The 124,280-nt window shown below is 39.2% G+C and overlaps 3 protein-coding genes across 9 annotated transcripts; 1 reads left to right on the top strand and 2 right to left on the bottom strand.

Annotated features, from left to right (window-relative positions):
* Window positions 1-2,385: 2,385 nt before the first annotated feature.
* LOC125263947 lies at window positions 2,386-4,420 on the bottom strand. The gene is made up of 2 exons (XM_048183147.1): window positions 2,958-4,420; window positions 2,386-2,434 (listed from the first exon to the last, which is right to left on the bottom strand). The coding sequence occupies exons 1-2, from the start codon at window positions 4,418-4,420 to the stop codon at window positions 2,386-2,388; spliced, it is 1,512 nt and encodes a 503-aa protein (XP_048039104.1).
* Window positions 4,421-27,893: 23,473 nt separating this feature from the next.
* On the bottom strand, window positions 27,894-39,630 carry LOC125264262. 4 transcript variants are annotated; one of them, XR_007184043.1, is made up of 9 exons: window positions 39,379-39,630; window positions 38,861-38,945; window positions 38,185-38,312; window positions 36,885-36,958; window positions 31,917-32,992; window positions 31,482-31,637; window positions 30,978-31,073; window positions 28,723-29,103; window positions 27,894-28,033 (listed from the first exon to the last, which is right to left on the bottom strand). XR_007184043.1 is itself a non-coding variant. In XM_048183474.1 (7 exons), exons 4-7 carry the CDS (start codon window positions 32,982-32,984, stop codon window positions 28,783-28,785), a joined length of 1,641 nt encoding a protein of 546 aa, XP_048039431.1. In that variant the 5' UTR covers window positions 32,985-32,992; window positions 36,885-36,958; window positions 38,861-38,945; window positions 39,379-39,629; the 3' UTR covers window positions 27,894-28,782. The 4 variants fall into 4 exon arrangements, 3 of the variants coding, with proteins under 3 accessions (XP_048039431.1, XP_048039433.1, XP_048039432.1); XM_048183474.1 differs by lacking the exon at window positions 38,185-38,312 and having other exon boundaries at window positions 27,894-29,103; window positions 39,379-39,629; XM_048183476.1 differs by lacking the exons at window positions 38,185-38,312; window positions 38,861-38,945 and having other exon boundaries at window positions 27,894-29,103; window positions 39,379-39,629.
* Window positions 39,631-48,239: 8,609 nt separating this feature from the next.
* LOC125264263 (transcription factor 25-like) lies at window positions 48,240-120,060 on the top strand. 4 transcript variants are annotated; one of them, XM_048183477.1, is made up of 6 exons: window positions 48,240-48,703; window positions 53,734-53,835; window positions 54,705-54,758; window positions 99,197-99,324; window positions 99,419-99,484; window positions 119,639-120,056. In XM_048183477.1, the coding sequence occupies exons 1-6, from the start codon at window positions 48,482-48,484 to the stop codon at window positions 119,811-119,813; spliced, it is 747 nt and encodes a 248-aa protein (XP_048039434.1). In that variant the 5' UTR covers window positions 48,240-48,481; the 3' UTR covers window positions 119,814-120,056. The 4 variants fall into 4 exon arrangements, with proteins under 4 accessions (XP_048039434.1, XP_048039435.1, XP_048039436.1 ...); XM_048183478.1 differs by having other exon boundaries at window positions 48,242-48,682; window positions 119,639-120,055; XM_048183479.1 differs by having other exon boundaries at window positions 48,272-48,646; window positions 119,639-120,045.
* The last annotated feature ends 4,220 nt before the right edge of the window (window positions 120,061-124,280 follow it).

Raw genomic sequence — 124,280 nt, forward strand, 5'->3', positions numbered from 1 at the left:
AAATGGGCGTGGTGGAGGGGCTCAGTAGCGCCACCTTTTGACAAAAGTGGGGGGTTAGTTTTTCCTACAGTCACCAAACTCGGTACACATATTGTTCTCATCAAGCCGGACAATTTTCTAATTTACATTCATTAGCTCCGACCAACAGGAAGTCAGCTATTTTGGTTTGAATGTTAATTTTTTGAAAAAACAGGCTATGAATTTTATACTACTACTCCTACAGGGTTTATCCAATTTACACCAAGCTTTTTTTAACTTGTTGCTAACACATTGAAGTTGTTTGATTGCAAACGGATTTTTGATATCTCGAACGGTTTGGCCGTGGCGAGGCAACGAATTTATGGCGAGAAAAAGGAAACAGGAAATGTGTTATAACGTCTGCATACATATATTGATCTTTATGAAACTTCACGAGTGTGTTGGTTTTAGTAGTCTGATCACATGGATGTGAGTATTGTGAGTCAAAGTTATAGCGCCACCAACTGGCAGCAGGAAGTGTATCACTTGTTGAAATGCTTTGAGATCACCCTCTTATTTTTACCTGATTTGCTTCAAACTTCATCAGTGTAATGTCAATACACAGCAGATGTAGACCTATGACAGGATTTTTGATATTTGAAATATTGTTGCCATGGCAACACATCAAACTTTAATAATATTCTTGAGTGTTTTTGAGGCTCTTAACATGCTTTAAATTGCATGAAACTCGACACACACATCAATATTGTCAACCAGTAGACATGGACAAAGCCATAGAAATGGGCGTGGTGGAGGGGCTCAGTAGCGCCACCTTTTGACAAAAGTGGGGGGGTTAGTTTTTCCTACAGTCACCAAACTCGGTACACATATTGTTCTCATCAAGCAGGACAATTTTCTAATTTACATTCATTAGCTCCGACCAACAGGAAGTCAGCTATTTTGGTTTGAATGTTAATTTTTTGAAAAAACAGGCTATGAATTTTATACTACTACTCCTACAGGGTTTATCCAATTTACACCAAGCTTTTTTTAACTTGTTGCTAACACATTGAAGTTGTTTGATTGCAAACAGATTTTGATATCTCGAACGGTTTGGCCGTGGCGAGGCAACGAATTTATGGCAAGAAAAGGGAAACAAAGTGTTATAACTTCTGCATACATTAATTGATTTTGATGAAACTTCGGCTTAGTCTTCGTTGTACAAGGCTGATCACATGGATGTGACTATTGTGATTCAAAGTCATAGCGCCACCAACTGGAAGCAGAAAATGTGTCACTTTCAGCATACATTGAGATCACCCTCTTATTTTTACCTGATTTGCTTCAAAATTCATCAGAATAATGTTAAAACTTGGCACATGTAATCCTTTGAAAATGGGCAGGGAGGAGGGGCTCTATAGCGGCACCTTGTAGTGCAGTAAATGTGGAGTGAATTTGACATAGTCCTTTGATGTTTAACCGTTTTAAATGCCTATTGCCCGCTGTGCACAGTTGCCCTGAAGCCACCAGGGTGGCGGTGCCACTGGGCTTGGGCCCGCCATCGCTGCTCGCAGCTATATTTTTAGTTAGTTTTGCCACACACACATTACAGTTTTGGTTAGTTATCGTTTTTTTGTAATGCCTCGTTTTTATTTTTATTTCAGTTAACTACTGTAGTAATGATAATGTTCTTAGGTGTAGGAAGGAAGGGGACAGGGTCGGCGTTCAACTGCTGACTGAGCTTTATTTCAGTAAACACAAACGTCAAACAAAAACTGTGCAACGCACAACAGCAAAACAAAATAATCCACAAAGGGCTTCACTCCAATCACGGCATATACAATCCACAATGGGCTTCACTCCAGCAGTGTTGTCGTGCACCAGCGGCTCAGTCAGCAGTTCCCCTCTCTCTCACCGACTCCTGCTTCTTGCGGCGTTTTAACCTGTCTCCGCGCCAATTACTGAAATGAGAAACAGGTGTTCGTGATTTACATTTAACCCTCTCACTCACCAAAGATCTCCCGATGCTCTCTCCCGCTGCAGACCTCGCTGAACCATGCCCCCCTCGCCACATACCCCCACTGCCCGACTCAGGCCGGGGATCTGTCCGGCCTGCAGCCCCCCCCCCATTTCTGGAGAGGAAATCGGCCACAGCCATCTGAACACCCGGCCTGTGGACCACCTTGAACTTAAAAGGCTGTAATGCCAGATACCAACGAGTGATCCGCGCATTGGTATCCTTTATGCGGTGGAGCCACTGCAGGGGAGCGTGGTCCGACCAGAGAGTGAATTCCCATCCCAGGAGATAATAGCGGAGGGTGAGGACAGTCCACCTAATAGCCAAACACTCTTTCTCAACGGTGCTGTACTTAGCTTCCCTCTTTGAGAGCTTACGGCTAATGTACAGCACCGGCCGTTCCTCCCCCTCTATCTCCTGGGACAGGACAGCACCCAGCCCTCTGTCCGACTCGTCAGTCTGCAACAGAAAACGGAGAGAAAAATCAGGAGAGTGAAGCAATGGCCCGCCACATAGAGCAGCCTTCACCTGGGTAAAGGCCTGCTGGCACATCTCCGTCCACTGGACCGTATCTGGCGCATCCTTTTTAGTTAGATCAGTCACCGAGCTGGTGAGGGCCGAATAATTAGGAACAAACCTCCTATAATATCCCGCCAGCCTGAGGAACTGTCTAACCTCCTTTTTGGTCTTGGGGCGCGGACAGGTCGCAATCGCTGCTGTCTTATCAATTTGGGGACGCACCTGTCCATGCCCCAAGTGGAAGCCCAGATACCTTACTTCCACATGCCCAATCGCACACTTCTTCGGGTTGGCCGTGAGCCCGGCCCCCCTCAGCGTTCTCAGGACGGCCCTCAAATGCTGCATATGCCGCTGCCAGTCATTACTGAAGATAATAATATCATCCAGATAGGCAGCAGCATATGCACCATGGGGCCGCAAAATTTTATCCATGAGACCCTGAAAGGTAGCCGGTGCCCCAGACAGCCCGAACGGAAGGGTAACGAATTGGTGCAATCCAAACGGCGTCGTGAAAGCTGTCTTTTCTTTGGATAATGGCGACAAGGGGATCTGCCAATACCCTTTCGTTAAGTCCAGTGTCGAATAAAATCGAGCCGTACCTAGCCGGTCAAGCAACTCGTCCACCCGAGGCATTGGATACGCGTCGAATTTCGACACTGTGTTCACCTTGCGGTAGTCCACACAGAACCGAACTGAGCCGTCCGTCTTGGGAACCAAAACTATCGGGCTTGCCCAGTTACTGCTGGACTCTTCTATTACTCCCATTTCAAGCATAGCCCCTAATTCTGCCTGAACTACGTTTTTCTTGTGTTCAGGCAATCTATACGGCCGGCTGCGAACCACCACGCCCGGCTCTGTCTCGATGTGGTGCTGAATGAGGTTTGTACGGCCCGGTAGGGGAGAAAACACGTCGGCAAATTCTGCTTGTAACTTAGATAAATCAGTGAGCTGTGAGGGCGAGAGGTGATCTCCCCCGGGGGCCAGAGCGAGGGACTGTTTTTTGATATTCGCCTCTGGCCCGAGATCATCCTCTCCGCTAATCACCGTCGCCAGCATCACTGATTCCGCCTCATTCCATTTTTTAAGGAGATTGAGGTGGTAAATCTGACGTGCTCCCCTCCTATCGGAACGCACAACCTCATAATCGAGCTCGCCCAGTTGCCGTGTAACCACAAATGGTCCTTGCCACTTTGCAAGTAATTTCGAGCTTGAAGTGGGAAGCAATACAAGTACTTTATCTCCCGGTGAAAATTTGCGTAAGTTAGTTCCTCTGTCATACAGCTGGCTCTGTCTGTGCTGGGCTTGTAACAAATTCTCCATAGACAGCCGCCCCAACGTGTGGAGTTTTGTTCTCAAGTCCAGCACATACTGAATTTCATTTTTGGCCTGAGATGGTCCGTCCTCCCAAGTCTCTCTTAGGACGTCTAATACCCCGCGGGGCTGGTGTCCAAAAAGAAGCTCGAAGGGGGAAAACCCCGTGGAGGCTTGCGGGACTTCTCGCACTGCAAATAACAGAGGTTCCAACCACTTATCCCAATTTTTGGCGTCCTCCCAAGAGGCATCCAAGCATAAGCACCCCAATAATTTATTAAATGCAGGCCAATTCGTACCCAAAATTATCGGATGCCGGAGGTGTGGATTAACTGCCACCTCCACACTATGCTTTTGACCCCTAAATTGAATAATGACGGGCACTAACGGATATCTCACCACATCCCTGTGCACACACCTCACCTTAACCAAGCGGCTTGCATCCAATGCCCCGGACAAAATCAGGCTTTGATGTACAGAGGTTTGGTTACATCCTGAGTCCACCAAAGCCTGATAGGTACCCCCCTTGATACTCACAGGTATTTGGTACCCGCCAGCTTGACCGGGGGCAGCCTGCGGGTCGTCCGGGACCCGGATCAACGTCCCAACCTCCATCACTGTACACCTGTCCACAAAGTGCTCCGGGTCCCCGCAACGCCAACAGGCCGGCCCAGACCTGCCTGCCGCTCTTGTGGCAGAGAGCGGGTTAAATGGTTGACGCGGAGAGAGGGGAGAAGCAGGAGCGGAGTCCAGCCCGGCAGCAGGGAGTCCTGCCCCCCTGGGCGGGGCTCTCGGTCCATAGTACGGGCTCTGTTCAGTTCCACCCCGCCGACCCCTTGGCACGCCACCATGTGGTCCTCCGCCAGTTGGATGGCTGAGTCCAGCGACGTGGGGCGGTGGCACTGGACCCACTCGGCGGTCTTCTTTGGGAGCCGAGTGATGAACTGCTCCAGTACTACGCGATCGATAACCAGGTCCATGTCGCTTCCCTCAGCCAGTAGCCATTTGCGGCACGTTGGGCCTGTTGGGCCATCTCGAAGGGCCGGCCGGACTCGCCCAGGTCCAGGGAGCGGAAGCGCTGACGATGCTGCTCTGGGGTCCGGCCGACCCGCTGGACGATGGCCTGCCGAAGGTCCTCGAAGACCAGGAGGTTCTCTACTGGCAGCTGCTGCGCCGCCACCTGCGACTCCCCCAAGAGGAGCGGGACCAACCTCATGGACCACTGGTCCCGCGGCCAGCCACTCGCCTCGGTTGACCGCTCAAAAAGATCGAGGAAGGCCTTGGGGTCGTCGTATGGCCCCATTTTGTTCAGTGGCAGGTGGGTAGGCGCAGCCGGCTGCGCGATGGTCTCCTGGTGAACCTCCCGGTCAATCCAGCTCTGGAACCTCTCGCGGTCCTCCTGCTGGGCCTGCACGATGGCTTGGAACAGCTGTTCTTGGTCGGTCCGCAGGTCCAGCAGGGCCTGGTGTTGCTCCTGATGCAGGACCGCGAGGGATGCGATGACTTCCGCAAATGGGGTGGAGGACGAAGATTGCATGGCAACGGCCACCCAGCTTCCTTCCCGGGTTTCGGCACCAGTGTAGTAATGATAATGTTCTTAGGTGTAGGAAGGAAGGGGACAGGGTCGGCGTTCAACTGCTGACTGAGCTTTATTTCAGTAAACACAAACGTCAAACAAAAACTGTGCAACGCACAACAGCAAAACAAAATAATCCACAAAGGGCTTCACTCCAGTCACGGCATATACAATCCACAATGGGCTTCACTCCAGCAGTGTTGTCGTACACCAGCGGCTCAGTCAACAGTTCCCCTCTCTCTCACCGACTCCTGCTTCTCGCGGCGTTTTAACCTGTCTCCGCGCCAATTACTGAAATGAGAAACATACAAACATACACATATCTTACATTTAACCCGCTCACTCACCAAAGATCTCCCGATGCTCTCTCCCGCTGCAGACCTCGCTGAACCACGCCCCCCTCGCCACAACGACAATGTTTTTTCCCACCTACTTTTCGTTTTTCCGTTTTCGTTAACGATTATAACCTTACTCACCTTTCCGCCAACGTTAAGTCGTCTCACCCGACAACCGCGACAATCTCCTTCTAGTGCCACTCATGCAGACTCAGCTCAGGTACCGGTCGCGTGCAGCGCTGCAGCCATGTAAACAGAGTTTGCCCTTCCCCTACTGACTTTCACTTTCGGACTGGTGCCCGAATATGGAAGTGAATGAGGCTTTGTGATTTTTTTTTTTTTTTTTTTTTTAAATCTAGGCCTACGTGAAATTCTGCATCCATTGTACGATTTTTTATTTATTTTTTTCCACCACGGAAGGGCAACGTGAGTCGAGAAGGGCATATGGGCAGTTGCCCTGGCAACCTGAGCAACCCCCCTGTGCACGTCCCTGGTGCAGAGTGATGGCCATCAGCCTGCATGTCAACAGCTTCGTTCGGTCCTTTGTGTTTAAATGGAAGACTTCACACTGAGGGTCTGTGGCCTGTTTGCAACCATCCACATGCCCTACAGTTAGGGGTGAATGTTGTGGGACACTTGTTGTTTTTGCTCACTTTTTAAGATAAATCAAATTGCTGATGCACTGTACCAGGGCCATTGCTGATGGGGCGAAAGATGGTGACAATTCTGAAAAGTTTTTAAATGTTTAAATATATTGATTGAATAAAAATATATTTTTTAAATTTACTCTGTTTGGTTTGCCTTTTGATTTGTAATGTTATGCTGTAGTATAGTACTATTGTGATATTACTAACTATGGTATTATATACTATACTAACTTACCCAGCTAACAAAATTACGTAACTGTTGCGTAATTGCAACGTAATCTGGTGACCAAAGTTTCGTCATGGCAACCGGAAAAGTGAAAGGTGCCTATACGTCGCCACAACATAACTTTGTGACGTTGCCAGTTAGTAACTGCAACGTCATGGCAACGTTGTGTATCAATAGTTGTGTGTTGGTAATCAGTTGGTAATTTTTATATTTATTTATTTATTTTTCTATGGGTGGACATGCAGTAGTTTAACCTAATTTATGTCCTCATTTGCCCAGACTAATTTAAAGGCTATTTCTAACAGCTGTGAATGATGAATGCAGAGCTCAAAATGAATTCAATTCATTTATTTTGAAAAACACACAGAACATGAACAAAAATCCAAATAAAAATAATAAAATACACCCAAACTATAAATAAAAACATATAGCCTACAGCAACATTAAATAAAAGCATTCAAGACGTTTACACGCAGTATTATTAAAAACATATGCTATGCTAGCATAACATTTTGCTAACATATATTTCAGATGATCAAAGAAAGATACTATAAAATCACAGAGGTAAAAATATTAACAAAAGTACTTAAAGTAGACTGTAGGTAATGATACTTAACCAATCTGACGCAGTTGTTGAACTTTATTGCTATAAAACTAACGAGAAACACAGAGAAATGTCGACGCTGTCCTCTCCAGCAGCTTGAATGTTTTCCCAGTTGCCATGGCAACTCTAACGGCCATTAGCACACTAACATGAACCTAACAATAAAAAAGGTTTAGCGTCTTTCCAAAGTTTGTTCCATTTATTCGTTGTCACCTCGGAAAAATAAATTCTTCTCTCAGAGAAAATTAACTTCACTCACTTGTCAACATAATGTGGGCGCTGTATGTCACGTCATTATATATAAAAAGCAGTCATCCCAAGTGGCAACCTCCCCCAGTTTCTCTTGAGGCCAATACGTAAGTGACTTAAACTGCAATTCATCGACTGGCCGCTAGGGACAGGCTCCAAAAGAGAGCAGAATCTCATTGAGTCCCATGTTAAAATGGCCAGTTTTACAGCAGAAAAAAACATGTTTACAGGTTGGTACAAATTGTGGTTTTGGTTTATACTGCTAATGTTGCCCTTCATGACAACTCTGAGGTGGGTGATTTTTTTTATAACTCATCCGTTTAAATTATATTAAGCCTTAAAGTTCTGCATAATTAAGGGTGTGGTCACTTGAGTGACAGGTACCGCGCTGCTGTCTGTGAGCCACTTTACCTCAGCTAATTCCAGCCGCTGAATTTGGCATCTCTGCCATGTTTGTGCTTTTTTCGGGATAATTTTATACAATTATAAAATGATATGGTTCGCTGCGTCGAGACAGATGTGCACGCATGCAGAAGGAAAGGATTGTTGTGGTATTGGCTAAAAGTTTTGTTCGTGAGATTTAACCGCTGCCCAAGTTGTATAATTTCTTGAACGATGATGGAGAGCAGATCATTCAGAAGAAATGTGAAGCAAACAATGGATAATATATTAATATTTCATGAATTTAACGCTTTTGTGGACAAAAAGTACTGTTTTTTTTTGTTTGACACTCATGTACATTTTACCCAAGTGCAACGGATTGGATTTATTTTGCGATCACTATTTCATTATAAAGGTATGAAGTCCCGTTTGATTTTTCGTGTTGTCGTGCAAACCTGACACAAATTTCAACTAAGTTACTGGTGCTGGAGCACATCGTAAAAAAGACGCTGTAGATTGACAGTAAACCTTTACAACTTTCTAATGATATAACTTATCTTTATTAACTAATAATGATAAGTTATATCATTAGAATATTAATATTTTAGATAGTATCTCCCTTGCCTGCTAACATGGTCACGTCAAGCTAGGCGGCGTGGTTTCAGTAACCAGTCACATCATGGGCTCCAACCAAGTCCCGCCTCTTTGCCCATTTTCAGTTATCCGAGAGTGATGTGCGGTGACGCGCAGCTAAGATGGCAGCGGCCTCATTTTCGCCTCAACTCTTCAGAAATCTACAGGTGACGTCACGGACACTACATCCATATTTTTTTACAGTCTATGAGTCATCCATATTCTGAATTGGTGAAAAGAAACAATTTTTTTCTTCAGGGAAATTTCAGTCTTGTGTCTGACGTTTAATTAGACTTTTTAAATAGCAAACTCTGGTAATAATAACATATAAAGAACGTGTAAATGATGGTAATGAAATTACGAGCACATGACGTTGCTGTTACGTTGCCAGTCAGTCATGGAATGACCATTATATTACGAATAGAGTACGTATCTGGAACGTCCTTGGTTTTCTTACAACGTTAGGAGATCGTACTGACGACATTGTGATATGGTAGTTTAATGGTAATAATATTACAGGCATACAACATTGTAGTTATGTTACTAGTAAGTCATGGAATTACCAATATATTACGAATACAGTACGTATCTGGAACGTTCTTGGTAATCTTATAACGTTAGGCTATCGTACTGACGAAGTTGTGAGATAGTAATCTGTAGGTAATGAAATTACTGGCGAGCGACGTCGTAGTTACGTTGTCAGTTAGTAAGTCATGAAATTACCAAAAAGTACGAATACATTACGTAACTGTTACGTCGTGTGTTAGCTGGGTATGTATTATATAATTATATATTTTATCATTATTATCAATGATTATAAGTAATATTTAACAGTAAAATATCAATATATACATTACAGTATAGTAAGATACAGTAAAAACAACAAATTACAAAATACTGTAAAGTAGTTATACAGTATTGTTCTTTATACTGTAAAATTGCCTTACAGTACATTGCCGTCAAAGCGAAATACAGTACATTGCTGGCAACAGTGCTGCCATTTCGTTAACCCTAGTAACACAGCAGTAAACCTTTACAACTACACTATTATGCGATATAAAGTTAAGGAAACTAAACAACTGAGAGAAATATATGACTATATCAGATTTAACGTTTGATCTGTACATCAGCATTGGAGAATAACATTATAATCTCGTTCACTGGAGAGAAAGCTGCTTACATGTACCCTACACAGGGAAAGTAGCCGTAAAGACACTGAATTAAACATAAATGCAGCTTTTGTGTCTTTGTCAGCTTTTTTTGCATTTATACTGGCCCTGAAAATCATCACACATTCACTTATGGCTTGCTCTATTTCTTCAAATCCGCTTTTATGAATGAATGACTTACTAGCTGTTGCTCTGGTCGTCATAAACAGCCGCTAACGGCAACTGCTGGTGAAGCCAACTAACAGCAGATTGAGATCATGCATCGGCACTCTACTGCTTTTCCTGCAGTTCCTGGATGTGAAATGTTGAATTTTCTGCCGATTTTGAACCACTGAATTTGTGAAAGCAAATTTTTAAAGCGAAATAAACTGGACCGAAAAATGCCAGTTGAATATTATAGGTTGTATTTTTAAACAGAATGAATATTTTGGAAGTGAAATCTGAAAGGTGAATATAAATTATTTAATTTTTAATAATGAAAATGTGTGTGAAATGTTTTGAATTGAAATATTCACATCTTAAATATACGACCATGTTAAATTTCAGCCCATAAAAATGCATGCCTTAAAAATAAAATGTATCAAAATAAAAGCACAGTTAATGTAATGCATATTTTTTTTTTCAATTAGTGCAATTCAACAAGCTTTTTATTTCAAAAACATTTGCCATTAATTTACTTCCATACAAAACGCTATAAAAGGTGACAACTTTTAAAGTTAAAAATGATATAAGTTATGTAAATGATAAAAGCTCATTGTGGGTTCTCGGTTTGATTGATTTGAGGAACCATAAACGACGCAAAACACACGAATTTTGAGTTTTTGATAGGATTCCTATATAGAAAAATCACTCCCTGCCCTCCAGCTGTCATGTGCAAACAACTTATTCACTATGGAGCTGATTTATTATTTAAACCCCTTTTGTATTTATGAATTTGTTATAAGCACATTGAATGTTGCATAAAAGTTGCTGGAGAAAACATATAAAATCCTATAGGTGTATGAGCTGTTGAAAAATAAAATTAGGCCTACACAAATAAAGCAAAATATCAATAGTAGCCTATAAACTTTGACTGTGAATATATAAGGTAGCTACAATTATTATGCGATTAAATCTCAACATAATTAATATATTATACACTATTATGCGATTAATTCTCAAAATAATTAATATATCATACACTTCAGTTAAGCGCGATCTGAGTGAACGACTTCATCCCCTACATTCGTTCACTACTTTATACCCACAATTCTCTCTGATTTCGAGTGTACGTTCGATGTACACTTGAAGCACTATTTCCCAAAATTCAATGTGGAGAGAGCTGAGAGCGTGTGAAAGAGCAGAATGTAATCCAGAGATTATTTTACAGCTTTTTATTTCAGCTTTAACATTAATTTAATTTCTATTTTCATCTTTTCAAAATTAATCATTACTTGAATGAAACCTACTAAAATATAGTGAGACATTATGAATTTTAAAAATTAAATTATATTACAGTATTTCACAATTGCTAAAACACATTTCTTGAAACCATCACTCATTTTCTCAAAACATTAAACACAAATCCAATCTTCAAACTAATTTCACAAAACTTCTGACTCTTATGGCAAAAACAAACAAAGCTTTCAGATCATACACACATTAAGCAAAATATAAACACATACAGATCATTCATTAGACACTACATTAAAAAATGGAAAACACAACATCCAGAACATGAGGTTACAGGAAAAAAAGTATATTGTAACACAGTAAACACATTTTGCCATTACATAAAATGTATAGAAATCACAAGTAATGTGAATTTAAAGTATACTGTATGTACTGCAAGTACAGTATTATATTCAATATTATATAGTATTGAATGTCTGTATATACAGTACTTACATACTGCAAACTTACAGCAGTCTAAATGCAAATGACTAAAAGGTCAAAGAAAACTCTAAATGAAAAGCATTATACAATACACACACACACACACAAAAAAAAGTTCAGAGTCAGTGAGAGATTCATTCTGCTTCAGCATCATGTCTTCATGTTGGGTCCGGCCTAAATCAAGTCAAGTCACCTTTATTTCAATTGCAATTTATACTACACAGATACTAGTCTAGTCTAGTCTAGTATAATATAGTATAGTCAAAGCAGCTTTACAGTGATAACAGATACATGATGATCAGTAATGCAAAGAGGGTTCATTTTGGCTGTACAGCTCTAAAAGAAAATAGTGTCATTGTTCAGCTGAAGTCAGTTCAGTGTTGATTCACTTACATTGTAAAGACCATCAATTATTATGTAAATTACTGTAATTATTTTCCTCTATAAAGCAGTTCTGCAGAAAACAGTGATGTCATCATCTAGGCTAGCTTAGTTCAGTTCTCATCCTATAATGTCAGTACTGTCAGATCAATAATATTGTTGAATATTATTGAATATTGTTGAGGACATTTTCCACATCACAGGCAATGTCATCTCTTGCCAGGCAAAGGGAAAAACCTGTGCCGGATCCAGCCTTGACAGCCTTGTCTCCACACCCCTTGCTCTCATCATCCTCTTACACATACTCTTCCTCCTCTACTTTTCAGATTGTTTCCATCTATTGTTGGTATCATCATTCAGCACCTGTTTCACCTGTGCACTCTGAACTGACCTATATTTTATACAGTTGATTTGATCACATCATTAGAAATAAGTGTGAATAATTTTGAGTCACTGTGTTTAAAGGATGACAACTGTGTTGTAGTTGTGTTTAACTTTTGCCACATGTATTTACCATTTTGCAACACAGTGCAAAATGTGTTTTAGTGAGTAAGAATGTGTTTAGAGTTTTGCAAAAAGAGTGGATGAGATTTGCAAACAGTGTCTTAACTACCTGAACTTGTTTAAGGTTTTGCCTACAAAGTGACTGATTCGACAAATGGGTTTAGGCCACTGAGCATTGGGTTCAGAGAATGGGGTTTAGTGTTTTAGCAATTGTGAAATACTGTAATAAGGTAAAAATATAGGCTATTATTTTATTAAATTATGTAGCCTAGGCATTACAGTTTTTTTCAATTGCTAACAAGCGTTTAGCAATACTTAAAGTACTTTTTCCTAAACTCTTAACACAGCAACACACAAACATCACACAATCCCGCTCCCGCGGGACCCAACGCAAATCTCGCGGGAGCGGGCGGTTTTACCTTTGCTGCAGGCGGGAGTGGGCGGTCAGAAAACTTTGCGGGAGACCCGCAGGAAACGGTGGGATTTGGCATGTAATAGAAACGGAGTCAACATATGAAGTTAAGAAGAAAATTAAAGCGGCTCTTTACTTGACAAAAGCAAAGCAAGACAAGTCAGACACTTGGAAACAATTCTTAAAATTCGCGCGTTTTATTTTGAGCATTCTCGCATCTAGTGCACCGTCAGAGAGGGCATTAGTGTGTGTGGGCGGATCATGGAAGAAAGATGCACAAGTCTGCGACCGCAGTCAGCAATATACTTTTCCTTCATAGTAATATGAAGTAAGCAATGCAAGGCCCAGTGATCAAATTCGTTTGTTTAAGTAGGCTACGTTATTTTTATTTATTTATTAGTATTATTTATTTTCTTTGCAATAGCCTGTTAAGCAAGGCATTCTATTTATTTTATTTATTTCGTTTTGTATTTAATTTGTTTAAAGTATATCTAGTATGTGTTTATTTAATAAGTTAAAGTTATTTCGTATTGTGCTTTGGCTTATTTACTTAAACTGTTATTTAAACTGCTTGTTTAGTTAATCGTTCGGTGGGTGTGTATGCAGTAGCCTGCGTTTAAAAACTGAGGTGCCGCTAGTTGTGGTTTTGTTTTAACGGTTAATGTTTTATAATGCTAATAAAACATACCCAATGTTTTTATCACGTGTGGTGCTTTGGTTTTGCGGCTACTTCATCTTATTTTTACGCAATCATGTTTAAAGTCTGTTATTCTCGATGTTAACGAATTTAGTCTGAGAGTATTTGTTTAGGCCTATTTTTTACAAGCTCTGAGAGAAAGTCCGCGGGAGCGGGCGGGAGTGGACACAAACATTGCGGGCGCGGGCGGGAGTGGAACACGCGGGTTGCGGGAGCGGGCGGTCCTGGTCAGACATTCAGCGGGAGCGGGCGGGTGCGGGTTAAGGAAATCAGTCCCGCGCAGGGCTCTAAATCAAAGCGTAATGACTGTCAAAATACTAACAGTTGATGGCATTATGAAAACTGCATTACTTGTCATGTTTCGGTTCTAACTGGAGAAAATATGAAATCCATTGTTTTCATAATTCAGTTTCCTTTTACTACAGTAATAGTATAATGCATGTAAGCCATTCTATATTTTTGGTTGAGTGTTGAATGTGTGCATTCTTGGCAACAGAAGTGAATCATTATTTTATAGAATGTGCAGTAGAAAAAAAGAAGAAGAAAGTAACAGAATTGCTCAGGTCAGCTACTGGTCATATAAGTCCCCTATGCAGGACTTCAGTGCCCCCTTGGTTGAAATCTCTTTCTGGGGTTGGGTGTGTGGTGTTGATGTTGCCCTCATAGAGGTTGGGATGGTGTCCCATTGGTAGTTAGTGCCCTACGCAGACCACATATTCTGCATATATGGAACAGTGGTAGTGGAATCATTGTAGTAAAAGCTTTACATGAAGCTTTTACTGAAATGAAAACATGAAATTGCTGCCATTGATCAACAACAAATCCAACATACATGGCCTTTGGTTACTGTTGAAGCTTTTTTTCCACCACAGAATAAAAAAGTATAAAAGGTAATTGTGACTTTTTATCTCACAATTCAATTTTTTTATTTTTTTTTATTTTGCAATTGTGAATATACATCTCACAATTCTGACTTTTTCCTCTCCGAATTGTGATATGTAAACTATAGGAATTGAGTTTAAAAAGTCAGAATTGTGAGATAAAAAGACATAATTACCTTTTTTATTTTCTATTCATGGCAGAAATAAGCTTTCATAGGTTCCACGTGTAAGTGAAAAAAAAACAGATGCACAGTCCAGCATTCTTCCTCCTCTCCCATACCTCTTCTTCTCCCTTGTCCTGATCCAACTTCTCCTTTCCTCCTTCATCTATTCTTCTCCCTTACCCAGATATTATTTTCTCTCTGCTCCTCTGTGTTGTTCTTCATCCACACTGAACAAATCCGATTCAAAGAGTCCTATTCTACTGTGTATGTCCATGTAATGGAAAGATCTTCAACCCCTGACTATGCTTCCAACTGAGACTGGAATCTGCTATTTCTCAATATTTCAGTGATCTGCTAATTAAAAATGCTTATCAATTGTTTCAGTATTTGTTTTATGTATTTTTTTATTTTTCAATACTTTTGAGCTGCTGTTGTTGCAGAATTAGAGGTTTTATCCTATATTTAAAGATTGGAACATTGGGTCTTCATTTCTGACTTGCTGTGTTTAAGCATTTGCAAATAAGATGAGAAAGATCCATGATTTTGATATGAGGTAAGCTTATATGAAAAGAAAATTTAAGCATTTAAGAAATGTGTTAATTGATTGCATTTTGTGTGAAAACGACATGAATTGTGTTAATGGTATGGCCACAACAGTCGGATGTTCTGCTAAATGTGTTTAGAGTTTTGAAAATGTGACTACAGAATGGACAAAAGTATGTTAGCAATTGAAAAAAACTGTAAATCAATTTAATGTGTTTTTATAACAGCAAGGTATAATTTGTGGCATTGTTGTTAACTCATTAAACTTTAAGAGATAATTAGTGGATGATTTAAAAAGAGCCGTTAATCATCTGTAGCGTATTCAAATCATAACGGTCGCCTGAGGGCGCTCAAAGACCACGTCATCTGTGAGTGTGAGCGTTTCTAACAAACTAAAAAAAACTGAAGCAAACGGCTTCCGGTCGAAATGGCGGGCTGAACGCATGTGTTTTTACCGAGCTGCCTAGCTGATCTCCCACTTTAGTCTTGAAACGTACAAAAGTCTCACTTACGCCTACCTAGAATAGCATTTAAACACCATATGTGTGTTTTGTATTTCCAAAATGCGGAAATCTTCACAGCAAGCTAACCTCCCGAAGATTATTATCCCTCCGGCCCATGGCTCGACCCCAGTTTCGGTCTCGGACGATTCAGAAATGGAGGTACAATCTGCTCAAACAGATAAACGCTGTGACTCGTCACACTTCACCCCTACCAAATCAAACGCCTTGAAAAAATTAAGACCTCACGATGAAGAAATGCAACTAATGCAACTATTCTGCAAGCAATAACTTCACTGACGGCTCGCTTTGACTCACAAAATGAAAAACTAGAAGAAATGGCGAACCAAATGCGAAAGAACAGTGTCATGATCGCAGAGATTTCCAAGGCTGTCGAATTCAATGCCTCTGAAATTAAAGAGTGCAAAGATAAGTGCCTAGAGACGAGCAAATCCCTTCTGGGATTAACAACATCACACAAAGACCTGGCGAGTAGAACCCCAGCTAACACACGACGTAACAGTTACGTAATGTATTCGTACTTTTTGGTAATTTAATGACTTACTAACTGACAACGTAACTGCGACGTCGCATGCCAGTAATTTCATTACCGTCAGATTACCATCTCACAACGTCGTCAGTACGATCTCCTAACGTTATAAGATTACCAAGGACGTTCCAGATACGTACTCTATTCGTAATATAATGGTCATTCCATGACTTACTAGTAACGTAACTACAACGTTGTATGCCCGTAATATTATTACCATCAAATTACCATATCACAACGTCGTCAGTACGTTCTCCTAACGTTATAAGATTACCAAGGACGTTCCAGATACGTACTCTATTCGTAATATAATGGTCATTCCATGACTTACCAGTAACGTAACTACAACGTTGTATACCCGTAATATTATTACCATCAAATTACCATATCACAACGTCGTCAGTACGATCTCCTAACGTTATAAGAAAACCAAGGACGTTGCAGATACGTACTCTATTGGTAATATAATGGTTATTCCATGACTTACTGGCAACGTAACAGCAACGTCATGTGCTGGTAATTTCATCATTTACACCTTCTTTATATGTTATTATTAACAGAATTTGCCATTTAAAATGTGTAATTAAACGTCAGACACAAGACTGAAATGTCCCTTAAGTCAGAATATGGATGACTGCTTTTTATATAGTGACGTGACATACAGCGTGCGCCTCCACAAATGGAGTGCGTGCGCGCCCATAGTATGTTGACAAGTGAGTGAAGTTAATTTTTCTGAGAGAAGAATTTATTTTTCCGAGGTGACAACGAATAAATGGCTTTTATAAAAATGTATAAAGTTAACTTTGGAAAGACACAAAACCTTTTTTTATTGTTATGTTTACGTTAGTGCTGGTGGCCGTTAGAGTTGCCATGGCAACTGGGAAAACATTCAAGCTGCTGGAGAGGACAGCATCGACGTTTCTCCGTGTTTCTCGTCAGTTTTATAGCAATAAAGTTCAACAACTGCGTCAGACTTGTTAAGTAACATTACCCACAGTCTACCTTAAGTACGTTATGTTAATATTTTTACCTCTGTGATTATATGGTATCTTTCCTTGATCGTCTGAAATATATGTTAGCAAAATGTTACGCTAGCATAGCATATGTTTTTAATAATACTGAGTGCAAAACGTCTTGAATGCTTTTATTTTATGTTTCGCTGTAGGCTATATGTTTTTATTTATAGTTTGAGTGTATTTTATTATTTTTATTTAGAGTTTTGATCATGTTCTGTGTGTTTTTCACAATAAATGAATTTAATTCATTTTGAGGTCTGCATTCATCATTCACAGCTGTTGGAATAGCCTTTAAATTAGTTTGGGCAAATGAGGACATAAATTAGGTTAAACTACTGCATGTCCGCCCACAGAAAAACAAATAAATATAAAAATTACCAACTGATTACCAGCATACAACTATTGATACACAACGTTGCCACGACGTCGCAGTTACTAACTGGCAACGTCACAAAGTTACGTTGTGGCAACGCATCCGGGAATTTCACTTTTCCGGTTGCCACAACGTAACTAGTTACGTCGCCACGACGAAAGTTTGGTCACCAAATTACGTTGCAGTTACGTAACAGTCACGTATTTGGGACATCTGAATTCGAGCGGTATAAAAGAAGATGGAATCTTTGGATCAACGGTATGAAAGAAAAGCCTGAAGAGGATCCTCGCAGGAAAGTGATCAGCCTTTTTGCTGAAATTGCACCGCACCTGGTTCAGAAATTAGAAGATATCATTGATACAGTTCACCGAATCGGCAAGAAGGAACCAGGGAAACCAAGGCAGATGATTGTGCAGTTTACAATGCGAAAATATAGGGATGAAATTTGGAAATCAACAAAAAACTCCTCAGTCTGCCGAGAACACGGAGTTCGATTCACGGAGGATCTGTCGAGGAAGGACCGGCTGGCCCGCGCTGCGCTATGGCCTTTGATCGACCAGGCGCGTAAAGAAGGAAAGAAAGCGTACTACCGAGGACCGTTTGGTTACATTGAAGGAAAACGCATTGAATCGACATGATTTTTCACTTGAACTGATTACGGGTAGGGTCGTATGAGATATGACTGTTTTTGGAGACGCACTAGGTTCCCAGCAAACACAGTACGTTGTGACGACGTTGTCAGTTATGTTCCATTTTTTAGAATCTTGGCTAACGTTCCAGAAACCTCGCGGGCACGTCCTCAAAAGACGTCACTGGTTAATCCCACGGAGAACGTTGTAGCAACGTGGTCCATTGATCTCCTGATAACTTTCCAGATGTTGCATTGAGCCAACATTATGTTTGTTAATATGGCATTTGGATATTATTAGTAAATTTAATTGATTCAAACTTTTTAAATGAATCGATGTAGTTTTATTTATATGTGAGATATACCTAATAGCCTACTACATATTCATAAAATATTTGCCAGCAAAACTACCTAACATTTCACTTAATAAATTGTGATTATTCATATATTTGTGAACAAAAGAGGTTTACTGAATGACAACGTTGTGAGGATGTCGTGGTAAAGTTCCATTTTTTTTTTTTTTTTTTTTTAAGAATCTTGGCCAACGTTCCAGAAACGTCGCGGGCACGTCCTCAAAAGATGTCGCTGGTTAATCCCAGGGAGAACGTTGTAGCGACGTGGTCCATTTGTCTCCTGATAACGTTCCAGATATGTAACTTTTTGTGTTCAAAATTTACAAAAATTATACAATGGGAATGTACAACATGAATGCATTTTCCAAACCATGTTTTTGTCTTACCCTGAATCATTATGGTACACCCAGAGCCGTTGAAAAACTCATATTTAACGGCTCTGGGTACACCTATAATAAGTGTTTATATTCGGACTATTTTAGACCAGTCTGGTAGGAACCGCTGCGGAGTAGCACAAATACCTGCGAGACTTGTCATAGACATAAACAGAGAGAAGTAGCTCCGGCTACAATGTTCTTCCGCAAGTTGCACGCCATTCTGTTTAACCGTTAGAGAGCAAAAAGTTACGGACTTGTTTATATATTATATGTTGTGGCACGCGCGAAACAAATTCGAAATTTTAAACAAGCGAGTCAAATGGACTTTCGGAGAATCTGAGTACTGCGCATGCGCATCATTTTGTTTTGTAACGGTCGACTTCCAGCACACAGACACGGAGTAAAAGGTAAGCCCTACAAATCTGCTTTTATTAATCGTTTTTGCCCATGTGACACTAAATATCACTTGTGATGAGTAATGTTAGTCCAGTGTTTTTGGTTTTCTAAATTTATTTCATAAATAAATTCCGTTTGGTTAATGTGCACACGGAGCGCTGTCCCCCATCCAGCCATAAAAGCTGTCAGGTAATTCACATGGTTGAATTTCACAATTCAATTACTCACAAAGACAAAGAGATGTTAATAATTCTGAATTCGAGAGGTCAGCAATTTTACTATTTGATACATTAACACTTTTTATTTAATTCAGAATGAAATCATTGTGATTGATGAATCTGAATATAGTTGATGTGTACATTTATTTAGAAATCGGATTTGATATTTTAAAATGCACTGTCTGTGCAAAATTACAGACTTTCCCGCTGTTGGTGCATATTAACCATCATCCTGTCATTGCTTCTTTTCTGTTTCAAAAAGCAGACTTTATATTTATCATTCCAGATCCTGATTAGGAGACGCAGAGAACATGAAGCTATGTGCCGTGCTGCTTATAATTATCAAGCAGTAAAAATGCTTAAAACTAAACAGAAGCATTTTGAAATTTTATGACAACAGTCATTTATTACACTGCATTCATTCAACAACAGTGGTTAGTTTTGTATGTCACGGCATCATTTCTACATCATTCCACATGCTTTACACTTTCAAATTTCAGTTTTTAATCTGATCAAGTGTTTACATATCCTATCGAACAGATTAGAAAAGGTTTAAACCACCCCTTACAATCAGAATGAAATTTTAAAATCTGATTTGGCAAATTTATTCTGAATTACATGGTTGTATGTGACTTAAAGGGATAGTTCACCCAAAAATGAAAATTCTGTCATCATTTACTCACCCTCAGCTTGTTCCAAAGCTGTATAAATTTCTTCTGTTAAAAACCACCATTGACTTCCATAGTTCCCTTTCGATACTTCACTCGTACTGCGTATGGGGGAAAGTCTTCCTTTTCCCCGCTACTGAAGCCTTTTCAATAACGCAGTGCAACTGCACCGTCATTGGTTCACTCATAGACAAGTTGTTGAACCAATGACGGCGCGGCACAGCTGCGCGGCCTATGGCGACAAAGTGCGCGAATATCCCCGCCAAAAAGGGGCGGGGTCTAGGGCTATATAAGCAGGCGTTTCGCCATAGGATTTCAGTTCTCTCTCCTTCAGCGACGACTGCAACTTTTCCTCGCCGATCTCCGCCTGAAGCCTTTGCCGCCTGGGAAGAAGCTGACTGGAAGACGCTCTCTGCCATCGTTGAAGAGGCCCCGCAGCGGACTGCTGAGCTCGCCGGACTGAAATCGCCAGCGCCCTCATCGACTGCCGCCCCGAGCGCCGTCTAGAGCCGCCTGCTTCCCGATTCCGGCTGTCCGCCAGCGTGTCTCCTGCCGCCATCCGGCGCTTCTATTAGAGCACCTTCCCCCGGTTTTTCGGCCGCACTAAAAGAGCTTTTCCCCACGGTTTCCACTGCTCTAAAAGAGCTTCCAGCGGCCCTCGCCACTCTAAAAGAGCCCCACAAACGCCATTCTAATGGCGGCGGCGTTGATGTAAATGCCGCGCCACGTTTGTGGCACATGCAGAGCCCCTCTCACATGCAGAGCCGCGCTCACCAGGACCTCATGTTCTCACTGCGAGAGCATGAGTCTCGCCTCGCTGCACTCACGGATCGCCTTCTTCAGTGAGCCGGCTAGGAAGAGACAGCGGGGTAGAGCAGTCCAGCATTCCTCTAAGACAGGACCTCCTCTCTCAGGCGAACAGGACGATCTGGCACCCTCAGCCAGAACTGTGGACTTTGCACCTTTGGTCCCTGGATGGGAGCCTGCTAACCTCCCAGAGGATGTGCTAAATACTATTTCTCATGCGAGAGTGCCGTCCACGAGACGCCTCTACGCTCAGAAATGGTCGGTCTTTGTTGGCTGGTGCTCTGCACGCAACATAGACCCAGCGGAGTGTGACATATCACTGATACTGTCTTTCCTCCAAGAGCGTTTGGATATGGGTCGCGCCCCCTCAACGCTCAAGGTCTACGTAGCAGCCATTGCAGCGTTTCATGCTCCTATTGCTGGCCAGTCAGTGGGACGAAACAACCTTGTGGTGCGTTTCTTGAGAGGTTCTAGGCGGTTAAATCCTCCCCGTCCTCTCACTGTCCCTACCTGGGACCTCTCTCTGGTCCTCAGGGCTCTCAAGGGGCCTCCCTTTGAGCCGCTGCGTTCAGCTGACCTTAGGACTCTGACGCTAAAAACCGCTCTGCTACTCGCTTTAGCATCGGTTAAACGTGTTGGCGATCTGCAGGCTCTCTCTGTGAATCATGTGTGCCTCAAGTTCGGGCCTAACGACTCCAAGGTCGTTCTAAAACCTAGGCATGGCTACGTCCCTAAGGTGCTCTCGACCCCGTTCAGAGCACAGGTCATTTCCCTCTCAGCGCTTCCTCCCTCAGCGGATGAGCAAGAGTTGGAATTACTCTGCCCTGTCAGGGCATTGAGGGCCTATACTGAGCGATCTCAGCCCTTTCGGCAGTCTGATCAGCTCTTTGTCTGCTTTGGTGGCTGCACCAAGGGTTTGGCGGTCTCTAAGCAACGTTTGTCGCGTTGGATAGTCGATGCTATTGCTCTTTCTTACTCCTCTATGGGCCAAAAAAGCCCCATAGGAGTTAGAGCTCACTCCACTAGAGGAATGTCTTCCTCTTGGGCCTGGTCCTATGGAGTCTCCATCAAAGACATCGGCGGCTTCGGCCTCCTCACTTGCCCGCTGGTTCACTATTGGTGCCCAAGGCAAGTCCAGTCATTCCCAGCCATGGCACGGCACGGTTGAATTCATTCCCCCATACACAGTACGAGTGAAGTATCGAAAGGGAAAGTACTCGGTTACTAACATAACCTCGGTTCCCTGAGATACGGAACGAGTACTGCGATACATGCCGTGCCACGAGGCTGCGGCTTCAGTGTCGTCGCCTCAGTCGAATGACCTGAAATCCTATGGCGAAACGCCTGCTTATATAGCCTTAGACCCCGCCCATTTTGGCGGGAATATTTGCGCGCTTTGTCGCCATAGGCCGCGCAGCTGTGCCGCGCCGTCATTGGTTCAACAACTTGTCTATGAGTGAACCAATGACGGTGCAGTTGCACTGTGTTATTGAAAAGGCTTCAGTAGCGGGGAAAAGGAAGACTTCCCCCATACGCAGTACTCGTTCCGTATCTCAGGGAACCGAAGTTACATTAGTAACCGAGTACGTTTTTTTTCTAATGTTGGCCCAAAGCAGCCTGGTAACAAACTTTATTTAAAATATCTTATTTTATAGCTTTGGAACAAGCTGAGGGTGAGTAAATGATGATAGAATTTTCATTTTTGATACTATCATTTTTAAGTGTGTCGATTTCAGTCTTAGAATGTTTCAGCTTGTCGTTCAGTGTGTCCCCAGCTTGAAGGAGTCAGCAGTGAGGGAAGTAATCGTTAAAATGTAAGTTCTTTGAGAATTTGTGCACTGTTTATTATCTAAATGTAATAATGTACACTGCCAGTCAAAGATATTGAGATTTGGAAGGAAAATTTTCGACATAATTTTTCTAGTCTTCAGTGCCACTTGATCTTTGATCATTCTAATATGCTGAATTGATGCTCGGACATTTCTTTTGAAATGTGTTGCTTCATATTGTTGTGTTCTTGAGCATCAAATCATCATATTAGAATGATTTCTGAAGGATCATGTGACACTGAAGACTGGAGTAATGATGCTGAAAATTCAGCTTTGATCACAGGAATAACTTACTTTTAAAAATAGATTAAAGTAGAATACAGTTAATAGGAAAACTATTTTAGAATATAAGTAAATCTACTTCACAATATTATTATTTTACTTTATTTTTTCATCAAATGCAGCCTTGGTAGAAGAGACTGCTTTCAAAAGTAAAAATGCAACTTCTAACAATGTAATCTTCTTTTTCAGCTGCCAGAGGAGGATGATGATGGCAGTGGTGACCGAGGTGACTGTGCAGCTCAGGATGAAGAAGAGGAGGAACATGTAAGTTAAAGATGCTTTCCTCATACCTTTCTAACAAACAATAAACCTGACTACAATAACTACTACAATAAATATTTTTTATCTTCCAGTTTGCAAAAATCCAAAGTGAATATATAGAGACCATCCTCCTATGCTTGCCTCAGAAGAACCTGAGAAAGACACTCTTCCTCTTCTCTCACAGCTCTACATCATCTACCTCCGCAACACTGTTGGAAAGAGTGTTCTACACAGCTGAGGACACGGTAATGAGAGATCTCAAATTCTTCCTGAGAAAGTCCACATGTTCATTTTCTTGAACAAAAACTGTACATGTATTTTTAGGTGGGCCAAACTATTATTTGAAGAAACGCTAAAAAAATCTTTATATTGTTCTTTATATATATCTTTTATTCTTTTTGAATGTCTGGATTTTTTTAGCTTTTGAGAAGCTCAAGGACTGTATATCTTTTGTAATTGTGATATTGTCTGGCAGTAAAGCAGTATTAAAGCACATTACCTCAGTATATTTGTAGCAGATGCCTCATATAGGACACTTAGGAAATGGTTTAAAATATATATTTTTTTGCAAATAAAGTAATTAATATCTGCTGAATCTTTTTCATATCTTTGTTATTTTTGTGCCAAATTATGGATAGTAGTAATCATAAGAGTATCTATAAATATATTTGATAAAATCATTATTTAACTATACCCATCTAATGATAAAACACTTTGTCAATTAAAAGAATAAAACACATTAATCACTGGTTACATTTATTTATTGATTGTATTGTTTGATCTATGAATCTGTTCAATTTATGAATTAATGTGTTCAATTTTCTGTACTCAGAACTTGATAACACTTTACATGGTTAAAACATGGTTACATGGTAATGTTCAAATGTATTGGCTTAGTAATTGTACAAAGTAACAATGCTGATGATTTCATGGATGCAGTGTGTTTCTAGCCATTTTCTATCAGAATTTAATGAGGGTTTCTATTGGTTTCCACTACATATTTTGATCTGCAAATGTATTAACCAAAGCAATACAATTCCCTATAACAATTAGAATTTATAAGGTTTTATAGCAGAAAATGAAGTGTTTATCAGTTCTGCATGGATTTCAAGGTCATGGATGGAGCACATCTCCATTCCCCGGAGTAAAGGTGAGAAGCAGAGATAAGATAAAGGTCAAGGTGGTATTTTGGTCTTTAGGACGTACCTGTTACGTTCCAGCAACGTACCACTAAAACGTCGCCACAACGAATATGGGAATCAAGTCAAGTCAAGTCAAGTCACCCTTATTTATATAGCGCTTTTTACAATGCAGATTGTGTCAAAGCAGCTTTACATTGATAATTGGTATATAATTTTCCTTTTAAAGAATAGTGTCAATGCAGGCAGATCAAAAGCACTGTTGAATAAATGTCAAGAATACTGTTGAATATTAAATGTCAAGTCAAATTAAATTAAATTAGGGCTGCACGATTAATCGTATTTTAATCACGATAACGATATCTGCTTCTCCCGATTGATTTTAAATAATCGTCACGATATTGGCCCACTCTATGAAAATGAACATAATTTGGAAATATTGGAAGTAATATTAGGAGTTTCGCTGTTTTATCTTTTGAAGTTCCTAAAGGTTTCACCAGTTTTCATAATGTTGATCAGCTAGAAATGATTGTTCTTTGCTTTACAAATTTGCCGGGCAATTTGAATCTGGTTTGTCTTATTGCAAACGAATTTTGTTGCTTTAAAATCTAATGTGAATACATATTACAAAGCGCTCACCAAAACCATGTTTTGTATTGATTTACCATCTAACGAAGTTATCATATTTGGTTAAATTAAGTCGTTGTGCCACCTACAGGCCTTTTGGGTGAATTGTAGGTTGGTAAAGAACTTGCAAAATAGCCATAATTACATTACTCTTTTTGATAGAATAAACGTAATTAATAATCGTGATTATAATTTTGAGGAAACTGTGGCACTGGCTGTCGTGTCGATGAGGCCTTCACAATGGATGATCTAGTCGACTCGATCTCTGCTGATACTTCAGGGCTGCGTTGTGGTCGTATCAAGGCGCTGGTCCTCGGTCTCATCTGGATACGGCCCGAATCCGGTTGACTACGGTAAACCTCGGGATAAACAGAAAGACTAATATTAGCGTAGATGCCATTCTTTTTCTGATGTAACGAGTACATCTGGTGTTATAGGAAGTGTTCCCGGTTCCGGCTGAACTAATTTATGCAGCCTAATAATCCTTTAACGGATTTGAAAATATAAATTTATAATGTGTTATGTGTATGCCAGGTTAAAGAGATGCGTTTTTAGTCTAGATTTAAACTGACAGAGTGTGTCTGCATCCCGAACAATGCTAGGAAGATTGTTCCACAGTTTAGGTGCCAAATAGGAGAAGGATCTACCACCTGCGGTTGATTTTGATATTCTAGGTATTATCAGCTGGCCTGAATTCTGAGATCGCAATAAACGTGAAGGACTATAATGCATTAAGAGCTCGCTTAGGTACTGGGGGGCTAAACCATTTAGTGCTTTGTAAGTAATTAGCAAGATTTTAAAATCTATACGATGTTTAACAGGAAGCCAATGCAGTGACGACAGAACTGGGCTAATATGGTCATACTTCCTAGTTCTAGTAAGAACTCTAGCTGCTGCATTTTGTACGAGCTGTAGTTTATTTATCAAGGGAGCAGAACAACCACCCAGTAGAGCGTTACAGTAATCTAACCTCGAGGTCATGAACGCATGAACTAACTGTTCTGCATTCTTCATTGAGAGCATATGTCGTAGTTTAGATATATTTTTAAGATGGAAGAATGCGTTTTTACAGATGCTACTAACATGGCCTTCAAATGAAAGATTGGTATCAAAGAGCACACCCAGGTTCCTAGCTGACGACGAAGACTTAACAGAGCAGCCATCAAGTGTTAGACAATATTCTAGGTTATTATGTGAAGAAGTTTTCGGTCCAAAAATTAGAATCTCTGTTTTTTCTGAATTTAGTAGTAGGAAATTACTGGTCATCCAGTTTTTTATATCAGCTATACATTGTTAATTTTGTGAATTGGTAAGTTTCGTCAGGGCGCGAAGAAATATAGAGCTGAGTATCATCAGTGTAACAGTGAAAACTAACGCCATGCTTCCTAATGATATCTCCCAAGGGTAGCATGTACAGAGTGAAAAGCAACGGTCCTAGTACTGAGCCTTGCGGTACTCCATATTTAACTTGTGATCGATATGACATCTCATCATTTACTACTACAAACTGATAACGGTCAGATAAGTATGATTTGAACCATGCCAATGCAATTCCACTAATGCCAACATAGTTTTCAAGTCTATTTAAGAGAATATTGTGATCAATAGTGTCAAATGCAGCACTAAGATCCAGTAACACTAATAGAGAGATACAACCACGATCTGATGATAAGAGCAAATCATTAGTAACTCTGACGAGAGCAGTCTCAGTACTATGGTACGGTCTAAATCCTGACTGGAAATCCTCACAGATATTATTTCTTTCTAAAAAGGAACATAGTTGCGATGAAACTGCCTTTTCTAGTATTTTTGACAGAAAAGTAAGATTTGAGATTGGCCTATAATTGACTAATTCTTTAGGATCTAGTTGTGTTTTTTTAATAATAGGTTTAATAATAGCCAGCTTAAAAGTTTTTGGTACATATCCTAATGACAAAGATGAATTAACAATATTAAGAAGGGGATCTATGACTTCTGGAAGCATCTCTTTCAATAGCTTAGTTGGTATAGGGTCTAACATACATGCACTGAAAAAAATGTTATGTTGAATTTACTTAATTTTATTACGTCAAGGGGTTGCACGAAATAAATTTATCTAAATCCAGATATATTTTTTAAGTTGAGTGAACTTATATTTTATAAGTTGAGTTTACTTATATTTTATAAATTGGTTGTACTTATATTTTATACATTGAGTTTATTAATCTCTTTCAGTAATTTCAGATTAATTATATTCATAATTTTAGCTAAACTATTTTGAGTAGAATTTACTCAAATTAATTGTGCAACCAGATCAATTTAATCGTTTAATTTCTACATATTAAAATTAAGTTTAATCCAATATTTTTTTTAATCTATTGTATCTTTCATTAATATTCAGACAAATAAAGCAAACCCAATATTTTAAACTCTAACTTTATTTTTCTGATCCAAGAGATATTTTTGCTCTCTCAAACAAGAATGCCAGTAATGTAACTCAAGTCACCATTTCTCAAATTGCTTTCTTATAACAAAATGCACTAGTATCATCCATTAACATAAAATACATTGTACCATTCGTTACAAAAACAAAACAAATGAACCAGATTAGCTGGAAGACAGCAAACACTGAGGAACTTGTGTGAGATTACATTAAACTGCAAACTTACATTGAGTCAATATTCCAAAACATCCTTAGTACAGCTTTAAATGTTCACAATAGTGGCTGTATATATATATATATATATATATATATATATATATATATATATATATATATATATATATATATATATATATATATATATATATATATATATACACACACAGGAGAACTTTGGAGGAAAGCCTTTTACCACCCATTTGCAAGAGCACAACATATACAAATAACAAAATACACCAGTACTATACAGAACAAAAAATACTATAGTACAAGAACTGTCCACAGCTGCAACACAGTGCACACTGAGGACTTGATGCTGAAATTACAAAAAACTGCAAAGTTACATTCAAAAAATACTGTAATAGGAAAAAAAGAATGTAATATAACAAAATAGATTTTATGCTTGGCTGAGGTGAAAAAGTTGGTGTATCAATATGGAAACACTTACTGAATAAAATGAAACGTGACTTAAATGTCCACTGAAGCTTAAGCTCCTCTGAGAATAATAAAAATAGTGGCAAATGAAAACATCACATCTGTGTGGAGCAATGAGGAGGCTGTAACATTCTTACATGAAACTAACAAGAAATGTCATAATTCCATGTTTTCCACATGGTTCTCCATCGTTTGAACTTTGACTGGAGCTCTTTTAATGACGTCATCTCATTGTGTCCTCTTCTTATGCAATGCCTTAATGACGCAGACATCACCAACTGTTTATCTCAAAGCGCTTAACTTCTAATATTCATATGGCGTTAATGGATGGATGGATACATTTTGTGCTGAGTGTGGATAGAAACCTGGCTTATTTCCAGGATTGCAATTTTAATTTCAGGTGAATATTCTACAAAATCCAATGACAACTTTAAATGTTCACACCAGTGGCTATGTATTACAGTCCACCACTCACTTTGTTTTCAGTTTGAAACATCTTCTAGGGCTGCATTTTACATCATACTAAATGTTTTCTATCGCCTCCCAAACCAGATTTAAAAATGCAGCTTAGCGGCGTTCACAAGAGCGGCTGAAGAAATCCTACAGTCCAGCAATGATTTTGTTCTTTAGTCCAAGGACTTTGGGGGAAAGCCTTTCTCCATCCATTTTCAAGAGCACTTTTTGAATGAATTCATAGGAGTATTTCAGCTCTTTGGGGTAAGCCATGTTCAATACATAGATGACTCCCAGCATCATTGCACATGCTTGGGCTACAGATCCAATGTTGTCCAGAATGATTTCTCCTTCAACATAAATGCCAATGTCATCATGTGCTCCAATTTCTCCACCCTCCTTGTTGATGACATATACGCCCATGGTGGAATTCTGCAGGTCTCTCTGGATGTCATCTCCTTCGATGTCCTGTATATTTGTAGAATATAAGAAAAACATGAATTTATGTAATAGATTTTAATGACCTGAAAATTCTAAATTTCTTTATATTTACAATATATAATTACACTGGTCAGTAAAACTATTGAAAATATTTTTGTCAGTTAAATAAAGGTTCATGTGAAGTAGGGCTGGGCGATATATCGCATGAGATCGTCACGCGCATTTCGTCAGTAAAGCCGGTTCCCTGATTACCGCTAAATCGCCATCACTTGCTTTCAAATGAAGCGGCATTTAATAGACAGAGCCGTAGATCACTGAAAAGCCACGCAATATCGCGTTCATTATCGAAGGCGATTCATCTGCGATATTGAACGCGATATTGCGTGGCTTGTCAGTGATCTACGGCTCTGTCTATTAAATGCCGCTGCATTTGAAAGCAAGTGATGGCGATTTAGCGGTAATCAGGGAACTGGCTTTACTGACGAAATGCGCGTGACAATCGCATGCGATATATCGCCCAGCCCTAATGTGAATTAACAAACCACAGATTTTTGTTTTTATGGCATTGTGAAAAATATCCAAACTTTTCTGCAAATGGAGCAGAGACAGAAGTCAGAATGGATTGAGAGATGGACTAACACATTGTTGGTTTTGGTCTTTTAATTGAACAATAAGAAAAATAATGAATAAAGCCTGCCTTATTGTTCCAAGAACCAAACTGATGGTTTAAAATGTTTTAGCCAATTACTGAAAATCTCCAGTCCAGACACAGACAAATGTACATCATCCTGTGACAACATCCATGTTGTTTTACTCTGCAGGATTTCATTTCCTCAACATAAAGTTTGTCAGAGTCTGTTAATAATTACTGGATGTCAGAGTTCTTGAATGCACCAGGGTGTGTTTAGAAAATGGTACCTGCTTTGAAAACTTGTGCAGCAAATTGTTGATTTTTATACAAATATTCTCAACCTTATGGCTACTTATATGGTTAAAATTAATTTTTTTAAAATTGATGCTTTGGAAAATGGTCAGTGGTAATGTTAAAGAACTCCGGTCAATTTTAACATTGAGCTAATTTTTTTGTAAATTTGGAGTGCTGTCAGTACAGAGAACAACGACAGAAATCGGTGTTGCCTACACAGTGTTATCCTGTTTTTAAAATTTGCACCCTGTTGACTTCAATGGGGCAAGTTTTAAACCTGCTTTTAGCCTCTTAACATCCTTGATGTGTCATTACAAATGCCCAGCCATGTGAGCAATTCCTTTAGAGTGAACACGGGTGAATCTGACTGCAGCAGATGTGAAAGATATGAATAAAAGTGATGTTAATTCAGCCAGTGCACATACCTGTATTTATTTCCTGTTTTCGGTTGAAGTCCACAGTAGTCGATTGTCGAGATCACGCGCGTGATCATAGGTAACTAAACCTATGCGCTTGAACTCGACAATCGACTACTGTGGACCAAAAAACAGGTTCTCTGTACTGACAGCACTCCAAATTTACAAAAAAATGAGCTCAATGTTAAAATTGACCGGAGTTCTCCTTTAATGCATTTGTCATCAATGGGCTAAAACATAAAAACACCAGTATGATCCTCTGTAGTGACATGCTTTAGTGGCTAGAGAATTTGCATTAGTTGATTTAAATAAACAGCAGGCTTCCACACTATAATAGCTCTAGACCCCAAAACACGACAGCATGTAGACTGTGATAGGACTACAGCTGCCATAGTTTTGGTGTCAACACACTGATTTTGTTATGCATCGGGTTTGTTTTTGTTGAATGCCCCTTTAAATTCATTTTCTTCTAACTAGTGGGTTAGTGACATTAGGATCTTAAAACATTTTATAATACAAGACAGTACATCTGATTGATAAATGCAATTACAATGACTTGCCTTATACTCCCGAATGAGATGTCCATCATCCTCACCAAGGTAGATGCAAAGTGCCTTGAGGACTGCTGCCCTTTTAAGATTGATGTCACTTGTAGCCTGTGTAAAAGGATTACAACTATTAAAATACAATAAATAATAAAAAATGTCTTGAAACTGTAGAATATTTCAAACCTGTGGTAACCTCAAAAATATATACACAATGACTTCATTATACATTCTGTAAATGGACTGCCTTCTTTAGCTAAAGAATGTTAGTGTATTGTGACTTAATTTTCATAAAATATCAGGTCTGAATGTGTAGGGTGATAGGGTGACAGTTCAGTCTGCATGGTAGGTGCAAATGTACCAAAAGGTCTCCGTTTTAAAACAAAAATGTAGTAGTGTGGATGTAGCCTTAGGAACCTTGCCCCTTACAAATAATCAAGGCTGGCACTAGACAGGTACATTTCAGGTTTCTCCACAGTGTATATGATATTTTCTACTAAAATGTAAAAACATGTTTACCTCTTGCAAGATCGCCAGATGTTTGGCTAGTTTTTGGCCAGAAACACCTCCCTTTTTGTTGAAAATAGATGTCAGCTGGGGTAAATGGCTGTCCAACTGAGCCATGAAGGTTGTTTCAAGTGGGACGGTTGTTATGCGCTGGAATTCAGCATTTATCTATTACACACACAAAAAAAACAACAGAAGACAAAGAGCACTGTGATCAGCCATCGGTGTAATGATATTTTGTAGCTATTAAATAGATATATTCTAATTTCCTTATATTAGGTGTACAGTGTGTTCTAGCCAGATGTATTGCTATCAATCAAGGGTAATGGCAAGAAATCAAAACTGGACCAGCAGCCTGCATCCTTATTTAAACCTTGCTAATATTTTTTTATATTTACAATGGGTCAAAGTGCAATGTAAAAACCCTGGGAGCAAGCATGTGCTTACCTCATCAATGTGAAAAAGTGCAGGCCACCTGGCTTTAAACTCTCCGGCAGCTGGATTTTCCTGCACTACCTCTTTTCTTCTGTAGGAGAATGTTTTTGACATCTTCTTTTTTACACATGATGCACTGTTTCTTTGTCTGACATCATTCAACATTTCAAGTCTGACATTTTCTAAGCTTTCATCCGTTTCACCAGCAGGGTGTGAAGGACAAAAGTTGACTTCAGCCTTTTTAGGCTTCTTTACATTTTTGGCTGGGAGGCAGTCATCACTACGTTTGTTTTTCAAAGCATTTACAGTCACTTCTGGAAAGCCAATTGTTCGCATCTTTGTTCTGTAATTAGCCATTTTATATTTTAGGCTAATCATCCAGCCATAGTAACCAGTGGCAGATGGTTCCTTCAAACAGGGAAATTTTTTGATGAGTGCCTCTGCTACATCATCTATTTGGTAATTTTGTGGGTACGCTGTATACTGGAAGATCTCCTCGGCTAGCTTCTCTAAGATGTCAGACTTTAACCCTGGAGTAATCTTCAGTTGAGTGCCAGTTTCTCTGAAGCGGTCATTTCCACGTTGAAGCTGCACCTCTACATTGTATGGAAAGTGAGGAATGGGGAATTCACGTGGCCATGCACGTGATCTCAATTCATTGTCTGAATGTGGCAGAATGATGGTGTCATCCGAGTCTGTTGTGGACAATGAGGCCTGTGAGGAAATGGGAGATGTTTGGTTGCTCACTGGTGCTCCAGATGATCCAGAAGTGCTGGGAGCATTCTGCATTACAGAAGATGGACTCAAACCCACATCATTTAGGGGGGTTAGAGTTAGGGTTGCCATGTACACCAACTTGATTGTACTTCTGTCCTTTATGTCTTGTACTGATGTAACATTCATGAAATCATTGTTGAAGTCAGGATCCATGAATTGAATACGAAAGTCTGTTTCAATTCCAAATGCTTGGCAAATTGTATTGTGGAACTCTGCCAAAGTTTCTGGCATTCCTGAATGGAGATCAAGTCTTCTATAGTCATCGTCGCCCACAATGACTCTCAACTTCAGATGCTGTGCCATTCTTCAATCTAATTGTTAAAAAAAAAAAAAAAAAAAAAAAAAAAAAGGTAAATCAGAATTTCGTACTATTGTTACTTAGGTATAACTTTTTATGAACCGAACCAGAGCAGGAACATACCACCATACAATTCCAATCTGTAATGTTATTCTGCACTTGAAAACACAATGAATTTTTACCGTTACTTTCTTTGCGTGGAATGAAGAACACTGAGATATTTTTTTCTTTGTTTGTGGTTGTGTGGTAGTTCTTCCTTTGAACATGATATATTTAAACTGACAGATTTGAACACTAATTTGTATTATTTTAGTCACAAATGTTTTCCTTAACATGTACATTTATATAATGGCAACATGAGGGTAGTTTAGTACAGGGAGATGTCAGATGATTAGATTGGATTTCCCTAAGAAAATTCTTTCTATCATTACTAAAAACAAAATTATTCCTCCTGTAAGAAATGTTAGGCTGCCCTCTTGTTACCATATTTAGTGTATTAGTGTATGAACTCATGCAGCGTATGAACACAACACGAACTACCATAATCCAACCTTGTATCTGTATGAATCGTTTAAGTGTCACCATTCGCCGGCCTCCAATCCTGTAATCTGCCAAGGGGTACTGGTCCAACAAGGCACCAAGTTGAATGAGGGAGACTTCTGAAGTGGGACATAACTCAAATGCCCTAAAATGCTCCCTATACCATGCATCAAGCTTTTTAACAATAAAGCTCAAGCTTTTCTCCACTACAACCATCTGGATAACCTCTGCAAACTCTGGTAAGCCACCTACAGAGCCATGAACAACAACCATACCTTCTCTGTAGTTAACTCCATTAACAGACGCATTCTTTGTGAGTTGAATGTGAGTAATATCAGGGTATTCCAACTGCAGAACCTTCTGCACATCCTGATGCAAAATGTCAACAGAGACAGTTGAGACAGCTGAGACAGTCAAGCTAGAAGTTTCGGTTGTGGTTGACGCCAAGTTATAAGCAATCATGAACTGATGCTTCACCGCCATGGACAAGAGTACGTTTTTAAAGCAGCGTGTGTGACGGACCACCTGCTTAAAAAAACTGTGTTTCGCCTCAAACCTCATTGTCCACAACCCAACTAGTGGACCAAAAAATCTGATCATCTGTGGATAATGTTCCACAAAATGATGTTTCGGCAACAGGTTTAGACCAGGAAAAACCTCTTGTAACCTAGCTCTATGGTCACAAATCTTGGCTTCAAGGAAAGCAATGGATTGTGTTGTGTGCACTGGTGCAACAACTAGCTCAACGATATCTTTAAGGTCCAAAATGACCTGCCAGGCAGGTTCATCTGGGGGCACCAAATGTCCAATCAAAAGCGGAAGCAATCGCAAAAGACACCAATTTTCATGCGCATTTCCTCCAATGCTTTTCTTCAGCATGAATGTCCTGGGAATAGCATGAGGACGATTACTTTTGTCTGTCCACTTGTAAGGAAATTTCTGAATGGACTCATTGAGTTTGTCAAGTGTGAAATACTTTTTTGAAATTAACAAGTTGAGGCAGTGTGCCAACTCAACTGGTAATATGCCTTCAAAGATGTCATGTGCAACATCTGGAGGGTAGCCTGTGCAGACATTAAAATGAGAAAGATATGAAGAGAAAACACACTTCCTTTTAACACCGTAACAAGGTTGTGCATTGTCCTGTGCTGATCTAACATGCATTTCATGCATCTCTTTGCTTCGGAGAGTAAATGTCCCTGAACTCACTTCGCTCTCCTGAATTTCCGACTTTTTTGCCACACAAAAGCGGCAAATGTATTCACCTGCAAAACTTTCAATAAATCCAGCAATTCCATGTGCCCCCAAATTGTCTGCTACAACACACTGTATTGTGCCTTTAACAAAATCTCCAAGCTGAGCAATAAAAATACCTTGACTTTCCAAAATGGCAAGATCCCTCAACAAGGGCTCTAGTACCTTTTCATAGCCATATTTCCTCACATCATCAGATCTGCAGAGTAAGGCCAAATAAATTGAAGACAATGAAGAATGACAACCTGGTGGTAAATTGCTGAGAGTCCAGTAAACGCCACAGATCTTGTGCTTTTTACGAGATGTGCCAAGTGGATTACAAATTTCGAAATCATCCACATAAAAATTCAACAACACTCGCACCTCACCTTCTGACAAAAAATGGTTATCCTTGAAAAACTGACCATCTCGAAAAGACTCGTATTTCACTTCTCCTCTGCCCTCTGATATGAGGTGATTATCTAATGCTTTGTTAAGAATGTGACCATTAGTAAAAAGCTGCTGTAAAAACTTTAATAGTGGAACATACTGCAGCGTTCTTTTATCTTTGTCATCCAAGATATATTCTATGGGTTCCACAACTTGAAAATTGTCTCTGTAGTATTTTTTGCGCTTAAAGGATGTTGCCAAAGGACAACCTTTGCCAATTGACTTATAGACCGGATTAGATGTACACAGGGCCGATGCAAGTTCGTCAATGACTGACTTGTCAATTTGCAGGTTGTAACTATTCAGTGTGTCATGTATCACATTTCTTGTACTACACAAAGATGCTGTGCTCAACAAATATTGAAATTCTTCCAGCAATTCATCAATTGCAGCACTTGGCACATGAAAAATATTTTCCAGCTTTAATAACACTGCAGCAATTTTTTGTTCTATTATCTCTGGCTGATCCTTTGACTTATCTAAATCAATGTCATCAGACTGACTTTCATTACAGAATTCTTCACTGTCTGAAACACCAGGCTCTTCAGTTTCAGCTACACTAGTTCCCTGGACTACACCATGCTTAAAATCTCTCAACGTATGTAAGCTGTGCTTCCGACTTTTATGCGACTTGAAGGTGCTGTATACATTGGATGTGTATTCACAGCCTTTAAACATACATGTGACTGTCTCATTGTTTTTCAGATGATGGCCTATGTGCACAAAATAATCATGTTCTGTTCCAAGTTCACTACAGCCACATAAATGACAGGAAAATGAAGTAAATATGTCAGAGTGCTTTAAGGTATTTTCGTGATTCCTTGACAAATGTGACAAAAGTGAATTCCAAGTCGTAAATACGCATGGACAATTAGGGTATATACACTTAATATGATGGCCACGCCCAAAATGACTATGTTTTAGTCTGTAATGTTTAAGAATTTCTGATCGCCTAGACACTTCCGCACCACAGTCTTTACACTGCCACATAAACTAGAGAAACCACAAAGAGAGAAAAGGGGACAAAAATCAAACATTAGTGATGGTGTCATAACAGTCACATCCGGGGCATGGTGATCCGCTTCAACTTTGATTACATAAAGCTATGCTCTGTAAAGACAACTAAATGTATAGTTTTTTGTGACTTAGTTTGGGCCACGGAATCTCATATTAAGCAAACAGAAGCTTTACTCAACAGATTAAGGGCGTACTCACACTCAGCACGGAACTCGCACATAAACTCCACTGTGCCGTGCGAGAGAGAGCGCTTTTCTCAAAAGAGTGCAGTGTTTCCTAGACAAGGAAAGCATAACCGTGGGGGGACAATCGTGCTTGGGCACGGTACAAGGCAACCGGGCCTAGTGTGAGTACGCCCTAAGAGTAACAGTGTATCAGTGGCAGATTTACTTTGCACTGCTGTTAGTAATTACTGTTATAGAAAGAACAAATACACACAAGCACGCCTAGCAGGAAGCTAGACATGAAGAAAATGTCTGTGTACTGGTACTTTTATAGCAGCACTTCTCTATGAATTATATGATGATAAAGTACCAGCGTTGAGATCCCCCCCATAAATAAAGAACAAAATGTATACCACACAGTTGCAGAACATTTTTAGCTTTCTCCGTAGCATCACTGCTGTGATCAGTATAGCTGTTAAGATGCATGTTAAATGCACTTACCAAAACAATATGAGCTCCCCAAAGAATTAGGTTTTGGTCCACATCACACCAAGACAATCAGATATGAGAATAACCTGCAACAGAAATAAAAATGAGCAGGGATTAAAAAGATAAATTGTAAGCATGTTGAGGAAAAAAGTAATTGTCCAATAATCACAAACTTGTGTCAGCACAAAACATGTTAAAGCCCACGACTCAAATCAGATCACTACAACCTAATTTCTGTCCAAGTCCAAAATTTAATAATACCTTATTACTATAAAAAAATATCCAACAAATGGCAGATTAAGAGGGTGGAAGTGGACAGACAGACATGGACTTCATTTTCAGGAAAGATTATTTTAATTATCAACTTATTTATTCACAGCGGGACTATTTTCTTGCAAGCGTGTTATTCCTCTTATAAATTACTTAAGAGCATTTAGAAATGACATCAGAAAATAATGCTTTCAAAGCTTTAGATGCTCTAAGCATACAGACAGGAAATTATATGAAACAAGAGGGGTATATTGAAGTTTCTGGAAATTGTGTGAATTAAGTACAAAATAGATTTGGTTTCTTAAATTAACTACCATTGTTTGTACAACAATGCATGAAATATAAACACCTGTACAATGTTTTAGAATAAATAATTGTGTAAGGTTATTTACATCGTGTCAGATCATATTATATGGCGATTTTTTATAAACTGTTTGTGAAATCAGAAACAGAAAAATCTCTTCACAATGCAGTCCACAAGCCTACAACTACTAAGTACATTGTGAGATATAACTGAGTCAACAAGTCAAGACCCCTGCCAGCTCTTAGTTTTGTAAATTTAATTAATTTGTTAATTTAATTAAAATTAATTAATTATTTTTTCTGTCTTCATGCCATATCACTAACTATTAATATTTGTATTTTTCATGTTCCACTTCTATACTAAAAGTATTAGTTTGAAATTGGGAGCAATAAATGCAGTGCCAACATAATTGGTCTTTGTGTTTAGAGCAGAAACAAAGTTGAACAACATCAACCTGCTAGCTAAACCCACATTCTTATCCCTGTCGTCTTCTGCCTACCACTTCAGGTTAACTGGTCTTTCACTGGACTATCGGCTGTGGTCGTACTAGCTGGTCCTCTCGTGTCATCTGCAAATCTCCTGCTATTTAGTTATGAAACATTTGCATGCTTCTACTACATGTACTTTCAGCCCCACCTTTACGTTTTAAGCTCTGATAAGGCGAGTCGGATACCGTCCACGAGGACTGCTACCCATGCCGCTACCACGAAAGAGAAGCTTGTTTTTTTTTTTTCCTACCCGCATTCCGCGAAGACCTGCCTCTGATTGGCTAGTGTTCGTTGCATTCGTTGGTTAGGTTTGCGCAAGTGGAGTGACAGGCCTTGAAAAATGTCACGGTCGGTCGGAGCGGCAGAGTAGGGGCGGGTCTACAGGTGTGAAAAAAATACAAACTTTTAAAGAAACGGTAAATTCAGGCACCCAACGTTACCTAGGCCTGCCATTATGATTATGTAGAAACATAAATTCTTGCCGTCAGTGCACATTAACCACCTTTTACCAACATGATTTCACAGGTGTATTTTGTCCTAATGTTAACACATTGACAAAATTAGAAAACATGCTTACAGCCAGTCAGGAATAACGTTAATGTAATGTTAGGCTTGGCCAGTCTAACGTAACGTACAAGCCTAGACAGCAAGGAAGGTGCAGCTACAATTAACGTTAACATTCGTAAAACTGTTTTGCTTTTATTCGGCTTCCACAAACTAATAAATAAGTCAAGACAAACACTGAATTCACCAAGCATTTAACACTTAAGCTAAGTTAACTTACTAACCTTACACAACTCACGTGGTTAAGCTAGTCGCTGAACCTTATCTAATGTAATTTATATAAAAAAAACACACAAACTTAGCATTAGCTAAACACTGTTTAAGTAACAAATATAACACACCAATGATTATATATTGCTTACCGAAAATGCAGAGCTGGATGCAGCATTCAAACGAGTGCATCACGTTCAATCCCCAAAGCCTTGGCGCCTTCAGAAAAAAATGTGTCTGCACATGCGCAGACCGGACAGTATATGGAAATTAAATGAAACGTATTTTTTTCTAATTACTTTTAATTGAATGAAATTAACTTGTTTTAAACAAGGGCAGTGAATTTGAAAATTAGTTACAGCTACAATTAACGTTAACATTCGTAAAACTGTTTTGCTTTTATTCGGCTTCCACAAACTAATAAATAAGTCAAGACAAACACTGAATTCACCAAGCATTTAACACTTAAGCTAAGTTAACTTACTAACCTTACACAACTCACGTGGTTAAGCTAGTCGCTGAAACCTTAGCTAAAGTAATTTATATAAAAAACACACAAACTTAGCATTAGCTAAACACATTTTTTTTCTATAAAATGTTTTAAAGTGTAAACAGAACCCTGTTTAAGTAACAAATATAACACACCAATGATTATATATTGCTTACTTACCGAAAATGCAGAGCTGGATGCAGCATTCAAACGAGTGCATCACGTTCAATCCCCCAAGCCTTGGCGCCTTCAGAAAAAAATGTGTCTGCACATGCGCAGACCGGACAGTATATGGAAATTAAATGAAACGTATTTTTTTCTAATTACTTTTAATTGAATGAAATTAACTTGTTTTAAACAAGGGCAGTGGATTTGAAAATTAGTAATAAAAAATAAGTAGGATTAAATAACACATTAAAATCAGTGAAATTAACCAGATAAAAACATGTAACATTTACAAGGGGTCAGAATCATTTTTTTCAGTGTGTTGTTGATTTTGATGATTTAACAAGTTTAGACAATTCTTCCTCTCCTAAAGCATTAAATGAAATGAATTTTTCCTCAGGGACACTACAATGCAAGGTCTGACACGATACTGTAGTAGACGGTTGCATGGTTATAATTTTCTCTCTAATATTATCAATCTTGCAAGTAAAGAAGTTCATAAAGTCATTACTGCTGTGCTCTTTGGAAACATCAGAAGTTCATTTCTTGTTAATTTAGCCACTGTATCAAACAAATACCTAGGGTTGTGTTTATTTTCTTCTAAGAGTTTTGAAAAATAGGCAGATCTAGCAGTTTTTAAGGCCTTTCTGTACTCAATCATTTTCTCTCTCCACGAAATGCGAAATACTTCTAGTTTTGTTTTCTTCCAGCTACGCTCCATTTTTCTTGCTGCAGTTTTTAGGGCCCGAGTGTGCTCATTGTACCATGGCATTGGATTAAATTCCTTAATCTTTTTTAAACGCAAAGGAGCAACTGAATCTAATGTGCTGGAAAAGACAGAGGCAATAGTTTCTGTTGCAACATCAAGGTCTTCTAAGCTGTATGGTATGCTAAGGCGATGAAACTGATCAGGAAGATTATTTATAAAGCGATCTTTAGTGGTAGAAGTGATGGTTCTACCATATTTATGGCGGGGAGGCAGTTTAGCTGCTTTCACCAAATGTAATATACACGAGACTAGATAATGATCTGAGATGTCGTCACTCTGCTGCAGAATTTCAACGGCATCAATATCGATTCCATGTGACAATATTAGATCTAAAGTATGATTACGACAATGAGTGGGTCCCGACACGTGTTGTCTAACACCAATAGAGTTTAGAATGTCTGTAAATGCCAATCCCAATGAGTCTTTTTTATTATCTACATGGATATTAAAATCACCAACAACAAGGACTTTATCTGCAGCTAGTACTAACTCTGATAGAAAATCAGCAAATTCTTTAATAAAGTCTGTATGGTGTCCTGGTGGCCTGTATACAGTAGCCAGCACAAATGTCAGCTTACATAATGTTACGTAAAGCACCATCACTTCGAAGGAATTATATTTGAAAGACTTTTGACTAATACTGTAAATATTACTATAAATTACAGCAACACCTCCCCCTTTGCCTTTCTGTCGAGGATTGTGTCGATAATCATAACCTTGAGGGCTGGACTCATTTAAAGTAGTGTAGTCGTCCGGTTTTAGCCAGGTTTCTGTCAAACACAGCATATCTAGATTATTGTCTGTGATAATATCATTTACAATAAGTGCTTTTGAAGAAAGTGATCTAATATTTAACAATCTAAGCTTTATCATTTGTTTATCATTATTATCTCGATTTTTTTATTTGTTGAACATCAATTAAATTTTTTTCATTAAATGGGTTTGGAAGTTTTTTGTTTTTATTTATTCAGTCTCTATGTGATAATATCTAAGTGTAAGAGTTTCTATGTGTTGGGATTTATCTGACTTCTTTATCTGGGAATCACAAAGTTACGTCGCTGGGACGTTATTCGGGACGTCCCTGCAACTAATATGAGCCGATCCAGTTACGTTTTTACAACGTGCCAGTTTGGTAGTTGAGACGTTACTGTCACGTTCCAGCTATGTACCGCTATAACATCACCACGACGAATATGGGAATCACAAAGTTACGTCCCTAGAACGTTATTTGGAACGTCGCTGCGACTAATATGAGCCGATCCGGTTACGTTTTTACAACGTGCCAGTTTGGTCGTTGAGACGTACTCCTCACGTTACAGAGATGTACCACTATAACGTCGCCACGACGAATATGGGAATCACAAAGTTACGTCCCTAGAACGTTATTTGGTACGTCGCTACAACAAATATGGTCCGGTGTTATGAAATATTCGGTGTCTGAGATTTTCGGTGACACTGGGCGGAGCTTACATGAATATTCAAGAGTTTCCTGTTTTGAGTTAAAGCGCCACTGAAAATGATAGTGCACGCTCTTCGGCTTACATTAAAGGTAATTAGCATATGTTTCAGCGTTAAACGAAGTCAAGCTTATATTCTAACTGTTATTGATGCACACGATTTTATATATAAGCTATATTGTGTTATATCGTGTCATGTGTTAGCTATGTTTGATACGAACACAGCCAAGGATTCGCCAGGGGTGTCGTTAGGATTCGCTAAACGAGCCAATAGCGTTTTAAGTAGCCTATTTCTGTATTACCTTGAGTCTTTTAAACATATAGTTTTGAAAATTTGCCAAAATGTATGGTAGCATAATAATATTAATTGTAAACTCCTGTGGTGAAGGCAGCAGTAAATTTTCCTAGTTTGCAGAAGCACTTCTAATCTGGGTAGACTTGAATTTCTATATGAAATATGTTTCAAAAATTGCACACATGCTAGAAAACATGTTAATGTACTTTATATATAGTTTATTTATTATCCAAATAGGCCACAGTGAATTACGCATGTGATGACTAATATAATATCTATAGCCAATATTCTTTCATTCCCAAATAGGACTTTTGCCAATAAATATCCCTGTACACCAGATAAAGCAGACACTTTTATTTTTCACTTTGAACATGACAGTGTATTAAAAATTTTAATAATACATGTTTGTTGTAATGTCATTTTATTATATATTTCAGATTGAATGTGTCAGTAGCAAAGGCTGGTATCACAAGAGCAGACCAAACTTTTATTTGTCTGGGATCCCAAGACCCTTTGTAAAGTGTGTTTAAATACAAGTGTTTTTGCTAATTAAATATGTCATATGTCGTGACTTCTTCTCATTTATGAATAAAATACCAACACAGAATCAGTTGCTCTTTTTTTATTCAAAGTGAAACTACTCTCATTATTTACTTTCATTTTTGATTTTACAGATATGCAAATTACTACATGGTCTATTATTTTAGCAGCTAATTTAACATAAATACAATTTTAATTGTTATGGAAAGCTTGTAGAATAGAACTAATACATTTCATTGTGAATATACTGCAGGTTTGATCTTTTAGTTCCATAGTTTCATATCAACACTGTGTTAAACTGAATCCTGATTCACAGTGCTTCATGTTTTTTCCACATTAAATTTTTTTTTTTTTGTAAATGAAATGCATCATTTTGTGGGGAAAAAGATTGAAAATGTTTCCTAATAATATGAAAAAAATAACACTTAACTTTAGGATTTAATAAAGTCTCTTTAAAAATATTTACCAACTGAGCAAGCAATTAAGAAATGACAGAACAATCACAGTGGTATGTATATATGTCTGATTATCCACATAACAATAATATTCCTCATACTCCTCATACAATTGTCTTCTCCATATACCCTAAATATTTTTAAATAAAACCTGCATTAGTAACTTTTAGTTTTGTAGCTGATCAATTTAACCACTTGTAATTCAATTTTAACATTTTAATTGTTGTGGAAAGCGCATTAAAATAAAACCTTGTGAAAGTGCTGCAGGGAAGCTAATATCACTGTCTCATGTTTCTATTCATAGAGAGCATTGTGTGTTTTGCAGAAAAAGGATAAAGAAGGTTTACATTAATTAATGCAAGTCAAAAACAAAACGGAACATAAATCTAACTCTCAATGTGTTTTAAAAATAATAATGTCTGGTTAAAGTTATGCAGGCTATCTGAGAAAGCAATAGGGAATGACACAATCACAACTGAAACTTTTATTATGCAACCACAGATACATTTATACAAGTTATCTTCTCAAACGAACTAAAATCAAATCAAAACAGTTGTAGCCTACTAAAACAAACAAACTCGATGTTGGCTCATTCCCTAACGATAGACCACCAGTGGCCGTAATCACTACTAAAGTATATCTCACGACACAATGTAACCTACAAACTATTGAGCATACATAAACGTTATTAATAAAAAAAGAATCATAAATTCATTCGACGCGGAAACACAATCACGCTACAGAAAACAGTTCTGTGATCCAAGGACAGTCCACTAACATTTTCAGTGGCGCTTTAACTCAAAACAGGAAACTCGTAAATATTCATGTAAGCTCCGCCCAGTGTCACCGAAAATCTCAGACACCGAATATTTCATAACACCTGTTCAGTTACGTCGTCACTCTGTCATAACGGATACTTCTTTTTGGTCTAGTCAGTGGGGAGATAAGATGTTGTTTAGCCATGGTTCCTCCCACTCAGCAGGTAGCCTACTTCAATTTTATTTAACAACTGTCCAGGGAAAATAATCCAGATCTGATCTAAGTGGACATTAATTGGTTAGTGGTTGTTTTAGACATTGAACATATTTTTTTCATTTTGGTTAATGTTTATGGCCACAATAATGTTAAACTAAATCAAAATAATAAAAATTTATGTAATCTTCTGTAATCTCTGACTTAAAAAGAATCTACCTTACAGATAATATTGTTGTAGGTGGAGATTTTAATGTTGTACCAGAAGAGACACATGATAGACATCCACCCAAAAGTATTTCCTCTCGACCAAATCCTTTGGTTTCCCAATTTTGCATTAGTCTTAAACTGATAAATATCTGGAGATATCTCAATCCTAATCTCAGGCGGTTCTCTTGGTCAAAACCCAATGCCTCCAGCAAATCAAGAATTGACTATTGGCTTATTTCAGATAATTTACAGTTATTTGTTAAAGACTGCGCTATTTCAGCAGCACCTTTGACAGACCATTGTGCATTTCACTGTTATTCAAACCAAATCATAACACTTCAAGGATTAAGGGATATTGGAAGTTTAATTCTGATTTACTTAATAATGAGAGATTCTGTAATAAAGTTAAATATTTAATTTTGGAAATTAAGAACAGTAGTAGTTTTAATTCTAATAAAGCCAGATGGGAGTTCCTCAAATTTAAAATTCGTAAATTATCTATTAATTGTAGTAAAATACTTGCCAAAGTAAGGAGACAACAGGAACATAATATTATTAATGAGATTAATAAATGTTGTAGCGAAAGTGTTTTGAGTGATACTGGAAAAAGCAAAATGGTCTCTCTACAATTAGAACTGGACAATCTTTACATTAAGAAAGCTAAAGGTGCATATACAGGGAGTGCAGAATTATTAGGCAAGTTGATTTTCTGATCATATTTTTTTCCCAAGCACATTTTACCAATTCCAATCCACATCAATCTTAATAACTACTATTAATATTGTTTTTAATCATTTATAAGTGATATATAATTGTTCATGAAGGCTGGAAATGAAGAATTTATCTTCCAGAATCTGGCAGTAAGTTTTGGAAGATCATTTTTAGTCCATCTCTGCAAGACAGACATTTCAGGATAAGAGATGGACTAAAAGTGAACTCAAACACCTTACTGCCAGATTCTGGATAAATTCTTCAAACAGTGGTACAAGAGGATGTGGTGCTGGTCCATCAGGAGTCATTCTCAAGCTGTCTGTCTATAAGCCCTATTAAAACCCAGTCTTCATGTATTTTATAACACTTCAGCTTGTGATTCTTATCAAGTGCAGGTCATTTTTTAGGATTCTTTAGCTAACCTAAGTCTCTGAGATCCTAACACCTTGCACTTCTGGAGACTCCAGGTAGGTTACAGCTCTGGAAAATGGTGGCGCTGGAGACTAAAGGGTTCCTGATGGTTTCACACTTAATTCTTCACCTTAATTCTTAATTATTTTGCAGTTAACATGTGTCTTTTCTTTTCCACCTGTTTTTGTCTGACCCTGCTGACCCAATGAGCATTTTGCTGTCCCTTGGTCATGCTTTAACTTTGCAATTTCTAGTATTGCATTAGTATTGCGTCCTTCTCATGAGTATTTAATAATTTTTGACTTTTCAGTCTGAGTTAAATCTCTTTTTTGGCTCATTTTGCCTGTAAAAGAAAACTTGCCTAATAATTCTGCACACCTGAATATAAGGCATTTTTCATTTCCAGCCTTCATGAACAATTATATATCACTTATAAATGATTAAAAACAATATTAATAGTAGTTATTAAGATTGATGTGGATTGGAATTGGTAAAATGTGCTTGGGAAAAAAATATGATCAGAAAATCAACTTGCCTAATAATTCTGCACTCCCTGTATACGCTCTAGAGTTAAGTGGATAGAAGAGGGTGAAAAAAGTACTTCTTTTGTAGATTAGAAAAAAAGACAGCAATCAAGTAACTCAATCCTTTCACTAATGATTAATGGCGCTGAATGCACAGATCCTACTCTAATACGTAAGTCTATCAATAAATCTATCAATAAATAAGTAATATCTAAATCTATCAGTAAATCTATCAGTAATCATTAATCAGATAAATCTATCAGTAATAAATCTATCAATTCTACAGTGACTTGTATTCTTCCAACTTCTCTCCAAACAAGAGTAATGATTTCTTCGATAAAATAATAAACTTTATTCCACGTATTGACGATGATTGGAGGGATTGTTGTGATGCCGACTTGCATATTGAAGAACTTGACTCAGCGGTTCAAAACCTTAAATTAAACAAATCTCCTGGCCCTGATGGCCTCACAGCTAATTTTTACAAATTCTTTTGGAATGATATCAGAATATTATTATATAATGCTTTTGTTGAATCCATTGAAGACGGTTTCTTTGGCCCCACTATGAATCAAGGTCTGATTACATTAATCCCTAAACCAGATAAAGATATGAGATATATGGATAATTTTCGTCCAATTACATTGCTTAATAATGATTATAAAATTTTCACACATATATATGTTAATAGATTAAAAGTGGGCATTAATAATTTCATTAACGAATCACAATCAGGCTTTCTTAAAGGAAGATCTATTCATAATAATATAAGGTTGGTGATGGATTTGTTGGAGTACAGTCACTTGATAGACGATGATGGATTCATTTTATTTTTAGATTTTCAAAAAGGCCTTTGATATCATAGAGCATGCTTTTCTTTTTTTTTCTTTTTTTTCTTTGGTGAACGGTTTATTAATGTTATAAAAATGATTTACAGAGACATGAATAGCTCCGTTTCTCTCCCTTTTGGTACTACACAAAGATTTCAGATTGGCCGTGGAATAAGACAGGGTTGCCCATTGTCCCCTCTTTTATTTATTTTAGCTGTAGATATGCTGTCCACTCTGGTTAATCATGATGTATCTGTGAAGAAATTAAATGTATTTGGGAAAACTTTAGCAATTAGTCAGCTAGCAGATGATACAACATTATTTTTACAAAACAAAGACCAAATTCCTTTAGCTATCTCTCTAATCAATTATTTTTGTAAAGCTTCAGGCCTTCAACTTAATCTAAACAAATGTGAACTTTTGGCTCTACACCCAATTCAAGATTTTTCCTTGTATAACATTCCAGTTAAAGAGTCGGTGAAATATCTAGGCATTTCTATTTACAAAGATGTGAAGATTAGTATGAAAGAAAATTTTGAAAATAAAATACAAAAAGCCTTGAATCTTGAATAGCTGGTTACAGAGAGATGTATCTATATTTTGTGAGAATTCTTCTATCTAAAGTTGAATATCTATCTAGACTGATCTATCCAGCTCTCTCTTTAGCTCCCTCTTCAGATATTATAAAAATAAGCAATCAAAAAATTTATAATTTTATTTGGAGGCACAAAACTCATTATATAAGAAAATCTGATATTATCAAAGGGTACGAAGAAGGTGGACTGAATGTAATTGAATTTGAGACTATGAACACTTTGTTAAAACTTAAGTGGCTTCAAATGTTTTTAGGTAATACTGAGAGTTTTTGGTATGCAGTGCCTTCAGCGTTGTTTCGTAAAGTGGGTGGTATCCGCTTCCTTCTCAAATGTGACTATGATTTACCCAAACTTCCAGTGAAGCTATCAGCATTCCACCAACAAGTTTTATTATGTTGGAAATTGGCGCACACACACAATTTTACACCCCATAATACTCCTATATGGAATAACAAATATATTTTGCACAGAAACAAATCCCTGTTTTATGAGGATTGGGTAAATCGAAATATTTGGTCAATATTGGATTTAATGGATGAGACTGGTAATATGTTAAATTATAATTCGTTTACTCTAAAAAATGGATTTGCCTGTCATCCAAAGCAATTCTTTACAGTTATTAATGCAATACCCTCGGGTGTAAAAATGTTAATGAGATGTAATCTTTCCTACTCAAAAATTACTGCAGTCCTTCCCTCATTATACGTTGGTGATATTGAGATAGAAAACAAACTCTGCACTAATAAATATTGTACTAATAAATTATGTACACTTGTTAATGTGTTTATTTTTGTTTGCAGTATTTTATAGTATAATGATTATGAACACATTAAGCATGACAAACCAATTATACAATCGATGAAACTACAAAGCTGGCACGGAGTCATGTATGATTACAAAATAAAGTCATTATATGATTGTTATTGTTATTAACATTATTGCATAATGTAAGTAACATGTAAAATAAAATTTTAATCGCGTCGAACCGTTTCTGCGACAGCTCCAGCTCTCCGACGCACAGTGTATACGTCAGCGTCCGAATTCATTTCGTTCACTCCATGCAGATATAGTGCACTCAAATGCCATGCACTCGGCCTATATAGGGAATAGTGAATGAGTGAACGAGTGAGCGGTTTCGGACACAGCTTATGTCTATGGTTGACACCTTGACACATCTGTATAAAAAAACATCCGGGTCGGCTATTTTGAATACACCCACTTCCGTTTAAGGTGGCGTGTTTCCTATATGTCTATAGAATCTACTCTTGAACATCCGCAAGTTTATGAGACGTTTAGGCTCGATGCGAGATTATTATTTGATTTCTGATCAGTTGATTGGACGTCCATTATGTCGAGTCGTGCTCTGCGTAGGCTGAAGGGCGAGCAGCGCGCTCAGGCCGCTTTACACGCGCTCAAACTTACTGATGAAGATGACAAAGATGAAGACGAGCAGATGAAGAGTAACACACAAACAGCCCATAAGCAGAAGAAAATCGGCAACATATTTGAGCTGGTAACATCTGGCATGTGTGTCTGTCATGGTGCAGAGGTGGGATCAGATATTACTATGGTACTTTGATACTTTGATACTGTATTGAATGATTACTATAACGTTACATGATATTTACATGGTACTTTAATCAGGCATGGTACTACCAGGATATTAGTCTAAAAGCTGCTTGGTACCATAAGGTAAATATCCAAAATACCATAGTAATTATGAAGAGGTGTATGATTTAGTTTTTGTCAACACATATTGCTTCATGCTTGTAGTTCACAAATAACGTGAAACTTCAACGTATTGTACATGAGTTTCCTAGTTAAAAATTGGTCAACAACGCCCTCTCAAGTCGTATTTACCACCGGGAAGTTCGGGGATAATTTTAATTTTCGAGATGGGCGGGCCACAAACTTTAAACCCTGGTTAAGATTGCTGCTGTGACTGGTGTTCTTCATAAATTTTTTCCAAGTGTGCCACACAAGTCCTGAAAAGTGAGGTTAAAGAATTTTGATCGCCCCTTGGTGGATGCCTGCAGTGTTGTTCAAGTTCTCAAGCCAAACAAAAAAAATCAAATGACACTTAAAATATTTTAAAATATTCCATTTTCCAAAGATGGTTTCTGTAATTTTAGGTAGTTATCATCACGCTGACGTGTGTTCAAGTGTTCGTTTTTCCAATAAGTTTGGTTTTTGTTAGTTATTTTTGATGCTATAAAATGGGGTGTAACCTCATGATTGACAGCTATGCTTGCAGTGAAGGGTTCATTTACATAACAACAATGTACAAAGTGTTTTCTTTGTACAGATGACAACAGCTGTGTCTAGGCATGTGATGGTATCAAATTTACATGTTGTGATAATTGCTTAAGCTTTTATCACGGTATTGAAATAAGTTGCAAAAAAAGTGTTGTCATACTATATCAGGTTTAAGAACTCTTTCTTTTAACAAAAATAACTGAACATTTAAATACAATAACAATACACAAATTCTAAAGTAAAATGTTTCAAACAGATTAAAGTGCAAAAGAATTGTAATGAAAAACAGGTAGCACTTTACAACAAGGTCTCATTATTTAACGTTAGTTAATGCATTAACTAAGATTAAGAATGAGCAACAGCTAATTTTGCTACAGAAGGTATTATTTTTTTGTTTATGTTAGTTAAAAAAATATAACTGATCATTGTTAGTTTTAGGTCCATTAAATACAACTTTTGTATTTAGTAATGTTATTAAACATTAACTAAAAATTAACATTAAGATTAATATATGCTATTTTAAATGCTATAAAATAAAAGCATTTTTCATTGGCAGTTTGGTAATAACAAATTAACGTGTTAACTAAACCCGAGTTCAGACTGCACGATTTTCAAAGTAGTCGGGTCACTGTTCTTTTCACACTGCATGACTATCTTGGCCAGCATTCAGTCGCTGCTGTGTTCAAACTGCACGATGGATCGGCGACAGAGGGTTTCAAACTGCATGACTTAGGAAGAATCGCCGACAACTCTGTCTGGCACGCAAACTACGTTTCACAACCAAACACACGCGAGACGTGACAAGGAAACAACGCGATATCACGCGTTCAAGACCGGAGTTCTCACGTGAGACTGGTCCTGCGTTTCAATCAGCTCCCTAGCTCCCTAGGTCGTGAATCAGTATATAATGAAAGTGAATGCGGCTGATACCCTGATCAGTGCCCTGACTGCTGAACTAGGGAGCTGATTGAGACACACGGTGGGATTATTATTAAAAATAGTAGTCCGCAAGAAGCTTGAAATATGAATTGCATGTGCGCTGATTTGCAGCGAAAACAACATAAATAAAAGAAGAATATGGAGGAGGATATGGTTGGGGAGACTGTGGATTGTGTGTTCTGCAACGAGAGTTGGAACTAAATACATAACTTTTCAATGTGCTGCTGTTGCGGATGGTCAAGCAAATGTTTGTGCTTTGTTTTTGTTTTATATAATTGTAATGTTTATCTGAAACGAAGCCATGCTTGCTGATATTGTGGTCTATAACTTCTCCCCGAACTCCCCGCTGCTCTGTATCTTGCTCTCTCATTGGCTGTCGGTCATCGCCGATGTAGTTTTCAGTCAGAACACTTTTCACACAGCAGGATTTTGAATCGCCGACAGGTCCAGATATTTAGCATGCCAAATATCTCACGGGTGTCGGCGACTCGTCGGCGATTCTCTCAGATCGCGTCTTTGCTCATTCACACTGCGTGATTGTCACTCGCGTGAACGAGCACCGATTTGCCTGTGATTTCGGGCATTTGTCGGCGATTTCTCAAAACCTGTCGGCGAGCCAAAATCGGGGCTAAAATCGTGCAGTCTGAACTCGGCTTAATGAAGCCCTGTTTCACTAAGTTTTACTGAACAATAACAAATAATCAGAACATTTTGAATCATTATAGGGCATGTTGTAGTCCATATTAAAATATAAAAATGATTAAGTTTGAAAATAAATAGCCTATTAAATTTGGTGCTGTACTAAACAACATTGCGAATACAAAAAAAATGGAAAAATTGGTTCTGTCAACACTGCATTGGCTCCCTATTAAACATCATATAGATTTTAAAATCTTACTACTTGCCTATAAAGCACTAAATGGTTTAGCTCCCCAGTACCTGAGCGAGCTCTTAATGCATTATAGTCCTTCACATGTATTGCGATCTCAGAATTCTGGACAGTTGATAATACCTAGAATATCAAAATAAACTGCAGGGGGTAGATCCTTTTCCTATTTAGCACCTAAACTTTGGAACAGTCTTCCTATCACTGTTCGAGAAGCAGACACACTCTGACACAACTAATTTTTCTGTTTTATGCGGATCAGTAAAGTAATTTGGCAAATATCACTTTTTTTTTTTTTTTTTTTTTTTTTTTTTTTTTTTTTTAAACATGCTCAAACACGCAAACCTATAGACTAAACACGTAAATGAATGCAAGAATGCATTAAAGGTATTCAGTTTCCAGTAGGAAATGTGTAATTTAAGCGGCCCCTAAAGTAATAAACAATTTTTACAACTGAAGTGCTTCAATCAAAAACCAGCTTTAGCTCGATAAGAATTTCACTATTGTCACTGTGAAGCTGCTTTGAAATAATATGTACTGTGAAAAGCGCTATATAAATGAAGATGACTTGACTAGACTAAAGATGGCATCTGCAATTGAAGGCATGCCGGCCACACTCCTGTGTTGATGGCTCTGTTGCTGTAGACCATTTAAAAATGTTAAATAGCTACACAAATAATAAGTTTAGGTTACAACTGCATCTGTCTCTGGAAAAAAAATCAGTGATTGACTTTTATTGTTATTTTCAAAGATTATTAGATATTTCGCAAAGATTATTATAATTCATTATAAAGTGAATGCTATTCCATTCTTATTTCGCTTTGGATCCTGAATGAAAAAATATTTTTGCTGTGAACGATTAGAAATGCAAACTATTTGTTTTTTAATCCATGGGTGCTTCTCAATACTCAAATTGATGCTTCCTTGTTTCCTCGCTCCTACATCCTCCATTCTGTGACCCGGAAACCAATCAAACCTTCTTGAGGGACATCTCAATTCTCTAATTGCACTGCAAGGAGGTGAGGAACAAGGAGTGAGGAAGCTTCCCGAGGAGCTATGAGTGAGGATACACACGTGTATCCTTTCCGGAAGTCTTGCTCGTCGAGAAACCTGACGCGAGTATACATTCTCCTCCCCCTTCTTATCTGTCACAATAATTTAAATGTATGCTTTACTTTTGCAGTTTAAATACACTTTACATCTCACATATTTTAACGGGGCATCTTGCGTTATTAATATTTATTCAGATTTTTTTTAAATAACCCAATTTTTAAAGTGACTTTGAAGTGACGCTCAAGTGATCAAGAACATTCCAATAAACTAATCTTTCCTTCAATTCCTCTGTTGTCATTTTCTTTCCTTGCATCCTCCTCTCACATCCTATGGGGGGTTGGAGCTGAGACGTGAGGAAAGGAAACGAAGATGCACAAATAAGAAATGAGAAGCACCCCATGTATTTGACAGCCTACACCCATCCACTCCCCATATCGTAATACTCTGGGGCTGGGTGGTGGGGTTGACCAGAGGTGAGGGGGTGCATGTGTAGTGAGGTGAGGTGACCGGGCCCCCTGTGGTGCCGACGTTGTACATCGCCTTGTCTTGTTTCTAAAGTAGTGCATATTTACATAGATGAATAATCATTTGAAGCGTATTGTATGTTATGCACAGCGAAAATCATCAGCAAGCTGACTATTGATAGCATGGTAATTGTTTATATGGTTGTCAATTAATGGGATGCTACATTTAGTTTGGCTTTAATAAGATTTTTCCCAAGAAATAGGCAAGAATACACCTGGTGTCCTCCATGATTCCTGTTCTTCCTGACAATAAAGCAACAAGCTTGTAATCACAGATTCAGAAGTGGGAAGTGGGAAGTAGGAAATTTCCGATAGCATGTGTGGGCAGCATAAGGTTTAAGTGAAAGTGTGTTTGAATTTATAAGGGAAAATGCATTTTTTATGCATGTTTTAAGAAGGTTATTTTAAACACTCGACTGACGATATGAAGTGTAAAAACTTAAATGTTCTCTTAAGTTGGATGAGGTTTGTAGATGATTGTCATTACATGTTTTTCAAATGCACGTTATAAGTGACTCAAACTAAGCTTGCCGAGATGAGTAGCATTTACTGTGAAGTGCGAACCGATCGAGCCACTCTGATCACTTCACACAAACAAGCCGCTTTGTCTCACATACATGCAAAACTGTATCACACTAGTATTGTCAAAAGTACCGGATGTATCAGTGTAAGCGCTCTGTGCTAGGGGGAAATGCTGGTATCGTCACATTTTTACAATTTCAGTACCGACTTGGTACCGAAGTAGAGTAATCTGAACAGACCATTTTTTTTTCTCAGCATGTGACGTCGCATCAGATAAAATTATGCTACAATTGAACAAATGTTGTCATGTCTGCTGCCCATAGATCACTGAATATTTATAATGCTGTGTGTCAGTGTCATGAATCATAATGCTGCTGTCATGTCGGATACAAAGTCTGTAATGTTGTTGTTGTGTGTCAGATAGGTGAGCCTGATGTGGATGTGTGTCCGTCAGATGAGGAGCCGGCAGAGGGAATCAATGAAAGACAACAAGGAGCTCCACTGGAGAAAGATGCTGTGAAGGTGTGTAGAACCTTCATACATCTACATCATCATCATCATCATCATCCACAAACATAAAACGTACAACCGTGACTTGTTCAAGAGAGTTTTGTAAAATAAAATGATGAGAACATTTGACAATGCATTTTAAAGCTGCAGTCCGGAACTTTTTTTGGTTGAAAATTATCCAAAATCAGTTTATCCAGCCAGTGTTCAAAACTATCTCCTTATCTTAGCTCAATTCACAATGGTAAGCTTGTAATAATGTTTTATAAATTCAAGCATGCAGCAGTTCGTCTTTGCGTCATTATTTCACGTCTGTAAACAATGGAAGGAGTTCCAGCTACTCGGCTTTATCATGTGAGGATGCAGCTTGTAGCGCGTCATTTATAGCCTTTTCTCACAGCAGCTAAAATAATTAAACGTATCATTTTGTTGGTGGATTGTAATCCAGAAAGATCCAAATTACAATGATCAGTTTCTCACAGCAGCTAAAATAATTAAACGTATCATTTTGATGGTGGATTGTAATCCAGAAAGATCCAAATGACAATGATCAGTGACAACTGAAGATTCACCCGTAGTCAAAAGCAAAAGACTTCGGAGTGCGGAGTCACTACAGAAATTGAAATCTTCAGGTAACGATAATACACACTTAATACACAGTCACACAATGCTGGTGTTGTTAACATTAACAATTTGAGAACAAAGTATAACAGTAATAATAATTTGCACGGTTTAGCGTGATCTAAATGAAGCAATTGTTAGATTTAATCAACAGAGATGGCGACAGAGGAAAAATGCCAGACTGCACCTTTAACATAATCTTCAAAAGAATGAATCGTTTCTTTTCAATTTTGTTGTTTTCTGTTTAATGTTCTTTGTTGTAGTATGAGAAGTCAAACAAAAAAAAGAAGAAGAAAAAGGCACCAGCTGATGAAAAGGTATGACTTATGTTTATGTATTTATACTCGGCAAAAAAAACTTCCTCTCACTTTCAAAATCTAAAGTAACAGTCTGTATCTGGTGTAGCTGCCAGCTGTTTAAATTACTACAGTGCATCTCGTCCTCATGGCCTGTACAAGATTTACCAATTCTTGCTGTGAGATGTTACCCAACTCTTTCACTAAGGCTTGCAAGTTCTCAAACACATCTGGGGTAGGGGTGTAAGAAAATATTGATACGCATGAATATCACAGTATTATGCTTGGTGATACTGTATTGATTCTCAAAAACATTGCATCAGCATTTATTTATTTATTTGTTAACGTCCAAGATTTGTGTCATTCGTGTTTGCAAAATAAGCCATGCTAAAATCTAGGGATGCACCGATACCATTTTTTAAGGACCCAGTACGAGTACCGATACTTTTTTTTTTTTTCTAGTACTCACCGATACCGATACCTATACATTTATTAATTTTTCTCTCTCTCTCTCTTTTTTTTTTTTTTGGGTGATGTTGCAGTTTTCCAAGGACAACACAGTGAGACTAATGAATGGAGGACAGCTTCTTTATTATTACTCTAATGAAAAAAGTAATCATTTTATGTGCTTGTCACAAACTGAAAGAACAAAAATTTCACAGTGTCCAATAATCTCCTATCGTTCAGCGCGATTTTGCCTATCCCCCCACTAATCGATAACGAATTGTGATTGAAAACATGCAGTTCGCAATGTGTGTGTTGTCATCATTAATTCTGAAGTATTTCCACACCTCTTGAGGCTGACATTGTTTCTGCTGCTGCCGCCGGTGTCTTTGTGCACGGAAGATTCTGTCAGTTACGTCATGTGAGGTATTTTTATGAGTACGAGTACATGTACATGAGCTTGGTATCGGGCCGATACCGATACTAGTATCGGTATTGGTGCATCCCTACTAAAATCCAATACTCAGGAAACAAACTTAGTCTCATTTATAAAATGTTGTGTAGAAACTGTCCTACGTTTGATCTAAGATCATTTCCGAAATGTGTACGTGTGATTCCGAAAAACGAATGTACGCACAAAAAAATGTGCGTACGCCTTTTTCACATGTGAAATCTATAAATCTCAAATGATCTTGAAATTGTGCGCAGCTGAATGGTTTCAGATCTCTGCCTTGTAAATGCTCCCTAATTAATATTATTAGCATATAAAAGAGCACCATTCAACGTCCAAATTATTTTCTTGAGAATGGCGAGCGGCAAGAAAAATAATTTTACCGAGGCCGAAATCGGGGTCCTGTTGGCGGAAGTAGAGGTTCGTGCTACAAACTTTAACACTGCAAAAAATGCTTTTCTTAATTTTTTTTTTGCCTTGTTTCCAGTTCAAATATCAAAATTTTTAAAGGTGCCCTAGAACCCTTTTTCACAAGATGTAATATAAATCTAAGGTGTCCCCTGAATGTGTCTGTGAAGTTTCAGCTCAAAATACCCCATAGATTTTTTTTATTATTCAATTTTTTAAAGGTGCCCTAGAATTAAAAATTGAATTTACCTTGGCATAGTTGAATAACGAGTTCTGTACATGGAAATGACATGCAGTGAGTCTCAAACACCATTGTTTCATCCTTCTTATATAAATCTCATTTGTTTAAAAGACATAATTAAAAATGCGCAGATTCTGTGCGTGTCCCCTTTAAATGCTTGTGCTCCCCGCCCCCAAGCTCGCAACTCTATAATACATTGCATAAACAAAGTTCACACAGCTAATATAACCCTCAAAATGGATCTTTACAAAGTGTTCGACATGCAGCATATCAGATCATGCAAGCATAGTATTTATTTGGATGTTTACATTTGATTCTGAATGAGTTTGATAGTGTTCCGTGGCTAACGGGTCTAAAGCTAACATTACACACTGTTGGAGAGATTTATAAAGAATGAAGTTGTTTATGAATTATACAGACTGCAAGTGTTTAATAATGAAAATAACGACATGGCTTTGGTCTCCGTGAATACAGTAAGAAACAATGGTAACTTTAACCACATTTAACAGTACATTAGCAACATGCTAATGAAACATTTAGAAAGTATTATTGCTCCATCTGCCATTTTTCGCTATTGTCCTTGCTTGCTTACTTGCATAAAGTCTGTTGATTCGGCTGTGCAGCTCCAGACGTTAATACTGGCTTGTCTAATGCCTTGAACATGGGCTGGCATATGCAAAAGTTGGGGGCGTACATATTAATGATCCCGACTGTTGTGTCACAGTTGGTGTTATGTTGAGATTTGCCTGTTCTTCAGAGGTCTTTTGCAAAAATCAAATTTACATAAGAAGGAGGAAACAGTGGTGTTTGAGACTCACTGTATGTCATTTCCATGTACAAAACTCTAATTATTTAACTATGTCGAGGTAAATTCAATTTTCAATTCTAGGGCGCCTTTAAACCAAGAAGCATTTTCTGGACAAATAAAAAATATTGGCTTATTTTCAGGAAAAATAAGTCAAAATTTCCTTAAAACAAGCAAAATAATCTGCCAATGGGGTAAGCAATCTTGTTTTTGGTTTGAAATAAGATTACTTTGTGTTGCATCCTGTAGATGTTGTGAGGGCAGTTTAGGACAAGGTGTTGTACTTCTTTGAGATCTTCTCTCCAGATGAGTTTTAATGCTTTATTGCAGGGCACTTGATCTCAGTTTTTGTCTGAGCAGGAAAATATTAAATAATTAAATAATAAGTCTTACAATAATAATAATAATAATAATAATAAAATAATAATAATAATAATAATAATAATAATTATAATTATAATAATTATTATTATTATTACTATTACTATTACTATAGTTATTATTGCTGCTGTTTATAGATTTCCAAATACCTGCCGTACTCCGACTTTGCCACAAGGAAAAGTGCATACATCTGCTCAGACCCTGACATGGCGGTAAGCACTTTTCCATGTCAAAGACTGTTTTTATAAATATGAACTTTGGCACGGATTTTAGCGTACATACACTCTTAAGATCAAATCTGTGCGTATGCACGGTTTATAAATGAGGCCCATTGAATCTGAGAGATCACTTAACATCCCAACGCCATCCGTGCTGCTGAGAGTGGCATTTCGATAGAACATGTAAATACGTAGTACACACTTTCTTCTCAATAATAGAATAAACACAACAAAAATAACAGTGGTTAGAAAACAGCAGCAAGAAAACATCCTGTCTTAGCGATGTGGATGTGTTTGCACAAGCTCTGCAATTCAGCACTCCAGTGAAGGCACATTTATTTTTATATAACTTTATACAACAGATGTGCATGCTTTAAAGCAAGCAGCTTTACAGTATTGAATATAAAGAGTGTCATGCAGTCATGGAGTGGACTATGCACTTTGAGAGTGCTGTTAATTCACTCCCCCCACTTACACTTACAAGCAGCGATGAAAGGGCCCTCGAACCCATGTCACTGCTACCTACTGGCTTTAGGAAAACAGAGCACGGTGGGCAATATGCATTTAAGTATATAAATATAGGAGTACTACACCAGTCATTTGTATTTGCTACACTTCCTGCTACCAGCTGGTGACGCTATGACTATAACTAAATTTTGGCATGTAGATGTCTTCAGGTCAGGGCACTTATCAAACATGTGAAGTTTGAGGCAGATTGGACATTGTATGCTTGAGTTACAACAACTTCCTATTTCATGATGATAATAGCATGCTTTAGCACTCAGCTAGGTGTTGCTAGCATGTTTTAGGATGTTTGTAGCATGTTTAGTACTCAGTTGCATATTTTAGTATGTTGCTAGTAGTGCATCACTTTGTTAAACACGTCACTTCCTGTTACCAATGGGTGGCGCTATTACAATAACTGAATATTGTCATGTAGATATGTTCAGGGCAGGTTTCTTCTCAAACAGGGGAAGTTTGGGGCAGACCAGACATTGTATGCCTGAGTTACAACCACTTCCTGTTTTGTGACGTTAATCGCATACATTAGCATTTAGCCAAGTGTTGCATTATTTAATGTGTTTCTAGCATGTTTGGTACTTCATGGCATATTTAAATGTTTCTGTAAGTGAATTACAGTGTAAAGCATGTCATTTCCTGATGCCAACAGGTGGCGCTATGACTAACTGAATATTTGCATGTAGATGTCTTCAGGCCAGGACTCTTATTACACATGTGAAGTTTGGGGCAGATCGGACATTGTATGCCTGATTTACAACAGCTTCCTGTTTAATGGCGAAACATCAGACTTTGTCAGGCCGCCATGGACATGCCCTTCAACGTAAACTCAAGATCTTTGCAATTTATCATCATTAAGGCCTTAAGATTAGACTGACCAAATATGATGTTTATCTGATAAAATCTCTAGGAGTTCATTAAAGTCTGGATATGGCAAAAACTGCACACATTTTGCAGAGAAAATTCAAAATATCTCACTTCCTGTTGGGTTTTCAGATTTTGCACCCAGGGACTTTTCATACCTGTATGTGAAATGTAGCGCGAGGGGCACTTTGTTGAAATTTTGTAGGTGGTGCTATCGAGCCATTTTGCCACACCATATCCAAAACCATATCAGACTTAAATTTTCACCACTTGACACGTGTGCAAAGTTTCATGAGTTTTCGAGCATGTTTAGGCCCTCAAAAATATGATTCATTTCGGAGAAGAAGAATAATTGACAAAGCAATTACAATAGGGTCCTCACACCATCAGTGCTTGGGCCTTAATAACCTAGCAACCATACCTTAAAATCTCTGGTAACGACACCATATTTGGCACACACCAAGTCATAACCCATATCTATAGGAAAATTATATGTTAAATTTTATTGAAAATATTTATATAAAGAATATTTAATATTGTTACCTAACTGATTTTTCTGCTTAGCAGTCAGTTTGGGAAGCGTGTTACTGGTTAAGGGCTACCCATGTAGCAAAATTATGCAACAAAATATCAATAATAACAATAAATAACAAATTGCGATATGTCAAAAATATTGTATCGATAATCGCCTTAAATATCATAATATCTGATTATATCGTCTACCCGAGCCCCGCCTTCACGCCGCCCCGTCCCTTCGCTTGCCAGAGATAACACAGCTGACATACACCGTGAACACACATCTTGTTGAGTTTGGATACACATCTAATTGATATATTTTTTACATCTAATTGATTACATGTGGCGATTAATTAATCTAATTACTTGCACATCAAATTTGAGAAATTTTTCCCAAATGATAGTCATTATTGTATCAAATGGACTTTATTATTTGATTCAACATAGAACAGCTGATTCATTCAGGAGTAGAGTAAATGGCTTTCTTTTTGAATGGTCCATTGAATCATTAGGCTTGTTGGACTTGAAGCGGCACTGCACAGACCGATTGGTGTATGTCTGACATCAAAGTACCGCAAGAGTGATTAGGGAGCAGACAGCTACGTATGCTTTGGATTCGCTCTTGCAGTACTTTAATATCATAAACCGATCGGTCTGTGCAGCACTGCTTCAAGTCCAACAAGCCTAATGTTTCACCCGATTTGTTCAAAACGCAGATTAAGAAATGAAATTCCGCTGTGTGTTGCTCGGAGTTGAACAGTTCTGCTTTGTCTTTATATTTTCTTTGGCAAAATTAAGCAAAACAGACAATTTTGTGTCTAAAATAACACAACTTATTTATTGAACTGTTGTATAAAATCAGTATCACATTTGCACTTGTGCTATTCTGGACAGAAACACAGCACTCGTGTGATATTGGACTCATTGCTCATGTGATTTATAGCTTAACTATATCATCATGTAAATGAGACAAACTTAAACGGGCATTTGCCCTGATATCTTGAATTTTAGGGACATTCTAAATACATTCTATAGGCTCCATCACGCAGCGATGTTACCCTGCATCATATTAGTCATCGATCAACTGTATGAAATGTCAGATGACCTACATAGGTCTGGGGCGGGGCAAGTGCGTTAAACACAGATTTTGACGCATTATTTTTCACCATAATTAATTAATCAATCGAATTAATGTGTTAAATCGACAGCCCTAGTACTGTCCTGAACAAGATTTTACATGAAATTGTTGATTCCACTCAAAAGTTTACATACCCTTGATTCTTAATACTGTGTCGTTACCTGGATGATCCACGGCTGTTTTTTTTTTTTTTTTTTGTGTGATGGTTGATGGTATTTGGTAACCTTAAAAACTCACTTTACCCAATACATTAGCTTAAATGTTAAAGGGGGGGTGTAATGCTATTTCATGCATTCTTACTTATTTAAACTGTTGAAGAGTTGGATACTCATGCTAAACATGGCCAAAGTTTCAAAACACAAGTTGGACGTATGATGGAGTATTTATGTGCCAAATGACTACTTCCGGTTTTGGTACAGGTTTCGTAGAGTTTTTTTCGAGTATAGCCTGTATGATGTCAAAAGAGAGTGGTATTCTTTCTATAGACACGTCTCCCTGATAAGCGTGCGCACACACATCACCCAGAGCAAGAGTAAGAGCACGCCCATCAATACATTGAATATCAGTCAATTTTATTAGTTACTTTTCTTAAATATGACATCCTTGATGGAGTATTCAGCTTCAAATGCGACATCTGAAGGACGCAGCCTCAGAAATGAGACGCAGCTCCTGTCACCAAATGAGTGTGTTTTTGGTTGTGAGGGAAAGATTAGTTTTTTTCAGCTTCCCAAAGAACCCAGCATTAAGGGAACAGTGGATTAAGTTTGTTTTTCGGGGCAGCAACGGAGTTGTGCATGTATGTTTGTTTGTTCCCAGGATTTCGGTGAAAAAACTTCAGATATTTGCTTACATTAAAGCAAATATCTGCAAAACAACAGATATTTCATTGTATAATGAGAAAATGGATACAGGCAATACAGGCATTGCCTGTCAAGGCCTGAAGATATATGATATGATATGATATGGAGGTAGGTACATGTACACATATGTTACAATGCAAGACATTGTAAAAAGACAGTGTGGTCACAGTTATGAATATGGGGCTACTGGTATAAACTTCTTATATTTTAAATGTATAATAAGCAGTATAATTGCCCCCCCCCCCCCCCCCCCAAAAAGAAAGAAAGCGGATGTAAGGTTAGAAAGCATGAAGTTCACAGTGTCTGAATGCCAGTCTTGTCAGTCAAGTGCAAAAAAAGATGCAACCCATAGCAACATGTTATGGCAACAACGTCTTGGATAATCTGATGGCAGATAAAAATACAACCCCAATTCAAGAAAAGTTGGGACATTTTGTGAAATGCAATAAAATCAAGAATCTGTGATTTGTTAATTCTCTTGAACCATTTATTTAACTGACAAAGTACAAAAAGGTTTTCATTGCTTTCACTGACCAACTTGATTGTAGTTTGTAAATTATAAACAAATTTTGATTTTAATAGCTGCAACCCACTCCAAAAAAGAAAAAAGTTGGGACAGAGACATGTTTGCCACTGTGTCACATCATCTTTCCTTTTAATTACACTTTTTAATTATTTGGTAATTGAGGATAATAATTGTTGCAGTTTTGCATGTAGAATTTTTGCCCAATCTCACCCAATACAAGACAGCTGCTCAACAGTCTGTGGTCATCGTTGTCTGATTCTCCTTTTCATGAGAGGCCATAAATTTTCAAGAAGAGACAAATCTGGACTGCAGGCAGGCCAGTCAAGCACATTCACTCTACAGTGTAGAGTGTCTATGAAACTACTCTGATCTGATGTAGCACATGCAGAATGAGGTCTGGCATTGTCTTGCTTCTAAGGAAAGATGTCATCTTGATGGCAGTATATGTCTCTGTACAATCCAAATATATGCCTCAATGTCAGTCACACATATGCAAGTCACCCTTGCCGTTTGCACTGATGCACCCCTATACCATATTGATGTATTGACTTGAAATTCATAACTTTTTGTCGGCATGGTCTAAAGATGATATGGTCAGGAAGCAGACAGACTGGCTAAACCGACCGTCTGCTAGCTGCCTCACGTTACAGAAGTCAGATAAATCCCAACACATAGAAACTCTTGCACCTAGATATTATCAAATAGAGACTGTGTCTGTACCCCGAATTAATAAAAACAAAAAACTTCCAAACCCATTTAATGGAAAAAATTTAATTGATGTTCAACAAATAAAAAATCGAGATAATAATGATAAACAAATGATAAAGCTTGGATTGTTAAATATTAGATCACTTTCTTCAAAAGCACTTATTGTAAATGATATTATCACAGACAATAATCTAGATGTGCTGTGTTTGACAGAAACCTGGCTAAAACCGGACGATTACATTACTTTAAATGAGTCTAGACCTCAAGGTTATGATTATCGACACAATCCTCGACAGAAAGGCAAAGGGGGAGGTGTTGCTGTAATTTATAGTAATATTTACAGTATTAGTCAAAAGTCTTTCAAATATAATTCCTTCGAAGTGATGGTGCTTTACGTAACATTATGTAAGTTGACATTTGTGTTGGCTACTGTATACAGGCCACCAGGACACCATACAGACTTTATCAAAGAATTTGCTGATTTTCTATCAGAGTTGGTACTAGCTGCAGATAAAGACCTTGTTGTTGGTGATTTTAATATCCATGTAGATAATAAAAAAGACTCATTGGGATTGGCATTTACGGACATTCTAAATTCTATTGGTGTTAGACAACACGTATCAGGACCCACTCATTGTCGTAATCATACTTTAGATCTAATATTGTCACATGGAATCGATATTGACGCCGTTGAAATTCTGCAGCAGAGTGACGACATCTCAGATCATTATCTAGTCTTTTGTATACTACATTTAGTCAAAGAGGCTAAACTGCCATAAATATGGTAGAACCATCACTTCTACCACTAAAGATCGCTTTATAAATAATCTTCCTGATCAGTTTCATCACCTTAGCATACCAGACAGCTTAGAAGACCTCGATGTTGCAACAGAAACTATTGCCTCTGTCTTTTCCAGCACATTAGATTCAGTCGCTCCTTTGCGTTTAAAAAAAGATTAAGGAATTTAATCCAACACCATGGTACAGTTACTCGGGCCCTAAAAACTGCAGCCAGAAAAATGGAGCGTAGCTGGAAGAAAACAAAACTAGAAGTATTTAGCATTTCGTGGAGAGAGAAAATGATTGAGTACAGAAAGGCCTTAAAAACTGCCAGATCTGCCTATTTTTCAAAACTCTTAGAAGAAAATAAACACAACCCTAGGTATTTATTTGATACAGTGGCTAATTAACAAGAAATAAAGCTTCAACTTCTGATGTTCCCAAAGAGCACAGCAGTAATGACTTTATGAACTTCTTTACTTGCAAGATTGATAATATTAGAGAGAAAATTATAACCATGCAACCGTCTACTACAGTATCGTGTCAGACATTGCATTGTAGTGTCCCTGAGGAAAAATTCATTTCATTTACTGCTTTAGGAGAGGAAGAATTGTCTAAACTTGTTAAATCATCAAAATCAACAACATGTATGTTAGACCCTATACCAACTAAGCTATTGAAAGAGATGCTTCCAGAAGTCATAGATCCCCTTCTTAATATTGTTAATTCATCTTTGTCATTAGGATACGTACCAAAAACTTTTAAGCTGGCTATTATTAAACCTCTTATTAAAAAACCACAACTTGATCCTAAAGAATTAGTCAATTACAGGCCAATCTCAAATCTTACTTTTCTGTCAAAAATACTAGAAAAGGCAGTTTCATCGCAACTATGTTCCTTTTTAGAAAGAAATAATATCTGTAAGGATTTCCAGTCAGGATTTAGACCGTACCATAGTACTGAGACTGCTCTCATTAGAGTTACTAATGATTTGCTCTTATCATCAGATCGTGGTTGTATCTCTCTATTAGTGTTACTGGATCTTAGTGCTGCATTTGACACTATCGATCACAATATTCTCTTAAATAGACTTGAAAATTATGTTGGCATTAGTGGAATTGCATTGGCATGGTTCAAATCATACTTATCTGACCGTTATCAGTTTGTAGTAGTAAACGATGAGATATCATATCGATCACAAGTTAAATATGGAGTACCGCAAGGCTCAGTACTAGGACCATTGCTTTTCACTCTGTACATGCTACCCTTGGGAGATATCATTAGGAAGCATGGCGTTAGTTTTCATTGTTACGCTGATGATACTCAGCTCTATATATCTTCACGCCCTGACGAAACTTACCAATTCACAAAATTAACAGAATGCATAGCTGATATAAAAAACTGGATGACCAGTAATTTCCTACTACTAAATTCAGAAAAAACAGAGATTCTAATTTTTGGACCAAAAACTTCTTCACGTAATAACCTAGAATATTGTCTAACACTTGATGGCTGCTCTGTTAAGTCTTCGTCGTCAGTTAGGAACCTGGGTGTGCTCTTTCATACCAATCTTTCATTTGAAGGCCATGTTACTAGCATCTGTATAACCGCTTTCTTCCATCTTAAAAATATATCTAAACTACGACATATGCTCTCAATGAAGAATGCAGAACAGTTAGTTCATGTGTTCATGACCTCAAGGTTAGACTACTGTAACGCTCTACTGGGTGGTTGTTCCTCCCGCTTGATAAATAAACTACAGCTCGTACAAAATGCAGCAGCTAGAGTCCTTACTAGAACTAGGAAGGATGACCATATTAGCCCAGTTCTGTCGTCACTGCATTGGCTTCCTGTTAAACATCGTATAGATTTTAAAATCTTGCTAATTACTTACAAAGCACTAAATGGTTTAGCCCCCCAGTACCTAAGCGAGCTCTTAATGCATTATAGTCCTTCACGTTTATTGCGATCTCAGAAATCAGGCCAGCTGATAATACCTAAAATATCGAAATCAACTGCAGGTGGTAGATCCTTCTCCTATTTGGCACCTAAACTGTGGAACAACCTTCCTAGCATTGTTCGGGATGCAGACACACTCTGTCAGTTTAAATCTAGACTAAAAACGCATCTCTTTAACCTGGCATACACAACACATTATATATTTATATTTTCAAATCCGTTAAAGGATTATTAGGCTGCATAAATTAGTTCAGCCGGAACCGGGAACACTTCCTATAACACCAGATGTACTTGTTACATCAGAAAAAGAATGGCATCTACGCTAATATTAGTCTTTCTGTTTATCCCGAGGTTTACCGTAGCCAACCGGATTCGGGGCCGTTTCCAGATGAGACCGAGGACCGGTGCCTTGACATGACCACAACGCAGCCCTGTATCAGCAGAGATCGAGTCGACTAGATCATAGATTGCGAAGACATCATCGACACGACAGCCAGTGCCACAGTTTCCTCAAAATTATAATCACGATTATTAATCATGTTTATTCTATCAAAAGAGTAATGTAACTATGGCTATTTTGCAAGTTCTTTACCAACCTACACTTCACCCAAAAGGCCTGTAGGTGGCACAAAGACTTAAATTTAACCGACTATGATAACTTCGTTAGATGGTAAATCAATACAAAACATGGTTTTGGTGAGCGCTTTGTAATATGTATTCACATTAGATTTTAAAGCAACACAATTCGTTTGCAATAAGACAAACCAGATTCAAATTTCCCAGCAAATTCGTAATGCAAAGAAAAATCATTTCTAGCTGATCAACATTATGAAAACTGGTAAAACCTTTAGGAACTTCAAAAGATAAAACAGCGAAATTCCTAATATTACTTCCAATATTTCCAAATTATGTTCATTTTCATAGAGCGGGCCAATATCGTGACGATTATTTAAAATCAATCGAGAGAAGCAGATATCGTTATCGTGATAAAATACGATTAATCGTGCAGCCCTAATTTAATTTAATTTGACTTGACATTTGATATTCAACAGTATCCCTGACATTTATTCAACAGTTTGATCTGCCTGCATTGACACTATTCTTTAAAAGGAAAAATTATATACCAATTATCAATGTAAAGCTGCTTTGACACAATCTGCATTGTAAAAAGCGCTATATAAATGAAGGTGACTTGACTTGACTTGACTATGGTTAAATTTGTGAAAATCGGACGAACAGTCTAGGAGGAGTTCGAAAAAGTAGGTTTTTAAAGAAAAACAATATGGCGGACAGGAAGTATAGCTGACTATGGCAAATTTGGTATCCATGTTCTCAGCATGACCCAAGGAATCTACTGAAACCAGTTTCATTACAATAGGTTGATATAGTCAAAAGTTATTAGCATTTTTGTAAATGTTATAACTTTTGACCACAAGGTGGCGCTGCGCCAACTTTTTGTGTACTCTCAGGACATGGTGCCAAAGACCCATACCGAGTTTCATAATGATATGCTAATTTGTTCATTAAATAAAGCATTTTAGCACAAAATTCAAAATGGAAATTGTATATCATTCGACTTGGCATGATGCCCCGAATCTAACGAGACAAGATTTGATTTTTTGACAACCCTATCAGAAGTTATAAGCAAAAATAGCTATTTTTTTGTATCTCCGGACCAATTAGGTGGCTCTGCGCCAAAATGTTGCCTCAAGTTATGCTTGTGATGACATGTACCAAGTTTGGTCTGAATACGATAAAGCGTTGCAGAGATACAGCATTATATCTATTTTCGCAAGCGCTACGTAAAATTTGTTCGTGTGCTTTTTGAAAACGGTTTGAGAAATCAACTTGAATTCCATAACTTTTTGTCGGAAAAAATTATGACGGAAAATGATGTCATAGGGTACAATTGAAATATTATGTGTATTTTCGTTATCTTTAGTTAGATGCATTTACATTGTGACTGTGCCTCAGATGCAATCAACTCTGTGTTTGTAAAGGTGTGAACCAAATGGCCCATACAGACGTATGGCCCACAGAAACTGATGGGTGTGAATGACAAACAAACAGCATTGCTCAGAGTAGATTGCAGGGAAGACCAATCTCCTGTGGGAGGTCCTAAAAATATTCTGGTTTTTGTAGCCCTTGTGTCTTCATGTATAAAGTTCTGTCCCACAGACAGAACTTTGGGTTAAGATATTTTGAAGGCTGACACGCTGACATCACTGCTAAAGAACTGTGCTACACTACTACCTTCAATAAATTCTTCTCCCCACAAGAACTCTGGTCAAGCTTACTTATTTTATGTATTAGAGAAATCTAATACATTGGCGAGCCACCCAAACGACTGCACGGCCAAATACGGCAAAATCTAACACAGTTGATTCGTCTTGAGCCAAGGAATCAGAGGAAAAATGTTGTTTCTAACCCTTAAGGTTCAAAAGTTATTAACATAAACATGCATGCAACTTTGGACAGCTGGTGGCGCAGCTGGTGGCGCTCGGTTACTAACATAACCTCGGTTCCCTGAGATACGGAATGAGTACTGCGTATGGGGAAAGGTCTCCTTTTCCCCGTTACTGAAGCCTTTTTCAATAACGCAGTGTAACTGCATCGTCATTGGTTCACTCATAGACAAGTTGTTGAACCAATGACGGCGCGGCATAGCTGCGCGGCCTATGGCGACAGAGCGCGCGAATATTCCCGCTGAAATGGGCGGGGTTTAGGGCTATATAAGCGGGCGTTTCGCCATAGGATTTCAGGTCATTCGACTGAAGTGACGACACTGAAGCCGCAGCCTCATGGCACGGCATGTAACGCAGTACTCGTTCCGTATCTCAGGGAACTGAGGTTACGTTAGTAACCGAGTACGTTCCCTTTCGATACTTCACTCGTACTGCGTATGGGGAACGAATTCAACCGCGCCGTGCCACGGCAGGGAACGACTGGACTTGTCTTGAGCACCGTGAGGGAACCAGAGGACAAGTGAGAAGGCCGGAGCCGTCGAACCCTCGTTACACTACAAAAAGGGAGTTAACTCCCAGAGTGGCATGAAGCGGAGCTCGATCGAGGCCGCTGGATCATACCGAGAGGACCCGAGCTTGTAAGGTCGGGACGTCCAAATGATAAAATCTGACAAAGTGGACGGCGAGGACCAGCCGGCCGCCTCACAAATGTCTTTAATCGAAACTCCACTAGACCAGGCCCAAGAGGAAGCCATTCCTCTAGTAGAGTGGGCTCTAACTCCTATGGGGCAGTCGAGGCCCATAGAGGAGTAACAAAGAGCAATAGCGTCGACTATCCAACACGAAAGACGTTGTTTTGAGACCGAAGACCCTTTGGTGCGGCCACCAAAGCAGATAAAGAGCTGATCAGATTGCCGAAAGGGCTGTAATCGATCAACATAGGTCCTTAATGCCCTGACAGGGCAGAGTAATTCCAGCTCTCGCTCGTCCGACGAGGGAGGAAGCGCTGAGAGAGAAATGACCTGTGCTCTGAATGGAGTCGAGAGCACCTTAGGAACGTAGCCATGCCTAGGTTTCAAAACGACTCTGGAGTCGTTGGGCCTGAACTCAAGGCATGCAGGGCTCACGGAGAGGGCCTGCAAGTTGCCAACTTGCTTAACCGATGCTAGTGCAAGTAACAGAGCGGTTTTGAGCGTCAGGGGCCTGAGGTCAGCTGAACACAGTGGCTCAAAGGGAGGCCCTTTAAGAGCTCTGAGGACCAAAGAGAGGTCCCAGGTGGGAACAGTGAGAGGACGAGGAGGATTTAATCGCCTAGAACCTCTCAAGAAACGCACCACGAGGTTGTTTCGTCCCACTGACTGGCCAGTGATAGGAGCGTGAAATGCTGCAATGGCTGCTACGTAAACTTTGAGCGTTGAAGGGGTGCGACCCAGATCCAAACGCTCCTGGAGGAAAGACAGTATCGGAGATACGTCACACTCCACTGGGTCTATGTTGCGTGTAGAACCGACCATTTCAACAAAGACCGACCATTTCTGGGCGTAGAGGCGTTTCGTGGACGGAGCTCTCGCCTGAGAAATGGTATTCAGCACGTCCCTGGGGAGGTTAGGTGCAGAGCCCAGAGTTCTGGCTGGGGATGCCAAATCGTCCTGTTCGCCTGAGAGAGGAGGTCCCGTCTCAGGGGGATCGGCCACGGAGCTTTTGTGGAAAGCCTGAACAGCTCTGAGGACCAAACTTGGCTCCTCCAGAGCGGGGCCACCAGGAGGACTCTGTGTTTGTCTTCCCTGATTCGTCTGACGACCGGTGGGATCAGAGCGATCGGGGGAAAAGCGTAAAGGAGGGTGCTGGGCCAGCGCATCTTCCTCCTTCGAGAAATAAATTGGGCAGTGAGAGTTGCCTTCTGAAGCAAAGAGGTCTACCTCTGCCTTCCCGAAGAACTCCTAGATCATGAGAACCGTCTGGGGGTGGAGCATCCACTCGTCTGAGGGGACATTGCTCCGAGATAGCATGTCTGCTCCCAAGTTTGTTCTCCCGGGTATGCGAGTCGCCCTGAGCGACTGAAACCTCAGTGATGCCCATTCAGAAGACGCTTTGCCAGAGCGCATAAGCGGCTGGATGAGAGGCCGCCCTGGTGATTTATGTATGACACCACTATCATGCTGTCCGACTGGACTAAGACGTGGCGCCCTGTCAGGTGTGCCTGGAACGCATGAAGGGCTCAAATCACTGCCAACATCTCGAGGCAGTTGATGTGCAGATGGCATTCCTCATGAGACCACGAGCCGAAGGCTGGTCTGCCCTCGCAAAGAGCGCCCCAACCTGTGTTGGATGCATCCGTTGAGAGCACCGTCCTTCTGGACACCGCCTGTAGGGGTACCCCTTGGCTGAACCATACAGGGTTCATCCAGGGTTTCAGAGCTGCCAAACAGGCCTGATTGACCCTGAGACGCATCCGAAGAAGGCCGAGCTGCAGAACCGGGGAGGCGGAAGCCATCAGCCCTAGCATCCTCTGGAAAAACTTCAGAGGGAAATAGGCTCTGTTCCTGACTGATGCCGCGAGCTGCTGAATGGCCAGAGCACGCTCTGGAGAGACTACAGCCGTCATATGGACTGAGTCGAAAACCGCACCCAGGAACGTTATACGCTGGCTGGGGAGCAGTGAGCTCTTGGCAAAGTTGACCCTGAGACCCAGGCACTCCAAGTGGCTGAGTAACACGGATCTGTGATGCTCCTGCTCGGCTCGTGACTGGGCTAGGATGAGCCAGTCATCGAGGTAATTGAGAACCCGGATTCCCATCTGTCTCAGTGGGGAAAGCGCCGCGTTCATGCACTTGGTAAAAGTGCGAGGAGCTAGGGACAGCCCGAATGGAAGGACCGTATATTGGTAAGCCACACCCTCGAACGCGAATCTCAAGAATCGCCTGTGATGGGGGGCTATCTGGATGTGAAAGTATGCATCTTTCAGGTCCAGCGAGCAGAACCAGTCCCCGGGGCAAATGTGCGCGAGGATCTGCTTCAGCGTTAGCACCTTGAACTTCCGTCTCATGAGGGAGAGGTTCAAGAGCCTGAGATCTAAGATGGGTCTGAGACCGCCATCTTTTTTGGGAACTAGAAAATAACGGCTGTAGAACCCCGAATTGCTTTCTGAGGGGGAGACTATTTCTATAGCTCCTTTCCTCAGAAGAGACATGACTTCGACTCGGAGGACATGAGCGTCGTCCGTGTTGACTGAAGTCTGAAGCACCCCGCTGAAGCGCGGGGGCCTTCGGGCGAACTGAAGCGAGTAGCCTCGACTTATGGTTCCCAGAACCCAGCTTGACACTCCGGGGATGGCCCGCCAGGCCTCGGCCCGCGTGACAAGGGGCTGAATGGTATCGGGTGACGGGCCGCCAATCGGGGGCCCGTGCAGCGGAGAGAGTGGAAGAGGAACTTCGCTCTTTCTTAGAGAAGGAAAAATATTCATAGTGTTCGCCATAAGAATGCCGTTTTGCATGGACGCAGCACTGGGCCCAGTTAGCACAACACTGAACATATCTCCCACGCCCGGAGCTGAACGAGGCGGAGGGGGGGTGGAACGAAAGAGCTTTTGGGGTGGTCCGGCCGTGGCGAGACTTTGCCCCATCCTCTTCCTTCCTGAAAAATCAGGAGGGCTTAGGAGGCGTCGGGTCCAGCGTAATTTTAGGCCGGGGTCCCTGACGTTGCCTCGGGAAGGAGTGCCTACGATGGCGCTGTTCCTTGGGTGGTGCTGCCTGAGAGGTAGAGGGGGCAGGTTTGTTCTGCTGAGCCGAAGGGCCCTCTTAGTTTTCCAACCCACAGCCGTGGGGGGACAGAGGTGAGCCGCCACTGCTTCGTCCAGGGGCGGTAGATGCTCGTAACCTTTCTCTTCCGAGCCATCCACAGAGGTGAGAGCTGAATAATGTGTAGTACGTAGGCGGGCAGAATACGGGGCGCGCCACGACTTCGTCAGCTCATCGTTAACCTCTGGGAAAAACGGTGCGGCGCATTGATGAGGGGCCTGGCGGGAGCCGGGCAGGAACCACTCGTCGAGCCTGCTCCGTGATGGCTCCTCTGGCGGAGCCCATTCGAGGTCCAAAACCTCTACTGCTTTCGAGAGGATGCGGAAGAGCTTGGCATCCATACCCGGCTTGCAGTCAATGGGTTCCAGCGAGGGAAGGCGGGCGGGGTCAGAATCACCTGCCCAACCTTCGGTTTCAGAGGCCGCGAGAGACATGGAGCATCAAGCGGCTCGTCCTCAGAACCGCCAAAAGAGACGAGGTCGCTCGCATCTGCCGAGGGACGCAGCTCAGGGCGGGAGAACAGGACGGGGGACTGCTCTCTCGGGGGAGAGGGTGAGGCACGCGGGGAAGCCGGTGTGACGTCATCCAACTCCGTGCGCTGGGCTGCTCTGCCCCGCTGTCTCTTCCTAGCCGGCTCGCGGGAGGAAGAAGATGGGAGGCGGCCGGAAGCGGGCGGCGCTTCTTCGTCGGCGAGCTCAGCAGTCCGCTGCGGGAGCCTCTTCGACGGTGGCGAGAGCTTCTTTCCAGGCGAGCTTCTTCCAGGCGGCGAAGGCTTCAGCCGGAGATCAGCGAGGAGTGATGTGAAGTCGTCGCTGAAGGAGAGAGAACTGAAATCCTATGGCGAAACGCCCGCTTATATAGCCCTAAACCCCGCCCATTTCGGCGGGAATATTCGCACGCTCTGTCGCCATAGGCCGCGCAGCTATGCCGCGCCGTCATTGGTTCAACAACTTGTCTATGAGTGAACCAATGATGATGCAGTTACACTGCGTTATTGAAAAAGGCTTCAGTAATGGGGGAAAAAGGAGACCTTTCCCCATACGCAGTACGAGTGAAGTATCGAAAGGGAACTCCAAATTTGCTATGGACACATTTCAGATTGTCCTCTAATGGTGTGCCAAATTTCACAACTTTCCTGCAAGCGGTTCTATGGGCTTCCATAGACTCCCAGAGCAGAAGAAGAAGAATAATCAAAAAGAACGCCAACGGATACAATAGGTGCCTACGCACCTTCGGTGCTTGGCCCCTAATTAACCCTTTAAGACCGGATGGAGCTTTGGCGCTCCCATTTGCGTGTCTCTCTTTAAGAGCCAATAAAAATTTAATCCATATAGGTAGCACAAAAATTCTTTTTGCATACAAAACCAGAGACTTTAAACTTTCAGATCAAGCCTCCAACATGTTTCTGTTGTGTTGTTTTCATCCTCTGAGTCTGAGTAATATGCATTTACAACAAAAATAGCACAGCCGCTAACTGAATACAAATATGTATATTTCACATGCTCATAACTTCATGAAAAATGCACAGATCATAGAAAATTGAAAATTGTTAATACACATCAATATTTAAAGCAGATTCTCACGATTAAAATGAACCCAAAATCAACATAATATATTGCGAGGATCACAAGATATTACTCACGGAATGATTTAACATACATGGCTAAAAACATGCCTCTCATCTTTCCGGGATGCAGTGTGTATCCAATGTTCCCGGACCCATCCATGTTTGTTTTCCAATGTGGAATAACACTAAATAGATATTATTTCAAAGCTTAGAATATCATCTTTTTAATGCATATAAACATTTTGAAAAACTCCTAACGAGTGCTGAGAAGTGCCTCTAAACCGTAGTTTACCGCCCGTGATATATGAATACGGTTTTGTCTATCAACATGAAATCCATAACTTCTTACCGACATGGTCTGAAGAGGATAAGATTCGATTTTGGTGAAAAATGGACCAACCTTCTAGGAGTAGTTTGAAAAAGTATGTTTTTAACGAAAATCAAACTGGCGGACAGGAAGTTTGGCTGACTGTGGCAAAATTGGCATTAATGTTCTCAGCATAACCCACGGAATCTATTAAGACCATTCTCATTACAATAGGCCACATTTATATAAAGCTATTAGCATTTTTTAAAAATGTTATTACAACGTTTAACCACAAGGTCTCAAAACCATTTGAGAACCTTCAGAGTATTGTGCCGATGACACATACTGAGTTTCGTAATGGTACACCAATGCATTCATATAATATAGCATTTTATGTCATAATACTGAATTTTAATTAATGGCAATTTCATGTTTTGATCAATTATAGTGCCACCAAGAATCACAATCCTACCACTTTTTTTTATGTGTCCTCAGAGTGAGCCCATACATGTGTGTTAAATTTGGTGAAAGTATCTTTTCATTTTGGCCTTATAAACATTTATATGTATGAGAACAAAAAAAATTACCCATGGATAACTTTGTTTTGATTTTTGACATTTGGGTATTAACATTTAGTTAACCAACTAAGGTTCCGAGTTTCCTATGGTGGTTTAGTTTTGATCGGAGTAACGGTTTTCGAAGATATTCACAAAAGTTTAAGCATAAAGTACAGCATTTTAGCACAAAATTCAAAATGGCTGACACCCAAAATGGCTGATATGGGAAAATTTGATATCATTCGACTCAGCATGATGCCCCGAATCTGATGAGACCACTTTTATGTTTTCTGGACAAACCACACACAAATGTGGTTCAGGCAACGCGTGCATTGATTATCTTCACTTCATGTAGGCTATAACAAAGCCAAATATAAAACACAACCCTGCCTCTTCGTTTTTATTTAAAAAATGTGAAACTTATTAATGTGTGGTTCAGGCAATATGTGCTTATGTACTCTGATTATCTTAACTGTATGTAGCCTACATGTACCTATAATAAAATGAAATTAGACAAAACAACCTTCTTTTTGTTAAAAGTCAGTTTTAATCAATAATAACCATTATAAAAATATAAGTATAAAGTATGAGAAGCTATACAATAAGAAATAAAGACAAGCAAAACAATTCAGTCAAACGTACAGCGCACCAAGTACAACGGTAAAGTTAAATAAATATGTAAAGTTATGAAACTTCACTTTGCCCTCAGCCAAAACGATTTGCCTGGGAACAAATTATAAATTCATGAGACCAAAGATTGCCCGTTATACACAAGATGAATGATATCTCATTTTTAACCACTACAGAGACATCTGTGACAGCGGCGAATGTCGGAAGGACTTACGTAGCGCTCAGTGAAAACGAGGCATAAATATGATAAAGCGTTGCGGAGATATAGCCTTGAGTCCAATTTGGGGTGCTCTGTTAAATTAATTTGCGTGTTATTCAAGAACGGTTGGGTTAATCAAAAAGCTTTTAATAACTTTTTGCCAGCATGGTCTGAAGATGATCTGATTTGATTTTTATGAAAAATCAAATCAAATTTTTATGAAAATCAAATGAGGCGTCTAGGACAAGTTAGGAAAAGTAGTTTTTTTGCAAGATTCAAACACGGACAAATGATCATGATGCAAAAAAAAAAAGAAAAAGTAGGTTTTTTGCAAAATTCAAAATTCGGACAAATGATCATGACGCAAAATTCTTTAAAAATTTACATTCTTTATACTGTGGTAAATTAGAAAAAACATCTTAGGACAGAAACATTTTTGCTTGCATGTCAATTTCTATTTAACAGTTTGCTTGTTATTAGACTTTAAAAGGCTAAGTTTATTTGTATAGCGCGTTTCACACACGCTGGTGATTTTTTTTACTTTCGCTTTCTCTGGCAGCGCTAAATCAAACATAGCCTGAATGTCTTGCCCCTGCTGAAGATAAAACTCGCTCTTCAGACCTTTTACAACAAGTGTCAGTTGCTTGTAACATCAGGAGATAACAAGAAGATATTATTAAAGAGAAATGGTCTCTTTCCTACTCGTGGTCTCATTCCTACTCTCCCACACCCCTCTAAAACGCAGAGCAGTCTATATGATGCATCTTTTTGTTAAATAATATTTAACTTTCTAATTATTTAGGTTACCATTATTTACTGATATTTATTTCATAGTAGGGCTGGGCGATATATCGCATGCGATTCTCACGCGCATTTCGTCAGTAAAGCCAACAGATTTTGCTGTGGTACTGAAATTGGTACCGAGAACCGTAAAATGTTTATGGTATTGGTACAGACTACTGGAATTTTGGTACCGTGACAACACTAGTTACAGGTGTTTTCATGTTTGTTTTTTTTAAAGTTACAGCGCCACCTAGTGTCCAATAGATGTTTTTTATTTATTTATTTATTTATTTATTTATTTATTTTATCATGACCAAAATCCTAGGACTAGTTCGCAAAAGTAGGTTTTTCACATAATCATGAATATTTAATGAACGATTTTTGATTGACAACAATGGTTCTTGAGGCAAAGTTGTTCAGAATGTGGAGATCTATCAAATGATGCATTTTGTGTGTATGTGTGAAACATGTACAGAGCCGTAAAACTCATTAGTGCCATCTAGTGGCCAATTTCTTTCAAAATTCTTACAGGCCTCTAGGACCAGGAGTTGAACATGCCTACCTAGTTTTGTTCTGATTGACCTCCGTTAACCTTGTCTAATAGGTGCTCAAATTTCATTTGCTGATGGCCATGTTTATGAGATACTCCAATGTCCTCATAGACTATCATGGCACCTTGGACAAAGACACTGCATACCAATTTTCAAGTCAGTCGGACTAACTGTCAGGTGGTTATAGCTGTTTTCATGTTTTTTGTTTTTTTTTTCCCTGTAATAGCGCCACCTTTTTATCGTGACCAAAGATGGAGCCCTTACATATCTCATTCCGCTCGCCCCTTAGTGACCGTAAAGCAAAATTTCTACTTTTTTTTTTGATAATTATTGATATTCAGACTCTAGAGAATATTTCTGAACTGGTTTGGTTCAGATTGGGCGAAAAACCTAGAACCAGTTTGCAAAATCCAAAATGGCAGAAATGAAATCGCCTTGTTCGTCTTGAGCCAAGGATTACAATGATTGAGTCTAGGACAACCAGTCTATGACTTATGAGCCATTTCACACTTTTGATCGCTGTAGCGTCACCTATTGACTGATTTGGACGAGTCCAGGTATCTGAGTAGCTTCCAATACTACTACCATCTGACAAAGTTTCAAGTTTCTAGGCCTTACGATTTTGGCTGCCCAATCAGTTTTAGGGAGGAAGAAAAATAATAAAAATCCTTACAATTGCAATAGGGTTTCAGCACTAATGAATGTTTTTCTCCAAAACACATTGGCGACAATTATTGGCACCATTTTATTCAATACTTTTTTCCATCTCCTTTTGCCAAGATAACAGCTCTGAGTCTTCACCTATAATGCCTGATGAGTTTGGAAAGCACCTGACAAGAGATTTGGAACTTAAGTACTGCCCTGATAGTGGAAATGGGGATTTTTAATGCTTTAGCTATTTTCTTACAGCCACTTTCTATTTTGTGAAGCTCAACAATCTTTTGCTGCACATCAGAACTATATTCTTTGGTTTTACTCATTGTAATGAATGATTAAGGGAATTTGGCCTTTGTGTTTCCTCATGTTTAGACTCCTGGCTGGACATTTTCATGTTAATGATCTCCTGGTATGCTAAAAAAATGTAAATATGAATGGGAATATACTTCAGAGATATTTTACTCATAAAAAATTCTAGGGGTGCCAGTAATTGTGGTCAACATGTTTTGGAGGAAAACATTTATTCCCCCCCCCCACACACTTTCAATTCTTTTACTTCAATGAAAGGTTAGATTTTTGCTAATTTTATTAAAGATCAAAAGGATAAACAATGGACATTATTTTACAGTCATCTTTGATCATATTCAATCATATTTATCAAGGGTACAATACAATACAATGTTTATTTATATAGCACATTTAAAACAACCGAAGTCGACCAAAGTGCTGCAGACTATGCAAAACAGAACAGTCAACAAGGTCACAAACAAAAAGACACAATCTATGAAAAACAAACACTGTAGAATGGATGAGGTTCACTAAAATAAAGGATCATTGCACAGCAAGTCACGAAATATTAAATGCCAGGGGTAAGAAATAAGTTTTAAGAGTAGACTTAAAAATAGATAGAGATGAGGCAGCTCGAATATGAATTGGGAGACTATTCCACAACTTGGGGCCAACAACAGAAAAAGCACGATCACCTCTGTTTTTGAGACGTGCCCTGGGAACTTGCAATAAACCAGAATCGGCCGATCTGAGTGCTCTTGACTGAGTGTATGGATGTAACAAATCAGATGGGTACTGTGGAGCCTAATTATGAGGAGATTTATAGACAAACAATAACACTTTTAAATCAATTCTATATTTGACTTGCAGCCAATGCACAGAAGTCAAAACTGGTGTAATAGACACGTTTACGCTTCCCACAAAGAAGCCGAGCCGCTGCATTCTGAGCCAACTGCAGATGAGAAACACGTGACTGAGGAGCACCGATATATAATGAGTTGCAGTAATCCAATTTAGATGTTACAAAAGCTTGCATAACCATTTTAAGCTTCTTTAGAGACAAAAATGGCTTTACCTTCGTCAGAAGATGATGATAAAATTAAGAGACTTTGCTTCATTAACACTCAAAGGTCGGCTGGTTGCGCCGGCGATACCACCTTGCTTTTTTTCTTATCAATATGAAAGAGACTCAAAATACTCCGTCAATTTTGCACATACAATTAAGAGTAATACACCATTTTAATCTGTGAAATATCATCTTTTATTTGTGTACACTCAGAGTAAAAACAAAATGTTGTGCTTTTTGCAAAATAAAGAAAACAAACATGATGCACAAGCCGCAGTCTCTCTCTGAACGAAGTCCAATCTGATAGTTCTCAGAAAATGGACTGTAACTTAGTGAATACTAATCACAAAAAAATGAGACTTATGTCTAAAGAAATGTTTAAATGTCAGGTTTTAAATTGTGGAAGTCAAATCGAAAACAAAAATTCTGTTTATGTAATCTGTATGAAAAGAGACACATCAGACGCCCGTGAGTCAGCTCATTATCCGTTAATTCGGCCCTGCCCACGGAGCAAGCGCTATTCAGACGCAAATTCTGAGGCAATACATGTATACATCGTCGCAATTGTGTATTTATTATCTTCAAAAGTGTCAAAATATCTGCATGTTATAGCCATGGTTAGCAATCTCTGGAAGCCTCTGTTAGTTCTTGGAATGTCACATGGTATGCCTGTTCTTCACTGAGTCATGGACTAAATGTGCACAGAGCGCCCTCCGGCTGCAAGTATGAATTGAAAACACAGTATCCAGTGCTCATAGTGATGACAATAAATATTGAATAAATATTTCTCCTCTGTATAGAAAATTGACAAACATATGAGAATCCATCAATATTTCTCCAAATGTGCATGCTTTTAATCTAAAAGCCCTGATGGATGTTGTTTTGTCAAAGGTAATGACTTTTTTCATCACGGAAATACATTATATATTAAAGTATATTAAAATAGAAAACCATTATTTGGTACTGTAATTTAAACTATAATAGGCCTATACAAAATTTTCTTCACATGTGCAATAATATATGCATGCATGAGATCACAAAAATCATGTTTTTTGTCAAGAGTGGACGTTATATTAACATTAATACTTTTATCAGCATATTCACAGAGGTTTTTTTTACATAGCCTACCTGACTGAAAGGGCTCATTATGCGTATCCATGCATACTGTGTTTCTTGACAAATAGTGTCTTACAAAATTTAAATCAATATATTGTTTTATATGAACAAGTAGGCAGGATAATTTTACATCATTTTAAAGTGAAATACCCAGATACCAATACCCAGAAGTCTTGTGAACACATGTATAATATTAGCTTTGTGGCCTTATTTTTCCTGTGACTTAAGTTTTTTGTTTTTAACCATGCATAAACGTTATTCCTTCAAAAATACAAACATGTACATGTTGCTCACATATTATGGTAGCCAAGTTCAGTATAATGACACTTTTTCCTTTTTCCAACTGAAAAAGCACAAATGTCAGGGCATGTCAAAACTTCTCCAGGGCCCCAAAAATCCTCAGACCCCAGAGGGTTAAGCCATAATTTTTTCAAGGTTTAAGACAGACACCATCTCAGCCAGCCATTTCTGAAAACATGGGGGAGCAGTGGTTTTCTAATCCCTGAATATAATTCTCTTGGCCCCAACCATGCCCAAAATTAATGCCAGCTGCAAATAATAAGGTAAAGAGGACACTGTGTCAGAATAGCCAAAGATGGCCAATTCCATTTTAGGAGGAAGGTTCCCTCTGCACCCTGACATCGATCACACAAAGGAGACACAGCTGGGTAGATCTTATGGAGTTTGGTTTTGGAATAGTGCAGTCTGTGTACAATTTTAATCTGAATTAATTGAAGTCTTGTGTTGATAGAACAGCTATTTATTCTCTTCAAGATTTCAGACCAGAGGTTGACAGATAAGTTGACACCAGCCTCCTTTTCCCAGGCTACCCTAAGATAATCAGAAGATGTATTCAACTGCGAAGAGAACAGGGAAACAAATAGTGAAACCATATGCCTAGAGTCCGGTGCTCTTCGCACTAGGTTATAAAAACAGTGCTCTTCCTGCTGAATCCTATAGTCCGAGAAAGCCTGCCGAACATAATGCCGAATCTGCAAGTAATGAAAAAAATGAGAATGAGAAAGATGAAATCTACTAAGATGGTGATCAAAGGAGGAAAAGTGACTGTCTGTGTACAGCTCGTTAAATGTAGAAAGACCTTTATTATTCCACATTTGGAAGATTCTATCACTCAAAGCAGGTATAAAATTATGATTCTCACATATGGGCGAATAAAGAGAGGGCTATGTGATACCAAGAAATTTCTTAATTAGGGGCCAAGGACAGAATGTAATAACTTTTGAACCATAAGGGCTAGAAACAAAATTCCTCTGTCCTCTGATTCCTTGGCTCATGACGATTCTCATTCGAATGCACCCTACGTCATTTTCCGTCATGACAGTCTGACATTTAAATGTTTCTTTAGACATAAGTCTAATTTTTTTGTGATTAGTATTCACTAAGTTACAGTCCATTTTCTGAGAACTATCAGATTGGACTTCGTTCAGAGAGAGACTGCGTCTCGTGCATCATGTTTGTTTTCTTTATTTTGCAAAAAACATTTTGTTTTTACTCTTAGTGTACACAAATAAAAGATGATATTACACAGATTAAAATGGTGTATTACTCTTAATTGTATTTGCAAAATTGACAGAGTATTTTGAGTCCCTTTCATACTGATAAGAAAAAAAGCAAGGTGGTATCGTCGGCGCGACCAGCCGACCTTTGAGTGTTAATGAAGCAAAGTCTCTTAATTTTATCATCATCATCTTCTGATGAAGGTAAAGCCATTTTTGTCTCTAAAGAAGCTTAAAATGGTTATGCATGCTTTTGTAACATCTAAATTGGATTACTGCAACTCATTGTATATCGGTGCTCCTCAGTCATGTGTTTCTCATCTGCAGTTGGCTCAGAATGCAGCGGCTCGGCTTCTTTGTGGGAAGCGTAAACGTGTCTATTACACCAGTTTTGACTTCTTTGCATTGGCTGCAAGTCAAATATAGAATTGATTTAAAAATGTTATTGTTTGTCTATAAATCTCCTCATAATTAGGCTTACTTTTTCGAACTGCTCCTAGACCGATACTCCGATTATCACCAAAATTGAACCAGATCATCTTCAGACCATGACTGCAAAAATATCTCAAAAGATAAATTCGATGAAGAGCTCGCAAAATCAGACTTAAGGCTATATCTCCAAAACGATTTATTGTATTCTGACCAAACTTCGTACATGTCATCACAAGCATGACTTGAGGCAACATGCAGTGTTTCGGCGCAGTGCCGCCTACTGGTCTGGAGATACGAAAAATGGCTATTTATGCTAATAACTTCTGAATGGTTTGTCCATAAATCATAAATGTGGTCACGTCAGATTCAGGGCATCATTCCGAGTTGAATAACCATTATTACCATATCAGCCATTTTGGCCGTCGGCCATTTTGAATTTTGTGTCAAAATGCTGTATTTCCTGAACGCATTAGCATATCACAAAACTCGGTATGGGTCATCAGCACAATGCCCTGAACGAGCCTGGGAAGTTTCTAATCAGCGCCACCTACTGTTTTTTCATATGCTTATAACTTTTGATCTAGTTTACTTATTTTCATGGGAGTCATATCCTTAACGAGTATCATTGTTACCTCACTCTGACCATGCCACATCAATTTGGTCACAGCACCACCTATTGGTCAAAAGTGATGAACCAGTAAACCTTTATAATTGACTGTATATATCATTGTTCAGCTCTTTTACCTACAGTGATCTTAATAGGTCTTTAATTGCTCACTGTTGCAGCTGATCTAATGCTCCCAGCCTTGTTGGCTGGCTTGTTGTGCCGCTTTTTGCTTGGCCCCGTAATTGCTGCTTGCAGCTATATTTTGTTTTAATATCCTTAAAAGAGCTATGCACTACAAAATTTTTAGTAATGTTCTTTAAAGGAGCACTCAAATTGGATAATAGTAAAGCAGGGAGAGAACTCTTATTTACAGAAAGAGATTCCATGTGAATCCAGCTAGGGATATCCACTGCACTCTGATCAAAACAGGGTGAGCCATAATTCCAATACATCAAAGCCTTTACGTTCGCTGCCCAATAATAATGTTGGAAAAACTGGCATTGCCAATCCACCTAGTGCTTAAGATTTTTCTAAATGTACCTTAGAGATACGATGTGCCTTAAAACCCCAAATAAAAGAAAAAATTATAGAGTCTAGATTTTTAAAAAAAGTTTTTGTGAGATAAATAGGCAAATTCTGAAACAAATATAAAAACCTCAGAAGGGCCACCATTTTTATAGCATTAATACGGCCAATCAACGATAATGGTAAGATTCTCCATTTTTCAATGGTGGATTTACGGCTCTTTATTGCAGCCATAAAATTAAGCTTAAATATGTCTTTTGGATCTTGGAATTACCAATCCTAAATAAGTAAAATGATCTCAAACAATTTTAAAAGGGAGGGACTCTAAAAAAATTATTAGGAAAATTACTGCTAAGAGGAACAAAAATTCTTTTCTTCCAGTTAAATTGAATACCCGGAAAAAGAACCAAAATGACTTATCAAATCCATTAAGGGGGGTAAAGAATCAGCAGCATCATTTAAAAATAAAAGTAAATCATCTGCATATAAAGAGAGTCTGGTCTCTACAGACCCAATTGTAATGCCACTAATAGAAGAATGGTGCCAAATGCTTATGGCCTGGAGTAAGAAGTTCTGAATCAATATCATGTACACAGTGGTCATTTGAGCCAAACAAAATAAATTCAGTTTTACTCTCATTGAGGCTTAAAGGTGCCCTAGAACTTTTTTTTAAAAGATGTAATATAAGTCTAAGGTATCCCCTGAATGTGTCTGTGAAGTTTCGGCTTAAAATACACCGTAGATTTTTTTAAATTCATTTCTTTAACTGCCTATTTTGGGGCATAATTAGAAATGAGCCGATTCAGGGTGTGTGGCCCTTTAAATCCCGTGCTCCACACCCCAAGAGCTCGCGCTTGCTTGAAACAACATAAAAAAAGTTCAAACAGCTAATATAACCCTCAAAATGGATCTTTACAAAGTGTTCGTCATGCAGCATGTCTAATCGCGTAAGTACAGTGTTTATTTTGATGTTTACATTGATTCTGAATGAGTTTGAGGCTATGCTCCGTGGCTAACAGCTAATGCTACACTGTTGGAGAGATTTATAAAGAATGAAGTTGTGTTTATGCATTATACAGACTGCAAGTGTTTAATAATGAAAATAGCGACGGCTCTTGTCTCCATGAATACAGTAAGAAACGATGGTAACTTTAACCACATTTAACAGTACATTAACAACATGCTAACGAAACATTTAGAAAGACAATTTACAAATATCACTAAAATGTTATGTTATCATGGATCATGTCAGTTATGCTTCATCTGCCATTTTTTGCTATTGTCCTTGCTTGCTTACCTAGTCTGTTGATTCATCTGTGCACATCCAGACGTTCTGCCCTTGTCTAATGCCTTTCATCCAGACGTTAATACTGGCTGCCCTTGTGTAATGCCTCAATCATGGGCTGGCATATGTAAATATTGGGGGCGAACACCCCGACTGTTACGTAACAGTCTGTGTTATGTTGAGATTCGCCTGTTCTCCAGAGGTCTTTTAAACAAATGAGATTTATATAAGAAGGAGGAAACAATGGAGTTTGAGACTCACTGTATGTCTTTTCCATGTACTGAACTCTTGTTATTTAACTATGCCGAGGTAAATTCAATTTTTGAATGTAGGGCACCTTTAAGAACTTACTTGCAAGCCAAAGTTTTAGTTTGTCTAGGCCAGGGATTCCCAAAGTGTGGTGCGCGCACCCCCGGGGTACGCGAGCTGCCACCAGGGGGTGCGCGAGAGGAAAAATGTAATGACGGTCTGTTTTTTTAAGTGGGATTTTTCCATACAATAAAAAAAAACATGAACAGTAAACATTGCCTTTGTAAATGTGCCTTTTATTTTAAATAAAAAACTATAATTTATTAGTTTTTGATAGAAACGTAGAATAAGACAGCTTCTGTCGTCTTCTACGCACTGCTCTTCTTTTACGCACTGCAGGCTAGGCTATATGCGTGCCAACTTGTTTCATTCATTGCTGCAATGTTTCTTTTACGCGGCTGAAAATAACCATGCTTTCTGTTACTGGCTACGTTTACATGGACAGCAGTAATCTAATTACTGACCTTATTCTGAATAAGACAATATTATGATTGTGTTCTCATGAGTTGCTTTTAGAATATTCCATTCATGTTCCCATTTTACATGTTATAGAACATAGATCGATTAATGGCAAACATCATTACGTCCCCACAGCACGCCGTCCGACGTTCTCTACAGAATTTCATGTATCATCACCACACAGTTCGTGCCATATACAGTTTTGGGTGTTTTTAATCTTACGAAAGCTTCAAGTGCAGTTACTTATTTGACATGCAATACGTGCAAATATATATACGGAGCCCGCACATGACATGCAAGAATAAATAAATAAATAAATTGTGTGCATGATTTACTAATTCGTTCTCTCAATTTATACATAGAGGGAACAAATTAGTAAATCGTTCGCACGATTTAGCCCAGGCTACTATTTATTTTCTCTCTCATGTGTGGGGCTCTGTAAATAGACAACGGTGGATACAAATTCTCCAGCAACAGGCCTACTGTACTTTAATTCGGCAACTTTTATTAATGCCACCGCGACAAACTCAGCGGTACTGGATGAGAGATGAGGTGAGAGGAATTTGATTTGTGGCTTCTTGCTTGACGCTTGCTCTCTTGTTTGCCGTCAAAACGTTTGACCACTGCCATGTGTGTATTATGTGTCCTGTGGCAAAATGTGGTGAAAACTCCCACATGACGTTAATAGTGTGATTAAGGTGTGTACATGTGTATAATGCACTCCAATAATGCGACTAAAATAGGAATACTCCACCTGTCTTAATTCGATTTGTGTTTACTTCGAGTATGACTTTAGTCGGATTAAGGTAATAAAACATTGCTTTTTACATGGTCCTTTCTTAATCAGAGTATTGTCTTAATCGTATTAATATCGGATTACTGCTGTCCATGTAAACGTAGTCACTGAGCCTGTGTCTGTCACTCGTCCTCTTAAAAGTGGAAGCTTGTGCGTAGCTTTGTTGCATTATATTGAAACTATGTTGATGTTGTTATTGTCTTGCGTGTTCTGGTTATTTGCGCATGATTAAACATGAGTCTTTATATGGTGATAAAACAAAGCTTTGTTGTGTTTTTTTTTTTCTTTTTTTTTTTGAAGTGGGGATTGGGGGTGCGCCAACCCGGTTGGGACATAGAAAGGTGTGAGCAGGAAAAAAAGTTTGGGAACCCCTGGTCTAGGCAATCTAAAATAGGCTTTAAAGCGTGTTAATTATAACGCTTCAAAGGGATATAAATTTGTGTCGGCAGCATACAGATGGATGAAAAGAGACACCATACTTATTAAAGATAAGGCTACCAACAATTTTGTCCACATCTGTAAGTAAACTAACTACATTTTTTAAAGTTATCTAACTCAAAGATTAAGTTAGTTGAACTTAAAAATTTTTTTGTACTACTTAAAGTAATTATCAAAGAGACAATCACTTTATATTGGCATACATGCCCATCCTTGACCTAACCGCAGGCTCTGCTCTTCACCACAGTGGTAACCCTATAAAACTCCAACATAACAGAAACTCCTGTAAATCCCAACATAACAGAACATTAAACACTAACACCTCTCTCCCCATATTAATCTTGTTCAATGACGCAAAATAACACTTAATTTCAACATTTATTTTCCTTATACAGTCTAACTCAAAGCATGCTAGGAAATAGAAGTCTGCTGCAAATCAGTCAGTTTCACGTGCGGTTCATAAAAACAGTGTTTCCTGCGTCTCAGAGTGCTCATTAATGAGAAGAAACTTGTTTCTCTTACACCAAAGAATTTATGGGCCCTGTTTTAACGACCTAAGTGCACGTTCTGAAGCACATGGCACAGTTGCACTTAGGGCATGTCCAAATCCACTTTTGCTAGTTTAACAACGGAAAAAATGGTGCATGGTCCAAAAAGCTTGTACCTAGTCTCTTAATGAGTCATGGGTGTTTTTTGGGTGTAATGTGCAATAAACCAATCAGAGTGTCGTCTCCCATTCCTTTTAAAAGCCAGGGGTCTCATTTATAAAGCGTCCGTACGCACAAAACGGGGCTGGAAGCGTGCGTACGCCAGTTCCCGCGCAAAGGTTGTGATCTATAAAAACAAACTTGACGGGAGAATGTGCGCACCTTTAAGCAAACTTTGAGCCGTGCGTACGCACATTCTGGAGACAAAAGTGATATGAATTGAGATAGTAGATGTGCTACTTTCGATCACTTTTCCAGTGACACGCTGTTTTATGACAGCGAGGAGCGCTGGGAGCACAATAATTCCTCTTTAAACTAAACTGCAGATGTTATGACAAAATATTTTTTTTGACGATCAGTGATGCACACTTAACTTCGATATTATGGAAGACACTGCTGGATTCGGTGGTCGAACGGTCCGTTGTCCAGTTTGAATAGGTCCAATGATATCTTACTGTACAACCACAGCTGCAGGAGGTGTTGATGTCGTGTAGGATCTTCAAACAATTACCATTTGAAGGATATAATTTGAGGAAAACGGTAAGATTTGCATGTTTTCTTTTTAAAATCCTTTGTCAGTGACACGCCGAGTCAGACAATTGTATTTACACTGCAATAAATAAGTAGGCCAATCTGTTTCCACTAAAAATAGCCTATAAACTTCCTAAAAGATATGTTCACCTCATCAGCAAAACTGCATAAATTTGATTTGAATTGTTTAAAACTATTCAAATACTATTTGGCCAGTGGAAATGAATGAATCAACTCTATTCTAAAACCTTTATCTGAAGTATTTTATACAATTTTGTTTACAATTTTGGATACTGGATGATCTTTATCAATATAATGTGTGGCACAAATGGCATTTATAGTCCATATCTAATATTTTCCAATGTCTTGTACCTTTGACGGTGTTAACCATGGTGTCACGTGGTTGGGAACGTGTATGGAAATGATATGCAGATGAGGTTATGCATAGTAAAACTAGGCGTCGTAAGCTCCATATATGGTGATTTCGGGGAGGAGACAGGGTGGAGATGCACGTACGCACAATCTTCCGCTGACTGGGATTTATAAAGGGATTTGTGCGCAGGTTCTGGCGTACGCATGGTTTTATAAATCAGATTTTTTATGTGCGTACGCAGAATCTAGCTTTTGCGCGTACGTACACTTTTAGTAGGGATCCTACGCACAGTTTTATAAATGAGACCCCAGGTGATTAATTTTAAAGACTTTAACTTTAAATAAAAAAAAAAATAAAAAAAGCTGCACCATTGACTTTAGACCAGGTTTTTGTTGGTCAATAGCGCAGTAGTTTTCAGTTGCCTCAAAATGGCAACGTGCCAACAATGTGCCTGAACACATCTTGTTTTCAGACTAGCACGCCCATGGGCGAACTGATGGGTGTGAGTGCATTTGCTATTTAAACAACGTGGGTGTTGGACATGAAAATTATAACTGCATTGGGCTTCATTATGTAAGGCACTATGAAATTGTTTTTATTAGGGCCTGAGCACCGATGGTGTGAGGACCCTATTGGAATTGCTCCGTTTATTAGGGCCAAAGCCCAAGGGGCTGAAGGCCCTATTGTTTTCTTTAGGATTATTATTATTATTATTAGGGCCAAAGCCCAAGGGGCTGAAGGCCCTATTGTTTTCTTTAGGATTATTATTAGGGCCAAAGCCCTGTAAGGGGCTGAAGGCCCTTTTGTTTTCTTTAGGATTATTAGGGCCAAAGCCCTGTAAGGGGCTGAAGGCCCTTTTGTTTTCTTTAGGATTATTAGGGCCAAAGCCCAAGGGGCTGAAGGCCCTATTGTTTTCTTTAGGATTATTATTAGGGCCAAAGCCCTGTAAGGGGCTGAAGGCCCTTTTGTTTTCTTTAGGATTATTAGGGCCAAAGCCCAAGGGGCTGAAGGCCCTATTGTTTTCTTTAGGATTATTATTAGGGCCCGAGCACCGATGGTGTGAGGACCCTATTGGAATTGCTCCGTTTATTATTAGGGCCCGAGCACCGATGGTGTGAGGACCCTATTGGAATTGCTCCGTTTATTATTATTATTATTAGGGCCCGAGCACCGATGGTGTGAGGACCCTATTGGAATTGCTCCGTTTATTAGGGCCCGAGCACCGATGGTGTGAGGACCCTATTGGAATTGCTCCGTTTATTATTATTAGGGCCCGAGCACCGATGGTGTGAGGACCCTATTGGAATTGCTCCGTTTATTATTATTATTATTATTATTATTATTAGGGCCCGAGCACTGATGGTGTGAGGACCCTATTGGAATTGCTCCGTTTATTATTAGGGCCAAAGCCCAAGGGGCTGAAGGCCCTATTGTTTTCTTTAGGATTATTATTAGGGCCCAAGCGAATTAAGCGCGCAGGGCCCTCTTGTTCTTCTAATCTAAGGATTATTATTATTTTTTTTTTTTTATTTTTTTTTTTTCCGTCTTCCGGGGCTTTTTGGGGGCCTTAACATGCTCAAAAACTCTTGAAAATTGGCACACACATTGGAATCCGCGGCCATTAGGACGCCGGAGAGGCTGGTACCCGGGCGTGGCAGGGGGGCTCGACAGCGCCCCCTTGAAAAAAGTCAGAAAATTTGGTCCATATATTGAACAAACTTGCACGTATTAGTATGAAACTCGGTACACATATAGACCTCATCGGGCCGAACAACTTTCGTGCTCTAAGTTAAACGCCACGCAAACAGGAAGTCAGCTATTAAGGGTTGTTTGAAAAACGCATGCTCTGGAATTTGATATACTCCTCCTAGACGATTAATCCGATCGCCACCAAACTCGGTCAGCATGAAGTCAAGACATTGATGATTAAAAATTGCCAGGGGATTTTTGATATCTCGAACGGTTTGGCCGTGGCGAGGCAACGAATTTATGGCGAGAAAAAGGAAACAGGAAATGTGTTATAACGTCTGCATACATATATTGATCTTTATGAAACTTCACGAGTGTGTTGCTTGTAGTAGTCCGATCACATGGATGTGACTATTGTGAGTCAAAGTTATAGCGCCACCAACTGGCAGCAGGAAGTGTATCACTTTTTGAATTGCTTTGAGATCACCCTCTTATTTTTACCTGATTTGCTTCAAACTTCATCAGTGTAATGTCAATACACAGCAGATGTAGACATATGACAGGATTTTTGATATTTGAAATATTGTTGCCATGGCAACAGGTCAAACTGTAATAATATTCTTGAGTGTTTTTTAGGCTCTTAACATGCTTCAAATTGCATGAAACTCGACACACACATCAATATTGTCAACCAGTAGACATGGACAAAGCCATAGAAATGGGTCTGGTGGAGGGGCTCAGTAGCGCCACCTTTTGACAAAAGTGGGGGGGTTAGTTTTTCCTACAGTCACCAAACTCGGTACACATATTGTTCTCATCAAGCCGGACAATTTTCTAATTTACATTCATTAGCTCCGACCAACAGGAAGTCAGCTATTTTGGTTTGAATGTTAATTTTTTGAAAAAACAGGCTATGAATTTTATACTACTGCTCCTACAGGGTTTATCCAATTTACACCAAGCTTTTTTTAACTTGTTGCTAACACATTGAAGTTGTTTAATTGCAAACGGATTTTGGATATCTCAAACGGTTTGGCCGTGGCGAGGCAACGAATTTATGGCAAGAAAAGGGAAACAAAGTGTTATAACTTCTGCATACATTAATTGATTTTGATGAAACTTCGGCTTAGTCTTCGTTGTACAAGGCTGATCACATGGATGTGACTATTGTGATTCAAAGTCATAGCGCCACCAACTGGAAGCAGAAAATGTGTCACTTTCAGCATACATTGAGATCACCCTCTTATTTTTACCTGATTTGCTTCAAAATTCATCAGAATAATGTTAAAACTTGGCACATGTAATCCTTTGAAAATGGGCAGGGAGGAGGGGCTCTATAGCGGCACCTTGTAGTGCAGTAAATGTGGAGTGAATTTGACATAGTCCTTTGATGTTTAACCGTTTTAAGTGCCTATTGCCCGCTGTGCACAGTTGCCCTGAAGCCACCGGGGTGGCGGTGCCACCGGGCTTGGGCCCGCCATCGCTGCTCGCAGCTATATTTATTTTTATTTTTTTTTTCTATGTTTTGTGGGTTTTTGGGGCCCTTAACATGCTCAAAAACTCTTGAAATTTTGTACACGGGTCAGAACCCGCGGCCATTACAGCCGGACAGAAGCTGGTACCCGGGCGTGGCAGGGGGGCTCGACAGCGCCCCCTTGAATTGGGCCCGAAAACTTGGTCCATATATCAAACACGCTTGCACATATAAGTCTAAAACTCGGTACACATATAGACCTCATCGGGCCGAACAACTTTCGTACTCAAAGTTATACGTCACCTCAACAGGAAGTCAGCTATTATGGGTTGTTTGAAAAACGCATGCTCTGGAATTTGATATACTCCTCCTAGGCAATTAATCCGATCACCACCAAACTCGGTCAGCATGAAGTCAAGACATTGATGATGAAAAATTGCCAGCAGATTTTTGATATCTCGAACGGTTTGGCCGTGGCGAGGCAACGAATTTATGGCGAGAAAAGAGAAACAGGAAGTGTGTTATAACTTCTGCATACATTGATTGATGTTTATGAAACTTCAGCGGTGTGTTCGTTATAGGAGTCTGATCACATGGATGTGACTATTGTGAGTCAAAGTTATAGCGCCACCAACTGGCAGCAAGAAGTGTGTCACTTTCAAAATGCATTGATTTCACTCTGTTATGTTTACCTGATTTGCTTCAAACTTCATCAGTGTAATGTCAATACACAGCAGATGTAGACCTGTGACAGGATTCTTGATATTTTAAATATTGTTGCCATGGCAACACATCAAACTTTAATAATATTCTTGAGTGTTTTTGAGGCTCTTAACATCCTTCAAATTGCATGAAACTCGATACACACATCAATATTGTCAACCAGTAGACATGGACAAAGCCATAGAAATGGGCGTGGTGGAGGGGCTCAGTAGCGCCACCTTTTGACAAAAGTGGGGGGGTTAGTTTTTCCTACAGTCACCAAACTCGGTACACATATTGTCCTCATCAAGCCGGACAATTTTCTAATTTACATTCATTAGCTCCAACCAACGGGAAGTCAGCTATTTTGGTTTGAATGTTAATTTTTTGAAAAAACAGGCTTTGAATTTAATACTACTACTCCAACAGGGTTTATACAATTTACACCAAACTTTTTTTACTTGGTGATAATACATTGAAGTTGTTTAATTGCAAACGGATTTTGGATATCTCAAATGGTTTGGCCGTGGCGAGGCAACGAATTAATAGCAAGAAAAGGGAAACAAAGAGTTATAACTTCTGCATACATTAATTGATTTTGATGAATCTTCGGCTGTGTCTTCGTTCTACAAGGCTGATCACATAGATGTGACTATTGTGAGTCAAAGTTATAGCGCCACCAACTGGCAGCAGGAAATGTGTTACTTTCAGCATGCTTTGAGATCACCATCTTATGTTTACCCTATTTGCTTCAAACTTCATTTAAATAATGTCAAAACATATCAGATGTAGACCTTTGAAAAGAATTGTGATATCTCAAACACAGTTGCCTTGGCAACGCATCAAACTTTTATATTGGTTTTGAATGCTTTTGAGACTCTTAGCATGCTTCAAATTGTTTGAAACTCCACACACACATCAGGATTGTTAGCCAGTAGACATGGGCAAAGCCTTAGAAACGGGCAGGGAGGAGGGGCTCTATAGCGCTACCTTGTAGTGCAGTAAATGTGGAGTGAATTTGACAGTCCTTTTATGGTTAACTGTTTTAAATGCCCATTGCCCGCCATGCACAGTTGCCCTGAAGCCACAGGGGTGGCGGTGCCACCGGGCTTTGGCCCGTCATCGCTGCTCGCAGCTATATTTATTATTATTATTATTATTATTATTATTATTATTAGGGCCCGAGCACCGATGGTGTGAGGACCCTATTGGAATTGCTCCGTTTATTATTAGGGCCCGAGCACCGATGGTGTGAGGACCCTATTGGAATTGCTCCGTTTATTATTATTATTAGGGCCCGAGCACCGATGGTGTGAGGACCCTATTGGAATTGCTCCGTTTATTATTAGGGCCCGAGCACCGATGGTGTGAGGACCCTATTGGAATTGCTCCGTTTATTATTATTATTAGGGCCCGAGCACCGATGGTGTGAGGACCCTATTGGAATTGCTCCGTTTATTAGGGCCCAAGCGAAAATTCGCGCAGGGCCCTCTTGTTTTTCTAAGGATTATTATTATTTTTTTTTATTTTTTTTTATTTTTTTTTTTTTTATTTTTTTTCCGTCTTCCGGGGCTTTTTGGGGGCCTTAACATGCTCAAAAACTCTTGAAAATTGGCACACACATTGGAATCCGCGGCCAACAGGGCCGGGCAGAAGCTGGTACCCGGGCGTGGCAGGGGGGCTCAACAGCGCCCCCTTGAAAAAGGTCTGAAAATTTGGTCCATATATTAAACACGCTTGCACGTATTAGTCTGAAACTCGGTACACATATAGACCTCATCGGGCCGAACAACTTTCGTGCTCTAAGTTAAACGTCACGCCAACAGGAAGTCAGCTATTAAGGGTTGTTTGAAAAACGCATGCTCTGGAATTTGATATACTCCTCCTAGACGATTAATCCGATCGCCACCAAACTCGGTCAGCATGAAGTCAAGACACTGATGATTAAAAATTGCCAGGGGATTTTTGATATCTCGAACGGTTTGTCCGTGGCGAGGCAACGAATTTATGGCGAGAAAAAGGAAACAGGAAATGTGTTATAACGTCTGCATACATATATTGATCTTTATGAAACTTCACAAGTGTGTTCGTTATAGGAGTCTGATCACATGTATGTGACTATTGTGAGTCAAAGTTATAGCGCCACCAACTGGCAGCAGGAAGTGTATCACTTTTTGAAATGTTTTGAGATCACCCTCTTATTTTTACCTGATTTGCTTCAAACTTCATCAGTGTAATGTCAATACACAGCAGATGTAGACCTATGACAGGATTTTTGATATTTGAAATATTGTTGCCATGGCAACAGGTCAAACTGTAATAATATTCTTGAGTGTTTTTGAGGCTCTTAACATGCTTCAAATTGCATGAAACTCGACACACACATCAATATTGTCAACCAGTAGACATGGACAAAGCCATAGAAATGGGCGTGGTGGAGGGGCTCAGTAGCGCCACCTTTTGACAAAAGTGGGGGGGTTTGTTTTTCCTACAGTCACCAAACTTGGTACACATATTGTTCTCATCAAGCCGGACAATTTTCTAATTTACATTCATTAGCTCCGACCAACAGGAAGTCAGCTATTTTGGTTTGAATGTTAATTTTTTGAAAAAACAGGCTATGAATTTTATACTACTACTCCTACAGGGTTTATCCAATTTACACCAAGCTTTTTTTAACTTGTTGCTAACACATTGAAGTTGTTTAATTGCAAACGGATTTTGGATATCTCAAACGGTTTGGCCGTGGCGAGGCAACGAATTTATGGCAAGAAAAGGGAAACAAAGTGTTATAACTTCTGCATACATTAATTGATTTTGATGAAACTTCGGCTTAGTCTTCGTTGTACAAGGCTGATCACATGGATGTGACTATTGTGATTCAAAGTCATAGCGCCACCAACTGGAAGCAGAAAATGTGTCACTTTCAGCATACATTGAGATCACCCTCTTATTTTTACCTGATTTGCTTCAAAATTCATCAGAATAATGTTAAAACTTGGCACATGTAATCCTTTGAAAATGGGCAGGGAGGAGGGGCTCTATAGTGGCACCTTGTAGTGCAGTAAATGTGGAGTGAATTTGACATAGTCCTTTGATGTTTAACCGTTTTAAGTGCCTATTGCCCGCTGTGCACAGTTGCCCTGAAGCCACCGGGGTGGCGGTGCCACCGGGCTTGGGCCCGCCATCGCTGCTCGCAGCTATATTTATTATTATTATTATTATTATTATTATTATTATTATTAGGGCCCGAGCACCGATGGTGTGAGGACCCTATTGGAATTGCTCCGTTTCTTTTTATTATTCTTCTTCTCCAAAGTAAATCGCTTTTTTAAGGGCCTAAACGTGCTCGAAAACTCATGAAACTTTGCACACGCGTCAGAAGTGGTGAAAATTTACGTCTGTTATGGGTTTCGGAATTGGGCGTGGCAAAATGGCTCGATAGCGCCATCTAACGTACAGCCCCGCTCGCTACATTTCACTAGGGGTTTGAAATTCGGTACACAAATTTATCAGGCCAGTACCTACAAAAAATTCTCTTGGAGCGAAATCCGAAAGTGAACAGGAAGTCAGATATTTTAAATTAAATCACCGTTTTTTGCATTTTCAAGACTTTGTACTTTAACGAACTCCTCCTAGAGCTTTAATCAGATCAATGTCATATTTGGTCAGTCTAATCTAAAGGCCTTTGTGACGTTAAATTGCGAAGATCTAGAGTTTTCACTGAAGGGCGTGTCCGTGGCAGCATGACAAAGTCTGATGTTTCGCCATGAAAAAGGAAGTTGTTGTAACTCAGACAAACAATGTCCGATCTGTCCCAAACTTCACATGTTTTATTAGAGTCCTGACCTGAAGACATCTTCATGACAATATTCAGTTACAGTCATAGCGCCACCTGGGGGCAACAGGAAATGACATGTTTTACACTGTGATTAACTCCTCATAGAGATTTAACCAGATCAACATCAAATGTTGTCAGTCTAATCTTAAGACCTTAGCGATGATAAATACCAAAGATCTTGAGATTTCGTTAAAGGGCATGTCCGTGGCGGACTGACAAAGTCTGATGTTTCGCCATGAAAGAGGAAGCTGTTGTAACTCTGGCATACTATGTCTGATCTGCCCCAAACTTCACATGAGTGATATGAGTCCTGGCCTGAAGACATCTATATGCCAATATTCAGTTAGTCATAGCGCCACCTGCAGGCAACAGGAAATGGCATGCTTTACACTGTAATTCCCTCCCAGAACCACATTTCAATATGCCACAAAGTACCAAACATACTAGAAACACGTTAAATCATGCAACACTTGGCTAAGTGCTAATGTATGCGATTAACGCCATGAAACAGGAAGTTGTTGTAACTCAGGCATACAGTGTCCGATCTGCTCCAAACTTCACGTGTTTGATAACAGTCCTGGCCTGAACACATCTATATCGCAAAATTTGGTTATGGTCAAAGCGCCACCTGTTGGCAGCAGGAAGTGTGGCATTTCGAAATGACTTTGGCATAATTCTCCTGTATTGATTCGCTTATATGCATGTCGACCACTGTTCACTGTTTTCCTAAGGCCAACGGGTGGTGGTGAGCCCGGGTGCGAGGGCCCTTTCATCGCTGCTTGCAGCTTTAATTATTATTAGGGCCCAAGCACCGATGGTGTGAGGACCCTATTGGAATTGCTCAGCCAAAATTTTCTTCTTCTCCAAAATGAATCACATTTTTGAGGGCCTAAATGTTCTCAAAAACTCATGAAACTTTGCACACGCGTCAGAAGTGGTGAAAATGTACATCTGATATAGGTTTCAGAATTAGGTGTGGCAAAATGGCTCGATAGCGCCACCTACAAAATTTCAATTAAGCGCCCTTCGTGCTACGTTTCACGTACAGTTATGAAATTCGGTAGACAGATGTAACAGCCCAATACCTACAAAAAAGCCCCTTAGTGCAAAGTTTGTAAACCCAACAGGAAGTGAGATATTTTGAATTTTCTCTACAAAATTTTGGCAGTTTTTGCCATTTCCACATGTTGTACTTTAACGAACTCCTCCTAGAGCTTTAATCAGATCAACATCATATTTGGTCAGTCTAATCTGAAGGCCTTTGAGATGTTAAATTGCAAAGATCTAGAGTTTTCGCTGAAGGGCGTGTCCGTGGCGGCCTGGCAAAGTTCGATGTTTCGCCATGAAACAGGAAGTTGTTGTAACTCGGGCATACAATGTCTGATCTGCCCCAAACTTCACATGTTTTATTAGAGTCCTGACCTGAAGACATCTATATGACAATATTCAGTTACAGTCATAGCGCCACCTGGGGGCAACAGGAAATGACATGTTTTACACTGTGATTAACTCCTCATAGAGATTTAACCAGATCAACATCATATGTTGTCAGTCTAATCTTAAGACCTTAGCGATGATAAATATCAAAGATCTTGAGTTTTCGTTGAAGGGCGTGTCCGTGGCGGACTGACAAAGTCTGATGTTTCGCCATGAAAGAGGAAGCTGTTGTACACACATTTAGCAGCCCAGTACCTACAAAAAAGTCTCTTGGAGCGAAATCCGAAACCGAACAGGAAGTCAGATATTTTTAATTAATTCACCGTTTTTTGCATTTTCCAGACGTTGTACTTTAACGAACTCCTCCTAGAGCTTTTATCAGATCAGTGTCATTTTTGGTCAGTCTAATCTAAAGGCCTTTGTGACGTTAAATTGCAAAGATCTAGAGTTTTCGCTCAAGGGCGTGTCCATGGCGGGATGACAAAATCTGATGTTTTGCCATGAAAAAGGAAGTTGTTGTAACTCAGACAAACAATATCCGATCTGCCCCAAACTTCACATGTTTTATTAGAGTCCTGACCTGAAGACATCTTCATGACAATATTCAGTTACAGTCATAGCGCCACCTGGGGGCAACAGGAAATGACATGTTTTACACTGTGATTAACTCCTCATAGAGATTTAACCAGATCAACGTCATATGTTGTCAGTCTAATCTTAAGACCTTAGCGATGATAAATATCAAAGATCTTGAGTTTTCGGTGAAGGGCGTGTCCGTGGCGGCCTGACAAAGTTTGATGTTTCGCCATGAAAGAGGAAGCTTTTGTAACTCAGGCATACTATGTCTGATCTGCCCCAAACTTCACATGTGTGATAAAAGTCCTAGCCTAAAGACATCTATATGACAATATTCAGTTAGCTGTATTGCCACCTGTTGGCAGCAGGAAGTGTGGCACTTTTACATGATTTTGCTATAATTCTCCTGTATTTACTCGCTTACATGCATGTTGCCCACTGTATCCTGTGCAATGAAGCCCGCAAATGTCCTTGTTATTCGCTTCAATCTTTCTGAACTTCATGAAAGATAATTTTATGGAAGGTTCGAGTGGTGTGTGTGTGTGTGTGTGTGTGAGGAATTGGAAGCAAGCAGAATAAGGATGTTTCTAAAACAAGCAGCGTCATCGCGTAGCTGCGGTTAAAAACTAAGCTCAGAATTGATTCTGAAATTTTCAAAATGGATCCAGAATCATTGGAGAGAGAATCGTGAAGCATTTTTTTTTTTTTTCTCCCACCCCTAGTTTATAAAGGTAAATTTGGTGGGTAGACTCATTTAAAGTAATGTAATTGTAGAAAGGGATCTAATATTCAGCAAACCAAGCATTATCATTTGTTTATCTGTATTATATCTGTGTTTTTTTTTTTTTTTTTTGTTGTTGAACATCAATTAAATTCTTACACTCAAATGGGTTCTGGAGTGTTTTTTTTTGTTTTTTTTGTATCTACTAGTTCAGGGAACAGACACAATCGCCATTAGGGCTGGGACAATAAATCGATTCTCTATTCATGATACAATGATTCTGGATCGATTCTGATATTTTCCGAATGTATTGCGATTCTCTCTCGAATTGATTTTGAGCTTAGTTTTTTACAGCAGATGGCACTCTGTTAGTTGCATTTGCACACTCAAGTGCTCACGAAGAAGAGTGCTGGAGAGCGCTTGTGCGTTTGAGTCATGTAAGTGGTTAAATATACTTGCACCTTGGCTCAGAATGCTTTTATGACATGAGATTAATGTAAACACAGCCCACTGTGAACTCCCTTGTAATTTGCTTCAACCTTTTTGGGTTGGCTTTATGAATGAGAATTTTTGGTTTAAGTGGTGTGTAAGGAATTGGAACCAAGCAGAGTACGGCTGTTTCTAAAGCACGTAAAAACTAAGCTCAGAATTGATTTGAGTGAGAATCGCGTTACATTATGAAAATATCAGAATCGATCCAGTCTCATTGTATCGCGAATCAAGAATCGATTTATTGTCCCAGCCCTAATTTCCGTATTATAATATCTAGACGAAAGAGTCTCTGTGTGATGAGATTTCTAAGATTCTAAGACTCTGTGCCATATTACTAGAAAGAAGAGTCGGGTACAAATTTTTGAACCCGATAAGACCCCTCTACCTTCTGATTCACTTCAAATGTTGACTACTGTATTTAGGCTTATAATGCGTTTGGCAAACATAGCCCTGGTCCTCTAAATTCATTTGTCAAGCAGTGTTCTATGAGTGCCAATATTTTTTTATAATATCACTGCAGGGATACACTGTTTTTATCACTCTGTGAGTCTGTGTTCATGGCTTTAGCTTCTTTTGGGACTATTGTCTTTGGCAAAATAAAGAAAATAGTGTCTGAAATGTAAGTTATTTGTTATTAACCTCCTCGTCTGATTTGGTTTATAAAAGCAATATCACAATCAAAATCATGCTGTAGATCTGTTTATCACATGCTTAGTGTGTCTAATTTAGTGTTTTTGTGATTGTCAGGACAATTTGGGAACAGGAGATAATATTGATGCTATTTTAGAGACCCTGGATAGGAGCAAAGGCCTGTCGCATCGAAGCACAGACAACAGCGCCTCTGAACACAGACCTGTGTTGTACGTGGAACACAGGTGAGATGTATTCATGTCATAATTCTGTACCATTCAAATGTAATAAGACAAATATTTAATCTCAAATTATCTCTTTTTCTTCTGGGTCACAAAGGAATCTGAATCCAGAGACAGAGTTGAAGAGGTATTTTGGAGCACGGGCTGTTCTGGGAGACCAGAGGTTAATTTTAAAATGCTATTTCAGTTTTAGCATTTTTTTTCTTTTCTGGTTTTTCTTAGTTACAGTTTATCTGACAGTTTATCCAATTGATATGCGTTTCATTTGTGCTTGGCCACATAAATGTTTCAACTTCAGTTCACAATAGTCCAAAGAGTATATCAGCAACAGATGTCATGTTATGCATGTTGTTTATCATTAGCTGATTTTGAGAATCAAATGTGCAATAGGTAATGGTAAACCGATATTGTTTTTGTTTTTGATGGCCAATGCCAACATCTTAGATAGCAGAGTGGCCGATATGTATACAGAAGGGGCCTCCAACACGTCACTCGCGAGCTACTAGTAGCTTTTGGCTTGATTAAAGGTAGCTCGCCAAGCCTTACTTTTCATCTAATTAGAGTGCGCTAATTATAGACAGTTGCCCCACCCCCTCCAATGGAGATCAATTTTGACATATTGGCTGTGAGGTTATTATTTTTATTTATGAACCTACAAATGTAATTGCAATATAACAGAAAAACAATTCACAACAGAAAAAATTGGGATGTCAAAATTTCAATCATGCAAGATTAAGCAAAGTTAGCAGCAGTCTCCCGGAGGCACAACATGCAGCGTAGGTTTTGTTTTGTGAGAAAACATCACGGAAGGCAGAGTGGTGAGAGAAATTATTTGAAAATGTATGAATGAATTAATTATTTGAATGCATTTCTAAGGGAGAACAAATTGTCTTTAGAAAAGTTTCGATGGCATTTGCTTTTCATCATCCCTCTGTGTACAGCCTATTAAAGTAGTATTTATAAACCCAGTGCTGCTGTGTTTATCAGCGCTGCTGTGCTGTAATTTATCATTTTGACTCATCTTTTTCATAAAAAATGATTTCAAGACTGAAATGTGAGGTTTATCTTTTTATAAAACTTTTTTTTTTGTCAACTTTATTTGAACTTGTAGTTCATGTTAGTAGATAACATGCTATGTTGTAAAACACTCCTTTAAAATCTGGCCATCATTTTTAATGTTGTTATTTTAATGTTTATACAAACAAAAATTGCATATTGATGCTAATTTTATTTGTTGTTTGTTGGTTTTCCACAAAAACTTGGTGATTTGATTTCACTGTGTAGTATCAGTACTTTTTTAACATTTCCAGCACATTTTAACGAAACCGTGATAACATGATAATTTGTCACTATAATCATGAAATGAAATTTTCATATCTTTCATCTCTAGTTATGATGCACTATAAAATCAACTATAGATGTGTTTTTAAAGTATAATATGCAAAGTACTATTTTTCCATAAAGAACTGTATTGATTTTCTTTTCTGACGTTAAAGGGTGATGTATATAGGCCTATATACATATATACAGTTGCAAGAAAAAGTATGTGAACCACTTGCAGAATGTGGAAATGTGCGAAATTTTAACAAAATAAGAGAGATCATACAAAATGCATGTTATTTTTAATTTAGTACTGTCCTGAGTAAGATATTTTACATAAAAGATGTTTACATATAATCCATAAAACAAAAAAATAGCTGAATTTATTCAAATGACCCAGTTCCAAAGTTTGTGAACCATTGATTCTTAATACTGTGTGTCATTACCCGGAGGATCTACGACTGTTTTTTTTGTTGTGTGATGATTGTTCATGAGTCCCTTGTTTATTCTGAAGCAGTTAAACTGAGCTCTGTTCTTCAGAATAAATCTCCAGGTCCCAAAAATTCTTCAGTTTTCCACCATCTTTTGCATATTTGAACCGTTTACAACAGTGACTGAATGATTTTGAGATCCATCTTTTCACATTGAGGACAACTGAGGGACTTAAACACAACTATTAATTAAAGCTGCAAGCAGCGATGAAAGGGCCCTCGCACCCGGGCTCACCGCCACCCGTTGGCCTCAGGAAACCAGTGAACAGTGGGCAACATGCATGTAAGCGAGTAAATACAGGAGAATTATGGCAAAATCATGTAAAAGTGCCACACTTCCTGCTGCCAACAGGTGGCGCTATAGCGAATTGAATATTGTCATATAGATGTCTTTAGGCCAGAACTTTTATCACTCATGTGAAGTTTGGGGCAGATCAGACATAGTATGCCTGAGTTACAAAAGCTTCCTCTTTCATGGCGAAACATCAAACTTTGTCAGTCCGCCACGGACACGCCCTTCACCGAAAACTCAAGATCTTTGATATTTATCATCGCTAAGGTCTTAAGATTAGACTGACAACATATGACGTTGATCTGGTTAAATCTCTATGAGGAGTTAATCACAGTGTAAAACATGTCATTTCCTGTTGCCCCCAGGTGGCGCTATGACTGTAACTGAATATTGTCATGAAGATGTCTTCAGGTCAGGACTCTAATAAAACATGTGAAGTTTGGGGCAGATCGGATATTGTTTGTCTGAGTTACAACAACTTCCTTTTTCATGGCAAAACATCAGATTTTGTCATCCCGCCACGGACACGCCCTTGAGCGAAAACTCTAGATCTTCGCAATTTAACGTCACAAAGGCCTTTAGATTAGACTGACCAAAAATGACACTGATCTGATAAAAGCTCTAGGAGGAGTTCGTTAAAGTACAACGTCTGGAAAATGCAAAAAACGGTGAATTAATTAAAAATATCTGACTTCCTGTTCGGTTTCGGATTTCGCTCCAAGAGACTTTTTTGTAGGTACTGGGCTGCTAAATGTGTGTACAACAGCTTCCTCTTTCATGGCGAAACATCAGACTTTGTCAGTCCGCCACGGACACGCCCTTCAACGAAAACTCAAGATCTTTGATATTTATCATCGCTAAGGTCTTAAGATTAGACTGACAACATATGACGTTGATCTGGTTAAATCTCTATGAGGAGTTAATCACAGTGTAAAACATGTCATTTCCTGTTGCCCCCAGGTGGCGCTATGACTGTAACTGAATATTGTCATATAGATGTCTTCAGGTCAGGACTCTAATAAAACATGTGAAGTTTGGGGCACAGTTACAACAACTTCTTTTTTCATGGCGAAACATCAGACTTTGTCATGCCGCCACGGACATGCCCTTCAGTGAAAACTCTAGATCTTCGGAATTTAACGTCACAAAGGCCTTTAGATTAGACTGACCAAAAATGACATTGATCTGATTAAATCTCTAGGAGGAGTTAATCACAGTGTAAAACATGTCATTTCCTGTTGCCTACAGGTGGCGCTATGACTGTAACCGAATATTGTTATGAAGATGTCTTCAGGCCAGGACTCTAATAAAACATGTGAAGTTTGAGGCAGATCCGACATTATATACCAGAGGTTACAACAGCTTCCTCTTTCATGGCGAAATATCGAAAAACTCTAGATCTTCGCAATTTAACATCGCAAAGGCCTTAAGATTAGACTGACGAAATATGACATTGATCTTATAAAAGCTCTAGGAGCAGTTCGTTAAAGTACAAAGTCTGGAAAATGCAAAAAACGGTGAATTAATTCAAAATATGTGACTTCCTGTTTGGTTTCGGATTTCGCTCCAAGATAATTTTTTGTAGGTATTGGGCTTATAAATGTGTGTACCGAATTTCAAAACCCTAGTGAAATGTAGAGAGAGGGGCTGTACGTTAGATGGCGATATCGAGCCATTTTGCCACGCCCAATTCCGAAACCCATAACAGACGTAAATTTTCACCACTTCTGACGCGTGTGCAAAGTTTCATGAGTTTTCGAGCACGTTTAGGCCCTCTAAAATGCGATTCACTTTGGAGAAGAAGAAGAAGAATAAATATAGCTGCGAGCAGCGATGACGGGCCAAAGCCCAGTGGCACCGCCACCACTGTGGCTTCAGGGCAACTGTGCATGGCGGGCAATGGGCATTTAAAACAGTTAAGCATAAAAGGACTGTCAAATTCACTCCACATTTACTGCACTACAAGGTAGCGCTTTAGAGCCCCTCCTCCCTGCCCGTTTCTAAGGCTTTGCCCATGTCTACTGGCTAACAATCCTGATGTGTGTGTGGAGTTTCAAACAATTTGAAGCATGCTAAGAGTCTCAAAAGCATTCAAAACCAAAATAAAAGTTTGATGCGTTGCCAAGGCAACTGTGTTTGAGATATCACAATTCTTTTCAAAGGTCTACATCTGACATGTTTTGACATTATTTAAATGAAGTTTGAAGCAAATAGGGTAAACATAAGATGGTGATCTCAAAGTATGCTGAAAGTAACACATTTCCTGCTGCCAGTTGGTGGCGCTATAACTTTGACTCACAATAGTCACATCTATGTGATCAGCCTTGTAGAACGAAGACACAGCCGAAGATTCATCAAAATCAATTAATGTATGCAGAAGTTATAACACTTTGTTTCCCTTTTCTTGCTATTAATTCGTTGCCTCGCCACGGCCAAACCATTTGAGATATCCAAAATCCGTTTGCAATTAAACAACTTCAATGTATTAGCACCAAGTTAAAAAAAGTTTGGTGTAAATTGTACAAACCCTGTTGGAGTAGTAGTATTAAATTCAAAGCCTGTTTTTTCAAAAAATTAACATTCAAACCAAAATAGCTGACTTCCTGTTGGTTGGAGCTAATGAATGTAAATTAGAAAATTGTCCGGCTTGATGAGAACAATGTGTACCGAGTTTGGTGACTGTAGGGAAAAACTAATCCCCCCACTTTTGTCAAAAGGTGGCGCTACTGAGCCCCTCCACCACGCCCATTTCTATGGCTTTGTCCATGTCTACTGGTTGACAATATTGATGTGTGTATCGAGTTTCATGCAATTTGAAGGATGTTAAGAGCCTCAAAAACACTCAAGAATATTATTGAAGTTTGATGTGTTGCCATGGCAACAATATTTAAAATATCAAAAATCCTGTCACAGGTCTACATCTGCTGTGTATTGACATTACACTGATGAAGTTTGAAGCAAATCAGGTAAACATAACAGAGTGAACTCAATGCATTTTGAAAGTGACACACTTCTTGCTGCCAGTTGGTGGCGCTATAAGACTCCTATAACGAACACACCGCTGAAGTGTTCATAAACATCAATCAATGTATGCAGAAGTTATAACACACTTCCTGTTTTCCCTTTTCTCGCCATAAATTCGTTGCCTCGCCACGGCCAAACCGTTCGAGATATCAAAAATCCGCTGGCAATTTTTCGTCATCAATGTCTTGACTTCATGCTGACTGAGTTTGGTGGTGATCGGATTAATCACCTAGGAGGAGTATATCAAATTCCAGAGCATGTGTTTTTCAAACAACCCGTAATAGCTTACTTCCTGTTGAGGTGACGTATAACTTAGAGTACGAAAGTTGTTCGGCCCGATGAATGTCTATATGTGTACTGAGTTTTAGACTTATATGTGCAAGCGTGTTTGATATATGGACCAAGTTTTCGGGCCCAATTCAAGGGGGCGCTGTCGAGCCCCCCTGCCACGCCCGGGTACCAGCTTCTGTCCGGCTGTAATGGCCGCGGGTTCTGATTCGTGTGCAAAATTTCAAGAGTTTTTGTGCATGTTAAGGGCTCCAAAAACCCCAAAAACGTAGAAAAAAAAATTTAAATAAATAATAAATATAGCTGCGAGCAGCGATGACGGGCCAAAGCCCGGTGGCACCGCCACCCCGGTTGCTTCAGGTGCGCTGTGCACGGCGGGCAATGTGCATTTAAAACGATTAAACATAAAAGGACTGTCAATTTCAAACCACATTTACTGCAGCGGCTGATGCTCCTATGATGACAAACCACAAAAGCCACATGCATGAGATCGTTTAAATTGAGATGACTTTCATGTCACAGAATGTTATAAGTCTATTTCAAATGAGTGCAGAATATCATCATAATCTGAAATGTCTGGGTTTTTTCTCATTGCGAGTTCAGGCTGCATGATTTTAGCCCCGATTTTAGCTCGCAGACAGGTTTTGTGAAATCGCAGACAAATGCCCGAAATCACAGGCAAATCAGTGCTCTGTTATGCGAGTGCTCTGTCACAGTCTCTCCAACCATTTCCTCCTTCATATTCTTCTTTTATTTTTCTTGTTTTCGCTGCAAATCTGCACACAGGCCATTCGTATTGCAAGCTTCTTGCGGGTACCGTTTTTAATAATAAACCCAGTCTCACTTGAGAACTCCGGTCTTGCATGCGTAATATTGTGTTGTTTCCTTGTCACATCTCCCGTGTGTTTGGTTGTGAAACGTAGTTTGAGTGTCAGACAGATGTTTTGGCGATTCTTCCTATTCTAAATTCATGCAGTGTGAAACCTTCTGCCGATCCATCATGCATTTTGAACACAACAGCGACTGAATCGAAAGCGAAAGTAATGCAGTGTGAAAAGGACAGTGACCAGACTAGATTGAAAATCATCCAGTCTGAAGTCGGCTTCAGACAACCCCTATAAAAATTCTAGACCAAATTATATACTGTTATTTGTGCAAACTCCACAATGCTCTAAAATAACTAATCCAGCCATAATGTGAATGTCTGTGATTGCTGATGTTGTATAATCCTCACACTTCTATTCATGTGTTTTTTGACCTCCATGAGCTGTTGTTTGTGCACCAATCTTATGCACCAAAAGCATGCATTCATTTAATTTTAATATGTGTGGTATAAGATAAAAAATAAAATGGAAAAATAATAAATAATAAATAGAGCCAAATCACAGAACCTGCAAAGACAATTTTAATGTCAGTCTCAGGTATTAATAAGGTTCATGTCTTGAATTTTCTGCTCACTTATGCAAGTTTATTTTAAACAGCCACTTTCATAATCATGTGAAATTTTACTGAAACAGGGTTTTTTTAATAAATTTGAATTATATCAGTAAATAATTCAAAAATTCTCATTATAATTGTTAAAAATAAATAACTCAATATTTAGAAAAAAATAAGACTGTAAAGCACACATATGCATACACAGAGAGAGAAAAAGATATATATAGACAGTGTGACACAGACATAGACCCACACACAGACACCCCCCCACCCCCACCCACACACACACACACACACACACACACCCGAATGAGCCTGAGGTAGTATGGGGGAGGACAGAGAGAGAGAGAGAGAGAGAGAGAGGGAGAGAGACTGAGACAGACTGAGAAGATCATTTTAAACAAACAAACAAAACAAAAAAGTAGTCTTTGATAATTTTTTAAATATACCTGCACAAACAGTATAATTAAAACAAATTATTTGTTCTATATATATCAAAATGATTATATATGTTTGACTTATCCAACCCTGTTTTAAAAATAGGTATATGCTGCCCTCTAGTTGTTACTCTATGTATGACATTAATTATATTTGATTGAAAATGGATTAATCTGCCTATTTTTAATTACACATGCTTTTTGAATTGGAAGAAAATGAATAAAATGTGTTTATTTCAAACATCTATATTATTAGGGCCCGAGCACCGATGGTGTGAGGACCCTATTGGAATTGCTCCGTTTATTATTATTATTATTAGGGCCCGAGCACCGATGGTGTGAGGACCCTATTGGAATTGCTCCATTTATTATTATTAGGGCCCGAGCACCGATGGTGTAAGGACCCTATTGGAATTGCTCAGTTTATTATTATTAGGGCCAAAGCCCAAGGGGCTGAAGGCCCTATTGTTTTCTTTAGGATTATTAGGGCCAAAGCCCTGTAAGGGGCTGAAGGCCCTTTTGTTTTCTTTAGGATTATTATTAGGGCCCGAGCACCGATGGTGTGAGGACCCTATTGGAATTGCTCCGTTTATTATTATTACTATTAGGGCCCAAGCGAATTAAGCGCGCAGGGCCCTCTTGTTCTTCTAAGGATTATTAGGGCCCAAGCGAAAATTCGCGCAGGGCCCTCTTGTTCTTCTAAGGATTATTATTAGGGCCCAAGCGAAAATTCGCGCAGGGCCCTCTTGTTCTTCTAAGGATTATTATTAGGGCCCAAGCGAAAATTCGCGCAGGGCCCTCTTGTTTTTCTAAGGATTATTATTATTTTATTTTTTTTTTTATTATTATTTTTTTTTTTTTTTTTTTTCCGTCTTCCGGGGCTTTTTGGGGGCCTTAACATGCTCAAAAACTCTTGAAAATTGGCACACACATTGGAATCCGCGGCCAACAGGGCCGGGCAGAAGCTGGTACCCGGGCGTGGCAGGGGGGCTCAACAGCGCCCCCTTGAAAAAGGTCTGAAAATTTGGTCCATATATTAAACACGCTTGCACGTATTAGTCTGAAACTCGGTACACATATAGACCTCATCGGGCCGAACAACTTTCGTGCTCTAAGTTAAACGTCACGCCAACAGGAAGTCAGCTATTAAGGGTTGTTTGAAAAACGCATGCTCTGGAATTTGATATACTCCTCCTAGACGATTAATCCGATCGCCACCAAACTCGGTCAGCATGAAGTCAAGACACTGATGATTAAAAATTGCCAGGGGATTTTTGATATCTCGAACGGTTTGTCCGTGGCGAGGCAACGAATTTATGGCGAGAAAAAGGAAACAGGAAATGTGTTATAACGTCTGCATACATATATTGATCTTTATGAAACTTCACAAGTGTGTTCGTTATAGGAGTCTGATCACATGTATGTGACTATTGTGAGTCAAAGTTATAGCGCCACCAACTGGCAGCAGGAAGTGTATCACTTTTTGAAATGTTTTGAGATCACCCTCTTATTTTTACCTGATTTGCTTCAAACTTCATCAGTGTAATGTCAATACACAGCAGATGTAGACCTATGACAGGATTTTTGATATTTGAAATATTGTTGCCATGGCAACAGGTCAAACTGTAATAATATTCTTGAGTGTTTTTGAGGCTCTTAACATGCTTCAAATTGCATGAAACTCGACACACACATCAATATTGTCAACCAGTAGACATGGACAAAGCCATAGAAATGGGCGTGGTGGAGGGGCTCAGTAGCGCCACCTTTTGACAAAAGTGGGGGGGTTTGTTTTTCCTACAGTCACCAAACTTGGTACACATATTGTTCTCATCAAGCCGGACAATTTTCTAATTTACATTCATTAGCTCCGACCAACAGGAAGTCAGCTATTTTGGTTTGAATGTTAATTTTTTGAAAAAACAGGCTATGAATTTTATACTACTACTCCTACAGGGTTTATCCAATTTACACCAAGCTTTTTTTAACTTGTTGCTAACACATTGAAGTTGTTTAATTGCAAACGGATTTTGGATATCTCAAACGGTTTGGCCGTGGCGAGGCAACGAATTTATGGCAAGAAAAGGGAAACAAAGTGTTATAACTTCTGCATACATTAATTGATTTTGATGAAACTTCGGCTTAGTCTTCGTTGTACAAGGCTGATCACATGGATGTGACTATTGTGATTCAAAGTCATAGCGCCACCAACTGGAAGCAGAAAATGTGTCACTTTCAGCATACATTGAGATCACCCTCTTATTTTTACCTGATTTGCTTCAAAATTCATCAGAATAATGTTAAAACTTGGCACATGTAATCCTTTGAAAATGGGCAGGGAGGAGGGGCTCTATAGTGGCACCTTGTAGTGCAGTAAATGTGGAGTGAATTTGACATAGTCCTTTGATGTTTAACCGTTTTAAGTGCCTATTGCCCGCTGTGCACAGTTGCCCTGAAGCCACCGGGGTGGCGGTGCCACCGGGCTTGGGCCCGCCATCGCTGCTCGCAGCTATATTTCTTCTTCTTCTTCTTCTTCTTCTCCAAAGTAAATCGCATTTTAGAGGGCCTAAACGTGCTCGAAAACTCACGAAACTTTGCACACGCGTCAGAAGTGGTGAAAATTTACGTCTGTTATGGGTTTCGGAATTGGGCGTGGCAAAATGGCTCGATAGCGCCATCTAACGTACAGCCCCGCTCGCTACATAACACTAGGGGTTTGAAATTCGGTACACACATTTATCAGCCCAGTACCTACAAAAAATTATCTTGGAGCGAAATCCAAAACCGAACAGGAAGTCAGATATTTTGAATTAATTCACCGTTTTTTGCATTTTCTAGACGTTGTACTTTAACGAACTCCTCCTAGAGATTTCATCAGATCAATGTCATTTTTGGTCAGTCTAATCTAAAGGCCTTTGTGACGTTAAATTGCGAAGATCTAGAGTTTTCGCTGAAGGGCGTGTCCGTGGCAGCCTGACAAAGTTTGATGTTTTCGCCATGAAAAAGGAAGTTGTTGTAACTCAGACAAACAATGTCGGATCTGCCCCAAACTTCACATGCTTTATTAGAGTCCTGACCTGAAGACATCTTCATAACAATATTCAGTTACAGTCATAGCGCCACCTGCAGGCAACAGGAAATGACATGTTTTACACTGTGATTAACTCCTCATGGAGATTTAACCAGATCAACATCATATGTTGTCAGTCTAATCTTAAGACCTTAGCGATGATAAATATCAAAGATCTTGAGTTTTCGGTGAAGGGCGTGTCCGTGGCGGCATGACAAAGTCTGATGTTTCGCCATGAAAGAGGAAACTGTTGTAACTCAGGCATACTATGTCCGATCTGCTCCAAACTTCACGTGTGATAAGAGTCCTAGCCTAAAGACGTCTATATGATAATATTCAGTTAGTCATAGTGCCACCTGCTGGCAACAGGAAGTGGCATGCTTTATACTGTAATTCACTACCAGATTCACATTTCATCATGCCACGAAGTACCAGACATGCTAGAAACACGTTAAATCATGCAACACTTGGCTGAGTGCTAATGTATGCGATTAACGCCACGAAAGAAACAGGAAGTTGTTGTAACTCAGGCATACAATGTCCGATCTGCTTCAAACTTCACGTGTTCAATGATAGTCCTGGCCTGAAGACATCAACATGGCAAAATTCAGTTACGGTAAAAGCGCCACCTGTTGGCCGCAGGAAGTGTGGCATTTCGAAATGACTTTGGCATAATTCTCCTGTATTCACTCACTTAAATGCATGACGCCCACTGTTCACTGTTTTCCTGAGGCCAACGGGTGGCGGCGAGCCCGGGTGCGAGGGCCCTCTCATCGCTGCTTGCAGCTTTAATTCTATATATAAATTAATTGTGTATAGTGTTTTTTTTAATAGAGAATGAGTCATTCCGTTTACTTTTTTTTTTACATTACTTCAATCTATTACCATGGCAAGGCGGTTCGAGATATCCATTATCCGTTTTCAATTTAACATCTTCAATGTCTTAGCAACATGTAAAAAATGTTTGGTCTGAATTGAATAAACTCCCTAGAAGTAGTAGTTTAAAATTCAGAGCCTGTTTAGTCAAAAAATCCACATTCAAACCAAAATAGCAGACTTCCTGTTGGTCGGAGCTAATGACTGTAAATTAGAAAATTATCCGGCTTAATGAGAACAATAAGTGTACCGAGTTTGGTTACTGTAGGTTAAACTAACCCCCCCACTTTTGTCAAAAGGTGGCGTTATAGAGGCCCTGCTCCCCGCCCGTTTCTACGGTTTTGCCCATGTCTGCTGGTTGATATCTCTGATGTGTGCATTGAGTTTCATGCAATTTGAAGCATGTTAAGAGTCTCAAAAGCTTCCAAAACTAATATTAAAGTTTGATGCATTGCCATGGCAACAGTGTTTGTGATATCACTATTCTTTTCAAAGGTCTACATTCACCATGTCTTGACATTATTCTGGTAAAGTTTGAAGCAAATCGGATAAAAATAAGATGGTGATCTCAAAGCATTTTGAAATTGACACACTTCTTGCTATCAGTTGGTGGCGCTATAACTTTGACTCACAATAGTCACATCCATGTGATCGGACTACTACAACCAACACACTCGTGAAGTTTCATAAAGATCAATCAATGTATGCAGAAGTTATAACACACTTCCTGTTTCCCTTTTCTCGCCATAAATTTGTTGCCTCGCCACGGCCAAACCGTTCGAGATATCAAAAATCCGCTGGCAAGTTTTCATCATCAATGTCTTTACTGCATGCTGACCGAGTTTGGTGGTGATCGGATGTATCGCCTAGGAGGAGTATATCAAATTCCAGAGCATGCGTTTTTCAAACAACCCATAATAGCTGACTTCCTGTTGAGGTGACGTATAACTTTGAGTACGAAAGTTGTTCGGCCCGATGAGGTCTATATGTGTTCCGAGTTTTAGACTTATATGTGCAAGCGTGTTTGATATATGGACCAAGTTTTAGTGCGCAATTCAAGGGAGTGCTGTCGAGCCCCCCTGCCACGCCCGGCTACCAGCTTCTGTCCGGCTGTCATGGCCGCGGGTTCTGATCCGTGTGAAAAATTTCAAGAGTTTTTGAGCATGTTAAGGGCCCCAAAAACCCCAAAAACGTAGAAAAAAAAAATATATATATATATAGCTGCGAGCAGCGATGGCGGGCCCAAGCCTGGTGGCACCGCCACCCTGGTGGCTTCAGGGCAACTGTGCACAGAGGGCAATAGGCATTTAAAACGGTTAAACGTCAAAGGACTGTCAAATTCACTCCACATTTACTGCACTACAAGGTATAGAGCCCCTCCTCCCTGCCCATTTTCAAAGGATTACATGTGCCAAGTTTTAACATTATTCTGATGAATTTTGAAGCAAATCGGGTAAAAATAAGAGGGTGATCTCAATGTATGCTGAAAGTGACACATTTTCTGCTTCCAGTTGGTGGCGCTATGACTTTGAATCACAATAGTCAAATCCATGTGATCAGCCTTGTACAACGAAGACTAAGCCGAAGTTTCATCAAAATCAATTAATGTATGCAGAAGTTATAACACTTTGTTTCCCTTTTCTTGCCATAAATTCGTTGCCATGGCCAAACCGTTTGAGATATCCAAAATCCGTTTGCAATTAAACAACTTCAATGTGTTAGCAACAAGTTAAAAAAAGCTTGGTGTAAATTGGATAAACCCTGTAGGAGTAGTAGTATAAAATTCATAGCCTGTTTTAAAAAAAAATTAACATTCAAACAAAAATAGCCGACTTCCTGTTGGTCGGAGCTAATGAATGTAAATTAGAAAATTGTCCGGCTTGATGAGAACAATATGTGTACCGAGTTTGGTGACTATAGGAAAAACACCCCCCCCCCCACTTTTGTCAAAAGGTGGCGCTACTGAGCCCCTCCACCACGCCCATTTCTATGACTTTGTCCATGTCTACTGGTTGACAATATTGATGTGTGTGTCGAGTTTCATGCAATTTGAAGCATGTTAAGAGCCTCAAAAACACTCAAGAATATTATTACAGTTTGTAGGGTCTGCACAGTCTCAAGGATGAGCAGGTCCCACCATAAACTGTGTTTAAACCTCAATTCACGGAACTTTGGTTTGTAAATCTTACATCGATTCCGGCCCGGCAGACACTAATGGATCACAAGACTCTTTTTATGACTGTTTCGATAAGTCCCCTAACCTCTCCTCTGCGACTTCAAAGGGGGTGCAACACCACGGATCGGGTTTCGAGGAGACAGGGCCGAATTCCAAATGGTCATAAAAAGGAAAATACACGCACGCACCCACAGACACACACACACATACAAAGCCCTACATAAAGACTGTATACACAAATATTATACCTGCAAATATGAATGTATCTGCCATTATGGTGCTTGTTGCATGTATGTGTTACTAATGTAGAATCGTAGAATTGACTGTAGTAGGTTAGTTTTCATGTGAAACGATAGTATTAGAGTAGAAAGTGTATCTTCTTTATGTGATGAGAGACACCTGTCGAGTTTGATCTCTCCGTAAAGCTGTGAGTCCGAGCTATTCACCCATGTACGTTACATTTCTGTCAAATGCAGCGTTCAATGTGTAATAGTACTATGAAGAAAATGCACCGATTTGACATACCATAAATTAACTCGTTGGACAGAACAAAGGGATGTGGAAAACCGCCAAATTGCAACACTATCATTGGAGGACGTTATCAGGAAGGCGTTCTGGTCTGTTGTCTTTAAAATACCACAACACGCGTCTTTTCGTCGCACAAGTTTTTCTGCACACGTTCCTGCCGTAGAGACGGACTCTCTTCTTTATCTTCCGGTCATCTTACTTCCAGTTAGGCCTTCGTTTGGAACGTCGCTGAAAATCACCTCCTGAAGGACCAACCACCCCACTGAGCGCTCCGAAACTTGAAGCACCACAACGAACCTATATGCAAGTATTTGTTAAGATTTTAATTACTGGGTTTCCTTGCTGGCTCTTTAAGGTTAACTGTAGGAATTGGCCATTCTTTGATCATCTCTCTCTTTTCTGCCTTTACTTCGCTTGTATGTATCTGTATCTACTTGTGTACATTTATCCGTATAACCTTTGTATTACCCGTTCTGTATATTAAACATATCATATCCACGCTTTTGTTCACTTGCTCCTTCAACCACAACCGAGTCACTTTAACGTTCTGATTCTAATATCCTTGCTTTACGTTTGGATGCTATCCTAGAAATGTATCCTTGTGGCCACAGGGTAATATTTCTGTCGTAATAGTCTGTGAACTTATCGGTGTGCTGGACGGACCGGTAGTTCTCTACATAATTTTTAAAACAGAACTAACCATATATGTGATTGATTATAATTCGTTGTAGTTAATTCACCATATATGGTTAATTCCCCCTTGGGTCGGTATGTGCATAATAATAATTCATAAAACCTTTTTAATGACCCAATTATTATATTCATATTCCATAAATTGATTAATAATTGTGCAAATCGTCACAAGTTTGACCTGTTGCCATGGCAACAATATTTCAAATATCAAAAATCCTGTCATAGGTCTACATCTGCTGTGTATTGACATTACACTGATGAAGTTTGAAGCAAATCAGGTAAAAATAAGAGGGTGATCTCAAAGCATTTCAAAAAGTGATACACTTCCTGCTGCCAGTTGGTGGCGCTATAACTTTGACTCACAATAGTCATATCCATGTGATCAGACTACTACAACCAACACACTCGTGAAGTTTCATAAAGATCAATATATGTATGCAGACGTTATAACACATTTCCTGTTTTCTTTTTCTCGCCATAAATTCGTTGCCTCGCCACGGCCAAACCGTTCGAGATATCAAAAATCCGCTGGCAATTTTTCATCATCAGTGTCTTGACTTCATGCTGACCGAGTTTGGTGGCGATCGGATTAATCGCCTAGGAGGAGTATATCAAATTCCAGAGCATGCGTTTTTCAAACAACCCTTAATAGCTGACTTCCTGTTGGTGTGGCGTTTAACTTAGAGTACGAAAGTTGTTTTGCCCGATGAGGTCTATATGTGTACCGAGTTTCATACTAATACGTGCAAGCGTGTTTAATATATGGACCAAATTTTCAGACTTTTTTCAAGGGGCGCTGTCGAGCCCCCCTGCCACGCCCGGGTACCAGCCTCTGCAGCGTCCTAATGGCCGCGGATTCCAATGTGTGTGCCAATTTTCAAGAGTTTTTGAGCATGTTAAGGCCCCCAAAAAGCCCCGGAAGACGGGAAAAAAAAAAAAAAAAAAAAAAAAATCCTTAGGGGATCAAGAGGGCCCTGCGCGAATTTTCGCTTGGGCCCTAATAATAATAATAATAATAATAATAATAATAATAATCCTAAAGAAAACAATAGGGCCTTCAGCCTCTTACAGGGCTTTGGCCCTAATAATAAGAATCCTAAAGAAAACAATAGGGCCTTCAGCCCCTTGGGCTTTGGCCCTAATAATAATAATAATAATAATAATAATAATAATAATAATAATCCTAATCCTAAAGAAAACAATAGGGCCTTCAGCCCCTTGGGCTTTGGCCCTAATAATCCTAAAGAAAACAATAGGGCCTTCAGCCCCTTACAGGGCTTTGGCCCTAATAATAATCCTAAAGAAAACAATAGGGCCTTCAGCCCCTTGGGCTTTGGCCCTAATAATAATCCTAAAGAAAACAATAGGGCCTTCAGCCGTTGGCTTTGGCCCTAATAATCCTAAAGAAAACAATAGGGCCTTCAGCCCCTTACAGGGCTTTGGCCCTAATAATAATCCTTAGAAGAACAAGAGGGCCCTTCACCATTTCATTGGCTTGGGCCCTAATAATCCTAAAGAAAACAATAGGGCCTTCAGCCCCTTGGGCTTTGGCCCTAATAAACGGAGCAATTCCAATAGGGTCCTCACACCATCGGTGCTCGGGCCCTAATAATAATAATTCTTAGAAGAACAAGAGGGCCCTTCGCCATTTCATTTGCTTGGGCCCTAATAATAATAATCCTAAAGAAAACAATATCACCTTCAGCCCTTTGGGATTTGGCCCTAATAATAATCCTAAAGAAAACAAAAAGGCCTTCAGCCCTACACAGGGCTTTGGCCCTAATAAGAAACGGAGCAATTCCAATAGGGTCCTCACACCATCGGTACTCAGGCCCTAATAAATGGAGCAATTCCAATAGGGTCCTCACACCATCGGTGCTTGGGCCCTAATAATAATAATCCTTAGAAGAACAAGAGGGCCCTTCGCCATTTCATTGGCTTGGGCCCTAATAATAATAATCCTAAAGAAAACAATATCGCCTTCAGCCCTTTGGGCTTTGGCCCTAATAATAATCCTAAAGAAAACAAAAAGGCCTTCAGCCCTTTACAGGGCTTTGGCCCTAATATGAAACGGAGCAATTCCAATAGGGTCCTCACACCATCGGTGCTCGGGCCCTAATAAACGGAGCAATACCAATAGGGTCCTCACACCATCGGTGCTCGGGCCCTAATAATCCTAAAGAAAACAATAGGGCCTTCAGCCCATTGAGTCGGGGGGTGAAAACTTTTGAACAGGATGAAGAGGTCCAAATTTTTCTTGTTTCGCTTGAATATCATTTTTTTTTTTTTTTCATTTAGTACTGCCCTTCAGAAGTAACAGAAGATACTTTCAAGTTTCCCGGAAAACAAATTAAATACAATTTACCTTGATCTTCAAATTCCAAATGTTTTCACCCCCCATCTATTAATGCATCATGTTTTTTTTCTGGAACATCAGTGAATGTTTGAACCTTTTTTAAAAGTTGTGTTTGAGTCCTTCAGTTGTCCTCAGTGTGAAAAGACGGATCTCAAAATCATTTAGTCACTGCTGTAAAGGATTCAAATATGCAAAACTTGCTGGAAAACTGAAGAATCTGCAGGACCTGGTGATTTTTTTTTTTTCTGAAGAATAGAGCTCAGTTTAACTGCCCAGGACAAACAAGGGACTCATTAACAACCATCACACAATTAAAAGGTAGATCATCCAGGTAACCACACACAGTAGTAAGAATCAACGGTTCACATACTCATGAATGGGGTTATTTTAATAAATTCAGATATTTATTTTGTCTTGTGGATTATATGTAAACATTTTTTATGTGTAATATATAGTACTCAGGACAGTACTAAATAAAAAATAACATTCATTTTGTATTATCTCCCTTATTTTGTTAAAATTATTAACATTTTCACAGATTCTGCAGGTGGTTCACATACTTTTTCTTGCAACTGTACAGCCTACTCTTTCAGGTGTAAAACAGTTTGGATAGTTGTTAATATGAGAGTTTTATGATACATCATTTAAGAGATTTAAATATTGTATAACATGAGTAGTGCTCGACTACTTTCATTTTTAAAAAGTAGCTCTCAAATGAAAAAAGGTTGGAGACCCCTAGTATACAGTATCTTCACATTTATTTAAAAGATAGTAAAAGCAACTGCAAAGGCTGAAATGAAATTGATGTTTATTTACTAAATTAGAATTAAATTGTCATAATTTATTTCTATTTTTCTAAAATAGAAATAAATTATATGGCAATTCTGTAAAATAAACTGATTTATACCTTAAATGGGACCTTCTTGATTATTTAATCCTGTTATAGTGTGTGTGTGTGTGTGTGTATATATATATATATATATATATATATATATATATAATTTTTTTTTTTTTTTTTTTTTTTTTTTTACAAAAAAAATTTGAAATGGAATAAAAAATATGAATAAAAAGGAAGTAAACACTGTAACCAACAGTGCATTTTGTAAACTGATAAGTGTTTGCATTGGGAATTAATACAATTTTAGTGTAAAAACTACTATAAAAGGTAGTGTTAATTTTACATACAGAACACAGTGAATATTACAAGAATACGTCATAGTGGGCGACTGGATATAGCACAGTATAGTTTAAAATCATGAATTTAAAGTTTGTCTAGCTGAACTCTCCTGTCTGCTTCCAATTCGCACAAACCGGCTGTTATGCGTTGAGGCAGTTTGTGCCTGTGCTTGACTATATCTGTGGAGATGCGTGTTACAATAGTATTGCAATCCAATCATTTAAACCACTTCAAACGATGCGACTCGTACTGTATTTAAATGATACTCTTCCTAACATTGTAAAAAATAAATAAATAAATAAAAGGCATAAGGGCATGTTATAGGCAGATACCACAATGCTGACCATATACAAACCCGATTCCAAAAAAGTTGGGACACTGTACAAATTGTGAATAAAAATAGAATGCAATGATGTGGAAGATATACAACATAGATGACATATATGAAATGTTTAAACTGAGAAAATGTATAATTTTAAGGGAAAAATAAGTTGATTTTAAATTTCATGGCATCAACACATCTCAAAAAAGTTGGGACAAGGCCATGTTTACCATTGTGTGGCATCCCCTCTTCTTTTTATAACAGTCTGCAAACATCTGGGGACTGAGGAGACAAGTTGCTCAAGTTTAGGAATAGGAATGTTGTCCCATTCTTGTCTAATACGGGCTTCTAGTTGCTCAACTGTCTTAGGTCTTCTTTGTCGCATCTTCCTATTTATGAGGCACCAAATGTTTTCTGTGGGTGAAAGATCTGGACTGCAGGCTGGCCATTTCAGTACCCGGATCCTCCTCCTACGCAGCCATGATGTCGTAATTGATGCAGTATGTGGTCTGGCATTGTCATGTTGGAAAATGCAAGGTCTTCCCTGAAAGAGACGACATCTGGATGGGAGCATATGTTGTTCTAGAACTTGGATATACCTTTCAGCATTGATGGTGCCTTTCCAGATGTGTAAGCTGCCCATGCCACACGCACTCATGCAACCCCATACCATCAGAGATGCAGACTTCTGAACTGAGCGCTGATAACAACTTGGGTTGTCCTTGTCCTCTTTAGTCTGGATGACATGGCGCCCCAGTTTTCCAAAAAGAACTTCAAATATTGATTCGCCTGACCACAGAGCAGTTTTCCACTTTGCCACAGTCCATTTTAAATGAGCCTTGGACCAGAGAAAACGCCTGCGCTTCTGGATCATGTTTAGATATGGCTTCTTCTTTGACCTATAGAGTTTTAGCCGGCAACGGCAAATGGCACGGTGGATTGTGTTCACCGACAATGTTTTCTGGAAGTATTCCTGAGCCCATGTTGTGATTTCCATTACAGTAGCATTCCTGTATGTGATGCAGTGCCGTCTAATCACGGGCATCCAGTATGGTTTTCCGGCCTTGACCCTTATGCACAGAGATTGTTCCAGATTCTCTGAATCTTCGGATGATATTATGAACTGTAGATGATGATAACTTCAAACTCTTTGCAATTTTTCTCTGAGAAACTCCTTTCTGATATTGCTCCACTATTTTTCGCCGCAGCATTGGGGGAATTGGTGATCCTCTGCCCATCTTGACTTGAGAGACACTGCCACTCTGAGAGGCTCTTTTTATACCCAATCATGTTGCCAATTGACCTAATAAGTTGCAAATTTGTCCTCCAGCTGTTCCTTATATGTACATTTAACTTGTCCGGCCTCTTATTGCTACCTGTCCCAACTTTTTTGGAATGTGTATCTCTCTTGAAATCCAAAATGAGCCAATATTTGGCATGACATTTCAAAATGTCTTACTTTCAACATTTGATATGTTATCTATATTCCATTGTGAATAAAATATAAGTTTATGAGATTTGTAAATTATTGCATTCCTTTTTTATTCTCAATTTGTACAGTGTCCCAACTTTTTTGGAATCGGGTTTGTAGCTATCCAATTAATGAAATGCATGAAGTGACCAAGTGTAGAAAGTTTCTCGGCATTGTGTTGATGTCTGCATCATTGCTATAGCAACCACTACATCGAATATTGACCACAATGATCAAATTGATCTGAGCTCATCTTTTGCATAATCATAGTGTGTAAGTTATGGAAATTTGTGTTATGTGCACAAAGCCTGAGAATTATACTGCTGAATGTTTTATTGTTTGTTTGTGTCCGTATCCAGATTGAAACAGAGACAGAGGCAGTTTCATCGGTGCACTTGGATGACTGTTTATAAAGACACATGGCCCCGCTTCAGTCGACCAGGTCAGACCTTACCCAATTTATTTCATTTTCCCAGAATGTTTGTTCAGTGCACAGAAAATAACACCCAGAGCCACCACTGTATCAGTTTGTAGGATTTGTGCAGGGCTGGCCTGTGGGTTTGTGGGCCCCACTAATATTGGCATAATATTAAAACTTTATAACCACCACAAATATGACAAATACACTGAAATAAAAATACTAATAAGAAGTACACTGTAGGTTGACAAATAATGTCTATAAATTTTCTTTTTTAAAGGATTAGTTCACTTTCAAATTAAAATTTCCTTATAATTTACTCACCCTCATGTCATCCAAGATGTTAATGTCTTTCTTTCTTCAGTCGAAAAGAAATTAAGGTTTTTGATGAAAACATTCTAGGATTATTCTCCTTATAGTGGACTTCAATGGACTACAAACGGTTGAAGGTCAAAATTACAGTTTCATTGCAGCTTCAAAGGGATATACATGATCCCAGATGAGGAATAAGGGTCTTATCTAGCAAAACGATTAGTCATTTTCTAAAAAAAAAAAATATATATATATATAATTTTAACCATAAACGCTCGTCTTGAACTAGCTCTCTTCTTCTTCTCTAGAATTCCATTTGTGTAGATGCTGCTAAATGTATTACTGCCCTCCACAGGTCAAATACATAATACATATAGTAGTGTCTACACTGCCGGAATTCTAAAGAAGAAGAGAGCTAGTTCAAGACTAGCGTTTATGGTTAAAAGTAATAATTATTATTATTATTATTTATTTATTTATTTATTTTTCAGAGTACCCTAGCAACCGCATAGCAACACCTTAGCAACCACCCCGAGTACCCTATCTATCTATCTATCTATCATCAAAACTACTAAACTGAAACTTTCAAACTGAAAACTTTAAAACTGCTTCAAACTTTCTGGACCGGCTTTTTCAAGCCAACTTAAAGTTTGTCTCGACAAACTTTTTTATCTAGTTAAGTTGGCTTGAAAAAGCCAACTTACTGATATTCTACTTAAGCTTATTATTATTATTGGTGCTTGCCAAAGGCAAAGCATCAATATAGTTCTCCTGCATACTTATTAATGGTGCTTGCCAAAGGCAAAGCATCATTATAGTTCTCCTGCATACTTATTATTCTGCTGCTTCTTCTTCTTCTTCTTCTTCTTCTTCTTCTTCTTCTTCTTCTTCTTCCACTAAAATTTCTGTGCGTTACTCCTCCCGCAGTTTTTGTCCTAGACCCATGAATGAGGTGTCAAATCGACCGGCTCATTGAGGAGAGGTGTGCTATGACTTTTCTAAGTGATCGGACCAACGATGTTCGCACAGCGGACGAAAAAGCGGCCAAAAAAGTCCCATAGACTTGCATTGAAAAATTCAAATTCACGAACATTCCGTCAGTCTCATCAACTGTCACTTTCTCACACACACACACACACACACACACACACACACACACACACACACACACACACACACACACACACACACACACACACACACACACACACACAGGGCCTGAGGAACCCTTTCTCTCTCACTGTCTCTCACTGATTTGACATCTGATCAAGCAGCCAATAGGTAATGACCTAAAATCTTCATCATAGCCACACCCTAGCAACTACTTAGAGCACCCTAGCAACCACCCCATAGACTTAACATTGAAAATAGATGAGAGAGATAAAATGAATCAGAGCATCATAGAGACATGCAAGTTTGGCTCTTTTGATTTAGGCACACATGCAGACTATTAGTTTAAGCCTGCTAACTGTCTAGCTTTGCCCTAGCAACCATTTAGAGCACCCTAGCAACCCAAACCCAAAGAAGGATAGCTTCAAATCATCTTAGGGTTGGTTTATATCATTCATACTGGCAAGCAGCCTTCAGAGTATCATCATTGGCAGCTGCCAGGCCACTCCCTAGCAACCAAACAGAGTACCCTAGCAACCGTATAGCAAGACCTATATCTCTGCATCAGAGCATCGTAGAGACATGGCGGTTGGCTCTTTTGACTCATGTTAGCAAACTGGACTTCCAATATGCTACACATGCTAACAGTGAATAGCTACATGCTAATACTGATTAGCTAAGTGTTAAAGTGGGCAAAGAACATGCTAAGAACTCTATAGGAACTTCATAGTAACTATCTGTGACAACTACCAACCACCTAGTAACACCATAGCAACCAACCAGGTTACCATAGCAACCGCCTAGCAACCATCCAGAACGCCCTAGCAACCACCTAGCAACACCGTAGTGACCACCCCAGGTACCTTAGCAACTGCCTAGCAACACCCTAGCAACCACCCAGGTTACCATAGCAACCGCCTAGCAAACACCCAGAACACCCTAGCAACCACCTAGCAACACCTTAGCAACTACCCCAAGTACCTTAGCAACCGCATAGCAACCACACAGAACAGCCTAGCAACCGCCTAGCAACACCTTAACAACCACTCCAAGTACCTTAGCAACCACACAGAACACCCTAGCAACCGCCTAGCAACACCTTAGCAACCACCCCAAGTACCTTAGTAACCACCTAGCAACCGAGTGGCAAATTTTGCCACTGCAAGCACCATTCACATTTTCTTCAGGAAATGTACATTCTAGTTCTTTTTCTTCTTCCACTTTTTTTTCTGCGCGCTACTCCTCCTGCAGCGTTTGTCCTAGACCCATGAATGAGGTGTCAAATTGACCGGCTCATTGAGGAGTGGTGTGCTATGACTTTTATAAGCGATCGGACCAACGATGTTCGTACAGTAGACGAAAAAGCGGCCAAAAAAGTCCCATAGACTTACATTGAAAAATTCAAATTCACGAACATTCCGTCTCTCTCAACTGTCACTTTCTCACACACACTCACACACGCAGGCCCTTAGAACCCTTTCTCTCACTCACTCACTATTGATCACAGTGTCATAGAGACAAGGGGGCGGGCTCATTTCACTCAGACAACCAATCAGTGTCTCAGGATCAATGTGACGCTATCAAGCCACGCCCTAGCAACCATATAGAGCACCATAGCAACAAGTTCCATAGACTTCCATTGAAAAAGATCAAAGGAATATCTTTGGATAGAAGTGTCATAGAAACATAAGGGTTGGCTCATTTGACTCGGGGCAGCAAACAGCCAATCACAAAATCACCTTAAACACTTCATAGCCACGCCCTAGCAACCATTTAGAGCACCCTAGCAACCCAAATCAAAGAGGGATATCTTCAAATCTGAATATCATAGAGGCATGGGGGTTGGTTTATATCATTCATACTGGCAAGCAGCCTTTGGTTTATCATAACTGGCAGCTGCCAAGCCACTCCCTAGCAACCAAACAGAGTACCCTAGCAACCGTTTAGCAAGATCTATATCTCTGCATCAGAACATCGTAAAGACATGGGGGTTGGTTTATATTGTCAAGCAGCCTTTGGAGTATCATCATTGGTAGCGGCCAAGCCACTCCCTAGCAACCAAACAGAGTACCCTAGCAACCGTTTAGCAAGATCTATATCTCTGCATCAGAACATCGTAAAGACATGGGGGTTGGTTTATATTGTCAAGCAGCCTTTGGAGTATCATCATTGGTAGCGGCCAAGCCACTCCCTAGCAACCAAACAGAGTACCCTAGCAACCGTTTAGCAAGATCTATATCTCTGCATCAGAGCATCATAGAGACATGGCAGATGGCTCTTTTGACTCATGTTAGCAAACTGGACTTCCAACATGCTACACATGCTAGCGGTGAATAGCTACATGCTAATAGTGATTAGCTAAGTGCTAAAGTGGGCTAAGAACATGCTAAGAACTCTATAGAAACTTCATAGTAACTATCTGTGACAACTACCAACCACCTAGTAACACCATAGCAACCACCCAGGTTACCATAGCAACCGCCTAACAACCATCCAGAACACCCTAGCAACCGCCTAGCAACACCATAGTGATCACCCCAGGTACCTTAGCAACTGCCTAACACCCTAGCAACCACCCGGGTTACCATAGCAACTGCCTAGCAACCTTCTAGCAACACCTTAGCAACCACCCCAAGTACCTTAGCAACTGCCTAGCAACCGCCTAGCAACCACCCAGAACACCCTAGCAACCGCCTAGCAACACCATAGTGACCACCCCAGGTACCTTAGCAACTGCCTAACAACACCCTAGCAACAACCCAGGTTACCATAGCAACCGCCTAGCAACCACCCAGAACACCCTAGCAACCGCCTAGCAACACCATAGTGACCACCCCAGGTACCTTAGCAACTGCTTTGCAACACCTTAGCAACCACCCATGTTACCATAGCAACCGCCTAGCAACCACACAGAACACCCTAGCAACCGCCTAGCAACACCTTAGCAACCACCCCAAGTACCTTAGCAACCGCCTAGCAACCGGGTACCGTATTTTGCCACTGCAAGCACCATTCACATTTTCTTCAGGAAATGTACATTCTAGTTAAGTTGGCTTGAAAAAGCCAACTTACTGAAATGCTTATTAAACGTATTATTCTTCTTCTTCTTCTTCTTCTGAGACTAAAATTTCTGACTCTAACTCCTCCTAGAGCTTTAACTC

This window comes from Megalobrama amblycephala, linkage group LG3 (genome assembly GCF_018812025.1).
Source record: "Megalobrama amblycephala isolate DHTTF-2021 linkage group LG3, ASM1881202v1, whole genome shotgun sequence".
Taxonomy (NCBI): Eukaryota; Metazoa; Chordata; class Actinopteri; order Cypriniformes; family Xenocyprididae; genus Megalobrama; species Megalobrama amblycephala.

What these genes read in the sequence shown, in the direction of transcription:
- LOC125263947 (XM_048183147.1), bottom strand. Translation starts at nt 4,420, where the DNA reads ATGGAGGTTGGGACGTTGATCCGGGTCCCGGACGACCCGCAGGCTGCC. An exon ending in GTTACCCTTCCGTTCGGGCT is followed by an intron (nt 2,435 to 2,957) that starts GTCTGGGGCACC and finishes TTTCTGTTGCAG; the next exon opens with ACTGACGAGTCGGACAGAGG.
- LOC125264263 (XM_048183477.1), top strand. Translation starts at nt 48,482, where the DNA reads ATGTCGAGTCGTGCTCTGCGTAGGCTGAAGGGCGAGCAGCGCGCTCAG. An exon ending in TGGGATCAGATATTACTATG is followed by an intron (nt 48,704 to 53,733) that starts GTACTTTGATAC and finishes GTTGTGTGTCAG; the next exon opens with ATAGGTGAGCCTGATGTGGA. An exon ending in GTGTTGTACGTGGAACACAG is followed by an intron (nt 99,325 to 99,418) that starts GTGAGATGTATT and finishes TGGGTCACAAAG; the next exon opens with GAATCTGAATCCAGAGACAG.
- LOC125264262 (XM_048183476.1), bottom strand. Translation starts at nt 32,984, where the DNA reads ATGGCACAGCATCTGAAGTTGAGAGTCATTGTGGGCGACGATGACTAT. An exon ending in CACTTTTTCACATTGATGAG is followed by an intron (nt 31,638 to 31,916) that starts GTAAGCACATGC and finishes TGTGTGTAATAG; the next exon opens with ATAAATGCTGAATTCCAGCG. An exon ending in ATCTCATTCGGGAGTATAAG is followed by an intron (nt 29,104 to 30,977) that starts GCAAGTCATTGT and finishes ACAAATATACAG; the next exon opens with GACATCGAAGGAGATGACAT.